Raw genomic sequence first — 144,179 nt, forward strand, 5'->3', positions numbered from 1 at the left:
TAGGAGAATCTTTATATAATGCCATAGACTCTCTTTAGGATAACCCTTATATGATTCCATAGGAGAACCTTTATATAATGCCATAGACTCTCTTTAGGATAACCCTTATATGATTCCATAGGAGAACCTTTTATATAATGCCATAGACTCTCTTTAGGATAACCCTTATATGATTCCATAGGAGAACCTTTATATAATGCCATAGACTCTCTTTAGGATAACCCTTATATGATTCCATAGGAGAACCTTTATATAATGCCATAGACTCTCTTTAGGATAACCCTTATATGATTCCATAGGAGAACCTTTATATAATGCCATAGACTCTCTTTAGGATAACCCTTATATGATTCCATAGGAGAACCTTTATAAAATGCCATATACTCTCTTTAGGAGAACCCTTATACAGTGCCATAGGAGAACCTTTATATAATGCCATAGACTCTCTTTAGGATAACCCTTATATGATGCCATAGGAGAACCTTTATATAATGCCATAGACTCTCTTTAGGAGAACCCTTATATGATGCCATAGGAGAACCTTTATATAATGCCATAAACTCTCTTTAGGAGAACCCTTATATGATGCCATAGGAGAACCTTTATATAATGCCATAGACTCTCTTTAGGAGAACACTTATATAATGCCACAGGAGAACCTTTGAAAATTCTGTATGATGCCATAGGAGAACCCTTTATATGATGCAACAGAAAAAACATTTTAAGTTCCAAATGATACCATAGGGGAACCTTTTAAAATTCCTATGGTTCCATAAGAAAAGCTCCTACAGTATAACTTTTTAAATTTCCTCTGGATCCATTTACACAGGCTGTTTACCGAAGCAATTCAGGTTAAGTGTTTTAGTTCGAGGGCACAGCTTTTACGTTTCATATGAGGCCATAAGAGAACCTTTATACCATCATAAAATCTTTAAAAATTTCAAATGATGCTAGGAGAAAATGTTTATGTTCCATATGATGTCATAAGAGAACATTTTTATTAAATTCAATATGGTACTATAGGAGAACCGTTATATGAAACCACAGGTGAACCATGATACAATGCCATAGGATGACCATTATTTAAAGCCATAGGAGAACCTTTTAAAGTTCTGTATGATGCCATAGGAGAACCCTTATATGATGCAATAGAAAAACCTTTTTAAGTTCCAAATGTTCCCCAAATACCATAGGGGAACCCTTTAAAATTAATATGGTTCCATAAGAAAAGCTCCTACAGTATAACTTTTTAAAGTTCCACGGTTCTTTAGAAAACCATCCATGTTCTGTACCACTTTTACCTTTGTTAATGGACCAATATGATATAGATATATATATATATATATATATATATATATATATATATATATATATATATATATATATATATATATATATATTTTTTTTTTTTTTTTTTTATCTCAAAGAACAATGTAACAAAATCAATAACCCTTCTGTGAAATCTACTTCTTCATATGACTTGTTAATTACCCTTGATGACTCAAACAACTGACGAATCTCAGAGAAATCTCTCTTTTTGCCCTTTGGCAATCTAGATTTGGGGAGAGTTTTGTCAGGACTGGATTAGAAGACCCTGCAAGCCCGGATCTCTTGGGACTCGGCCCAAACTCCTCTGGGTGCAAAAGTATTTCTTGATTCATCTTAAACCCCTGCCATCTAAACTTGGCACAGAATGTGGAAAGGCAACACATCTACATTCTCGCAGAGGAAATGGAGTTGAAATTGTGGTGAAGCAAACACAATAGTTACTGCTGAAGCCAATTAGAAAACAAACATGGCAAAATATTTTACAAATCTCAAACTGAAAGCCTGATGTTTGCTCATTTATTAGATAAGAAATTAGTTTCTTGTGGTAAATACATCCAAAATTAATTGCAAGGGCAAAATCACTTAGACAAAAATAAAAATTCCTCTGCAAGTTTATAATAAACAAACAAGGCAAAAAATCTTTCATTTTACTAATTTTACTAAAGTCCAATGATGCTAATTTATGGACTGCATTAACTGACAGCTACTCATTTACCAAATGCATTGTTAAATTCAAATAAAATTGCCAGTTTACAAAAAAGGGGAGTTTATTTCCTAATATCCATGTACAGTGCAATGAAAGCTATAAGCATGTATGACCATACTGAGTCCTTATTTACAAATTTGAATAGTTTTCACCTAAAAGTATAGCAACGTTTGGAAGGTTTTTGTCAAAATACCTCCATTAATGTTAGTACTGTAAAATTGTTATACATTTTAGTAAGAGTGGGTGCATGTGTATAGCATAATAACGGCACCTTCTAAGGGACTGATGTTGATTTCATAGATCAATCTGGCAAAGAGAAATATTGTTTTGCACTAAAACACACAGTTCGTGACATATTTAATAGTAATGTTTAGCCAATATTGCTTAATAGCCCTGATTCCACACAGTGATTAAAAAACAAACAGAGTTTTTAATATAGAGTGGGGTAAATTTTACATGATGAATGTTCATCGAGATTTACACCAGAGGCATGTAAAGGGCCAACGATTGGCGGTCTTCTCCACAGGACTAACTCGGAAACTCATTCAGAAACATGAATTAATTATTTACAGCCACGAGACTCTGTATGAGCCAGATAAATGTATGTTTGAAGTTCCACAGCGCTCTCCAAGCCATTTAGCTACAGTAAAGAGCACCATCGCCAAAGTTATCTGTCTCTGAAAACCAGCCTGATATGCTCTACTGATGTAGAAAGATGTCCGCTATGTGGTGCAGGAGGAAGACATTAGAGTGAATATCAGTCAGTTGTTTTTTTGTTTGTTTGTTTTTTAAGTGGATCGATTTTCAGATGAACTTCCTTGCTAAGAATTACCAACAAAACATCTTAAACCAGCCTTAGATGGTTTACTCATCTTAGCTGGTCTGATTTCAGAGGGTTTTTGAGCATTTGTCAGCTAGTCAGGCCGACTGTCCAACCAGCTAAACCAGTTTAACACCAGCTTGGCCAGGTTGGGAGACCTGCTACACCAGCTTAAACCAGCTAAGTCCAGCAAACCATTTTAAGTCTGGTTTAATCTGATGTATCAGTAGGGTCAGCTTTATTGGAAATGGAAATTCATTGTCTGTTTGGGAGAACATCTAGACCATCCTAAGACCAGCTAACCATTTTAGGCTGATTTAAGCAGTTTTAGATTGTTTGCTTGCTTGTTTGTTTGTTCGTTGGTTTTAGTAGGGTCAGCAAATTGGAAATGGAAATTCATTGTCTGTTTGGGAGAACATCTAGACCATCCTAAGACCAGCTAACCATTTTAGGCTGGTTTAAGCAGTTTTAGTTTGTTTGCTTGTTTGTTTGTTTGTTCGTTGGTTTTAGTAGGGTCAGCAAATTGGAAATGGAAATTCATTGTCTGGTTGGGAGAACATCTAGACCATCCTAAGACCATCTAACCATTTTAGGCTGGTTTAAGCAGTTTTAGTTTGTTTGCTTGTTTGTTTATTTGTTTGTTCGTTGGTTTTAGTAGGGTAAGCAAATTGGAAATGGAAATTAATTGTCTGGTTGGGAGAACATCTAGACCATCCTAAGACCAGCCAACCATTTTAGGCTGGTTTAAGCAGTTTTAGTTTGTTTGCTTGCTTGTTTGTTTGTTCGTTGGTTTTAGTAGGGTCAGCAAATTGGAAATGGAAATTCATTGTCTGGTTGGGAGAACATCTAGACCATCCTAAGACCAGCTAACCATTTTAGGCTGGTTTAAGCAGTTTTAGTTTGTTTGCTTGTTTGTTTGTTTGTTCGTTGGTTTTAGTAGGGTCAGCAAATTGGAAATGGAAATTTATTGTCTGGTTGGGAGAACATCTAGACCATCCTAAGACCATCTAACCATTTTAGGCTGGTTTAAGCAGTTTTAGTTTGTTTGCTTGTTTGTTTATTTGTTTGTTCGTTGGTTTTAGTAGGGTAAGCAAATTGGAAATGGAAATTCATTGTCTGGTTGGGAGAACATCTAGACCATCCTAAGACCAGCCAACCATTTTAGGCTGGTTTAAGCAGTTTTAGTTTGTTTGCTTGTTTGTTTGTTTGTTTGTTCGTTGGTTTTAGTAGGGTCAGCAAATTGGAAATGGAAATTCATTGTCTGGTTGGGAGAACATCTAGACCATCCTAAGACCAGCTAACCATTTTAGGCTGGTTTAAGCAGTTTTAGTTTGTTTGTTTGTTTGTTTGTTTGTTCGTTGGTTTTAGTAGGGTCAGCAAATTGGAAATGGAAATTCATTGTCTGGTTGGGAGAACATCTAGACCATCCTAAGACCATCTAACCATTTTAGGCTGGTTTAAGCAGTTTTAGTTTGTTTGCTTGTTTGTTTATTTGTTTGTTCGTTGGTTTTAGTAGGGTCAGCAAATTGGAAATGGAAATTCATTGTCTGGTTGGGAGAACATCTAGACCATCCTAAGACCATCTAACCATTTTAGGCTGGTTTAAGCAGTTTTAGTTTGTTTGCTTGTTTGTTTATTTGTTTGTTCGTTGGTTTTAGTAGGGTCAGCAAATTGGAAATGGAAATTCATTGTCTGGTTGGGAGAACATCTAGACCATCCTAAGACCAGCTAACCATTATAGGCTGGTTTAAGCAGTTTTAGTTTGTTTGCTTGTTTGTTTATTTGTTTGTTCGTTGGTTTTAGTAGGGTAAGCAAATTGGAAATGGAAATTCATTGTCTGGTTGGGAGAACATCTAGACCATCCTAAGACCAGCCAACCATTTTAGGCTGGTTTAAGCAGTTTTAGTTTGTTTGCTTGCTTGTTTGTTTGTTCGTTGGTTTTAGTAGGGTCAGCAAATTGGAAATGGAAATTCATTGTCTGGTTGGGAGAACATCTAGACCATCCTAAGACCAGCTAACCATTTTAGGCTGGTTTAAGCAGTTTTAGTTTGTTTGCTTGTTTGTTTATTTGTTTGTTCGTTGGTTTTAGTAGGGTCAGCAAATTGGAAATGGAAATTCATTGTCTGGTTGGGAGAACATCTAGACCATCCTAAGACCATCTAACCATTTTAGGCTGGTTTAAGCAGTTTTAGTTTGTTTGCTTGTTTGTTTATTTGTTTGTTCGTTGGTTTTAGTAGGGTCAGCAAATTGGAAATGGAAATTCATTGTCTGGTTGGGAGAACATCTAGACCATCCTAAGACCAGCTAACCATTATAGGCTGGTTTAAGCAGTTTTAGTTTGTTTGTTTGTTTGTTTATTTGTTTGTTCATTGGTTTTAGTAGGGTAAGCAAATTGGAAATGGAAATTCATTGTCTGGTTGGGAGAACATCTAGACCATCCTAAGACCAGCCAACCATTTTAGGCTGGTTTAAGCAGTTTTAGTTTGTTTGCTTGCTTGTTTGTTTGTTCGTTGGTTTTAGTAGGGTCAGCAAATTGGAAATGGAAATTCATTGTCTGGTTGGGAGAACATCTAGACCATCCTAAGACCAGCTAACCATTTTAGGCTGGTTTAAGCAGTTTTAGTTTGTTTGCTTGTTTGTTTGTTTGTTCGTTGGTTTTAGTAGGGTCAGCAAATTGGAAATGGAAATTTATTGTCTGGTTGGGAGAACATCTAGACCATCCTAAGACCATCTAACCATTTTAGGCTGGTTTAAGCAGTTTTAGTTTGTTTGCTTGTTTGTTTATTTGTTTGTTCATTGGTTTTAGTAGGGTAAGCAAATTGGAAATGGAAGTTCATTGTCTGGTTGGGAGAACATCTAGACCATCCTAAGACCAGCCAAACATTTTAGGCTGGTTTAAGCAGTTTTAGTTTGTTTGCTTGTTTGTTTGTTTGTTCGTTGGTTTTAGTAGGGTCAGCAAAATGGAAATGGAAATTCATTGTCTGGTTGGGAGAACATCTAGACCATCCTAAGACCAGCTAACCATTTTAGGCTGGTTTAAGCAGTTTTAGTTTGTTTGCTTGTTTGTTTGTTTGTTCGTTGGTTTTAGTAGGGTCAGCAAATTGGAAATGGAAATTCATTGTCTGGTTGGGAGAACATCTAGACCATCCTAAGACCATCTAACCATTTTAGGCTGGTTTAAGCAGTTTTAGTTTGTTTGCTTGTTTGTTTATTTGTTTGTTCGTTGGTTTTAGTAGGGTCAGCAAATTGGAAATGGAAATTCATTGTCTGGTTGGGAGAACATCTAGACCATCCTAAGACCATCTAACCATTTTAGGCTGGTTTAAGCAGTTTTAGTTTGTTTGCTTGTTTGTTTATTTGTTTGTTCGTTGGTTTTAGTAGGGTAAGCAAATTGGAAATGGAAATTAATTGTCTGGTTGGGAGAACATCTAGACCATCCTAAGACCAGCTAACCATTTTAGGCTGGTTTAAGCTGTTTTAGTTTGTTTGCTTGTTTGTTTGTTTGTTTGTTTGTTGGTTGGTTTTAGTAGAGTAAGCAAATTGGAAATGGAAATTCATTGTCTGTTTGGGAGAACATCTAGACCATCCTAAGACCAGCTAACCATTTTAGGCTGGTTTAAGCCGTTTTAGTTTGTTTGCTTGTTTGTTTGTTTGTTTTTTTGTTTGTTTGTTCATTGGTTTTAGTAGGGTCAGCAAATTGGAAATGGAAATTCATTGTCTGGTTGGGAGAACATCTAGACCATCCTAAGACCAGCTAACCATTTTAGGCTGGTTTAAGCAGTTTTAGTTTGTTTGTTTGTTCGTTGGTTTTAGTAGGGTCAGCAAATTGTAAATTGAAATTCATTGTATGAGATGGTTAGAGCTTGTTTAACCCCAATGAAACTATGTTCATCAGACATAAAAATGTTCAGTTCTGGCAGTGTGCCTAATATACAGTAGAGCCCCATAAAGACACTGTATCACTACAGCTGGCCCTATACCCTATAAGATATCTACCTTAAATTGTTATTAAGGGCACTTAAAAGAAACCAAAACACTGTTTAAGTTCTGAATGCTGCAGTGATGTTTTATTATTAATTTCTATTAACCACTCTCTCTCTATCTCTCTCTCTCTCTATCTCTCTCTCACTATCTCTCTCGCTCTCTGTTAGCAAAACTGCAAACACAAATGTCTGGCATTGCTTATATCAAATGTAAAACTAAAGTGCTTTACATTTAAGATATGCTATGCTATGTAAGATGGATACTATGAGTCATCTCATCAATACGGTAATGGAGGTCAGGACCAAATAGAAATAAAACACATGCTCCTGCAATGGAAAGTCTTTAATGTGCCTTTTGGAAGTGTCTTTGCATCGAGAGTGCACCTATGATGCCTTAATATGGATTCTTATTCACTAGGTTTTGGTACAGAGCCGATATCAACTCACATCCAGAACAGTTTGCCTATAGAATGCAATGCCATACACTAGGTTTAATTTGTGTAAGCATATCAAATCCATGGTCGAGAATTAACTTTTTGCTTCATCGATAAATACTGCAGTAAAATGTCAGCAGACATCATCTTACAATCCTCTGGTGTAATCCTGTTTTGCCCCCCGTCAGGAAACCGTTCTCAAGCTTTTGGAACTGGACTAAAATAATTGCCTCTATTTTGAGCAAAATGGGATATATATATACATATATATATATATATATATATATATCTTTTTTCTTTTACTAAACCACAGACATGCTGAAGGGTTACTGAGGTATTCCCTTGGTGGAGAGAAAAAAAATGGTTGTCAATCAGTTGGTGCTAATAAAAGCTCTTGAAAATGCAATGAAATATGTTTATAACAAGAGTTTAAAAATTGGCACTTTTGTGGTACTTGAGCTGTGATTCAACCATTAATGGAGTCGGGCAAGGCCATTATTGGTTATGTTTGCCTTAAGGTGCGTACACACTGCCAGCGACTTTGTCGCTGCAGGTCGCCAGTGACTGGCGGTGAAGTCGCTAGTGGGCGTTCCCACTACTGGTTGCCTAGTAACATTTATAAATGACATTCACGGATGTCATTCCATTGCTGTTGACAGTGAATCTCTTTTCTTGCCACTAAAAACAAACATTTTGGAGGGAACAGACTAAATATAAATGGAATCAGTACATAAAATGCTTTATATCAAACATGAATGAGAAACAAGGCGTGATGTTTGCCATAGCGGCTGTTTATCTGCAGCGAAAATGCATATGCCGGTCTGTCTGGGTCCATAAAATCCCCGCGATCTCAGATACACCTTTCCACGCAGTATTTTTCTTAAAAATGTCCTTGTACGTGGGAAGAGACATATCATAGAGCACTGGAAAATTGCTAACAGCAAGAATTAGCCTCTCATCCATCTTTCCGTTACTGCAGGAGCTGAGAGAGAGAGAGGGATCATGTGAGCTCTCCCGTCTTCTTTCCTATTGGCTGTCGCTTCCGTTACTCGCTCTTCATTTGAATAAAGTTGAACTTGTCTCAACTTTGTTGCGTCGCTGGACACGCCCACATCTAGTCGCCAATGGTCGCGACAGCTCGTGTCGCCGGAAGTCGCTGTGCTCTCACTGAAAATGAATGGTATGGAGTCGCTGTCGCGCGCGATGTCACTGGCAGTGTGTACTCCCCTTTAGCAACTACTATAACTATTGCTCATACTTAGGGTAGTGGATATGAACAAACCCCTAACTACAGGTCAACCGATATATCGGTTTTACTCTTTATACTCTTTATCCCATATGACAACATCCACTTGACTTGACTTCACTTTATAGCATTCAATTGTAATACATGGTAGAGGATTGTAAGTGTACATGTTTTTTTTCCCGTATGTGTTTGTGTGAACTGGGAGCACATATATTTTAAAATAAGAGTCACTAGTGTATTTGGGATTGTTTATCGTAAAAGTCCAGCATTATGCACCACATTTCTGGTTATTTTTGTGATTTTAGTTGCACAATAAACCCACATCTGGGATTTTACACATTTTGAAATCTTATAGCCTCTATATCTGTGTCTGTCACAGTAAGGAAAGACTAAGAAAATGTTTATACACTCAATAAATCAGTTGGCAGAGCGTGTTGACCACTAATCTCAGGGTTGGTGGTTCGAATCCCGGCCCACATGACTCCACATGCCGAAGTGCTCTGCCACCATTGGTGTATGAATGGATGAATGAGTCACAGTGTAAAGCACTTTGAATACCGTTAAGGTTAAAAAGGCGTTATATAAGTGCAGACCATTTACCATAGAAAGAATCGCCATTGCCTGGTACATTTTATTAATGATACAAGCTGCTGTCACTGTTTAAAATGTAATAAACATTTTTAACAAATTATTCACAAGATTGGAACCTAATGAAAATAGAATAACACATATAACATCCATCCATCCATCTTCAACCGCTTATCCGAAGTCGGGTCACAGGGGCAGCAGCTCCAGCAGGGGGCCCCAAACTTCCCTATCCCGAGCCACATTAACCAGCTCTGATTGGGGGACCCCGAGGCGTTCCCAGGCCAGTGTGGAGATGTAATCTCTCCACCTAATCCTGGGTCTTCCACGAGGCCTCCTCCCAGCTGGACGTGCCTGAAACACCTCCCTAGGGAGGCGGCCAGGGGGCATCCTTACCAGATGCCCAAACCACCTCAACTGACTCCTTTCGACGCAAAGGAGCAGCGGCTCTACTCCGAGCTCCTCACGGATGACTGAGCTCCTCACCCTATCCCTAAGGGAGAAGCCCGCCACCCTTCTGAGGAAGCCCATTTCGGCCGCTAGTCCTTTCAGTCATGACCCAGCCTTCATGAACATTGGTGAGGGTAGGAACAAAAATTGACCGGTAGATCGAGAGCTTTGCCTTCCGGCTCAGCTCTCTTTTCGTGACAACAGTGCGATAGAGCGAGTGCAATACCGCCCCCGCTGCCCCGATTCTCCGGCCAACCTCCCGATCCATTGTCCTCTCACTTGTGAACAAGACCCCGAGGTACTTGAACTCCTTCACTTGGGGCAATACCTCCTTCCCTACCTGGAGTACGCACTCCATCAGTTTCCTGCTGAGAACCATGGCCTCAGATTTAGAGGTGCTAATCCTCATCCTAGCCGCTTCACACTCGACTGCCAAGCGATCCAGTAATAATATAATAATATATACTACATCAAAACTACTATAGTTTTTATATTTATAATTCATGCTGAAATCATGTTTTTACTATCAATAAAAAAGGTATTAGGTATTTAATTATTTATAATGTATGATTGTGCCTTTAAATATATTTGTATTTACACATTTATCACACTGAATACATTCCTGCACTTTTGTTACATGTTGGTTTATATGCACTTACAGTGATATAACAAGCACTAAAATGGTACTGACTCTTTAAGAGAACTGGCATGTTGTTAAAAAAGACTGTGGAAAAAAATTACCAAAATCAGAATTGACGTTGTTAAATGAAATGTAAATGTAATTGTGGCATATCTTGGTTCAACTAAAGTGATGGTGACACTGATCCAGGACTGCTCCGGACCCACTGCAGCCAAATAAGGTCAATTTCCTTCAGAGTGTGAGCTCACCAGACACAACAGGCAATAAAGACTAGGCTGAATCCAGCTTCTCATTTGCCATTTTCTTATACAGTAAAAGATTGCTGTACTTAAGTTCTTCACCAGTATACACACAGGGTTGCTGAGTAACGGAATACATGTAACGGGATTACATATTTAAAATACAAAATATAAGTAACTGTATGTTACTACAGTTACAATTTAAATAACTGGTAATTAGAAAACAGTTATACTCAAAAAATATTTGGATGAATGAAGAGATTACTTTGCATTTTATTGTCATTTGTTTCATTTAATATTTAGTCCTTTAAGATAGAAAAATGATATACATATAAATGATGCGATCCAAAGTGCATTTGAACAGCAGTGAAACACTTTCTTATGATGCGTCACATTCATACGAGCAGACAGAGAAGTACGTTTGAAGTAAGTTTGGTGCAGAACAAATAGAAATAAACCTTGTGTAAATTGTTAGCTTTACGCTAAGCTAAAATGCTATTTCTACCCATTTTACATGCACGTGTTACCAGGCACGATCATATTTATTTATCAAGAAAATTCACATTGGATCATAATTTCTTTTTTTTTCTAGTAAGGCCTTTGATATTAGGACAAAAATCATATTCTTGATAATAATGTTTGTTTTGTTTTCCTGTAAAAATATCTCAAAATCCTTAAAACAAGAACAATTTGATTAATCTTGTTTTAGAAACAACACTGCATAAGATATTTCGGTTTTTCAGAGAATGTATTTTTAACATGTGTGTTTTGTTTTACAGTACAGACAGAGTTTTTATAGTCAAAACAATTGAAACAATCTACTAGTGCTGAAGAAGTAATCCAAAGTATTTAGAATACGTTACTGACTTTGAGTAATCCAACGGAATATGTTACAAATTACATTTTATAGCATGTATTCTGTAATCTGTAGTGGAATACATTTCAAAAGTAACCCTTTACACACAACACAACTCAATCTCAGGTGAGCAAAATATGAATATTTACTAGCCAGTGACTTATAAAAGAAATATTATAGTCACATAGCTTGAAATTCAGTCACATATTTGAGTGATTTACTCAAAATGTAGAGGGCTGTAATATGTTATCGGTAGAGTTGGGAACCGAGAACAGGTTCTTGTTCAGAACCGGTTTCATTCTTTAAAAAATACCGGAATCATATGATCTTCCGTGTCTTTCGGTTCCGTTAACGGTTCTCCAGCATGCAATTTTCCACCGATGTGGCTGGAATACCGTCCAGCAGCGCATTTCTGCAGCAGCGCTGACCTCTACTGACTCTAAAATTACTCTTTTAATTCCTAATTGAACTTGTTTCATGCCGGCTCTATTTTCAGTGCAAAACATATGCATATGCGCTTCCGGTGCAATTCCGGTACAGTTAGATCCTGAAATAATTATTCAAAGGAGCCGGTTCTTTTGAGTCAGCAGCACAAAACACCTTAGTTATCATATCAGCAAAATCCGCTACTGCTTGACCTCTACACCTAACCCTAAAGGCTGATTTATACTTTCTGTGTCGAACCTACGCTATAGGCTCTGTGTATCTATGGCGGACCTCTCTAAAAATGTAACTATGCATCAGGTCTACGCAGACAACAACAGCTGTGATTGGTCCGCTTTGTAACCAGTGACAGTCCCCCAGGATAATAAAAATATAAAAATATAAAACGATATCTGATGTAGCTTCGCAGTTCCTCCATGATTATATAAAGATCTATGCATCACATCACATTTGATTTGGGCTTGTTTTAATCAGGAGCATCTGCTGTTTGTTAGGCATCTGCTGTTTTGTTTCATGATGTTTACATTTACATTTATGCATTTGGCAGACGCTTTTATCCAAAGAGACTTACAGTGCACTTATTATTATTATTATTAAGGGACAATCCCCTTGGAGAAACCTGCCTTGCTCAAGGACACAATGGTGGTGGCCTCCGCGGTCGGCCCTTTATCCCTCTCGGAGGCTTGATTAGCCTGATAAGGGACCGGGTGTGTAGATTTACGACCCGGGCCCACCCTCCGCCCTGCCACATTAACATCTTCCTATAGATAGCACAAATCGTTCAAAACATTTCATTACATTTGATGTCAAGGCCACAGGACTAAAATAATTATTATGAACTGAACAATGTTTTTTAGGCACAGGGGAAATAATAGTTTTTTCCAAAGATTTTTTAAATACAGGGTACCATGCTAAATGGAGATTGTCGGCATGAGATTTCAACCAAAAAGCAGAGATGCTGTCTAAAACTGTAGATTTCCTACTACACACACTTCTGAAGAGTGACCATACTGCATGTGGGGCAACCTCCAGTCTCTGCTTCATATCACACAAAATAGTGTCTACCACAACCCTTTTCTCAGAGGGGAAATCCTGTATAAAAGTCATTTAGTTCGTTCTCCTTTTGTAGAACATTATTGGTTCTAAGCCTCTTCCTACATGGTTCCATATTTGTTACCATTTTCATGGCATCCCACAGTTTTTAGACCCCCTTAATTTAAAACTCTGATCTATAATGTCCCTATGCTGCTTCCTTGCACACTTCAGCATTGCATTTAATTCCTTTTGAACTCATTTGAGTTCCCCTCGATCGAGATTATTAAAAGCCATTTTCTTTCCTGTTCATACAGTCCTTAACTTCCTTTGTAATATAGGGTTTGTTGTTAGGAAACACTGTTAAATCATTTCTCAACAACCATGTCCACAGAGAATGTAATTTAATCTGTTATTTACTCTGTAGCTTCATCAGTGTCCATTTCAAGAAAAACTGAACAAGCAAAACAACCCTTTAGTGTTTCAATATTATACTTTATTACCACCTGCTGGTGAAATCTCCAAACTGCAAATGTAAGAACTGAATTTGGACTTTGCGCTGAAAACAGACGTGGTATTAAAACGTCTTTGCTTAATGACATATTTCTCAGGAAAATAGCAAATTGCACTTTACGACACTTAATAAACACAGTGCACCCACAGTTTGCATGCACAAACCCACAGATGTCCAATCACTCGCACCCATGCTCACTTACAAAAGCAAATTGCGCTTAGAATTAGCGCTCTCGTGAAAATGTACGTAGTGCACGGTCATTGCACGTAGCCCTGCGATGTGCGCATTCACGAAAATAGAGCACCTAGTTTTTAATTCGATTTCCTCTGTATGCAGATTTTAATACAGAAGTGGCACTTTCGCTTTCAACAGGCAAGACAGATGGATTATAGCCTAGGAGCTCCACGGATTTTCTGTTGCTTCAATCTAATATGTGAAAGAGAGGCAAATAATCACATTGGGACGTTTTGACGGGAACTCATGACGATTGGCTCCAATACTGCTGCTGCGCTCTGCTGGATGAGTATTCAATTATGTGACAAACCAAAAATACAGTGGCCCCAAAAATATTTGACTATTTGGACACTTGAGTTGCACTTTACTCAAAGCACTTCACACTGCGTCTCATTCACCCATTGATTCACACACCAATGGCGGCAGAGCTGCCATGTAAGGCGCTAGCCTGCCATTGGGAGCAACTTGTGGTTCAGTGTCTTGCCCAAGGACACTTCGGCATGTGGAGTCGTGTGGGCTGGAATCGAACCACCAACCCTACAATTGGTGGACAACCCAGTCTACCACCTGAGCTACAGCCGCCCCCTTTTCTTTTATTATATATAAAAAAGAATTGGGATTAGTTTTTTAAGTAACCACGTTTTTGAATTCACAATAAACAGGAGCTGTCAGCCATCGACCCATCCAAATTGAAAAGATTCATGAGATTCAGTTTAAAATATTCCTCTATTTCACACTCACCAGAGCAGCCGGGAGAAATTAGATGCTCCGTCACGCCAACAGCACATATAACCCATTTCAAAGCAAACAAAACTTCTGCCTTGAAAATAAAATAAAGCTTAAAATATCACTCAAACAATCCTAAATCAAAGCCACTTTCAAGACTAAAGTACAAAAAAGGTCAGTGTCACGCTGTTGTAAATTGTAATGAATAAAACTTATTATCGAGGCAACTCTAAACTGAAGGCTTGATCACGACTTTCTATTCATGCTTCATGTTCTCAACTACTGACTGTGTAAACATGTGTTTATCTAGACAACAATTTCCTGTAAGATGCAGCATCTTTATCACAACTGGCTCTTGCAATTACAGTTTTATTCCCATTACATAAACTTCCCTTCATGGGTTGTGGGTCGCAAACAAATCGTCTGAATATTTGTCTTGTTTCAGGTTCAAATATCTAGACATCTTTAAAAACATACATTTACTTAAGAAGCAAAATCGCATAATATATTAAGATTCCTTAAAAATAAATCTTACTCTGTTTTGTAGCCTAGTTAATGTACAGTATCTTTCTTTAAAGAGGTTTAGATATTTATTATGCATTTTTACTTTATATATTTATTGCACAAATTCAGATAAGTGAATTTTATGAATGGAATGGTTTATATTTAACCTCAGAATTAAATGAAGTAGCACCAGGTGTTAATGGAAGGCTCTCTTGCGTGTGTGCGTGCACATACACATACCTGCAGTGCAGATAAAATTCAAGCCATCTTCACCTCCCTGAGCAGATGTGACATCATGCTGACAGTGTTGTCATCACAGTGGCAGACGGGTGTATAATCACTGACACAGGGCAGACCTTTAGAGCTTGTGTTGACTCAACCAGGCTGTCTAAACCTTTAATAAAAGAGCACAGGCAGTGACAGCCTTAGAGTGCCACCTTGTGTTTAAATCACATGTGATTAAACCTTTAACATTATATTTTCTGTAGGGGAATACATCCGAGGCTGTATGCATCACATATAATCCAGTAGTACTTCTTTTTGAGCTTGTGAATACATTTACAGAGAGTATCATGATATAACTATGGGTTTTGGAGATGTAACATGGTAATATACATTGTCCTTTGGACATGGTGCTATGGTAATACCATTTTTTAATGTAATACTGTGTGTTTTGGGCTCCACCATAGTAATACCATACTGTTGCTTTTTTTTAAAACATATGGTACCATGGAACTGCCATGTTTTTTTTTTTTTTTTTACATAAACCATGGTAATCCCATGTTTTTGCACATGTACCATGATAATACCATGTTTCTCTAATCATGTACCATGGTAATACCATGTTTATCTGAGCTGAACCATGCTAATATCATGTTTCTATAGTCATAAATTGAATAAAACCGTATTTGTTTTTTTTTTTACATTTACCATGGTAATGCCATGTTTTTTGGCACATGGTATCATGGAAATACCATTTCATTAAACATGTACCATGGTAATGTCTTTTTATTTTTGGACATGTTACCTTGGTAATACCAGCATACCTACTTTCACAATGGTTTCCTCAGTTGGCATATTTGTTATTCTAAACACACTGACTCAGGAATTACAGGTAGATCGATCTCAAATCAAATCAAATCAAATCACTTTATTGTCACACGACCATGTACACAAGTGCAACAGTAGGTGAAATTCTTGTGTGCAGTTCCGAGCAATATAGCAGTCATGACATTGACGAGACATATACCAATTACAATAAACAACATACTTACACAACACAATTTACATATCAAATGTACACATACTTACACAACACAATAATTATATACAATGTACAGTAGATAATACACACAATATACAATACACAATATACAATACAATAAAGAGTATATGAAATATATATATATATATATGAAGTAGTATATTGAGGAGAATATGTTGACAGTCCAGTGTGAGATTATAGATGAATAAAGTGCAGTGCTAATTATTGATCGTGATAGATCAAGTGTTCAACAGTCTGACTGCTTGGGGAAAGAAGCTGTCATGTAGTCGGCTGGTGCGGGTCCTGATGCTGCGGTACCGCCTGCCTGATGGTAGCAGTGAGAACAGCCCATGACTCGGGTGGCTGGAGTCTCTGATGATCCTCCGAGCTTTTTTCACACACCGCCTAGTGTATATGTCCTGGAGGGAGGGAAGCTCACCTCCGATGATGTTTCTGGCAGTTCGCACCACCCTTTGCAGGGCTTTGCAGTTGTGAGCGGTGCTATTGCCGTACCAGGCAGTGATGCAGCCAGTCAGGATGCTCTCTACAGTACTGGTGTAGAAAACCGTGTGAGGATGTGTTGGTTCATTCCAAACTTCCTCAGCCGTCTCAGGAAGAAGAGGCGCTGGTGAGCCTTCTTCACAACGGCCTCAGTGTGGACGGACCATGTGAGTTCTTCAGTGATGTGGACACCGAGGAACTTGAAACTGCTGACTCTCTCTACCGGTGCTCCATTGATGGTGATGGGGCTGTGTTCTCTGTCTTTCCTCCTGAAATCCACCACAAGCTCCTTGGTTTTACTGACGTTGAGGGAGAGGTTGTGCTCCTGACACCAGCGTGTCAGAGTGTGCACCTCCTCTCTGTAGGCTCTTTCATCATTGTCAGTGATCAGACCTACCACCGTCGTATCGTCAGCAAACTTAATGATGGCATTGGAGCTATGTGTTGCCACACAGTCATGCGTGTATAGGGAATACAGTAGGGGGCTGAGAACACAGCCCTGCGGGGCTCCAGTGTTGAGGGTCAGTGATGAGGAGATGTTGCTGCCCATTCTAACCACCTGACGTCTGCCTGACAGGAAATCCAGGATCCAGCTGCACAGCGAGCCGTTTAAGCCCAGAGCCCGGAGTTTCATATCAAGCTTGGAGGGCACTATGGTGTTGAATGCTGAGCTGTAGTCTACAAACAGCATTCTCACATATGTGTTCCTTTTTTCCAGATGGGAGAGAGCAGTGTGTAGTGTAGATGCAATGGCATCATCAGTGGAGCGGTTGTTGCGGTAGGCAAACTGCAATGGGTATATTGGTGATATATTGGTTTTACCAATTAATCTGTGCAGATAGTAGATTTTTGGAACAATCAGTAGCAGCGAAAATCAATGCCGATTGTTGCTCATAGGTTTTTTTAATTATTGTTATTATTTCAAAGTCTCCCACTGTGTCCGACGTGAGAGTCTGTGGTTAGAACGACCATGTTATGCACCAAATCTGAATTTGTTCTGTTTTTTTCAAGGTTTTTATTGAAGAATAAACTGCATCTGGGACTTTATTCATTTTGGACTCTATGTCTGTGCCTGTCACAGTAAGAAAAAACTAAGACATTTTTTGAAGGTGCACTCAGTACTTTTTCCCCATTAAAAAGTTTTACTCCAACAGAAAGGAATTGTAGTTTTAAAACATATGAGATGAGATGAGGACTCTAGTCATATCAGTAACCTTACAAAAGCTGTTTTATTCTACATGGGGAAGGGGCGCCCTCGTGGGGGCTGCCATTTTAGAATCACATGACCAGCTGAATGCTACTCGCTTAATCACCATCTTGTCATTGGACACTTTCACTCTTTGGATTTAATTAATCATGGCTGATTGTGAACATTTAATTTCTACAATGGCATCTCTAACTGAAAAATACTGATTTTGAATGACGCCGCATCTACACCACTAGGCAGGGCTCGACAATAAGGACTGCCCAATGGCATGAGGCCAGTGTGAGAGAGATTCACGCAATTATACACTGCCTGGCCAAAAAAAGTAGCATATTCAAATATTTAGTTGGACCGCCTTTAGCTTTGATTATGGTGGCCAGTGTGAAAATGATTCCTCATGTTTTCAGGTCTTTTATTTGTTAAATAGTTCACTTCTTTATCTAGTCATGTGATATTCTGTTTCCCTCATGTTCGTTTGTCTTGACATTTTTTTTTTGGCCAGACAGTGTATTTAGCTTGCAAACACGGGCGAGCGCATAATGGACGCGCTGAGCGCACAAGAGTTTGCAGACACCAAGCTAGCAAGGCCGTAGCAAGGTAATCTGGGCCCCCTGACCGTATATTGCTCTAGGCCCCTTTCCTATAAGAAAATATAGGTTAGAATTTATTGTGGGGCCCCCAGAATCGTTACCAGAATACAGCCCGGTCTCCTAGAACTGTCCTCACTCTTTACATGTCTTAGCAGCAGCAATTAATAATGTAAAGAAAATTGCAGGAAAAAAAACCCACCGTGAATTACGGAGCGGGATTGCACGTCTCATGCAACATTTTAATTCTCCCCATTCCCCACACATTCCCCACAAGCTATTTGGCTTTACTGAAAAACACATGTGTAAATAGCAGGACTGCTGAGGGTTAATATGTTGTATATATGAATCTGTAAAGTGCTTTTAAGAGATTATATGAGGCATAAATCATATCTTGTAAATTATAAATGCGATACAATTTTGTGGGGAATAATTAATATCATATATATATATATATATATATATATATATATATATATATATATTGTGGCATCATCAGAGGGCATGTGCTAGAAGGGAGTTTCATTCCAGCAAGGTGTCTAGAGCAAGATGGCACCCTTTCCCGAACTACAACTCCCAAGCCATTGCAAGATAAGGCCGGTGGCAATGAAAACCTTTTTTTGCCACTTAATGAGGGCTAGGTGCAGCTGATAAGGGTGGCGGCTTGACCTAATAAGGCTGGAATTTGTTTGTGCAAAAGCAATAGAGACCAGAGTTTTGCACTTAAAGACCTTTTTTTCTTTCTTTTTTATCTACTATTGGTGAGTTGAGACTAACTTTTTTGTGTGTTAACCCATTAAAACACTTTTTGAGAAATTGCTAAGTTGTTGTCTTTCCATTTGGAACACCACACAAAGATCCCCAATCCAACTGGATACCACAATATATATATATATATAAATATTTTCATTTATGCATTTGGCAGAAGCTTTTATCCAAAGTGACTTACAGTGCACTTATTACAGGGATAATCCCCCCGGAGCAACCTGGAGTTAAGTGCCTTACTCAAGGACACAATGGTGGTGGCCATGGGGTTCGAACCAGCAACCTTCTGATTAACAGTTCAGTGCTTTAACCCACTATGTGTTTTATTCTATAAGTACTGAAACAATTTCTACCAAATTCCAAATAAAAATATTTTAATTTAGAGCATTTATTTACATAAAAAGACAACTGGTCAAAATTACAAAAAAGATGCAGCATTTTCGGACCTTCTTTGCACAGAATAATGCAAAGAAAACAAGTTCATATTCATTTTTAAACAACACAATACTAATGTTTTAACTTAGAGTTCAGAAATCAATATTTGGTGGACTAAACCTGATTTTCAATCACAGTTTTCATGCGTCTTGGCATGCTCTCTACCAGTCTTTCACATTTCTGTTGGGTGACTTTATGCCACTTCTGGTGCAAAAATTCAAGCATCTCATCTTTGTTTGATGGCTTGTGAACATCCATCTTCCTCTTGATCACATTCCAGAGGTTTTCAATGGGGTTCAGGTCTGGAGATTGGGCTGGCCATGACAGGGTCTTGATCCGGTGGTCCTTCATCCACACTTTGATTGACCTGACTGTGTGGCATGGAGCATTGTCCTGCTGGATAAAACAATTGTCAGAGTTGGGGAACATTGTCAGAGCAGAAGCAAGTTTTCTTCCAGGATAACCTTGTAAGTGGCTTGATTCATGTGTCCTTCACAAAGACAAAGCACCTCCAGATCATCACCGATCCTCCAACTGGTCATCTAATGGTTTGACAGAGACCTTTTATCCAAACCCCTGTAGAACCGAGCCCGTGCCACTGGCCTACAATCCAGAGTGTATAACACCCACCGTGAATTTTGGTGGAGGATTGGTGATAATCTGGGAAAGATGTTGTCAGTTCTTTATAGAATATAACAAAAATCAAACACATACCTATAAATAGTAAATCCAGAGAAACTGATAATTTTGCAGGGGTCTCTTAATTTTTTACAGAGCAATGTATATATATATATATATATACATATGCACAGCCACTGGCCCAACTGGGCCAGTAGAAAAAAATACTTAGCATTAAGCCCTGCTTGGTGTAACTGTATGTCCAAGATGACACAAACAAAACATCTATAAATCAATTTTTTTAAACTATTGGCCGATTAACTGGTTATCAGTAGTGGCTTTAACCACCATGCAAACCAAGCAAATGAGTGGTGCAATGGCAAAAATGCACATTGAGATACCTGCCTTCCGTTTCATTCATTGCGCTGTGTCTAGATTGTTTTTAACATTTTGAAAAAGTTTAGGTTGCAAAGAGGAGACTGTCACAATGTTTAACATTATTCCAGATTATGGACCAAGCAAAGTTTCAGCACTTGATAAACGGCAATGATTTTTTAAATATATAGCACTATTATATACAAGAAATCCTCAAAGTAATAATAAGAATACTGTATCATACTGTATTTTAATGAAAAACTGGACAACAATTAATAAATTGTTGGGTTATAATAATAATAATAAGTGTTTGGTAAAAATATATGTAGTTAGTTAGTTAAACTTTTTTGTCCCCTTAAGGAAATTTGGTTTGCAGCATACTCGCATGGCATTTCAGTTAAACACATGGGAAATATGGTTCTCATCAATGGACATTAACATTCACATACCCTTACCGTGCACCTTGCAACAAATTGAGATAGGATTGCCAGACCAGCTGGACATCCTATCTGCTTTTGCATTACCCATTTAAAAATGGAATGGCTTGGGGAACATATGATAATTTGGATCTGTTTTTAATAAATCGGGGAGGGCAGTACCGTTGACCAGATGGCAACAGTTCAAATGGATAGGCAAGGGGATGCCATTTGTCACCCACAATGTAATTTCCCTTGTTCATCACTCACTTTCTGTTGATGAATTCCACACTTGGAAACGTAATCCCTAACAGTTTACTGGCCTTTGTTACCGTCTTTTTCTGTGCCTCAGTAGCGTTTCCCAACCAGCAAATGATACAAAAGCAAAAGAAAACATCTGAAGCACTTTGTTGTGGACCTTAAAAGATAACAGTTTCTTTAAAAATGTAATTCTTTGTTGTAAATGTAAATGTAGGTAAATATTGCATTTTTTAAATCACTGAAAATGTCAAAAATCTGGAAAACATGCATTAATTATCTTGAATTTGATGTCATTAAACATTTTGAATGTACTTGGCTACAGTGGCTGATAGGAGGAATTTGAAATTATGATTTAAAATCTATTTTATGTCATTTTTTAAGCAACATTTTCTAATGTTGGTCAGTTGGTCGGGATGGTCAGTTGCTTGGGGCTTCAGAAATCGTAAACCGGCCCCTGTCGACCATCTGGCTTTTTTCACCACATAAGTTAATGGTATTGGCAAAATCCACTATTGGTCTACCTCTAGTTGTAATACTCATTAATATACACTTTATGGCTTTGTTCAGTAATTACACAAATTTAAAATTTGTGTTTTTACACCGTAAAGCCACAGTACTGTGAAAGGCAAGCATTTTCTTTTGTCCGTTGTGGTGTGGAACTATCTCAAATGAGCATATTACCCTCAAAATACCCCAGGAGACTTCTTTAATACAGGTCCCTTTGTAAATGGCTGAACATAAAAGCCTCTCAGGTATTTGTTAGAAACATGGCGTCATTTTGAGTTGGCAGAGGTTTATTGCTGGGGTTGAGGAAGCCTATATAAATACATCTCAATCTTTGCTAATGACTTTGTTTAAGAGCAATAAAAGAAGTTATCCATTAATTGTTCCCTGCTTTGTCATTTACATAACTTCTGTTAACGTTCACAGAAGCAAAAATCCAATTGTGAGTGAGTAACTGGGGATTTGCTAGCAGGGCTACCGCAGTTTAATAGCCCTCAGGGGAGCTGGTCCATAAAACCCACTGCTAATTCACACTACAAGAGTTTAACACATCTTGTTCTCACCCCGTTGTCCAGCAGCACTGATTTGAAGCCTTCATTAAAACTGATCTCATACTATTTCAGGCTTCACTGAATCACAATGCATTGATGGAGCAAACCCGTCCTGTGAGTTTCACTTTCCCTTAACTTAGCAGATGTGACTTAGTGAAGGAATAGTCCACTCAATAATCAATATCTGTCATCGTTTACTCACCCTCATGTTGTTGACTGTCATGAGCACATGACGTTCTTTTTCATGGAAAGCAAAAGGAGATATTTTGCAGAATCTCTGAGCTGCTCTTTCCCATTCAATGACTAGCTGTCAAGCAAAACAACAACAGAAAAGCAACAGAAAATTAGTCAATTCAACACATATGCTACATTTCAAGTGTTTCAAAGTTATAAGACAACCCTGTGTGATGAACAGTTTGAAATGTATTAGTGTCATTGACACATAAGGTTGTCTGAGGTGCTACAAAAAAGAACAGTTTGTTTAAAACACGTGTGATGTTCTTAGTAATGTAATCTTTGTATCCATGCTAGCTTCATTCATTTTTTTTAAAACATTCATGGATTTAATAGCTTTTGAAATGCCAAGTGGTGTAACCAGGGCCAGATTAACATGGGCTTAAGCCCAAGGGCCCAATCGCAAAGGGGGCCCTGTGATTGGCTGCGGAAGAACTTTTTTACTAAAGTTCACCACTGAAGATGTTTGCTTGCAGACTTAGCACTAACGTTCAATAAAAACAGAGTCTACATGCAGCACACACAGTCTCACGAATGGACACGGAGTGGCTGCATATCACTTTTCTTTGAGCATAATACTGCACTATTGAGCGTTTTTTTTTTTTGAAGAGGAGAGAGAGAGAGTGTGCACACTCGCATGCATGGTTGCCAAATTGCATAAATTAAGTGTGACATAAGGTGAAATATTTCCAAGTATAAGTCTCTGATTGGGGTGTTGATCTGATATCTGGCAACCCTGAGCATGTTAAAAGCGTGTGGATGCGCGATAGGTTCCAAAGCCAGATAAATGAAATACCTAATAAAAAAAACGTTCAAGGATGGGCAAGGCGGAGGCGGGAACAGTCAAAATAAACTTTAATGATATAAAATAACTTAAAACAAACATTTAAACACTTATATACAAACATAGACACACATGGCCACGTACATCTCTCTCTCTCTCTCTCTCTCTCTCGAACCGGGGTCTCCAGCCACTCCTTATCTCGCTCTTCCACTGATCAGATCTTCCACTGTGCTCCATCATGGCCCGGCCACGCTCTCCTCCTCATCACAAGTGGTGTGGAGTGGTGGTATTGTAGTGTAGTGGTCTAATGCACATAACTGGTAAACTGGTAATCAGAAAGTCGCTGGTTCGATCCCCACAGCATTGTGTCCTTGAGCAAGACACTTAACTCCAGGTTGCTCCCTGTAATAAGTGCACTGTAAGTCGCTTTGGATAAAAGCGTCTGCCAAATGCATAAATGTAAATGTACAATGATAAATTGACCCATGGGCAGTAGATTGCCCTGGTCTGAAACTGAGGGTGCTCTAAGGTTCGATTGAGGGTGCTTAGCACCCTCATGCACCCCTGTAGAACCGAGCCCGTGCCACTGTTACGTCATCATGAGCAACAACTTGCTACAAATTAGTAAATCCTTTAGCTAAGTTTTCAATGGCAGCCAACTTAGGTGCTTCTCTTTCGCCATGTGTCCCTGTCTTTTGGGGGCCAAACGATTTACTTATGTATTTATCTTAATCAAGTTTTGCTCATGATGACTTCACAGTGACATAATTTTGTTGTTTACAAAAAGTCGTAGAAGTATTCCAAAAATTGGGCAAACACATTTATGCATTAAGACATGAGCAATCAAACATAGTGGCCCCATTTTTGCTTTTATTTTGGGCCATCCTGTACATCCAAATCCTGACGAGAACCATATTTTCCATGTGTCACTTTATAACTGTCTGCTACCTCAATAACTGCTATGTGCATAGAACACTATCTTATAGTATGTTATGTTTACGTTTTTAGAAACTTTCATCTTTTTGCACTACTGTGTACTGGTCGGCGCTGCACTGTGTCTATTGTCCATTTCATTGTCAGAAATTTGTTGTACTGTCCCGTACTTTTTGCACATGTTTGCACGTGCACTTTATATAGGTATATATATATATATATATAGGTATTTTATATAGGTATTTTATTTTGTTGTGTAGTCTCATGTGGTCCTGTGTTGGTCCTTTGTTGTTTTTATGTAGCACCATGGTCCTGGAGGAACGTTGTCTCGTTTTGCTGTGTACTGTACTAACTGTATATGGTTGAAACGACAATAAAAACCACTTGACTTGACTTGACTTGACTTTACTTGTTTAAGGATATGCCTGACATTCAACAAGAACGCACTCATGCAGATAGTGCACAAAATAACGTAAGTCCATATTTCTATTCAGATACAGCTCATTTAAACTACCAACTTCTTTTGAATGTGCTGTGCTTGTTTATATCTCTGGTGCCTGAAGAAATGGACTACGTATGTATTAAGACACAGAGTGTGCAATAACCGGAGAAGAACCTCAGAATTAAATTGCACTTGACCCAGCTCATTAGCATGTTGCACGAGCAATTTCACCAAACCCACTTGCACCTAGACTTAGCACATACTTGTACAAAATTACAAAAACTTTTGTTACATTGTTGTCACTTACCAGACATGTGAGTACAAATAATGTTTAGAATCGTGAACAACAAGCCAAACGCGACACATCTTCAAAGTAAACAACTGATTATGCATTAGCGCAACTTATATTTGAGGGCTACAGCGCCACGGTTTTCAGTGAATAACAACATAAATTTCATTACAATTAGCTTTATATAAGGGGAACAGCATATATCGCAATATAGTTATTTCTAGCTTAAAATTTAAAAAACAGTTTATATATTAGGGTAAATAATCATATGTTAATGCCTATTGTTTTATTAAATAGCCCGACATTACGGTGCATATGATTATTAGATTTTTTTTTGTTGGAGTTAATGGATGCAAAACATTTTTTTTTACAATTAATATAAAATGTGTGATATGCCTGAAAATAGATATTATGGCACTGTTGCAAAAAAATAATAAACTAACCCCTGATAGCTGCACAACTACGGTATAAACTGTATAGCAAATATGTTAAACATTTCTTCTAATGCCATATCACCAATTCCTTTTTGGGGACTGGGGTATATTTGTAGCCCATGTAGATATTTGTTTCTTTATCTTAAGGTATGATTATGCATCCCAAAAGGTTACCACTACAACAAAAAGGATTGGTAGAATTTTAAGTACACAGAGATGTCTTTTTGGGGTACATGTTTGCAGTGGGGGAGACCCACTTGTGACAAATGATGAGGGGCTTGACAAAAGACTATATTAAAGAGGGGGCAAGAGGGGAGTCACTGTGGCTAGTATTTACATCCTCTATTACCATGACAAAGGCACTCAGCTCTGAGTGTGGCCCTGACCTTCAGCCCTGACAGGGGGTGACAGAGGAAGTACTGACACTGAAGCCTCCTCCATTCTCACAGACACACAGTCTCTGGCTGCCCTTTGCCGCCTGCCTGCTATATTCTCATGCTGATCTGATGGCGCCCCTGAAAAATACAAAGCCAGAGAGCAACAGAGCAACATCCCATTTCATTATTCAAATGCCCTTAAGTGACTAGGACAGAAACAAAAGTGTACTGTAAATACAGTGATTTCAAAAGCTGGAGGTCATATGGAGGTACAATGCAAATTTCTAGAAATTCAGGCTTTTAAATAGGTTCAGTATAATTTATTTGTATAGGCATAGCATATATATATTACAGATATATTTTTTACAGATGCACTCCAGTCACAAAATCACATCATTGACTGATTTGTTGTTTAATTAAAGATTGATAGAATTAATAAAATTGTTTCTATTGCAATTACAAGTGGTGTATAACAGAAACCATTTTTCTAGTTTACCAGCATGAGGTTAGACCAGAATTGTTGTTTGTATAACTGTGTGGTCATAGGCTACCACATCATTTAAGTGAATTTTTTAAAACTTAAAGATTCAAAATAATGGCGTAAAATAAAGAAGAAATTACAAAGATTGTGCACTATTTTAAAGTCAGGTCATCAATCATATATAAGCAAAATAATGACACTGACCATGTTAACTTATTTGTATAAAAGTTCAGACTTGCATGCAAGTTGAGCAAAAATTGGGTCTCATACAAAATACTAAAAACATCTTAAATTCAGGTCAATTGTTCAGGTGAACTTTTCACTCAGATTGATCTTCTCTACCTTTTGCGATTACAAGTTTGTATTAAATTAGAACAATACAAAATAGGAGCATTTTCGCTAGTGGTCTTAAAATTTTAGACTCCTCATATCTCATAAGCACTAATAAAATAAAGTTTGTCTTTACTGTTTTTCAATCTTCCAGGAAACTAAAGCTGAGCCATGTTAGCCGATTTTTCAAGTGGTTTTCAGGCGTGAGCTTCATTAACAAAATCGCTGTTCAGGCGGAGGAAGATGAAGCATGCACAGTTGGAGGACATTAGTGACTTGACCGTCGGATCTCGCTGCTCTCTGAGTTAATGGTTCCAGCAATGGGAAAAAAGGATCCAACATGACAGAAAAAATCTTTCAGTCACTAGGGACGACTCTTATGTTCTCTGCAACTGACCAATGAGCTTCTTCTTTTACTGAAGAACTGACAAGACGTCAAGCTGATCTGAGCATTTTCATCACACTCATCTGCAAATCATCAAAAATGCTGATCCACGGTGATTCTGTCACCAAGAGCTTTTCCTGAGTTTTTCTCCTACAATAAAATTAATAATGAAACCAGAAAGCAGATGCACAACAGTCTGTTTTTATTGAACGTAATCTTTCAAGTCAAGTCAAGTCAAGCCCCACCACGCAGATAGCACACCTACATCTCTTATTTTCATCTGGAAAACATCAAAATCTATTTAACATCTGCTAATCTTCTCATAAAGATCAGATTTACAAACATTCTAAATCATAAACGTCTCAAAGGCATTGGCTGAATGTATTATTGACATCCGAAAGGAAACATCTTATAGACATATTGTAGATTAGCAAATCAGATGTAAACAAACACATCAAATAGATGTTGTTTAGCGTTAAAAATGGCTAAAATTAGTTTTCAACTAATCTTTTAAGTGAACGAATTGTCCTCGTTCACATTTTTTATTGTTTTAGTGCAGGTTCGATACAAGTTCAAATCAATGAACAGCATTTGTGGCATAATATTGATTACCACGCAAATTAATGTTGACTTTTCTTTAGAAAAAAGCAATAATCTGGATTACAGGGAGGCTCTTACAATGGAAGTGAATGGGACTAATTTTTTACTTTTTACTTTTTTCAAAAGTATAGCCACAAATCGTAAACAATATGTGTGTTTACATGATTTTAGAGTGATAAAATCACTTACTGACATTTTCTGTATAAAGTTATTGGTAATTTTACAACTCCATTTCCTGAAAAGCCTAAAATTACTGTAAAAATGTAATTTAAACAATTTTACAGCTCAAATGATGCATGATTTTTAACAGAAGAATTAATGTAAGTGCTTTTATACAATTATTAGCTTCACATGTTTGCCTTTAAAACCTCCAAATATTGGCCCCATTGACTTCCACTGTAAGTGTGTCACTTTAACCTCGATTTTTGCTTTTTATAAAGAAAACGAGGTACAAGTCGAAATACATTTTTGTGGTAATCAACATAAACTAAATTTCAATCCACTTTATGCGCCGCCTCCTGCTAGTTTCCATTCAAATGGTGTTCTACCGATAAAATGGTGTGCGTCGTGACGTCATTCTAAAAAAACAAAAACGCTTTGTCACATGGTTTAACACAAGAAATTTGGCCTTGAGCCATTTCCATACAGAATTGTGTATATCGCAAATGGTAGCCAACCTTTCAAGTCTCAGATGTCCCCACATTTGTGTAAAATGAATGTTGAATGTTACATTTATAAAGCACTTTTCTGACACTACATTCAAAGCGCTTTACACAGTGAACAGGGGACTCTCAACCACCACCGGTGTGCAGCATCCACCTGGATTACGTGACGGCAGCCATAGTGCACCAGTGCACTCACCACAAACCAGCTATTAGTGGAGAGGAGAGAACAGAGATATAGAATGGAAGGTGATTATTAGGAGGCCATGATTGAGAAGGGCCAATGGGAGGAATTTGGCCAGGACTTCTGGGTTACACCCCCACTCTTTACGAGAAGTGTCCTGGGATTCTTAATGACCACAGAGAGTCAGGACCTCGGTTTAACATCTCATCTGAAGGACAGTGACTTTTTACAGTATATTGTCCCAGCCACTATACTGGGGCATTGGGACCCACACAGATTGCAGGGTGAGCAGCCCATTATGGCCTCCCTAATACTTCTTCCAGCAGCAACCTTAGTTGTCCCGAGGAGGTCTCCCGTCCAGGAACTGACCAGGCTCAACACTGCTTACCGGCTCGGGAGCACAGTCAATAAAATGTCTGGATAAACATCCATCAAGAATAAAGGTATTGTGTATTTTAAAGAAATTGAGGAAAACTTGAGTGTTCCTCTCCATTATGCTGTATTTTGTAAGGACAAATACCCAACAGTTTCGCGGAAATTCCATTTTCCCCCACAAAAACGGTTTCCAAACCAGTTTTTCGGGACAATTGACGTGTCGACATAGGATTTATGCGCTAAACTTAAAAAGAAAAATATTATGTCGACACTTGTGAAAATGTAACGATAATTCCATCGTTTATTTTGATGCGCTAAAACTTTCCCCCCCAAAAAAATCCTTGGATGGAAACTTAATTGTTTCAAATCTATGCTGTAGTCAAAAATGCTGTATATTGAGTTTAACTTGCATTGAACCCGGAATATTCCTTAAAAGCAACACACAAAGCAAAAGCCACAAACCTCAACACCATAGCCTCAACACAACAAAAGTAATCCACAACATCCCCCCAAAAAACACCACAACAAAATAAAGCTATAACACAATGAAAAAGCCACAGCCCATTGAAATCAAACGACAACACAACAATATTAAGCCACAACACATAATTCAGCCTCAGCTGATTTTCTGATTTTGTTGTGGCCTAATTGTTTTCTGTGTCTTAATTTTGTTGTGATGTGTCTTAATATCGTTGTGTTTTAAGTTTTTATTTTATTTTCTAATTTTGTTTTGTTTTTACCAACCACATACTTTTTTTATTTTAATTAAATCATTTGACCAATTTATGAACCACAAGCCTTTCGAGTAGTTTTTTATTACTTCTTCACAAGTCGATTTTTTTTAGATATATTTAACAGGAAATGTGATTAAAATCTTCCCTCTCATGTCTAGCAAGTCAACTAACACTAACACACGGGCGCAAACCCGCGAACGAGCTGCGCGGTCACGCTTAGAGCGAGAGCGCGCGCAGAGGCGGTCCGGCTGCTTCAGTTTCTGTAATCGTTTTTTTCTGCTGCCTTCAGTTAAATAGCGAGGAGACGAGAACGAGCGGACGGCCCGACTTTGGTTACACGGTATCATCCAGGAAAAGCGTATCGGGACTCTACGTCGACGGCCGCTCGGCAGGTAAATATCTTCGCGTGTGCGTGAAAAGTCGCTGAATGTCCCGCGAAAGTGGTTATTTTTGCCCCTTGGTGTGCGGGGATGTGCGGGACGAGCCCTGTCCTTTGTGCCGAGCCAGTTGGCTCATCGTGGTCATCATGGGTGAATGGTTGTGTGATGTTTTTCCTCACATTTTCCCTTGGCATTGGACAAATTTGCCGCTGAAACTCGACGCGGCTCGACGGGTGCGTTTTATCCGCATATTTTCTGCAGAATTGCGAAGTGCTCGCGGCCTCCCGCATAAATAGACGCTATATCAAGCGCATCGCGCACGCAACTGCGGCAGCAGGAGATTTTTGCGTTTACAGCGTAGTTTGACAGCACTGGATCCTGGTGCTTCAATGATTTCCTTTAATTCCCTCAACAATACCGTCAAATAAGATGCCTCTGTGTACTGTAATGGTATCGTGCTGGATTGTTACTACAGAGTAAATATGCACTTTTGACTAAAAATACATACTCCACAAAGGTACCACTATGTTTTTAAAACGGCACAAACCCTTGACATTGTGGTGGCACCATTTGGTAAAGTAAATATGTACTTTGGGGTAAAATATATACAACAAAGAGGCAAATCTGTGTACCTAAAATAGTACGAACGTGTAATGGTACCATTTTGGGTACAGCATTTTTCCTAAATAACAAATATGTACTTTGGGATACTAAAGGCCTACCCCAAAAGAGTACATTTGTCTACGGAGGTGGTACCCAAAAATGTAAATGGTACAACCTCTTGACATTTTGGTGGCACCCTAATGTGTGGTAAATACTGTATATACCCCAAAAGGTTACTTTTGTTGACTTAACCCTTAAATGCATGGGTGTTCTGCCAAACATTATTACATATCTTGGGTCTTTAGAGACCCGGCACTTATATCTATCACAAAAATTAATTTACAAAATGCCTGTTTGGTGTAGCAATTTCAAAGCATTAATACAATTCGAAAATAATAGAGGATATTCTGTTATGTTTTTACATTAAAATTTTCATATATTAAAGAAATGATGCAACAAATGGGAGAACGCGATTCATTACTTCCACACTGAAATTTTACGACTCAACTGGCTGTCAAACGCAAATTGAGCTACACATAACGCAAGCTACACATAAGCTACACATAAGTTACATATGTATTTTCTCAGGCACTGTTTGACTCTAAATAGACGCACAACTTACAGAATGTCAGTGGTACACACAAATGTCAATAGCCAATGTATACTGTTCCTGTTAAACTTGCTATAGTTACTTACACATTGCCGTTACATCAAATGTACATCAAGAAAACCATTAAAACACCTGCGTCACCTTGAGTAGCAAATAACATGTATAATACGTATGTGTACATGTACATACAACACTGATCATTCACCACCATCGTGCGAAAAACAGGCATGATGTGGTCGTTTCTATGAATATGGCTCTCAATTGTCTTGCAATAAATACAGAAATATATGTCCTGTGATTGTAGACATGCATAGCTATGAAATAATAATAACAATACAAATATGACTTATAGAAAGTAGAAATGTGTATTGCAACAGTATTTGATCTCAGGTCATTAAAGACCACATACCATTTTGCTAATTAAACAATTAGTAAACAAATATATATGTTTTTGCACATTTTTTATTGAATGATGAGAACGGTTGAGGAATACTAAAAGTAGTAGGGGGGGGGGATAACTCCATTACATTTACATTTATGCATTTGGCAGATGCTTTTATCCAAAGCGACTTACAGTGCACTTATTACAGGGACAATCCCCCCGGAGCAACCTGGAGTTAAGTGCCTTGCTCAAGGGCCCAACAGTGGTGCAACATCTTGGTGGTGCTGGGGCTTGAACCCCTGACCTTCTGGTCAGTAACCCTGAGCCTCAACCACTGAGCCACCACTGCCCCTATACTCCAAAACCTTTATGAGGTAAAGGAGGTGGAATTAGGTCCTGGGTCACTAAAGACCCATGGTATGCATTTAAGGGTTAAGGTAATACTTTTGTGCCGTTTGGGGAAGATTATTGTTCCTTTAGAGCAAATATGTACTTTTGGTTTCTAATATAGAGTACTTTTGTATAATAGAGCCCAAAACTATATCGAAAAGATACCAAATTATTTAAAATGGCAAAATCTTGTGGAGTACACAGTATTTCTATGATAAAGAGAAAAGTAAGAACCCTGTACAGTGTGTACACTAAACTTTAACTGTACACATTTGTACAATGGAGGGCAAATATCACCAATTTGTCAATTTCTAGACTATTTTACCAAAGTCAATTTAAGTATAATATCTCTTGGGCAACCTATCCTAAACCCTTTAATTGACAAGCCCATACTTTTAAGCAATAGGATACATTACTTCTGAAAAAAGTGAGCCAGGGACTAAAGGTCGCTAAACAGAATCATACACTCGCACATTGATGTGATTTATAAACCACCGTTCTCTATTTGAAAGGAAATAACTCTAGCTGAACCGTAAACAGGCAGTGTTGTGTCTAACACTAAAGCACACAGACTGTATTTGAATTTGGCTTTGAGCTGTTAACTCTCTGGTCTGACTGCATGCAAGCTGCAATTTAAATGTTTTACGACTCATTTCCCACATTATCACAAAACGAGTTGACCCGTAAAATACACTCTCCAGAAGTGTTAATACCTTCCTGTTGTTGTGTCTGTGATCACTCGTGACTTGCAATCTTAAAAAGGTGACCTAACTGCAAGTTTCTCCCATGAACACCCTGATTGGCAACTTGAGGTCCGTGTTCACAGTATGTATTGGTTCTCTCTCCACACCATATGTCTTTTATCTCCATTTAAATGCACAGCTGAGTGTGCTGGATCCGTAGGTATTTATTAGTGGGACGCATGTGGCTTTTAAAGCCTGTGATGAGAGGGTTTTCCTTGCCGCCACATCTTCCGATAACATCAGAGAGAGTTCCTCATGATCGTTTGAAAAGAGCTCTGTCACCCTCAGAGATTAGATAAACATCTAAATCATGATCTAACTGTAATCAAATGTCTTGGAGAACTATTTCATTTCAGTGTACCTCCTGTGGCGTGTAGGAAATGCCTACCTTAAATTCTTCTTGCATGAAAAGTGGGACTCGTTATGTCGATGTGGGCTTAATTTAACTGACAGGATGTGATTTAATGTCCATATGTTATTCTGTTTGCAACACATTTTACAAACATATTCAGATTTTTGAAATGGGATATATTTGACAAGTGAAAATCTTGGGTGGGCTTGATTTTATCCATTGAGAGTTGATTGACTGTGAAAAATGGGCGTTATATACTAGAATGGTGGTAAGAAAGTCGTTTCAGAGGCGGAGAAAGTTATTACAGTTTGATAAAAGTTTCTGATAAACATTTTAAATTGTGATTTAAGAATCATCCTACAAGAGCGTGCATTATGAAAGTAAACCGGCTTAGTTTTGATATCATGTTGGGTTTAAAACAGCATTATATTAATTTGATTTTGTGGGGTAAATGGAGGTTATATTTTGCATTCAAGAGTAGATGTGTATTATTGTTGATCTATAACGTCGTGATATTCAGGCTTATAAAATTAGCATTTAATGAGCGCATTTACATGCAAACCACCAAAAATCAGCTAGGGATTGACTAGGGATGGGTATTTGGTTGTGAGGACTCGCATAAAACGATTAATTGATTACTTGTAAATTAAAATGTAAGTTAAAAATAACTGGTTTGATATGTATATAAAGTCTGTATTTTCACAGCTGGAATCAAGACAGCCAATGACTTCACCTGAGAGTCTGCTAATGTAATCATGTATAAAATCCTCTTTCTAGGGCCAAGATGTCCAGTGAGGTGCAGAGACCAGACGATAGCCCCAGCACTAGTGGAGGGAGTTCAGATATCGAGCAACGGGAGACGGCACCTCCTCAGCAGGAACGCGACCTGGTTGCGCCCAAGAAGAAGGAGACCAAGATCTCCAGTAAAACCGCTGCCAAACTCTCCACCAGTGCCAAGAGGTAACACTCAATCAGTTTGCTTTAAGCAAAGCTGGTCTACGTCATTGATTCTCAACTGGTTTTGCTTCAGGACCCAGATTTTACATTTGGTGAAATACTGGTTAAAACGGTTAGAAGTCTGGTAATTGATTACAATATTGTAACAATTAACATACACAGTTTTAACAAGGCATGACAGCCCCTCAGCACACTAGAGCATAAGGGAAAAACATTGGCTTACCATTTATCAATTGCAGAAACTACTGGCTCAAACAAGGACAGAAGAGGTGTGTAATGCCAGATGTACAACTAAACAAGAGGATAAGTACATCAGAGTCTCTAGTTTGATAAGTAGATGCCTCACATGTCCTCCGCTGACAGCTTCATTGAATTCTACCCGCTCAACACCAGTTTCATGTACAACAGTAAAGAGAAGACTCGGGTGCAGGCCTTATGGGGAGAACTGCCCACCCCTACATTGGACATCAAATGGCAATGTAGTACAGTACCAGAACTTAGTGAGAAGTTTAGTGTGCAAAAATGAACAAAAACGTCCTTAAATTAAACATTGAAATGTAGTAATACTACAATATAAAATAGCTATGGGAAGTGTCTTCTCCATTTTAAAAGTTGATAAGCATACGTTGTTACAGTGACTAAACATAATGATATAATTAGTTGCAGTTTATTATTTGCATTTAACATTACGTGTGACCCGATCAGAACAGACCTGCGACCGTTTTTTGGAAACAACTCCACATCAAAGCTTTCAACTTTGATCCAAACTCAAATAACATTGAATGCATTTACACAAGATCTCTATAATACCTGTATAGATTGTAAGAACATTTAATCTGTTTGTGCAGTGAATGTGTGTTTGTCTGAACTGCAAGCTGATAATTGGAGCAGGTGATTATACAGTGGTGCGCTTCACTGCGTTTCTATTGTTCTACAAGCTGTGATTTTCCGAAGTCCTGTCAACGCTGTAGATTTTCCGAAGGCCTGACTGCACTATGATAGCCTTATGCAATTTGTCGAGCAAAGCTTTGCTGGCGACATGGTGCCTTTCATAACAGTGACTGCAGCACCCTGTTTCCTCAGCTTGTAATGTGTTTCAAGATCCAAATATTCAAACTTGAGGGTTTTCCTTGCTTGACGTTACACAATACTAGAAGCCTCTGGGTAGGGTTTAGATCGTCAACATCAAAGCTGTTTGTTCCTGTTTCTGAATAGAAAAATTATGAAGATATTATGTGCATGCAGATAAAAACAGTCATCTAAGTGCATTTTAAAAGGTCCTCTTAACGATTGCGGAGCCTTAAAGGCTCTGTAAACAATTATTTTAGTAATTTGGAGGAAGAATGGACATTAACTCTTTCCCCGCCAAACACGGAATTTTCCGGGTTTCCGTGTTTTAGGTGTTATACGGTAAGGAAGACCCCTGGGCATGTTTTGAAAGAGTACGCAACTCTTTGATCAAAGAAACAGACTGCGATCATCTCACACATGAAGAAGTGGAGTATTGAGAAGCTCAAAATATCAGACATTAACATGCCTTTTTCTCAGCTTTTTGTCTGAAATGTTGTTTTTTGACAAACCCGACCTCTGTTCAAGTCGCAATAAAAAAAGAACAAACGAAGATAAAATAAAATCTTCATTTTTTTTTGCCTAAAAGCAGAGGCCCAGATCTTTATTTTGATATATAGCATCTTCATATATTCATGGAAGAAAATATTCTGCGGGCCATTAAAGTTTAGCGAAAATCGTCAAAAACCCTGGCGGTGGCTGGCAACTTTTTTTTTTAAAACGCTGGCGGGGAAAGAGTTAAGGAGGAATGTCATAAAAGGAATGTTTCAGGCTCAACAGCATTTGATCAACAACCAGTCTCTTGATTATTTAAAAAAGCAAAAAGTGTTTTTGATTGAACAGAAGCAACATCATCAATAAATGATGTGCAGTTACAGACAAAAACATATATTTTGTCCAGCAACTTTGCTGTCTTTATTTCTCTTAAACATACTTTGTATTAATTAGTCTTTGAGGCATGCCAAGTGTGACAGATCTCACACTTTCTGTTTACACAGACATTTAAATCCTATAAACGAGCCAGTCACACACTCGAAAGTTGACTGTTGATTCTTGCTGACAGCCGACAGAAAACAAGACAATGGCTCTGATGCTTATATTGCATGTTATTGCAGTTGTTCACTTCTAGTATTTTATTTTAAACATTGAGACCATTCTGAATATGAACCAGTTCTTGATTCCCAACCCTTGTTTTAACTAGTACCACAATTGCATAATGACTTCTGTGCATTCATGCATTAGAACAAAGCAGCCAACTTTTTGGCAGGTGTTATAAATAAACTTACAGTCTGAACAACTTTAGCTTTTATTCTAGCTTAAATCTGATAGAGGGGGCCTTAAACACTCATAAATGGTTTACCGCTACTCTAGGTCAATGTTAAGATGATGCATGGTTTCCTGTCGTGGCTGGCTGTCGAAGGAAACATGTGGCTATATAACAGGCATCATTGAAGTCATTGTTGTGTGTGTGTCACTTTTTTCATGGAAATGAAAAAACATTTGATTTCACACACCTTTACTCGCTTTGACATCTGAGATAACAACAGGTATCACTCATAAAAGATGCCAGCATTGTTCAGACTTGAAATGTAGCAACAGATGGGTCCTGGATGTTCGTTTTGAAAGTGGTACAATTTAAGTCTATTAGGAGTGAATCCTCTAAATTATCGTTCTGTGTGTGTACAGAATACAAGAGTGTCCGAATGAGTGGCGTCTGTGCATTAAAGGAATAGTTCAGTCCAAAAAAAAAATTCTATCATCATTTACTCACGCTCATGTTGTTCCAAACCCATATGACTCATGGTGCGTTCAGACCAGAGGCGTTCATTTTCTATGGCAGCCAGCGTCTCTCGGCAGCAAGAAGCAGCATGTCTGTGGCCAGCGTGTTTTGGGCGTTAGAGGAAAGTTCAAGTGCAGGCAACATTATGGTAATGAGCTTTTCGGCGGCAACCTATTGGAACATAGAAGTGCTCTGCTCTAGCGAAGTCTAGAGAACACAACAGTGTAAACTTTGGTTACCACCAAACAATAGTTCCCAAGACAAAATGGAGGAGACACGAATTATTGCTGTGGCGGGTTCTCCCGTTATATACGATCTGTCCTTGTTTGCTTAGAGTAATATATGTATTTTATTTAGTTTATTTTGGTAACAAACAATCTTAATTTTAATTACTTTCTGCCATCGATCGATTTCTTACTTTCACATTTAAAATATTTCATGAGGATATACGCTACTTGTGATAGGTCGACATGTCTGGATATTTTGCGGCCCCTTTAAATAAAGTTCACAGAACCATGCATTCTGAACAAATGTTGCCGCCTATTTCAACTACGTCAGAGCGTCCACGAATCTTCTATAGCATTGTTGACAGGGCAGCCAGAGTGAATTTTGATGCTCTCACCTCCTCTGGTCTGAATGCTCAGTTGTTTATATATTTTTTCAGTTGAACCCAAAAGGAGATTCGGAAGAACGTTAGGGACTGATCGCCTCTGTCACCTTTCACTTTCATTTTCAACATTCTTCAAAATCTTTCCTCTTGTGTTCCATGGAAGAATGTTGTAAGGACATGAGTAAAATAAATTTTTGGGTGAACTAAGGTTGACTGATTTTACAGATTAATCAGTGCCGATAGCTTTATGGAATTATTGGTTATCTGAAAAAATCAGTGCCAATTGTTGCGATGTTTATTTTTTTTTACTTCATGTCTTAAACCTTAATTTCTCATTAAATCTCATCTGGTGAAATATACAGTATTTACACAAAATCATTCATCTGATGAATCTATAGCTTTATAAGCTTAACTTGGCAAATGCGTTTATATAGAGTATTGTGCGTCACAAGCCAAGTCTCTGTCATTTCAAACAAGAGTCGCTGGTTTTTTTAGTTAAATGTTCCACATTATGCACCAAGATTTTGGTTGAACAATAAACTGTTTCTGGGATTTTATTCATTTCGGACTCTTGTAGCGTCTATGTCTGTGCCCGTCATAGTAAGGAATGAATACAAATATATTTTACTTTTGCTAAATCGAGTTTTAAAACTATCGGCTGATGAATCGTTATCTGCCTTTTCCACCACCTCAGTTATCGGTATCGGCAAAATCCACTATTGGTCAACCTCTAGAATTAACCCTTTAACAACTAGTTATTCAGTTCTGTTTACACTGCACAGATTTAATGCTAATTTTGTTATCATTAGACATTTTTGGGAGTTTATTTAAGACATTTGGAAACGGTTTCATTTTCGGCAATTACCACAAAAATTATTTTCATCTTTCGTCCATACTGTTCTTTAAAAAAAGAACGAAAAACCACAGTGAGGCACTTACAATGGAGTGAATGGGGCCAATCTGTAAACCAGAGTTTCTGCTAGAAAAAAATGGTGCCGGTCACAGAGGTTTCGTTTTACGGACATTTTGATGATATGTCGGTCAAATATATCGCCTCTTAATTAGTCAAGTTGAGGAAAACTGGAGGCAGTCTATGTAACTTAAAAAATGACATAATCAGGCCGTATAGAATGCAACATATTATTATTAGCTTAACTTTCAAATAGACGAAAAAAAAAACATGAACGTCCGATTGGCGTCAATCAACGCCAATTGTATTTTACTGTGGTTTCACACACATTCACTTTTTGAAACATTGAGGCACGGATGTACCTAATACAAATAAATAAAACATCTCCAGTTAACTAGCAGATCATTCATTTAGTCCGTTATTAAATAAGAGATCTAGTGCTAAAATCTGTTGTTTTTGAAATCAAGCTGAGCGCTCGTGTCCGCTGCTATCAGTTGCATGGACGACGCGCTGCGCGAGTTGCGCAATCTTCACTAGGACGCGCGTTTCAATCTATCGCCGTTGCGGAGACTCTCTATTAATTCCGGTGAAATCACAAAATAAAATGCACACAAACGTGTCCCTGCTTGATATAGACTGTAACCATGCACTGATGAACATAGGCTATTCAGTTTTGATGATAGAGAAAAAACTGCACGAATGCGCGGATTAGAAGCACTGATCTATCTATAATGAGATGTTCCTGATTCACCATCGTCTGGCCTCTGAAAAAAGCTTTTAAAGCTAGTCTGCCTGGGCCTGGCCATATTTGAAACGTCTCACTCAATCGTTCGTTGTTTAGGTCTATATTGCAGCCGTTTTAGGCGTGCGCTTTATTTGAAATGCAGCATGCGATGTTGTTTCATAACTTTCAAACGATAGAGCCTGTTCCTTTATAACATAGCAAGAGATCGGTGTATTTTTGCTTTATACATTTTAGGCTTATTCTCAAATTCAGATTGTGTTAGGGGGACGGGATTATTAGGCAATTTTAATCGGACAATTTGACCGGAGAGATTTAATTTTGTCGGACATTTAATTTTTTTACCGGCCAATGTCCAGTAATTACCGGACAACGGAAACCCTGCTGTAAACGTACATCTCACAGTTTCAAAAGTTTAGCCACGAGACGTAAACAATATGCTTGTTAACATGATTTTAGTTTGATAAAATAGCATACTAACCATTTTTGTGTAAAGTTATATCCAATTTTACAACTCCATTGCCATGATGCCTTTTAAACCCTTCAAAAATTGGCCCATTTCACTCCCATTCACATCCCTCTTTAACTTGGATTGAACATGGAATATGCCTTTTTTACAGAACCGGAATCGTTAAGAGGAATTACAATCGTTAAATTCCCATAGTGACAACCCTCAGCTGCAGTGTGATTGAGACCTTTAAGTTTGAATGAATTAATGAATGATATTTCCATTGCAGGATTCAAAAGGAGCTTGCAGAAATCACACTTGACCCTCCGCCGAACTGCAGGTAAGCGCATGTTTCTAAATGGGCTGCTCTTTTGTGCTGGCTTCTGTTTGTGAGATAGCGAGAGGGGGTTGTTGGGGATAATGGGATAGAGAGGATAATGGTTATTGTGTGTTGATGAGGCTGTCAGGCTGGCGAGTGAGAAGAGAGCCGCCACATGTGCTGCAGCGGGGGGTGAGGGACTGGGGCTCCCCAGGGACAGTGGAGAAAAAGCCAGACCTTAATAAAGCACATAACTGGAACTGACACTGTCATTGATTGCCCTTTTGTTTGTATCAAGAGAATAATTTCCCAAAAGAAATTTCACAGCATCACATGAGATTTGGTAATAAATTGTATATTTCATATATCCATTTAGAATAAAATATAGACATTGTGGGATGACTAGATTTGGCATTTACCTATGCAAAAATAGCCACTAAAATGCTATTATTAGTAGTGGTTCTATTGGACATCAGCAGTTGATCAGGTCAGATTATTTCCTGTCAAAACGCGTCAGACAATTACCCTGCAACTCGTGCTGTATGAGAGAGAAAATGTCTTGTGTGGAATTACATTGAATTGGGTGACAATGACAGCAGAGTTGCAATTTGTACGGTTTGCAGTGCTAGAATTACACGAGGTGGATCAACTGTGAATCATTTTAACACAACTAGGCTAATTTTATTACTCGCCTTAAAGCTCGACACAGCAAGGAATATGATGTGTTTGAGTTAAGAACATAAGAAATGAATATATTGTTGAATAAAGATTATCAATGATTACCAAATAAACCAGTGTCTGTCATTTAAGATCATAGATAAAGCTGTCAAATTTGGTGTGCCCACATTTGTAGGGTGGAACAAACACCCAAATCTTGCATTTTAGGAATTATTCTGTCAGTAGCTGAGTTTCCACTAGAGGACGACCAATAATGGATTTTGCAGATACCGATAACTAAGGTGGTAGGAAAGGCAGATAACTGATTAATCGGCTGATTAATCGCCTCCAAAATCCCCAAAATAACCAGAAAAAGATTTGGTGCATAACGTGGGAGTTTTAAATACAAAATATTTAGTTCTTACAAAAATGAAAATTTGCGCATTATTCACTCAACCTCATGATATCCCAAGTGTGTATGACTTTCTTTCTTCCCCAGACCACATTTGAAGATAAATATCTCAGCTCAGTAGGTCCTTAAAATGCAAGTGAATGGAAGATTAAATATTTCTCATTTAAGGCTCCAAAAATCACAGACCGTCAGCAAATTAATGTCTTCTAAAGTGACACCATTTCTTTGCAAAAAAGATAAATATTGAAGTACTTTTTAACCATAATCCAATGCATCAGGAGAGGGTTGAGTCCAAGAGGTCTCTCGTGTGACGTATTCACGTTGCCATGGATACAGATGTAATCTCATGTTCTCCAGTCGGTTGAGACATCCTGGATGAGCACACAAATGCACCATTGGGAGTAAAGAAATGGATCAATACAGATTTAAACTAGGGATGGGCATTCATATAATTTAGTATAAAAATATTTAAGCTCATAAAAACGAATACTCGAATATTCTATTATTTAAATTAATGTCATTAATGAGAAAGATGTTGTAAAATTATTTAAATTATGTAAAGGTTTAAAATAAAACAATAAAAAACAAGCTACTAATTATATACAAAACCAGCTTTATATTATGTCCTGTTTTTTTTTGTTTGTTTTTTTTTACATTTAAATAAGCAGTTGGTGAAAACAAAAAAGTATAGAATTAAAGCATTTAAGCTCAAGCAAAGAAAAAGAAACCGCTAATTAAGTAGACTGACGCAGTTAACGTACAGGACTAATATAAACACTCGGATTATAATAGTTTTCATGTTTGTATTGTATCTCATGTTACAATGAAAAACAAGCATATCCACGTGCTCGGTAAACTATACTCCACTATACACACCAGTTTAAATGATGGAATGTCCCTTACCTCAGCTAGCATAGTCTTTCTCGGATGCCATGTTTGTTGTTTACAGAAGTGTCATGGGGATCATGTTGCTACGGGGATGCTGCTTTCTGATGAGCTGCACATATACGGGAATAAATAGTATACCGCTTATCCAGTACATTTAAACAGGAACCCAGCTTTCTCACAGTAAGCCACATTCTCATAATAACCCGCTTTTTTGGTGTCCATCTGGACATACTGACAAAAACGTTTGCTCCACAAATGTGATCAACTTGTGTCCACACTCGCCAGCGCCACCCAGTGCATTGAGTTATAGCTGCCAGTTTTAGTTTGTGTGTTCAGGATTTAACATGCATCTCTCTGTATATATATAGCCAGCAAATCAAAACTATTTATTAATATAAGTATTTTTACTTTTCGAATAATTATTGCAGAATGAATACTTCAGTATTCGACTACTCCTGCACATCCCTAATTTAAACCAAATCAGACCAAGATACTGTACAACATTCCTGCTCTTCTGTCTGTAACGTGAGAACTAATGCATGTGCGTATTTCAAATGCCAATGTAATTACGTCACACCTGTGTACTGCTGCCGACCGGAAGTGTGATTTAGAGTAAAAAGTACTTAAATATTTATCTCTTTGCACCGAAAGCGATCAAGTCGCTCTAGAAGGCATTCATTTAACAGTTGGTATCGTTTGTGTGATGTTTATGCTGTCTGTGAATTTAAAAAAAAAAATTTGGGGGGGGGAGTTTCAAAAGAGAAATCTCCATTCAGTTGCATTTTAAGGACCTCTTCAAATGTGTTCTGGTGAAGAAAGTTATACACACCTAGGATATTATGAGGGTGAGTAAATAATGACAGAATTTTTATTTTTGGGTGAACTATCCTTAAGTATAAACAAGCCCGAACCACACCGGGGACTCTTAATTTGAAATGGCGAAACTTTGAAATACTATCGGAAACTATTGCCATTGATTTTTGATAACGATAATTCCAAAATGCATCTATAAGCACTGACTAATTGGTTAACCCGATATATCGGTCTACCTCTAGTTTCAATCCATCTATTTTTATGCACATTTTAAAATTTTACATAAGAAATCCTGAATAAAACCGCTTGATATGTGAATTAACTCTCAAAGTTCGCTTAAAATGAAATGCGCTATATAGAGGTAGATTTTCTAGAGTTATTTTAGTTGAAATGCGCATTAAAGGTGGACTAAGCGGTTTCTGAGACAGCCTAAGGGGGCTTTCACACTAGCACTTTTGGTGCGCACCCCGGTTCGAATGACGTCAGAGTTCGGTTCGTTTCGATGATGTGAACGCTGTCTTCCGAACTCGTGTGCGCACCCGCGAACCGTACTCTAGTCCGCTTAAAAAGGTGGTCTGGGGTACGGTTCATGTGAACTCCAGTACGGTTCGCTGCGATATGAACGCAATCGAACCAAACCGCGGAAGTGAACCGCTATTGATGACGTATAATGTGGTCGTCAGTCTCACACGCGTCACTTTCAAAATGAGCGGAAAGGGTTTACTTTCGTGCGTGTGTGTATACACTTACCTTGACGAAAAGCGGGATTGACGCACACGCACTGCAAGCAGAGAGATGATTTCTGCTTGCCTTCGCAAAAATTGTCTTCGGAGGACAGCCCGCTGTCTTTTGAATGATTTCAGTATTTTTGCGGCAGACAGACGCAAGTGTGTTTCTGTATCTTGATGTTGAAAACAAAACCAAAGGTTAAAAAAAAGAAGAACAAATGTGAACCGAGCAAGTCTATTCATTGAATTTTGACGCCTTTTCATTTCGCGGTTATCAAGCAACACGATTACGCACCAGCTGCAGCTTGATGACGCAAGCGTACCGCGGTTCGGATACAAATATATAATGTGAACACAGTCCATCGGGGGGAGGGGGGAGCAATCGAACTCTGGTTCGGAACAGGCAATCAAACCAAGTGTGAAAGCCCCCTAACAAACACACCCCTCCCTTCAGTGCTCCTTCAGAAGCATGTGCTTTCCTTCGGCCATTAAGTTTCATAAAGAGCGCATCATTGGACTAATTTTACGATCCTTCAGGACTGCACAATTAAATAAAATAACATTAAAATGGCAAATTGGTCTTATGTGATTATTAATCTGTAAAAGGCTGTGATTTAAAGACAGACAAACATGGTCAGTGTGTGAGTCAGAACAAAGCAGTGATGCGCTGAACTGTGTGCACGCTCTTTGCATCGCTCTTAGATCAGTTCTTGTGCATTGTGAAATAATAGTAATGCAGGTTCAAGCATTCACGCAATTTCAAACATTAGTAACCGTTACAAGTTGTTATACAAATCTACAAACGTGGCACAGAATAGCAGATAAAAGGAGATTACGGTGTTTCAGGAAATGCTGAACATTGTAAACTGTCAAATAAACATTTGCCTTTTCTGTGTGTAAATAAAAGCCCCCATGTGAAGATGAAGTAAAGGAGACAGAAATATATTACTTTTGTATAATGAAAATCTAATAATCAATATAATAATGATAATTCTGCATTATAGTATAATAATCAACCTGATGTGTCTGATAGTAATAATTTAGTTTTATGCAATGTTCAACTGGGGTTTCAAAAATAAGTTAGTGAAATAGCTTATGCACAACTTCTTCATTCACAAAAACATATTAGTAAACACATTTGAAGGTATATAATGATTTTTATTAAGCTACTATTTATCATTGTGTATGAAATACACAAATGTATATTTTTATTTAATGTCTAAAATATTGAATCTACTTTGCTACAATGGCTGTTTGGATGAAATGATGGTTCCTCCAATAAAAATAAAAAAAGCAAACAACTCCCAAGAGCCATTTTAGAGCAAATACATCATTATCGAGATATATATCAAATATCGTCAACGGGCTGAAAAATATCGAGATATAATTTAAGACATTGTCCAGCCCTATTCACAATCTGCCAGAGCAGTTCTGAGACTTGGCGCTCCCAGGTATATGGAGACTGGCAGCATATGGCAGCGCAGTCAACTCGGCCCTCATTATATCAGATATTACACTTAATCAGGAGCATCTCCAGCAGCCTTTAATAAAAGGTTACAAGCTAGTTACAGTTGCTTCAATCCTGAAAATACAACTCTCCCAAAAGCAAGGGTTCATTCAGCTGCTCCATCATGACAAGGCGTCTCCATCAAGATAATGTGCATAACGTAGTGGGTGGAAATGTGCAACGATTTGTATTTTCTTTAGTCACATTTTTTTAGAAATTTGCTTAATGTGAAACATTTCTATGGAAACCTAGCTAGTGAAGTCCTTGTGGATTCCTGTCTGGTTACTTCATTCATAGCTGAAAGCTATAACCCTTCTGCCAGATGATTGATGAACTAGATGCCAATGTAATATATATCTGATCATTGGTACTTTGTTAGACATTCACTAGAAGTCTAGAGCCAGAATTGAGTGGCGTGTTTTGTGTAAAGAGCTTTCTATTCAACCCTTCTCATATCAATAAGAGTGTCTCGAAATTGATATTGAGTTTGTGCCGCCTGCAAAAGAAAGCTGTAGGTGTTCTTTCAATATTTGAGCACAGGGAGTGTTTGTGCCTATGAGCTGGAACGACATTAATAGGATTTCATCTGCAAAGAAAACGAGAGGCGCCGTTTAAGACTGAATGCTGAGGTCTAGGAATAAATAATGTTACACTTTTTTTTTCGGCTGAGTATTGGGGTTAGTAAGTTGTCGTGGAATCTGCAATTTTACTAGAAGTGAATGTCACCGGCAGGGGCGAATCAGGAAAAAAGAAACGTACTGGCCGGATAAATTCAGACTGATGTGATGTAATTGCAGTCGGATGGCTGGGTAGAACGGTGTCAGAGGATCTCATCTGTGTTTTACTCCTTGTTAGGGTAGCACAATAACGGTAACGTGGTGCAACTTGAGAAATTTGTTAACCAGTAGAGTTTCCGCTATACCATTTATACTGCTGTCGAAGTGCCCACGTGGATATTAGTGGGCAGGACTGCTTTGTTTTTGTTTTTTAAGTGATGAAGTGTAATGTGTCCCTTAAAAAAAAAAAAATCAATGAATAGGCCAAGTGGTGTTTGTTAGGCACAACGCAAATCAGAGTTTAGTTTACAGTTTGGAAACAATGTTGAAACTTGGTGCATGAATTTAAACAGTGTGTGTGTGTGCGTGTGCATCAGACATCGGCTATTTTAAAACTGGAATTTGGCTCTTCTAATCAGAATTTAGTGTGTGTTTCATAACGTTTTGAGTCTTTTGTTTTTAACTTGGCTGTTTAATAATGTGAAGTTGATTTTGCACCGATGCCAATTATGATCTTACAACCTAGTCTCATAGAACGAACATTACTATTAACTACATTTTTGCAAATTGACTTTTACGTGCAGCATTCTACGTTTCGCTGCTGTTCCCTGGTAAAATGATCACTAGAGGCGCTACGATAATTGAGTGGTTCTCGCTCTCAATGGGGCGTGTGGTGAGGTGTGCGTGGATCGTGGAGAGTAGCATGAGCCTCCACATTCTGTGAGTCTCCGGTGTCATGCACAAAGAGCCACATGATAAGATGTGCGGATTGACTGTGTCTGAAGCGGAGGCAACTAATACTACAACTAATTCATGATTTTAATGATCAAAAAGTTAGTTACCTATTTCTTTTATTGAAACATTATTTCAAGTATTTAAACATGTCACATGTCACAAGAAAATGGCTTTATAATTATATTAGTAATATTTTATATTAATATATATGAATAGTTTGACCATTTCCTAGAGTTTGCACCTTTTACTGACCATTTGTTCAATAAATTTCCATTGTTTTTCTGGTGATTTTGTGATTTTCTTCATAAGGATAAAAACAAATTGCTACAGTTTGTAGCAAATTAAATATTTTAGTGTGGAGCATAAATAGAAAATGTATATTCACTATAGAAATGTTTTTGACCTTTCCTGTCAATATTTTAATACTTTCTATGAAGTTTCCAGGGTTGGAACTCACAATCGTTTATGAATTCTTTGATATTTGAAGGTTTTCCATAAATGGGAACCCTGTTCATTTTCAAGTTTCAGGCCCTATTTTGCACCCAATTCATGGAAACGGCCATGAATACTTTTCAGACACTTGTTCCCATGTGTTCAGGTCCTGATTTGATGTCCAGTGCAGAGGATTGGGAAAACCTGAAATGGATGCCAGTATGTTGTTTGATCTGGATTCTTTTTCAATATTTTGTCTTTAAGGCAGGATCTGTTTACCATATCCTGCTACACTACTTACCCAAATCATGTTGTAACTCGCAAAGAAAAAGGAAGGAGGGATTTGGCTGTTTTGGCTCTGTGATCGGCAGAACAGCAGCATTCACTGCATGACACTTAGAATTTGATACCTGTTTATTTTAGTGTTCTCCAAACGCCACTTCTTTTGGACATGTTTGCATAGCTGCGGTAGATGTGTTTATTTAACACATTGTGCAGTGTTTATCCCAACACCATCTATCATTCCTTAAAAAATATTTAGCACATGAAAGGTTTTCATAGCAGCATTTTGCTGTAAAAATATATCTTTTTCCATCTTGATTTCTGTTTAGCATGGGCTTATTTATTTTTTTCTATTGTTATTGTTAATATAAGGGCTATCAATTGCTAAAAAAATCTAATTAATTAAATGATAATGTCAATAATCATATAACAATATTTACCCCAAAATAAGAGAATTTGGTATTCGATTATTAAAAATTATGATATAATGTGTAATAAATATACTGTGTAATGGTGACACTTTACAATAAGGTTCCATTAGTTACATGAACTAACAATGACCAATACTTATTAAGCATTTATTAACTTTGTTAATTACATCATCGAGTAATACATGTTCAAAATCAAAGGTTGTACTTGGTAACATTAGTTAATGCACTATGAACTTACATGAACTAACAATGAAAATTATTTTTATTAACTAACATTTAACAATGATTGATAAACTATGTAAAACAATATTAATTGTTCGTTCATGATACCTAATGTATTAACTGATGTTAACAAATGGAACCTTATTGTAAAGTGTTACCTGTGTAATGTTGTTATTATTAGAAATATGATGCAATAGAAAATCGTTACTGTTCATAAATGTTTTCGCACTAAATTAACATGTTAAATCTATAGCCCTAGTTGATATTATAAAATAATAAAACCATAATTATTTTACAGTGCCCAGTCTTTCTTGAAACATAAACTTCACAAGCTATCAGTTCATTTAAAATACATTTAAAAAGTTGCAATTGTAACTTACACCTGATGTGGACGCATTTTAAAGGAGTCCTTTAAAGGAGTGGTGGTGGCGTAGTGGGCTAAAGCACATAACTGTTAATCAGAAGGTTGCTGGTTCGATCCCCACAGCCACCACCATTGTGTCCTTGAGCAAGACACTTAACTCCAGGTTGCTGCGGGGGGATTGTCCCTGTAATAAGTGCACTGTAAGTCGCTTTGGATAAAAGCGTCTGCCAAATGCGTAAAATGTAAAAATGTAAATGTTAAAGTGTTAAACATGTCAAGAGATGACGTGCTTTGTGTATCTGTTACCTGTGTGAGCTAAGAAATTCACATTTAAAGGATTACTCTCTGCTTTAAAGACTGATGTTTTCTTTGAAAAAGCACTAATTGTTTGCGTATAATTGTGATATTTGTACATGAGATGAGCTATTGCATGGTGTTTTTAAAAGAACCAAGATCATCTGTGAAAATACAAGGGAATGCAAAGAAAGTCTCAACTCTGTAATTGGTATCTGTATTTCATGGTCATAGGAAGAGAAAACTGCTCCATTAAATTCCTCTTTCTATAAACACTGCTGCTGCATGGCTTAATGGAAGATATCAGCTCAATGAATGCACAATTATAGAAGAGTTATGCTGAGAGATGGACCGAAATGGTGAAAAATCCGATAATGTCTCTTTAGAGATGCTGCATATATACAAAAATGTAAAACTATTTAACCTTTAAATGCTCACCTCGGGTCTTTAGTGACCCAGGACCTCATTTCACCTCCTTTACCCCTCATCCATGTTTTGGAGTTATGCCCCCAGTTCTTTAGTATTCTTCAATCTTTCTCTTATGAATCATCTAACAATAAAAAAAAAAACAGTTTCATTCCTATCACCAAAAGTGGCTAGTGTCAGAATATACACTCACCTAAAGGATTATTAGGAACACCATACTAATACTGTGTTTGACCCCCTTTCGCCTTCAGAACTGCCTTAATTCTACGTGGCATTGATTCAACAAGGTGCTGAAAGCATTCTTTAGAAATGTTGGCCCATATTGATAGGATAGCATCTTGCAGTTGATGGAGATTTGTGGGATGCACATCCAGGGCACGAAGCTCCCGTTCCACCACATCCCAAAGATGCTCTATTGGGTTGAGATCTGGTGACTGTGGGGGCCATTTTAGTACAGTGAACTCATTGTCATGTTCAAGAAACCAATTTGAAATGATTCGAGCTTTGTGACATGGTGCATTATCCTGCTGGAAGTAGCCATCAGAGGATGGGTACATGGTGGCCATAAAGGGATGGACATGGTCAGAAACAATGCTCAGGTAGGCAGTGGCATTTAAACGATGCCCAATTGGCACTAAGGGGCCTAAAGTGTGCCAAGAAAACATCCCCCACACCATTACACCACCACCACCAGCCTGCACAGTGGTAACAAGGCATGATGGATCCATGTTCTCATTCTGTTTACGTCAAATTCTGACTCTACCATCTGAATGTCTCAACAGAAATCGAGACTCATCAGACCAGGCAACATTTTTCCAGTCTTCAACTGTCCAATTTTGGTGAGCTCTTGCAAATTGTAGCCTCTTTTTCCTATTTGTAGTGGAGATGAGTGGTACCCGGTGGGGTCTTCTGCTGTTGTAGCCCATCCGCCTCAAGGTTGTGCATGTTGTGGCTTCACAAATGCTTCGCTGCATACCTCGGTTGTAACGAGTGGTTATTTCAGGCAAAGTTGCTCTTCTATCAGCTTGAATCAGTCGGCCCATTCTCCTCTGACCTCTAGCATCAACAAGGCATTTTCGCCCACAGGACTGCCGCATACTGGATGTTTTTCCCTTTTCACACCATTCTTTGTAAACCCTAGAAATGGTTGTGCGTGAAAATCCCAGTAACTGAGCAGATTGTGAAATACTCAGACTGGCCCGTCTGGCACCAACAACCATGCCACGCTCAAACTGGCTTAAATCACCTTTCTTTCCCATTCTGACATTCAGTTTGGAGTTCAGGAGTTTGTCTTGACCAGGACCACACCCCTAAATGCATTGAAGCAACTGTCATGTGATTGGTTGATTAGATAATTGCATTAATGAGAAATTGAACAGGTGTTCCTAATAATCCTTTAGGTGAGTGTATATTTCCACTTCTATAAATCATATTTGTATAAATGTTTCAAATCTATGCAAGTTTAATTTCACAGGATACCTATATCTTTGTTTATTACAAGATTCATAAAAATGACTGTTATGCTATATCTCATTGAACTTCTGTGTGACAATAATAAATGATCAGTATTCCATATGCATGTACACATACATATTACACATGTTATTTGCTCGTTAAGGTGGCTGTTGTTTCAGTGATTGACTTGATGTACATTTGACATTGCTATTTGATGAAGAAGCACATGGAAGTAAACTATAGCAAATGTAACACATGAACAGTATGATTAGACTATTGTCATTTGTGTGTGCCACTGAAATTCCATACATTGTACGTCTATTTAGACTCAATAAGAGAATGAGAAAATACATACGTGTATCTTATGTGTTATGTATCGCTCAATATGCACTTGACAGCCAGTTGAGTCTCAGAATTTCAGCATGGAAGAAATGAATCCTGTTCCGTTATTTGTCGCATCATCTCTATGATATATGGAAAATATAACACAAAAATATTCAATTATATTATTTTCTAACGGTCTTAAAAATGCTTTGATCTTGGCATTTTGTAGATCCATTATTATAGGAATTGTGATAGATATACAGTAAGTGCTTGGTCGCTAAACACCCAATAATGTTTGACGAAATGCCCATGCACCCAAAATTGAAACGTATGTCATCATTCACTCACCCTCATGTTGTTCTTCCAGGGAAGTGAATTTATGAAGAACATCTAGGTTGTTCTTTTCCATGTAATTCAAGTGAATGGGTTCTAAGTCTTTCAAGCTCCTAAAGTATCATTATAGTAGTCCACATGACTTTGTATAGCTCACAAGTAATATGGAAAACTTTTATAATGCTTTTATGGTGCCTTTTTTTGTGTGTGTGTGTCCTTTTGGAGACTGTCTATCTTTATCGATTGCTGTCTTCCTGTAAATGAGGCTAATAATTAAAAAGTTTGTTGTCTGCTAAATTCATCAATGATAAAATGTGTCAGAGCTGTTCAGTTAAAACTGAACTACGTTATAGATTATTACATCTCTGCCAGCTGCTTCTGTTTAATTCTGATTTGACCTTCTGGCAGAATGTGTGTTGGCTAATTAGATTTGCACATTGACAGATCGTGCATCCTTGCCTGTAGCCCACACATTAATAATCACACACTGTTTCATTGCTTCACAATTTCTTTTTGCAGTAATTGGAGGGTCTGTAAAGCAGACAATGGTATGATGTTTGTTGTAGAAAAAAATAAAAAAGGATATTAGATCATTTGAGCAAAAACGGTGTTTGAATGCTACATTTGAACATAACCAACTACAATTAAAAGCATGTTTTAGTGCAATCAAATTAAGGCTGAGTGATTAAACAATCTATATTTATCGCCCTAAAACAATGCATGAATATCGATCATATGCTTTTGAGTAATTTTCGATATTTAGCCCATGTTCTTAATCTAGACCAGGGGCATTCAATTAAAATTCCATGAGGTCCGGTCTCTACATTTCCTTCCCAGCAAAGGTCAGGTCAATAACTTGTATGATGTCAGTAGTTGTATAGCTATGAAATGACATAAGGAATCCTAATTTTTTAATTAGTTATTATACATTTTCAAGTTGGCAGCAGTAGTACTTTGTGAAGGAAAAAAAAGTTAAAACCATTTCTTGAAAACTGGGCAGGGATGAGGACATGTGGCCCCAGAGACAAAGCCAAAATAGTGGCGTTTTGGGGATATTTTACCAAAAGATTTAAATATTTCACTGAGTTAATCAATCTTGTGCACTTTAATATGAATATTAAAAGATCAAATCAACTGTTTGTTTTGACGCTAAATGACAACAGTCCTGTATTTGTGTTTGAATGTTTTAGATACCCAAGGGGCACGATGCCTTGTGACTAAGGAAAGATACTGTATGGGGGTTGAGGGGTATCCCCCAAGAGAACATTTTGAAAATGTAAAAGTCTGATTGAACCATATATTCTGACATTTATATATCAGCTTATGTAGAAACTGAAGGGCAGTACAAAATAAAAAAATGTATCTCTTATATCTGCATAAATTATGAAAGAGTTAAAAGCATATCTTCTCAACTATATATACCATTTATTAAACTAATTTTAGATGGGGAAAAACGTTACATTTAAAGGCACTCTGGAAGCACATTGTCCAATCACAAACCTAGTTTAGCTGAACGGTTGGATACATTTCAGACACATGAAGTTGAATTCACTTCGCATTATTCTCGTTTTCTCCAGTGTGTTTTACGAAAGACCCCAGTATGCACATAACTGGTAATCTGGTAATCAGAAGGTCGCTGGTTCGAGCACCACAGCCACCACCATTGTGTCCTTGAGCAAGGCACTTAACTCCAGGTTGCTCCAGGGGGATTGTCCCTGTAATAAGTGCACTGTAAGTCGCTTTGGATAAAAGCGTCTGCCAAATGCATAAATGTAAATGTAAAAATACTAAATGGTAGCCTAGTCTTTCTCAGTTTAATGAAAATGTCCGCAATGCAGATTTATTAAGACTATTTGACTGTTTAGGATGGTTGCTTTTTGATATGGTTGCTTCAGCAATTGCATTTTTCATCTCTCATTTGCTTTTATGACACTGTCAGTTGGGTTTAGGTTCAGAGTAGGGAGGTAGGTTTTGTTGATTTAAAACTTGATGGAGGGGAAATGTAAATTTGTGTGTATATATATATATATATTAGCACTACTCCGTGGAGATTTAATCTCCGAACAACTGAAATACATGTAATTAATTTGCGAAAATGTTGCCACAGTCACATTTGATCAAATCAGGCTCAATATATTACAGGTTTTCCATAAAAAAGGTTTACTCACAGATGATCCGTCAGCTTTGTCTAGATTCTTTAAAGGTACGTCAAAGTAGTGGTGATAAACATTTATATATTTAGACCAGACTGATAGCAAATAATGCCTATTTTGAGATTAACGGAATAAAAAAATGGTGCCTGCTGCAAGTAAACATTTTTGTTGTCAGTGTTTTTTAGTAATTATTGTGTAAAATAATTGTTCATTGAATTTATTTTTTGCTGTCTTTTAATTTGTAATATATAGTATACATGCTGTACATATCAGCCATTAGTACAACCATGCTCTCTAAATATTTGTATTCGCATCTGCAATTAACTGCAAAAAACTCATGCAAGTCAACCAGTAGGTCGAAGTATGTTGTCACTCAAAATAATGTATCGCCGACACATTACACTCATGGATTAGAGTGGGAGCATTTATATTCAACACTAAATCAAGTGGTTTGTATGTGCCTGCATGCAGAGAAAGAGTTATGTCCTTAAAAGCCTTAATTGACATACACAGCTTGTGTTCAGAGGTTACTTGTTTTCTCTAGAGTCTTTAAAGCTTGTAAGAGCTGCATGGAAATAGAGTTTGGCTGATTTTCTTTTTTGGACATCATTGCATTTCTGTTCCAAGTGAAGTGCATAATCTTCTTCCAAAAAGCACAATGGTCTCAGCAAAGATGAGATTTACATGCACAAGTGATGCATTTTTATTTGTTTTTCTGCACTTTAAAGGAAATTATTATTTTAGTTCTCGACAGCCACTCTTGTTTTTGCACCAACATGACCACAAAGCAAGTACCACTGTTCTTCAAAGTGAAACCACAGACGTCTATGGAACCTTTTTTTTTTTTTACTTTTTTTTTTACTCAACACTAGACCGTTGTGCCATGTTCTGTAACAAAATTTTAAAGCACTTTCGTCAACTGCTTATACAGCTACGACAACATTCGGTTTCTTGGTTAGAAGTGGGCGGTATTTTTATATCATGCTTTCAGTATATATATCACAATATTATAGCTATTCGTAATTAGAGTGCAAGAGTTCCTGTTTGTTTTTTGTTTTTTTCAGCCATCATTGTTCTAGAAATATTTTTTCCACTGACTTTTTTTTTTTTTTTTCTTCCAATGGGAATTCAAGAATTCCTTCATTCTAAGCCATGAACCAAATCAACCAGCTTCGAGGTGGATCACAACATTACAAACTTTGATTTGGAGTGAAAAGGTATTAGAAAATCGGACAAGACGACAAATGCACTGTGTACTTAACGTCTTTTATGAACAAATTAAATTTGAATCTATTTCAAAAAGGTAGACACTTTTTTTAAAACCATTGATTTAAAAATGTTGATTATAAGTATAGAAATTATGTGTTTTAATTTAATTGTAATATATTCAGATATTTGCAAATATACAGGTAGTTTGAGAGTGTAGGGAGAGCGACTCGATTGCGTCATTCATAGCGCGTAGTGGACAGTCGCTGCAGAGCTCTTTTGGTGCACTTTTGTTTGCTGAGATTCTCTGATTGGTGGATCTTTCTCTGCTGGATCAATGGTTGTGTAGTTCTTAACCAGATTAACATGATTTTTAAATATTGAAGTTGAATTAACATGGGCTGATGGCTTCAATAGAGTTATAGCATTGGTAAACAACTCCTGAGTTCAACTATTTACTAATACTAAAGAGATAAAACCTCTATGAATTTTAAAAAACAACTACTTAAATGTCCCCAAAAGTTACCTTTGACCAAGCAAACAGGACTAAAAAAATCAAGTGCAGGGGATTATGGGTATTTCCCACTGCCTCAATCTTGTTCTTGATCGTTTCAAGTTATTAACACTTAAAATCATAAATCTATGTATTTTTAAGATAAATAAGTTCCTGAAACATATAGTTGAGTTATGAGCCTAAAACTTGACATTTCAAGTAATGCTTCAATTAAAACAACTTTATATTTTTCCAGTAATGACAACATTAGGGTTTACGGTGTACTGTATGATAAAAGGAAGAGCCCAAGCTATATGTATATAGAACCAGAATAGCCTACATATATGGGGCATTAAGCAACCACCAGCTAAATTTGACGATGACAGAAAAATATAATGAAAAATAAAAAGATTTAAAAAAGGATGAAAACATATATAAAATGAAAAAGGTTATATTGCTCTTTAAAACGTTATTGCATAGAGATGGTTAGCTTTCACTGTTCTAAACTATAAAATGCACATTTGACATATTATGAAAGATCATTACAAATTAATGTTATGCATAACATTTCATACAGATTGTGGTAGGTACTTTATATGATATAAAGAAAGAATTATAAACATTATACATTGCAATAAATGTATGTAATTCATTATAAATACACCATTGGTAATTTGGTCAATAATTGGCCGATAAATATATGTGGCCGAAACATCGGTGCATCAGTTCGGTGAAATCAATTTTGAGTCAAGACTCCCATGAAAGTTGCTGCTTGTGTCCCAAATTGGTCTCTTATGAGTTTCCATTTCAGTTAGAATGCTGCCATAGACCATATCCACACTAATGTTTTCGATCGGTTTTCGATTAAAAGTCAGAAGAGCGTTTTAAAAGTCTCCGTTTTTGATGGAGGAAAACGTTGTTCCAGTGTGGATGTAAACGTAGCAAAACCAATGTGTTTTTAAACAAAAACAGTAGCGTGGATGTGGTCTTGGACCATGTCCACACTAATATGTATTCGTTTAAAAACACATAGATTGTACTACATTTACGCCCCTCATCCACATTGGAATGGCGTTGTCCTCGGAGCGTTTTGAAAATGTTCTCCATTACCACATACTTTAGAAAAAGATGACTCAAGAAAACAGAAAAGAGTCTGTGTGGACATGGCCTATAATGGCAGTTGCCTATGTAGGCAGTAGACCATAATGCAGCTTACTAGGTTTTGAGTGTTTGAAAGAGAAAGTAGGAGCATCATGGGAAAAAGAAAACCCTTTACGGACCACGCTCCAGTGCCTACTCGAGTGTGTCTGTTTGTGTCCACTGCTGTTTAACTGAGAACAAATCTAATGATTGTTTATTATCATGGGCTTTCAGAGCTGAATGTCATCCCAGTCTGTGTTTCTGGCATAGATACAGCTGTAGACCGAATGGCCCGTAAATCTTAAATATTACACTTATCTCAGGGGAATCTGGCAGATGTAACAACCCTTTTCACAAACGAACAATTACAAAGCTAGTATGCTACCGTCTTTGGCTTAGCTGTCTAATGACCTGATGTCCAATGATCTGAATGACCTTTATCACATTAAAATTACATTTGAAGTATTTCGTTTGTCTTTTAAATGTATTGTTCATCTTTCTGAATGAATTTGACCTGAAACAGCTGTGTTAGTTAGTCGGATAAAGTAGTGTCACATTGCTTTTGAATCCTGGATAAATATTCTAAGTCGAGTCATATACAGGCTACATTTACAAGACCTAATCGGACACAATTGTCGAACAGTTTGTTTGTTTTTTTTTTTCAGATTATTGGGGCCTAACATTACCGGATTTTCAGGGGCGTTCCTCAAAAATGTTGATGCCGTATGCTACATTTTTAATTATTTAATTCAACCTCACCAATACATTATTTAGTGCATAATTAGACCACTTAGTAATCATGCAAATTGTAGGCTTGAGACAAACATGACAATTCATTTGTGCCATTCGCAATCAACACTTTTGATCATATATTATACACGTTTTCCCTGTCATGCACATAAATACATGAGCTGTGTTGATCAATTTTATTGGCTTGTGATTAGTGGATTTTGATTGGCTGGCTGATGTTGCTTTCTTTATCTCAAAAATTTGACTTTTATGTGGCAATACTGCGATAGCTAAAACAAGCAGATATGTTTAGAAGGGCCGAGGAAAAAAACAATATTGCATTAATGCTTAAAATCCTTGCGTTAATAATTTATTTATGTGTGCATTCACGTAATTTCCTAGGGTGATTCTCCTGAAAACCTTTAAAAAAAAATATCCTGGCCCAATTTAACTCCAAACAAAAAACTGATATTGTTGCATATAGAAAATCAAGTGTATTTGTTGGGCCATTTGTGACATTATTTTCATGACAGTTACAGACATGCAGACATGGGGACTTGTGACTTGGGGACTTGGACTCGAGTCACTATTTTTATGACTTGTGACTTGACTTGACAAAAAATAAAATACTTGAGACTTGACGTGGAAGTTAAAGACTCGGGACTTGACTTGACTTGAGACACGAAGACTTGAATGACTTGAGTGTTAATGACATCATGTTTTCAATTTGAATATAAAATATGTAAATTATTTTAAAAAATAAAGTTGATCCAGCTGGAGCGCAGGCTGAGAATACTCACGACACTATAGGCTATCATCAGCCATGCCCTCTCGTACCTTACGCACACCACGCCCACTTAGATCAGATAAACAACACATCAACATGTCAGCCGAGGGGTAACGTTACCGAGGGTCATCGCTTTCGGCTTCAAAAATTATTATCAAGATGGCAAAAGACGAACAGCGCTTTGCAAGACATGCAACGTTAAGATCGCGGACAGCCAGACGACAACCTCCAATTTCGATCCGCCATTTGAAGAGCCATTCTGCCCAGTAAGTGCTTGTCAATTTGTTAATTTGATCTGGTTAGTTGGTAGTTAGCTAATGTAATAATAGCAGGGTTCCCACGGGTCCTTGAAATCCTTGAAAGTTTGTGAATCTGAAAAATAAAATTCAAGGCCCTGGAAAGTTCTTGAAAATAAACATACATAGATACAGGTCCTTGAAAGTGCTTGAATTTATTTTGTGCAAGAAGTTTTCTGGAAAAAAAAATCTGTCCATTTAATTTTTTATTTCGCCAACACTTCGTGGCTTATGCTGCATACTAGCCTGCTTGATTTACCTTAGTTACGCGCATTTACGTTAAGTGTTTCCCGCGCGAGGTACTTTGTTTTGTACGTTGCCATGACGTTCATGCGCGCTGGTACCTCAAGGTGCAATACCTTTTAAAAGAGGTAATGACTAATGGATATACTCTGTGTGTGTGTGTGTGTGTGTGTGTGTGTGTGTGTGTGTGTGTGTGTGTGTGTGTGTGTGTGTGTGTGTGAGGGAGGGAGGGAGGGAGGGAGGGAGGGTGTGGGAGTGAGGGAGTGTGAGAGCGCGAGAGACGAGAGTGAGTGTGTGTGTGTGTGAGCGCGAGAGACGAGAGTGAGTGTGTGTGTGTGTGAGCGCGAGTGAGTGAGTGTGGGTGTGTGTGTGAGCGCGAGAGTGAGTGAGTGAGTGAGTGTGGGTGTGGGAGTGTGGGAGAGAGAGTGAGTGTGGGTGTGAGAGTGTGTGTGTGAGAGAGAGAGAGAGTGTGTGTGTGAGAGAGGGAGTGTGTGTGAGAGAAAGAGGAGAAATGTAACAAAGTTTAATGTAGGTAACTGTGTTTGAGAGAGAGAGAGAGAGAGGGAGGTGTTCTGAGAGGAGTCTGTTGGATGTTAAGCTGTTATTTGTTTTATGGACTCAATGTTGAAAATTTAAAACATTTCAAACACTGTTGGCAGAAGTGAAAAATAAATAATTTTATGAAGTTACAATTTTGTTTGATTCCATGATGTATTTTACTGAACATGAGTATTGTAATTTACTGACAGTTACTTATATCTTGTCTTTTCACTTTATTATGATCAGATTCTGCAGGTAAAATTAAAATAATAAGGTGACTTGACTTGGACTTGACTTGACATGGCCTGTGACTTGACTTGACTTGACTTGCCCAAGAAAAAAATACTTGGGACTTACTTGAGACTTGCACATGTGTGACTTGGTCCCATCTCTGCACACATGTTGCCCCCCAATTCTCATTACTGTAACACAAAAAAAAAAAGTTACAGAGTTATGAAATTCTTATTAATGCAATGTGATTTATTTTGTTATTATTATTTAAATTGTGAAGTATTTCTAAGTCATGGTTGTTCTCTGTTGGTAATGCCTTTTTTAATTTTCACTGATTTTAATAATAAAAAAAAACACACATAGTACAACAGCATCTTTTTTTTTTTATTTTTTTACTGTAATACAATTTAAAACAATTACTGTCATGGTAATAAGACGCATCATTGAAAACAATGGGAATAGTAATTGTAATATTACTGTTGATATTATTGTAATATCCCCAATATGACGTGTTACGATAATGATATTTGGGTGGTAAAATATGCATAACTTTGCACTATGGAACTTTGTACTCTCTAGTGACATCTGTGGTGGAAATGTAAAATTGCAAGCAATTTGTGGAAGCATAATTTACGTGAGTTGTGTTTCAGCACTGCTCTTCTGCACGGATGAGTCTCATGATTTGAGCTTTCCTGGACATCGTCTGTGTGTGATCATGACTGGGAGATATTCAGAGCCGGAGTCATAACGTGCTATTTTCATGTTGATATTATGTTATTCTATTAAACATTTAAAACGTAAATATTACTTGCTTTGATGAAGATAAACAGCACTCGTATACACGTATTTTGAATGAATGGATTTTACACCTAATAGTGTTTTTCTGACAATACACTCCAAGCACGTTTACATTCATAACAAACCGCCACCAGTTACCAGCATATTTTAATATGATCATTCGTGTGTTTTATCTACTATTAATTGTTGTATTGTACTACACTTATCAAATTAAGAGGTGAAACTCGTGAAAAGGTTGATTATGAGTTCAATGGAAGACTTTATTATTTTATATTACATTTGTACACCCTCTGCTTATAATGCAAGTGAACCGTAATACTACTATAGTATGTCTATGCACACAATAACACTGTAAACTAAAAACACAAATGAGGATTTAATAATGATGGGGATGACATATACTTTATTAAACATGAAAGAAATATGCAATACAAAAATTTTAATAATATGTTTCATGAATATTTTCTTTAGCTGTAAATATATATATATATTAGATGGTTATACTAAACAAATTAATATAACAAACCACCACTATGCTATCAAATCTGTACATTTTAAACAACTTGAGATGATTACATTGTAAACAGACATTGTGCATTTCTACGACTGGGGCAAAAGAAATTAGAGAACATATCCAAGCTTTATAGCAAAAATTTTCCAAAGCGTTAATTGATAAACGTCCATCCCGGCTGCAGTGATGCTGTCCTGAACTGTGTGACAGTGACTGACTGAAATGAACAGCGTAGTTTCCCTGCCATAAAACATGACCGCCTACTTTTAGATGTTTACGGACATGACGGAAGGATGAATGATATGAGCCTGTGATTTCACGCCAAATCTGACATCTCAATATACAAATCACTTTTGTAGACTTACAGTAGTGAGTGAGTTAGTTTCAATCAATGAAGATGCAGGTCATCTAAATGAGTCGCCATTCTGGACAAAAGTGAAGAGAATTCTTGCACATTTGTGCTGATTAAATAGTGATCCAATCATCATATTGGGACGCATCACTATGATTGAATCGTTGGCTAGTTGACAATAACCAGCCCTATTAGCCTCCAAAATTCGATCAAACTTCCATTCTTTTATTTCAAAAGAGCAAAGGAAATCTCGTTTTCCATGTTATAGGCCCCCTTATGGCACCAATGTCTTCTGTTGTCTTGTTCCCATCTTGGCTTTTCACTCATGAATTAATGATGATTTTTCTTCCTGTAATGACCGGTCTCTCACTGTTCCTCTTCTCATATCTTCTCTTAACAGTGCTGGTCCCAAAGGAGATAACATCTATGAATGGAGGTCGACTATTTTAGGACCGCCAGGCTCTGTGTATGAAGGAGGGGTCTTTTTCCTTGACATCGCGTTTACACCGGACTACCCGTTTAAACCCCCCAAGGTAAGGGCAGAAAAATATCTCTGGCACTGAAGTATATTTCCGAATGAGTCACCACATTTGGCCATTTTAAAATCAACATTTGGTAGATTAATTTGATGATTCGGTTTTCTTTCTTTTTTATTATTTTGGGTCCATTTTATTTGCTATCATAAATATGTTTTATGTATATATATCAGCATTCTGGTCTGTATATTTAGCTATTATCGTAAACAATATTGCTAAAATAACACTTGTATTTATATTACACTACATTTCCTCAATTCACAAAACAATAGTTTTGAAAACTGGAAATACGTGCTACAACCTGTTCACAGTGTGTTTTGGGTGCATTTGCAGCTGGCTTTACCAGTTGCGATCTCATCACTGAAAATGCATGTTAATGACATGCCATAGTCTTTTAGAGAATTAGAGGGATCACCCCTTTTTCCATTCTTGATTGGTGAATGTGACGGCCCTCTGACAGAAGAGGGTGAGATTTTGGTGATTTTTTATTTATTTTTATTTTTTTTTGGTGTTTGTGGTATCAGAGTGATTCTCTGGTGTGAGGGGATTCTCTGGTAATGGAGGGTGCAATCATAAGGCTAGTTGTTCTCTCTTTGTGCCTCAAGGGACATGTCTTTCTCTCTATCTCTCTCTTCCCAGCCCCCCACCTACAGACCCTTGGCTGACAGCAGCTGACACCCCAGTCTCAATGGCATGCGGCCCCCAGAGCCCCCTGTGCCTTTCTTTAACCTTTAACACTTTCAAACTGTCTCTTAAACCCCTTGTAAAATAAGATGTTTGTTTGCACGGTGGCCACATTATATCATGTATGCTTTTGTTCTTCCAGCTCTTGTGGGTTTGTAGGGAGGCAGGATGGAGTCAGTCATTCTGGTGGCAATTAAACTGTCATGAATCTCAGGCATGGAATATCAGGGTCCATTACAGGTTTGCCCTGAAAGCCTCGGTCACTTACACAGATGTCTCACACGCAGAACATGTTTATGCTTTTTTTTATACTTCCTGTAGTTCGTTCAGAATCATGCCTCCATGTTCGCATGCAAAAATGCCACAAAAAGTGACAAAAATGCCCCTGAAAAAGTTGGCAATAAATGCCCTTGTTAGTGTCCGCTCAGAATGAACACCTTCTTTTAAAAAAAGCATGACGCAGTGCAACGAATGGAACAGAATGCAGGTGTCTGAAGACGCACTTTTAAAAGTAGTTTTAAATACAGGTAGACAACTATATCGATATTACTGAGTAATCGCTGACGATAGATGCTATTTGGAACTATTGACAATATCCATATTTTTCATGCCATGGTCGAAATCACTGAGATCACATTTTTTCCCCATTCTGATGGTTTATGTGAACATTAACTGAAGCTCCTGACATGCTTGATTTTATGCATTGCACTGATGCCACACGATTGGTGGGTGTACAGGTGTTACTAATAAAGTGCTCGTGCATGTGTATATGTGTGTTTGTACATATATACACACACACATATATATATATATATATATATATATATATATATATATATATATATATATATATATATATATATATATGCATAGTATAGAATTGCAATGTTCTATCATATATAGGACAGACATGTGCAAAAAAGTTTAAATGTACAAAATAAAAATCATATTAATCATGTTATAATATTTAGTTATTTTTTGTGTCTTATTTATCTTTTTATCTTCCATTTATATTTCATTTTTTTCTCTCTTAAAAAAAAAATTCAGTTCTTGTTTTCAACAGATCCATGTTCAGTGGAAATTATTTATTGTTAGAAGAATAGTAAAGAAGCTTTTGTTTCTCTTTGTACATTTTTAAAGTAAAATTCCAAAGTAAATCAGTGATCTTAAATATTAATTTCGGCCTATAGTTCATTTATATTTTTTGTTGTACAACCTATAAATCATTTTTAAAAACTATCATTTGATTAATCGGTTATCGGCCTTTTCCTTCACCTTAGGTATCGATATCTGTAAAATCCACTATTGGTCGAGCTCTAGTTTTAAATTCACATGGTGACTTAGAGATGCAGTGCAACAGTCAAAGACATCCATGTGCATGTTTACGAATAAAAACAATTCAATAACAGTGCAGATGGACACAAACATGTTTTGATGTGAATGGCCCCAAATACATTCATCTGATATAGTTTTAACTATTCTAATCCAGGCCTAGTATTACATATTAGGCAAAGTTTTGTTAATTAAATTTGTTAGTAACAATCCAATTATTCAGACTGAGAATTGTAGATGAGTTTAATTGAAGTATTTGGCATAAAAAGTATTTTTATTTGTGTAGACAAAGTATGCCCTCTTTTAAGTAAGTTGAGAAAATATTACCCCCAAAACGTTTGTTTCTGACACTGATTTAAGCTCCTCTTGTATTGTGGTATGGCTAGGGCTGAGAAAAAATATATACATTTTATGATTTATCGCAATATTCATTTGAACGATATCGATTTATTGATTTATTTTTATTGCAATATCTTTTATTTTGAAGTTTTGGTTGTTTTTGAATATTGCATCTGTATTGAACTACAAAGTTTGGGCCCTGTTGTTAACGTTTTAATTTATATTTATATAATGTACCAAGTTTCCCATATAACTTGACCATGACTGTGCCATCATGAGTTTACTGAAAGAAGGGGGAGATGGTCATGGTGCTTTATTGGATGATTTTGTGTTTTGGTGTGATATACACTATATAGAATTAAATGTCGTAAAAACAAAAAAACAAGGATATGGTTATTGACTTTAGAAAGTGTACACCTGTTCCGAAGTAAAATGTTATCAAAGGGAAGGTCACTGAACTGGTAGATAACTATAAATACCTGGGGACTGGTATGGACAACTGCTTAAATTTTTAATCAAATACAGATGTTATATGCAAGATGGTTCTTCGACGTATGTTCCTCCTCAGGAAAATGTATAATTTTAATATGTGTGAAAAACATTTATGTCCCTGTTTTATCATAATTATATTGAATCTATGTTAACATTTTGTATGGTGGCGTGGTTTGGCCAAGCAGAACTTTTGCAGAAATTGGTAAATGCTGCCAATAAGGTCATTGGGGCAAGCCAGACTCCACTGTCAGTGTTTTATGAGAGGCAAGTCTTAAGGAAGGGGGAGGCCATTTTAAATGATCTTGACCACCCTCTTAAGGGTCAGTTTGTATTGATGCCCTCTGGCCAATGTTTTAGAGCTCTCAGGATGCATTCCAAAAAGAGCGGGAAACTCTTTTATTCCAATAGCGATTAGAATGTTGAACTTGCACAATAAAGAATCAATGAAGGGAAGTTCAGAACAGTATTTTTATGATTGTGATTATTGTATGTTTTTTGTTTTGTTTTACATATTTATGGTGTCTTCTCAACTCCTGAAATGGATAATAATAAACTTGAAACTTTCATATGTAAGCAAAATGGACATTTATAACTGAAATATACCCAAATGAATGAGAATTAAATTGGAATCAAAGTAAGATCTTGTGAATCGTGAAATCTGTAGTAATACCCACACCTAGGTGTGGCCTCTGTCTGGGCCTGACTAATAGTAACCAAAATAATGAAGACTGGGGAATTCTGAATGAATTGTACCCGTTTATAGAATTGTTTATTTGCATGTTTGTATATGTGTTTTAAATGCTGTTTACATACAGCTAAGCCTAACCCTAAAAGTCATTTCATACCAAACGCGACTCGAAACAGCGAGACGAATTGCCGACAAATGGACCCTTCACACCAATAGCAACGTGAATACTCACCTGCACGTTCATGCCTTTACAGTAAGTGATGCTGATCAACAATCAATTTTAACCCAGTAGAGTAGGTTGTGGAACGCACCTCTCAGCTGGTCCACTGTCCCGCCCATCATGGATGAGAACTACTTAAACAAAAACTTTGCAAAACAACCATCCATTCACATTACAATCGACAAGCATGCGATTGAAAAGAAAATCCTTTCAATGTTTCAATGAATTTGGTATGTTTTCCCAGGTAACGTTTAGAACGAGAATCTACCACTGTAACATCAACAGTCAGGGTGTGATCTGTCTGGACATTCTGAAGGACAACTGGAGTCCTGCGCTCACCATCTCTAAGGTGCTGCTGTCCATCTGCTCTCTACTCACAGACTGCAACCCAGGTGAGACTCAAAACCTTGAGCTTTAAATGTGAACGGTTTAGAGGTGGTGCATTTAGTATCCACCACAGACTTCTCTTCTAATGACTTGTAGTTGCCGTTCGGTGATAATTTTCAATAAGGAAGGTCAATCATGTCTTGTGTTGCTAATATTGAACAGCCTCCTAGGCCACGACCACACTATATGCATCGACTTTGCTAGGTTTACGCCTCTCATCCACACTAGAACGACATTTTCCTCTACTGAAAGCAGAGCTTACAAAAACACGCTCCATTACCGTGTACTTTGGAAAACGATGATGTTAGGAAACTGAAAACAGTTTTCAAACGCAAATGGATTGGTGTGGACGTGGGCATAGTGTCGAGTAAACTTTTAGCCCCAGAAAAGCGATCCATAGACAAACAACCCTCTACTTGCTTTGTGCTACATGTAAACTATCTTTACTGAAATTATTGTATTAAAATCAACATGAAATCATAATTGACCATATTAACTTTCTTAGTAAAGGTTTCTTGCTTTGCTCAATTCATCAGGCCGCAATATTGTAAAGGAAAGGAAAACATTCTTTTTCATGATCTTAAGAATACTGGAATAACTTTCTCGTAGCACAAGTGAATTGTCTGCTCTCCAAAAATGGTTAATGTCTTTTTTTTAATGTGAATAAATAAAGGTGCATTCCTAGTTTCAATGTTATTTGTACTTCAGACTTCTGTTTTGTTGGACAAGAAGAAATAGCTTCATACCATGTCACCCACATTTGGTTTTCGACCATTGAAAATGGGTCAAATTTGACCATTTATGCATGGAGCCACATTGAGAGCCCCATATCTCTGGGATTTAACCATATAGAGTCTTGTAAATGAAGATGGAAATGGGAAAGTTTGTTCAGAACCAGAATCTAAAAGGATTTCAATATATATTTAAAGCTTCTGGCGTTATAGGCACTCCAACTTTGGAAAAAAGTGCCCCCTCCCCATTTTTGGACTCTCGCCATTAGCGTATAATGCAACAAGTGGTGCTGAAGTCAACTGATTTAAGTAAAAGATCTGCCCATCTCTGTGTAAAAGTCATATAATGATGCTGCCACCTTTCTAAGGTGGTTTTTTGACCTGTAGATTTGCTCCAAAACCATAGGCGAAAATGTATGTTTTTGACCCCCTATACAAATAATGGATTTAAACTTTGGCATTTAAAATTTTGGCTTTCATCATCAGTTTATCTTTCTTTTCTTTTGAACTAAATCAAAAATTTCATCCAGGGAATGTTTGTTTACACTAGTGCACAATATGACACTCTTTACTTTGAAATAACCTCATTTAGTCCCTATAGAGAAAAAGGTGGATATTTGGCTCATTAATATGCTGATGTTCTTGTTTCTGCAGCTGATCCTCTGGTTGGGAGCATTGCCACACAGTACTTGACCAACAGAACGGAACATGACAGAATAGCCAAACAGTGGACGAAGAGATACGCCACATAAATCACTCTTACAGTATCGGCACAACACACATAACACTATATCCCCTCCGTCCCGCCCCTTCTGCGCCTCTCTACCTCTCCCTGTCTGTTCAAAGCACACTAAAAAAGTGCAACAATACATCTGGCCCCCCCTTCCTTCAACTTCCTGTAACCCTTTCTGTGAGGACGACTGTCCTTTTTTGTTCCTTGTTGACTTGAAAGCTTCTTTTTATACAAAGAGTAGATTGGGACTTTATTTTCCAATTATCTGAATGTTTGAATTACCTTAGGAGAAAAGGAATACTATTGTTATTATAATTATTATTATTGTCCTTCAACTTAATGTATATCCTCTCTTTTTTTTAAGTGGCATCAGGAACAAATACAGCTGATACATTTTGTTTTTTGTAGTTGTTTTTTTTTTTGTATCCCTGCATAGTGCATTTATTTTAGTTTTCACTCCCTTCTGTTAGAAGTCAGTAAAGTTGTGCATATAACAGGATGACAAATTGTGCATCCATCAAACTCCAAACTCGGCCCTTGTTTTGTTTGTATGTATTTTTTAAACTCAAACATCATGGCAGCCACTTGAAAATAGGCTTGCTTGTGAATTAAAAAGAAAATTGAAAGAAAGAAAAAAAAAACATGTACATATTGCTACATGCCACCTCTGGCCAGAATGGACTGTTGTGCACTTGCTTCATGGAAAAACACCATAAATAAACACTGTGGCTGAATTGTCATTTACTGTATGAAATGTCTTCTGTTCAAGTCAGTTGCACTCCAGTGTTTTCTATTACCGCCAGGTTAAAATGTGTATCATGCACAGCCTCTATTGCAAGCCCTTTTTGACATTTAATCACAGGACATGAAAGTCATTATTTCAGGACTGGAATTACTACTAGTGAAAGTGCACATTTTTTTATATCTGTAATTACATTTGCACTAGTAAAATGTTAACTCTTGATTATAAATGATGTCATTACTTGCAGAAATACTCATTCTTGATATAAATGTTTTTATTTCAACAGTACACTCATGTTCAAAACGCAATTACAGATATCTATAATTACTAACTGGTTGAAATTACAGTTTCACAAATAAGCAGTACACTTCTTGCTGGTTAAATAGATCATTTTTTATATCAATTATTACATTGTTACTGGTGCAAATGTGACGCTCCTGTTCTACCCGCTCCATACGACACTCGAACCGGCATCTCTTGCATGGGAGGCGGGTGCACTAACAAAGAGGCTAAAGGCTACAGCTCCTAGCGTCAGTCGCTAGTGCACCTCTTGAGGTCAGGGGAGTGAGGTTTATACACATTGCACAGCTCTCTATCAGCTGGCCACCATTTCACAAATGTCCAGTCCTGATATCAAAAACTAGTGAAAATGCTTATTTGGTTTTCCCTAGAGGCAATGATAATTCCAGATATCTGTAATGTGATTGCAACTAGTAAGAAAGCCTTTCAAGATATCTTTAATTGGTCTCCAATTTATTAATATCAGAAGTCCATTTCCAGATATCTGAAATACCAAAACAAACATGTTGGAATACATTTAGAGATCAGGTCAGATTTAGCATTTTCATTATAGTTTGTTTATCAGGAATGGATATTTTTACTAGTAACTATGAAAATATTGAGATGAAAAGTTATAATTTTTACTAGTATGAAGAAATACATTGCTGACATGTGAAATAAACCATTTTAACTTGTAAGGGATTATGTATCGCCAGCCCTTTTTGACATTTAAACATGTAGAGGATATGACCATTTTCACCTGTGAAAACACTCATATACTAGTATAAAATGTTCATTCGTGATGACATCATTACTCGTGGAAATATCCATTGTTGATCTCAAAAATGCAATTTCAGCTTGTAAATATCACATCTAACATGTTGAAATACATTTAGACTAGAGATTTGAGCATTTTCACTAAAGGAATGGATATTTGTACTAGTAGCAATGCATTTATTGATATAAATAAGTATCAAATCTTACTGTGAAATTGCAATTTCAATCATAAGAAATTGGTTCTAGATATCTGAATTAGCATTTTGAACAGGAGTGAATGAGAGATCATGGTGATATTTTTACTATCAATGAAATTTAGTGACAGAAATTAGTCAGGAAAATGTTGAAATTCCAATTTTGATATCAAGATTGGGTATTCCCACGAGTAATTACGTAATTTTTTATATCAAGAATAAACTTATTTTTTCCTGTGCATATGTGATTACTAATATCAAGAAGTAGCATTTTTGAATTAGTATTTTACCTAGTGAAAATTGAATTGTAGATATGTATAGTTCTTATCCTGCACGTGCTTAAATACAAAAAGGGCTTGTGAAATGGCCTCCAAGTGTCATTGTTTTATTAAACAATAACCCCGTTTACATTGTCTGATTTCAGCTTAGACCAAATTGTGTTTAAGAGCTGGTGAATCATTATGTAAGTCACTATATCCAGTTCACAGTGATAAGATGCTTGGGAAACCTTCATCCATATTTAAAATGATATAATAGTTTCCAAAGTAGACATACTGTATATGCATGAAAAAGTGATATCACATGTGTCCACTAGATGTCAGTATTTGGCTTCTGACTGTTTAGTAGGGAAAATTTTGCAAAGTGAACTGTGTGGACATCAATAAGGTTGGATTCACCATCTCAGAGGTGCTACCATCCATTTGCACTATTCACAGATTTTAACAGTAGTAAAGGAATTAAAAGAGAAGTGTATATATAAACCTTTTAATCTTGTATAATGACACACATCCTCCGTACGGTTCTGCTCCAATCATCCGTGCTACCTCAATTAAAGAAGTCAGTTAACTAAGAGAGATCAAGATCTGGTTAATGATTAATAGATTGTGGTTAAATCTAATGCGACAGACCTACTAAAGCATACGGCTATTTTAGTATTCCTCCTGGTACATTTAACCACGCCTGTTCTATAATACTTGGATTTGTACATCAAGTCCCAGTGTTCCCGGCTCTGGTGACCTCATTACTCGAGAATGTCAAAGCTGAAAGTGTTTTTTGACCACATAAAAAAACAGCACATTGCTAGTGTCACTTATGATGTAATTGGACAGTCTTGGAAATAGCCGAATCAAATTTATGGCAACTGCTACATAGCTGTATTTATGATTCTTTGGTTATGTGGGTCATTCTTTAACTACGGACAATTCACAGTCCAATCAGGTGGGGGGGTGGGGTACCATAGCAATGTCCTAGAAACCATGCAGAACACCTTTCGACATTTTGACCAGTTGTGTTTTCATCAGGCACGTCCAAACATCTGATGAGCACTTATGTGCATGTGTACTTGTACACAAAAAGGTCCTCGGGCATGTGTACACACTCATACACCCATACACACCCACACTCAAACATCCTTTGGTTTCCTAGGCAAGCTCTGAAATTTTGTGTGATTTTTACCAATGTAGCTGAAGTTTAGAAGTTGCCTGGGAATCCAAAGGGTGTGTGTGTGTGTGCTCGGATATCTCACACACACACCTGTGGTGTTCCCAGTCAGAAATGACCGGCCATTGGAATGAATGGATGAGGTTACAAAAAAAGAAAAGTGTTCTGGAGCCTGTCTAACCATTAGATGAGCACATACTGTATGTTCGAACATAATCACACACACACACCCTTTGATTTGTTGACATCACAGGTGACTTCTGAACATTTCTTAACTCCATAGGAGCAAAAGAACACTGGACAAAAATGTGTTTTGGGAACATTCTCACACACACACACACACACACACACACACACACAGGTTTGTTTCACTGTATATGTGAGGACATCTCATAGACTTCCATTGATTTCATAGGCCCTACCCCAAACCTAATCCTCACAGAAACCTGTGCACATCAGTAGATTTAAAGCTATACAAGATTTGGCCAATTTAAGCCTTTTGTTTTACTAGTAAGAACCACCTAAAATGTTCCTGGCAACTGCTGAACATCTCTTCACCCCACAGGAACAAAGGACAAATATTATAATGTGCTTTGGGAACTTTCACATTCTCACAAAGAGTAAGAACATTGTTTACTAATGTACAGAGGCGTTCCCTTGTATAAGGGCAAGTCAATAAGGTGTACTATCAATTAGTTCCAAAAAGAAGAACAAAATGTACATACATTTTAATAGATCGGTCATTTTTGACCGGGACAATTGTGTGAGGAGCACACCACAAGTGTGAAGATTTGAAAACAACAATTTCTGGTTAAACATTAAAACAAAGTAGTGTGATAAACAGGACAGAAAATTGTATGTATGGTATTAAAAAAACTATTTTTAATGCAAAAATGTAGTTGCATTAGCTCAGTTAATTTAGGCCTATTTTCAATAAATTCCAAAAAGAGGTACAAAAATATCTAATGTGATAATATATGGAATATGTGAGATTCATAAACCATTTCAAATGTAGGGTTGCCACCCGTCCAGAATTTTCCGGAATCGTCCTGGTTTTTGGATATCTGTCCTGGAAAAATTCAATTCCATTCCAGGACACAAAATGTTAGGAGGAACATTGTGTCTTGCCAGATGCCAGTGCGGGGGTTGTTATGTACCATGTGCAACACAGACGGGTTAAGCCATTGCGCACCGTCTCCAGGACGTGAGCGGGGTCTGAGTTGGGGTGGCAAGTGGGGTGGTAAAGCTGTGCCACCCCTCTGGCCCCGCCTCTGAGTGAGTACTGTATCTAGATGCTTCAGCAATATCAAATTCAACATTTCTGAAAGCATGTAACGTGTTCCCTAATAGGATATTCGACAGTCAAGGGGTTTTCGGTGGTCAATTAAAACATTTCTTTAAATGGTTACATGTGTTAAATGAGTGTTTATTACAAAGCAAGAAAAAATAAAATCCATATTCTTTGTTGTGTTTGAGTTTAAGAAATGGCTATAATTTTATTCCGGGTTCAATACAAGTTAAGCTCAATCGACAGAATTTTTGGCATAATGTTGATTACCACAAAAATGTATTAAAAAACATCGAGGTTGCAGTGAGGCACTTACAATGGAAGTCAATGGGGCAATCTGTCGAGGGTTTAAAGATGGAAATGTGAAGCTTATAATTTTATAAAAGCATTAACGTTAAATCTTCTATTAAAACTCATGTATTATTTGAGTTGTTTAAATCATCATTTTTACAGTCATTTAGGGTTTTAGGTTTTGTTGACATTACATCACCATGGCAACTAAATTGTAATATTGGCTATAACTTTACACAGAAAAGGTTAGTAAGGGATTTTATCACACTAAAATTATTTTTACATGCATATTTTTTGTCCTTGTGGCTATTCTGGAGTGGTGGTGGCGTAGTCGGCTAAAGCACACAACTGTTAATCGGAAGGTTGCTGGTTCGATCCCCACAACCACCACCATTGTGTCCTTGAGTAGGGCACTTAACTCCAGGTTGCTCCGGGTGGATTGTCCCTGTAATAAGTGCACTGTAAGTCACTTTGGATAAAAGCGTCTGCATAAATGTAAATTAAATGTATTCTTTTGAAACGGTGAGTTTTTTAACATAAATCATTGGCTCTCATTCGCTTCCATTGTAAATGCCTCTGTAAGCCAGATAATTTTTTAAAGAAAACGAGGGCCGAGTCAAAATATATTTTTGTGATTATCAATAGTATGCCACAAATGATGTCGATTGAGCTTAACTTATATTGAACCCAGAATATTCCTTTAAAAGTAATACATGTATGTCATTTTATCAATTTCAAAATAAACAATCAAGGATTTTAAATTTGCTCAATGCTAAAGGTTCATCTCGGTCTCAGACAGCATGCCCATGGAATACCCACAGACCATTCACAGCAAGCATGCATAAATGGCAAGAGCTGGCAGAAATCCATTCTGATTGGCTGGCTGCTATATGCTTGTATGAGACAGGAAAGTACATGTTTTTATCAGTTTATCTGTAAAGTTTTGTTCTGAAATTACCAGGCTGCTACAATGAGCAGATCTGAGGAAAACTAGCTTTTTTTATTATTATTATATTTACAAAAGCTTGAAGTTTTTGGCATTTAAACTTTGATTTTTATTTTTATCTTAAATAATAGGTTAAAATATAATTTCAGTGTTAATGTTATTGATTGAATTATCAAACAAGTAGTATTCTGTCATAAATAATTTGTTTTATTTCTTCTATGATGGCCAGCATAAAGTTTTTCTGTATTTTTTTCTACCTTATTCACGCTAGCGCCATCTTTGGGAATGACAAGAAGGCTGTGAGGGATAGACTTACCATCTCTTCAAGCTGTTTAAAGCTCCTAAATCACATCTGATTTTCCACAGCTCATGTTGTCTGTAGCTCTTTATGTACTGAATATTCTTGGACAGATACTTTATCAATGTTTTGTCCGCAGAACGATCCAAAGACACTTTAAACTTCAGTACAGCCCATTGAAGAGATGGTTAGACTATCCCTCACAGCCTCGTTGTCATTCCCATTCAAAATCAAAGATGGCGCAAGCATGGCCTATTGATCAGGTGTCCAAGAATTTTCAAGTAGGTATAGCTGTAGGCCAGAGACCTGCAAATGGGGGCGGAATCTCCAAAAGAGGGCATGGTTACTTCAAAGGGGGCTGCGCCAACTCCAAAAGGGGGCGTCACTTCCACTCACGGTTAGGGAAAGGGTTAGGTAAGAGGCTCCCTATGTCTTCAACAGCGATTTGGAATGACCGCCCCTTATTGGAGCAATGCCTGCAGCTATACCCTTCTCTGAATTTGTAAATTTCAGATCTCAAAACTTAATCCCCAATGCAATAAAAGCATTTATTGAAACCAAGCTGCCAAAACGCCTGTTCGCTACATCCGCGACAACCCTACATCACTAAGGGTACTCATTAATTCATGACCCCCTCTACAGCGATAACATCAACGCCTACTTTACATCATCGCATCCTTGGCCCCGCCCACTTTGGCTCAGTTTCTAAAGAGAGAGTGAGAGAACAGGACATAGTCCTACAGTGGCCTCACTATTCACCAAAGGGGAGGCATCTGGACTCTTTTGAAATATTTTTGTATATACGCATGCACTACACAGACACCTTTGTCTGTTATCATGTATCTCACTGCTTTTAATAGATGCTGTGTCAAGTTTCAACTCTGAATAAAAGACATGTTTTATTCAGCTGCTGTGCCTCTTGTTGTTTTGTGCTTAAACTGCTCTATAAACTGTTTGCTGTTCTTTTGCCCATCTGTGCTATTTTTAATTGTTGGTGTATGTAAACACGCACAAGATGGACGTCTTTGACCGTTTGATGTGGTTCCGGCAATTTGCACCTCAGTGCAGGATTATACTGGAAACTGGATGTGTGTGCGTCTTCATTGTGCTTTGGACTATGTATGTGTCATTTGGATGTGTCTTCAGCTAATTTCAGTGTGGACTATTGGGCATTTAAAAACACTATTGGATCTCATAAAAAACGTAAGTAAACAGTTGCATTCATTAATATTTCAGATGTCATGTCTGTTTGATGTTTATGATGCTGACACATCTGTTGACGCAACACAAAGGCTTGAGGCTGTCTACACCAGACGTATCGTCGTGAACTTTCTAAAATGTTTATTTGTGTTATTGGTAGTAGTAGCATCAGCGCAAAATGGAACGGGACATCTATTTACTGTCAGCGTGATGCGTCACAATGGACGCTTCCATGGTAGACAGCATCATTGATTATAATGGGTTCTACTGCTTTTGATGCCACGTGTCTTTCACGTCCAGTGTAGACAGGGTGTGAGTGTTAACAGCTGTGATTTAGATGAACAGTTTAATGTATTCAGATGCAATGTGCTGGAAGTGCATTATGTGTAAACCCTGAAGTTTATTTTTATAATATTAAATGGTTGTTCATTCTCTTCCGATTGAGGTAAAACAAAAAAAATGACTGATTTTGAGGAGCTGCACAATGTTAGCCAATCAGAACAGTGGGCGTTTACACTGAGGTTTAAAGGAGGAGTGTTTAAACAGATGCCCAGAGACAGGGTGGAAAATTATCATATATTACTAAATTATGACTGTTTTAGTTAAAAAATGTAAAATAAAACTTTACTTGCATTATCAGTGGACCACAGGGAAGATAATAAAACTATTTTAAAAAGAGCATTTCATGACCTCTTTAAATGAGTGGGTCATTTTGACCCAGGAACATAAGGAGTGGTAGCCAATTTGTAACATAACTTATAATGTCTAATTTAATGTAGTAGAAATGAACGCCCTTATTCCTCGTTGCCGATATAGATCTAAGAGTGACCGTGCATTTTTGTGGTAGGTCCTGATCTATGGAACAGTCGCCCTTTCCATGTGATGGTAGGTCCTGATATATGGAACAGTCGTCATTTCCATGTGATGGTAGGTCCTGATATATGGAACAGTCGCCATTTCCATGTGATGGTATGTCCTGATCTATGGAACAGTCACCATTTCCATGTGATGGTAGGTCCTGATCTATGGAACAGTCGCCCTTTCCATGTGATGGTAGGTCCTGATATATGGAACAGTCGTCATTTCCATGTGATGGTAGGTCCTGATATATGGAACAGTCGCCATTTCCATGTGATGGTATGTCCTGATCTATGGAACAGTCGCCATTTCCATGTGATGGTAGGTCCTGATCTATGGAACAGTCGCCCTTTCCATGTGATGGTAGGTCTTGATATATGGAACAGTCGCCCTTTCCATGTGATGGTATGTCCTGATCTATGGAACAGTCGCCCTTTCCATGTGATTGTATGTCCTGATCTATGGAATAGTCGCCCTTTCCATGTGATGGTATGTCCTGATCTATGGAATAGTCGCCCATTCCATGTGATGGTAGGTCCTGATCTATGGAACAGTCGCCCTTTCCATGTGATGGTATGTCCTGATCTATGGAATAGTCGCCCTTTCCATGTGATGGTAGGTCCTGATCTTTGGAACAGTCGCCCTTTCCATGTGATGGTAGGTCCTGATCTATGGAATAGTCTCCCATTCCATGTGATGGTAGGTCCTGATCTATGGAACAGCCGCCCTTTCCATGTGATGGTATGTCCTGATCTATGGAACAGTCGCCCTTTCCATGTGATGGTATGTCCTGATCTATGGAACAGTCGCCCTTTCCATGTGATGGTATGTCCTGATCTATGGAATATTCGCCCTTTCCATGTGATGGTAGGTCCTGATCTATGGAACAGTCGCCCTTTCCATGTGATGGTAGGTCCTGATCTATGGAACAGTCGCCCTTTCCATGTGATGGTATGTCCTGATCTATGGAATAGTCGCCCATTCCATGTGATGGTAGGTCCTGATCTATGGAACAGTCGCCCTTTCCATGTGATGGTATGTCCTGATCTATGGAACAGTCGCCCTTTCCATGTGATGGTAGGTCCTGATCTATGGAACATTCGCCCTTTCCATGTGATGGTATGTCCTGATCTATGGAACAGTCGCCCTTTCCATGTGATGGTATGTCCTGATCTATGGAACAGTCGCCCTTTCCATGTGATGGTAGGTCCTGATCTATGGAACATTCGCCCTTTCCATGTGATGGTATGTCCTGATCTATGGAATAGTCGCCCTTTCCATGTGATGGTAGGTCCTGATCTATGGAACGGTCGCCCTTTCCATGTGATGGTATGTCCTGATCTATGGAATATTCGCCCTTTCCATGTGATGGTAGGTCCTGATCTATGGAAAAGTCGCCCTTTCCATGTGATGGTAGGTCCTGATATATGGAATAGTCTCCCTTTCCATGTGATGGTAGGTCCTGATCTATGGAATAGTTTCCCTTTCCATGTGAGGTCAGCTTCATCATTAGCCATTTTTATATCTTCTCTGAAAACATACTTTTATTGTGTAGTATTTGAATAGATCCTTGAATAGTTTGAAATTGATAAATACATGATGCTGTATTTAAAGGTTTTTAGTTATTTTGTTATGTTTTCTATTTATCTTTATATCAGTCTGTTTTTACATCACTCTGTCATTATATGTTTGATCTGTAAAGGAATTTGGGTCAACTTCTATTGTTTTTAAATGTGCTCTAATTAAAGGTTGACTTGAATTACATGTACTGTTCTCTTGTTTTTTGGCATTTTCTTCCACCATTATCAAGCGCTGGCGTTTGTTGATATTTTGGCTGGGAGTGGCGGTGTTCCTTGAGCAACACGATGTTCCCAAAACCCCGGACTCACGTTGCAGCAGATAGAGACAGCTGGATGACGAGCACCGGATTTGACTCCGCCTCTGGAGCGCTGAAAGTGTGTCACTGGGTTAAAATGAAACCTGCCCGTTCATAGAGACGCAAACAGCCGGAGAAGAACATTCAGTTCTGACTGAACAATCGCTCGCTTCTGATGGAACACACAATGATACATTCAATGATACATTCAGCGATCTGAGTATACATTGTTACATTGTCGCCTCTGGGCACATAAAGCTGTCAACCTAGTATTATTTTTACCGGTCGAACTGTAAATATCAGAATCTCTGAAGAGTCAAACTATGGACGCAGCAAAACAAGGTAAGACATTTGATTGTTATTATATTATTATTAAATCGTATTTTTCCCTTATGTATGCGATGCAGTTAGAAACATCCCTTCTGTTATTTAAAGCAATTGGGTTTGAATTGCATTCATGTTCTGATCGAGATCTTCCATACGAACTATATTTGAACGTGACCAGATGAGTTCATTTAATCACAAAACATTGCTTTTCATAAAAGTGACTTTAATGTTTGACCCTAGAAAATATTAAACAAATCTAAACTGTAAACTGACGGGATGTCCATAAATAGAACGCATGTGAAAATTAATTCAATTTAATCATATTTTAGATTACTTTTTTTTTTTTTTTTTTTTTTTAACAGAAGCAATGTAACATTTATGGAAGACGTGTGATCATTGTTTGTCAAGTTGAAATTCTTATCTTATAATCAGTTCTCGTGAAATTGTGAAAAGCCGACTCAATGTTTTTGTAGTTGTTTAAATGGCTCGGGCTCTTTCAGACCCTCAAAAGATCACATGGGTTAAAAGTATGCAATAATGAATGCATTTACCATTGCAGTTCAATAATACATTGTTTTTAAAACATATTTGCATTAAGTGCGTGAAGTGACATAGTTTCCATTATTTGCACTACACAGCTGCTGCGCAGTGTGTATGTGGGTTAGGAGTGCCCTTGACGTCACGAGCGGTTAGTACTCAGAGTACTAGAACTGTCGAACTCACATGGCTCTCGTTCCGTAGCCATGTGCATGTGTGAGTCGGGCGCTGTTCTCTGATTGGCCGACATTGGACGGGGCGGGTCCATCGCATAAGCTCTGATTGGTCGAAACGAGAAGATTGCATAATTTAGCACGCAGCGCAGGTTCGAGACTCACTGCAGCAAAACGTGTGACCTAGTGTGGCCTAGATTCTTTCCAGTACTAAACATGCGAGTTCAACGTGTGGGTGGGTCTGAGAAACTGTGGGTCATTGCTGGTAGTAACCTCCCCTGTCCATTTAAAAAATAAGGATATGTATAGTATGTCTTGAAATAAACCTTTTTTTCCCCTTTAAGCTTTATTAACTATATAATGATATTCTGACTGAATCAAAACCCAATAGGTAGATATTATTACAGATTTAACTTGTGAAATATAGTAATATATTAACATCTAATATAGTCCCATTCAAGTCACTTTTGCAAAACATGAAGTAGTATTTGTCTTTAGCAGTTCTCATAAGAAAATCAGTAATTATTAACCTCATACTTAAATATCAAGCCATTTAAAAGCATTTAAACAGAACATGGATTTTCTTTTACTGTTTTGCTAAAGGTACATTATGCATTTTCTTTATTATTATTATTATTATTCATTTATTTTGAGCAGTTTTGGTTGGTTAGTGCAAAATAAATGAATGAATGAATGAATGAACGTACTGATTGTAAGTTATTTAAATATGGTGTAAAATCAGAACTGTATGGAAAAAGATTTTTGGCAGCACTCCTTTGTGTGTAGTTAGTCATCATGCTGTTCACATTTTCACTCAATTAAAAGTGGGTCACGAGTTTTCAAAAATATGTGGGTCATAAACGGGGACATTGTGTAATTATTTCATTGTGACGACAATAAACAGCCATTTTAAGCACTTTTATTTCTAATTTTCTTTATGCAAGCTTATATGCATGACTCCTTCATACTAAGATGACATTGTAGCTGATGCCCAATTATTGGAGCACACAGTTGACATAAGGTTACTTGAGATGCTATAAAGCACGTCAAACCATATAAGGATGTGCTAAAATCCCCAGACCTCAAGTTTCAAAATAAGACATTGTCATAATCAGACCAGCAGGTCTGAAAAAAAAGTATTTCCGTCTAGAAAAGAGTAAATGCTTGATAATTTTCATAAGAATGATTCTGTTATCTAAACTTCATTTTTTAAATAAATGAGTGTCTGTTTTGTACTTTAACAAACCGGCCATACTCTTCTAAAATTAGAATTCCTCGAACGTTCTTTGCTAACGTCTACATTTTTACAAATTTCCCTTTTCCTCATTTCCAAGGAGGCGTCATAGCATACATTTGCTCCACAAGCTCCACCCCCAGCCCTGAGTCATGCATGAGTGACAGATCTAATAGCCGCTCCCCTTCATCCTCACCACCTCTGTCCACCAATCAGAGCCTCACAGTTGGACTACTCTCGAAGCAGGCTCACCTACGAAGGCACGCCTCTGACAAGACCGGGATGACGCTCGCCGCCAAGAGCAGCATCACAAGTGAGTGTCATTTTAAAAGTTTTTATGTACGCCAGCAGCATTTGCTCAACCAATGGCCTGAGTTTTGGGCGGGGCTATCTGTTTGTCTAACCAATGGAATATAGGTATTGTTCAAGAAAACAGTTCGGAAAACGATCATTATTTTTGCACTTCTGTTTGCTACTGCTAGTGCTTTAGGAACGAAATGGTTGAAGCGATTCTCAGTTACATTACATGCCTTTAGTGTTAGCCTACATTGAATATACAAACCCAAGGACGTAATAAAATGTTTACGTTTTGGGTGACCAAATATACAATATTTCAGACTGATCAAACTTTGAAATCTGCATTAGAAAATTGAAAGTTCTGCTCTGTTTACCAAAGTTTGAATCCTTCCCCTTAGCGGAAACTAGAAGTGTTGTCAAATGTATGGGAACACTTGAGCTTCAGTTCCCGGTTGAATTGTCCACAGGGTGGCGCCAAAAGCAAGTTGTATTTTTAGCTGTAAATTATGGTTCAACAGGAATGTATATTTACCAATGCTATTCCCTAAACCAAACCCCAAGCCTAAACCTAACTGTCAGTCATTCTCACCATTTATTATGTGAACGCAATTTTTTCCTGGTTCCCATGGGAACAGAACCTGTGTCTCGGAGGTTGCGCTACAGGGAAATGTGTTGATGCCTGAATTATTGGGAAAATGTCTGATGGGGATGGCACTTGTCAGTGATTCAGCTGAAAGGGGTTGAATCATGTTGGATATTTGGAACCCATGTTGGTCAGCCATTAATCTGTATGAACTAACCTATACATGATGGATATTTTCCAGAGCTCAGTGGAATGGTGCTACTGTGTAAGGTGTGTGGAGACGTAGCTTCGGGCTTCCACTATGGCGTTCATGCCTGTGAAGGCTGCAAGGTAAGAAAACTCTCCCTCTCCCCTGGATTCATCACCAGGTATGATATTAGCTAGCGAGTAATTCCAATGATTCATGTTTTACAGGGTTTCTTCAGAAGAAGTATCCAACAGAATATTCAGTACAAGAAATGCCTAAAGATGGAGAGCTGCGTTATTGTGCGAATAAACCGCAATCGCTGCCAGCAGTGCCGATTCAAGAAGTGTTTAGCTGTCGGCATGTCGCGAGACGGTAAGTTTGATCCACCACGATTCGACTTCGTGATGAGCTCAAGCTTGATGAGATGGACGCTAGGGTCTGAAACAATAGGTCATCCAGTTAATAAATTTTTTGTCCCTTTTTAAAAAGATTGGCTGAACAGAAAAGGATTTATGACTTTCGGTTCCATTAACGGTTCTCGACGGAACACCGTTCTAAAATACTTTGACAGTATTTTGTGCAGAACTGTTTAGTGGTGCTACAGCGCAACCAGTGTAGTCGAATTCCTCACTTGCCACCTCAAAGACGTATATAAAAGCCTGTGTAAACACATCTTTTTTATGGTGGTGACTTATGCAAACATTCTGCCTAACATCTTTTTTTTTATTATATGGGTTGGGAACAATATGAGGGCAAGTAAATTATGGCAGACTTACTTTTTTGATGGGCATTTTGAGGTTGCCGTAGTTCTAAATAAGCACAATATTTTTTCAGCTGTTCGATTTGGACGTATCCCCAAACGGGAAAAACAGCGGATGCTTCTGGAGATGCAGTCGACCATGAATTGCATGATGAACAACAGTCAACTGCAATGCATGCTTCAAGGCACACAGACAACACCGTGTGCTATTGACACCAGCCAAAGTGACTCCAGCTCTTCCTTGCCATCGCCGCCAAATTCACCGCAGTCCTCATTTGATATCTCCCGGGACACTGAGTCAGTCACTCCCATGGATACATCCATGAGTTCGGCATCGTCCTGTTCCTCGGACAGCGGGGAAGAAGATCCAGTGAGCAATGAATGTGCTCCAAGTGAGGATCTATTCAGGTACACCTGCTCCATCTCGCCGGCCAGCTCGGACACGCTGAGCTGCAGCAGCAAGGATGAGGAGCAACAGCAAGAATGCTGGAACCGTTTGAACGGGAGTAGTTTCATCGACAACCAGCGACACTCTGACTGCCATAACGGCCTGCAAGCCACCACTGCACCAAACAGGGAACATGTGACTGGATACCATACGACCCTACAATGCAGTCGAAGCCCTACTGGAGGCCAGCAAGAACACTTGTCTTACCACGCACACAATGGGAACAACATCAATGAACTCCAAAAAGGAGGAAGCAGACGGCATCTGGTAAGTGACCTTTTGCTGTTTTCAATTTTAAAGTGATAGTTCAACTAAAAATTTAAATTCGGTGAACTATGACTTGGAGAGTGCAGTATGGGCGTGCACTTGTAATTATTTTAAAACTGGGAAACTCAACTGTTTCAATTGTATTTCAATATTATTTAGTGTGCTATTAGCATGTTGCTAAGCTAACAACGCAATACTAGAAATGCATAGCACACACGTAAATTTAACAAACAATTTTTATCAATATATTAAAGTATTATATAACAAATTATATTTATAAGCAGCCTTTCTCATGCTTTGTCCGCCATCTTGGTTTGGTGTGTGTATCTATTGTAATTTCCCTCCAATTGTAGTTTTCACCAACTTTGTTTGTGATATTATCACTCAGGTATGTCCCATGAATTTTTCCCCCTTCGTGGACCCCTGCAAGCCCGGTCATGATATCTGGGAGGAGTTTTCTAGAAGTTTCATCCCTGCTGTGAGAGAAGTCGTGGAATTTGCGAAGCGGATCCCCTGCTTTCAGGATCTCTCCCAAAATGACCAGGTCAACCTCCTCAAAGCTGGAACCTTTGAGGTAATGCACATGAAAACATTTGTCAATTTTCTATCTATGGTCAAATTTCTGTGTTCAGAATTGTCAATGTTTGTGATCATTACAGTGTCTTACTAACCTTTATAAAATTGCTGTGCTTTTTAAATTTCTGATAGCAAAGGCTGATCGCTAGACTAATGTTCCTCCTCTCTTTCATTTACGCAGGTGTTGATGGTACGGTTTGTGTCTTTGTTTGATGTGAAAGAGCGGACTGTGACCTTCCTCGGTGGCAGGAAGTATAACGTGGACTTGTTGCGCTCTCTGGGCGCTGGAGAGCTGCTCAACTGTATGTTTGAGTTCAGTGAGAAGCTGACCGCCCTGGAGCTCAACGACGAGGAGATGAGTCTCTTTACCGCTGTGGTGCTGGTGTCTGCAGGTAAGAACTAGTGAGCTGCCAAACTAGGCAATATTTTAAGGCATCAAAGGAGTGCTCCTGATGCAAAGGCTGTTCCTCGCCACAGGCAGCAAAATTATGCTGCATTAAGAAACATTTCCATTAAATCCATTAATAATGGAAATTAATGTTCCATGCAAAATGTAAGATGGAGTTCAGGGATTTCTCTAGAACTATTAAATACCCTGCTGGAAAACACTGCTTAGACCATCTTAAGATTGCTTGCTGGTCTTTGTTGGAATAAGATGGTCTCCCAGCTTCACCAAGTTGGATTTCAGCTGAGCTCCAGGCCTCAAAGAGTTGAAAAGGGCCCAAAACCACTCTTAAACCAGTCAACAGACTAAATAAAACCACCAAACCAGTTTAGGCTGGTTTAGCTGGTCGGCAAGCTGGTCTCCCAGCCTCACCAGATGAAAAGTCCCCAAAACACCTCTAAAACCAGCCAACAAACCTGCCTGGGAGACCATGTTAGACCAGGAAACTATTTAAGGCTGGTTTAGCCGGTCGGCATGCTGATCTCCATGCCGTAACAACTGAAAAGTGCCTAAAACCCTTCTTATAACCCCTAACCAGCCAACAGACCAGCCTGAGCGACCAACTAAAACCTACCTATGCTGGTTTAGTCGGTCAGCAAGCTTGTCTCCCAGCCTCAACAACTAAAAAGTGCCACAAACCCCTCTAAAACCCGTCAACAAACCAGCCTGGGAGAGCAACTAAAACTAGAAAATCAGGTTATGCTGGTTTAGCTGATCTGCAAACTGCTTTCCCAGCCTCGTTAGCTGAAAGGTCCCCAAAACCCCTCTAAAACCAGCAAACAGACCCGCTGGTAGACCACGTAAGCCATGAAACCAACTTAGTCTGGTTTAGCTGAAAGGCAAAGCTGATCTCCTAGATCAGCCCATAACAGCTGAAAAAAGCCTAAAACCATTCTAAAACCCTTAACCAGTCAACCTGCGAGACCAACTAAAACCAGCAAACCAGCTCAAGCTGATTTAGCTGGTCAGCAAGCTGGTCTACCAGCATCACCAGCTGAAAAGTGCCCAAAACTCCTTAAGCCTACAGACCAGGTTTGGAAACCAGCCAAGACCAGCAAACCAGTTTAGGCTGGTTTAAGATGTTTGTTTTTTCAGCAGTGATAGCTATATTTTCTTAAATCTGAGTAACATAGATAGGTAAAATCTCAATATAACTATGTTCAATATGACTATTTCACCTAGTATTTGTGTGTTCTCTGTATTTTTGTACCGGAGTTGCAAGTTGTTAGCTTAGCAACATGCTAACGACAAACTTTATTGGAATCAACGTTAGTCGAGTCTAGTGTTTCATAGTAAATTATACTTGATAACATTAGCATTATCAAGTTTCTGGTGCACTTCATGTACAGTATGAGCATAAATGAAGTTTCCATTTTGGTTTGAATGACAATTTATTAAAACAAAAATGTCTTGAGACATTTAAAAGGTCATAAAGAAGAGCATCCTTACACCTGACTTAAAAACATTTTGTTTGCCTTTGCAGACCGGACAGCCATTGAGAACGTCAAAGCTGTGGAGATCTTGCAGGAGACTCTAATCAGAGCTTTGAGGAACCTGATCATGAAGAACCACCCAAACGAAGCGGCCATCTTCACCAAGCTGCTTTTAAAACTCCCTGAACTGCGCTCGCTAAATAACATGCACTCTGAGGAGCTGCTAGCCTTCAAAATCCAACCTTAAACCAACACGTGCTTTCTCTACTCTGGCCATCGTGGGTTTTACATTTTACTCTTGAATGTATTTAACAGGCTTTTTTGACTCTAAAGGCTTAAAGTGTTTAAAAAAAACACACCATTTTTTGTGGATAAAGACTCTTTGACTACTGTATACTGAAACTGTAGTCTTGTTACTGTGCTGCTAATGCAGGCATTCAAATGGTTAAAAGTATATTAGATATAGATTTATTCATGGAACCACTGTGTTTTCTTGCCAAATCTAAGATCACACACTTTTGTTAACACTAGCTAGACTCCATGCTTTTCAAGCAGAGCTTGGAAGATTATGTATTTACATTATGTGCAATAGCTGCTAATGCATGCTATTCATAAGAGCAGCTTCATGTTTTATCCTGTCCATAAGAGTTTGTAATCTTTTAAAGATTGATTATGTGTTGATGTCATTGTTTTCTGAATGTCTTTCTATTGCTAGCAGTGACTAGCAGTCTTGATGCATGTTAGCATCGTTTTAGCCTGTATGACAGGCGCGATGCCTTTGCACACGGTGTTCGGAAGTAGCGATCACAAACCACAGGTTTCACATTTGCGACCCTGACACCATATGTACAGTGCACTGGCAGAATGTATCTGTCTATCAATTGTAATTTATGAGCGGAGCCACTTTAAATGATAAGAGGTTTACATTTGTTGTCACTTTAATATAGACCACATAGATAGAGGTGTTATTTGTCTTCCAATATGCATTCGGAAGCATAGTTGACATGAACAAAGGATGTTTCGTGCACAATTTGAAAGAGATGGAACTGTATTTATGGTTATTAAAGATGTATTTGTATTGCCTTATTGCCACATGGACAGGTGACATATGTTTGTGTGCTTTATCAGAGCAGGGAAACCATGTTTAAATCCCAGTTTTTTGGGATACACTGCTCTTGGATTTACTCTGTCCTAGATTACTCTATGCATTTGGAAACAGCTTGGCAATATGGACATTTACTCAGCCTGTAATCTATAGGAAATTAATTCGCTCATTACTATTCCCTAGTTCAAATTTGGTGTGTCCATGTCATTGTTTCTAAAATAACAGTGCAGTATGTATAGTTGTGTATATCTATTTGAAATCTATCGATAAAGTAAATCATTAAATATGTACTTGCCAACTGTTGTCATGTCCCTTAATTGTTTGTCTTATATTTTTGCTTAATATATAGCAATGTCTCTTTATTGCACAACCTTTGTTTAACCACTAGACTAGTGGTTAGTGACTAGAGGATATGTTCTACCTACTATTTCTAAGATTAGTTAGTAAAATAGTATACAATATGTATAAGGAGGACTCGTGGTTTAGCTAACTTTCATTCGGTTCATTTGTCACACTGGAAATGGAAGGTGAAGCGCATTGCAGTGTGCATACTGAGCACTACACATACTGTTTACCATAGATATAGCAAGAGTAGATCTTAGTATGCCATGTAGCTTATAGAATAGCTTTTTAAGTTAATTTTAAAAGTTCTTTGTCAGTAACACAGGACAGAGTAAACACAAATACTCAAGAAAAATATGCATAAAGTGCAGATCATCCTGAGATATGAGTGAATATTGAAATGAGGAACATGTATGTCCATTATAGAATGCATGTTAACATGCCAATGTCACATATTTGCTTACATTTGATTAGTGGCCTAGAAATAATGCAGAATCTTACAGTTCCTCGTCATTTACCGGCATACACTTTTTTTTAAGGCCTACAACGTTCCATCTCAGAAAGGAAACCGATGGAGTGTGTACGCCGGGTAGTGAAAGAGGTATTGCCCCAAGTGAAGGAGTTCAAGTACCTCGGGGTCTTGTTCACAAGGGGGACAATGGAGCGGGAGGTTGGCCGGAGAATCGGGGCAGCGGGGGCGGTATTGCTCTCGCTCTATCTCACCGTTGTCTTGAAAAGAGTGCTGAGCCGGAAGGCAAAGCTCTCGATCTACCGGTCAATTTTTGTTCCTACCCTCACCAATGGTCATGAAGGCTGGGTCATGACTGAAAGAACTAGGTCACTAGTACAAGCAGCCGAAATGGGCTTCCTCAGAAGGGTGGCGGGCTTCTCCCTTAGAGATAGGGTGAGGAGCTCAGTCATCCGTGAGGAGCTCGGAGTGGAGCCGCTGCTCCTTTGCGTCGAAAGGAGTCAGTTGAGGTGGTTTGGGCATCTGGTAAGGATGCCCCCTGGCTGCCTCCCTAGGGAGGTGTTTCAGGCACGTCCAGCTGGGAGGAGGCCTCGGGGAAGACCCAGGATTAGGTGGAGAGATTACATCTCCACACTGGCCTGGGAAATGTGGCTCGGGATAAATTTGGTGCCCCCTGCTGGAGCTGCTGCCCCCGCGACCTGACTTCGGATAAGCGATTGAAGTTGGGTGGATGGATGGACAACTTTCCATTTATTTCAAGGATTAAATTAAAAAAATGAAGTGTGGTCTCAGACTTTTGAATCTCACTATATATCCATTGAAATTTGGTTTTAAAAGCTGACACATCTAAAAATTATATTATATGATATTATATTATACTCATCACACATTATAAATTCTCTGCATTTTTTTAAAATCTATGTCCATCTTTTTTTTTTTTTTTTATGAAAAGAACCAACACAAACAGTGAAGGTATCATACGTCAAAGTGCACATACATGAGGTAAATAAATCACATTGACTCTGCTGCAGTGAACACTTTTGACTATAGCTTACTCACTACTACTTTTGATTTGATATATATCATATGTCTGAGTTGTGCACGGCATATCTGGAATATTACCAGCAACTGACTCATGATGAGATTATGTTCAGGTTATCTTTGCGTGTGTCATGTTGACCCGACAGGTTGAAGGTTGTTGGCAGGCAGACCGCAGCATGACATGAAGACAATCATTGTCACTCATCGACGCACTGCTGGAGCTCTTCAGGGTTTACGTTCTTCTCGTTCCTGATGTAGAATCCAGGTTGCCCCTGCAAATCACAGACATTCAGCAACTGGTGTGGAAATTCAACATAAAACATTCTTACATACAAGTGTTTTTAAAGAGTACCTGCCCAGAATGTTATAATAGCCTTTCTTTTGAAACAATTCTTCCACCATAGTCTGAAATGTTGAAGACGTTTACTTACCCTCATAGCCGTGGAAAGTAGGGGTGCTGGGGGTGCTGCAGCACCCCCTGTTAAGTGCTGTCAAACCATCGTATTCTGTGATAATCTCGTTAACGAAAGTAATGACGAAAATGTTAAGGGGTGTTTTAGTTATTTCCTCAGCAGCAGCCAACCTTGGATCATGGACCACCACTCCCTTCTTGCTGATGTCATCTCCACCAGTTCCTGACTGCCTTGAAGGACCTGCTAACACACAGTTTCAAATAAAGAATCTGTTAAACACTGTTCAGCTCAAAGGACAACGCAATGAATTCACTTTCCATTGAAATTGACCAAAGTAACCACTAGATGGAGTCTTTGCATTTTTTTCCAACATGAGTGTTGCCTACAAGTATTCAACTCAAAATTCCCTTTTCGCATGTCATCCAGAGATTTTCACCATTCAGAATAGAATTAAGAATACCACATGAATTCCAATTCAATTAATAGTGGAACGAGTTAGCAAACAGGATGTAGATTTGTAATTTGAACTTGATTTCGAGCACTATATACATTATATATGGAGTACCAAATTGCTAAAAATTAATTTTTTTATAAATATTTAAAAGAATATTCCGGGTTCAAGTTAAGATCAATCGACAGCATTTGTGGAATAATACTGATTATATAAATATTTTAATAAATAATTAAATACAAATTGAAAATGTAAGGAAAAGTAACTATAAAAAATGTAATTAAATAAATAAATCAGTAAATGCCCCTTAATTTTAGCATTAGTTTGCATTATAACCATGTCTTTGGTAATCCTGAAATGGAAAATACACATAGCTTGTGCTTATGAAAAATCAACCATTTCCAATAAATGGTCTTTACATTTCCATTTTCAGGGTTACAGTTTTCGGCATGCCGTGTGTGTGTCACTTTATAATATACAATGCTCGTGCTAAAATTAAAAATCAACCCAAAGAGGATGCTAAAATGAAAATGGTGCAAACTAGTGAGAAATGTATTTATTTAGTAATTTAAAAATATATTTATATTTATTTTTAATATTTATTTCATGATATGAAAGGCCTTAATATACAGTATAGAGATTCAATGAAATTCTTAAGTAGAAATGTTTTAATAATTTCAATAAAATAATATGTAAAATGATAAATACATTTTTTAAAGTAAGAACGACCCATAAACATGTTATCATACACAAAATATATGGGGTGTTTCCAAAAACATTTGATGATGTTAATAATAAATGCTTGAAAGTTCACCTTTAGATATTTACATTTAAGACATTATTGACACAATATTATTTGCATTATTATTGACACATATGCTTAGACACACACACACACACACTGGTGGCCAAAAGTTTGGAATAATGTTCAGATTTTGCTGTTTCGGAAGGAAATTGGTACTTTTAATTCACCAAAGTGGCATTCAACTGATCACAAAGTATAGTCGGACATTACTGATGTGAAACAGCACCATCACTATTTGAAAAAAGTCATTTTTTATCAAATCTAGACAGCAGCATCACTCCAACACCTTATCCTCGAGTAATCATGCTAAATTGATCATTTGGAACTAGAAAATCACTTGCCATTATATCAAACACAGTTGAAAGATATTTGGTATGTTAAATAAAGCTTAGCATTGTCTTTGTGTTTGTTTTTGAGTTGCCACAGTGTGCAATAGACTGGCATGTCTTAAGGTCAATATTAGGTCAAAAATGGCAAAGAAAAATAAACAGCTTTCTCTAGAAACTCGTCAGTCTGAAGATGAGTCTCATCTTTGTATGAAGATTTCATACAAAGGTGTACACTACAGTCTTCAAAGACAAAGGACAACTGGCTCTAACAAGGACAGAAAGACATGTAAAAGGCCAGATGTGCAACTAAACAAGAGGATAAGTACATCAGAGTCTCTAGTTTGAGAAATAGACACCTCACCTGAACTCTATCTCACCTCAGGCCAATTAAGGCCTGGTTTCGTAAAACTCACTCATCAGTTCTCTCTCTCTCCCCCACAAGGCACATGCACAGAAACACAAAATGTATATGTGAAAATGTTACAAAGAAAACCATGAAAACAAATAATGTAACTAGGTTTGTTTGATATCATTTAAAATGTCTCAGTGCGACTGGTATAATGGTCTCTTTCCTATATTGATCAAACTAATGGTAACAAAGTTATAAGGTCTTTGCCAAATGTCTTCATAATTGGAGTGATCTATAGTCACTTTTAGAGCTCTACCTCTCAAACGTACAATTTGGTGACAATTTTGTTCACCTACCAGAGATAAGAAGTGCGCTCAGTCCACTGCTGTTCACTCTGCTGACTCACGACTGTGCAGCTATGCACAGCTCGAACCACATCAACAAGTTCGCCAATGACATGACTGTGGTGGGTCTCATCAGCAAGAAAGATGAGTCAGCATACAGAGAGGAGGTGCAGCAAACAAAAGTGATGGTTGATGCATCCAACTTTTGCACATGTTTAGAGTTGCACTTTAATTATTGTCACTTTATACCTGGCTGCTACCTCAATAACTGCTATGTCCATAGAACACTATCTCATTGTATGTTATGTTTACATTTAGCATTTTAGAAAGTATCATCTTTTTGCACTACTCAGATTACAAATGTGTACTGGTCGGCAATGCACTGTCTCTTACTGTGCCTATTGTCCTGTTCCTTTTAGTAATTTATTGTACTGTCCCGTACGTTTTGCACACGTTTGCACATGCACTTTATATAGGTATGTTTTGCATGTTCACAAACCAAATGTGTCATGTGAAGCATCAAATTATGTGGGACGAGACAGGCAGCAGATGCTGTTTATCAACCCCCAGAATTAAAGTAAATGTAAGCATCTTGACATTAATATATGCAGATTCGTTAACCAATACACACACAGGGATAGTTCAACTAATGAAACAGAAAAGGAGATGTTTGGCAGAATGCAATGAATTCAATTTCATTGTATCTTATTTTACTGGCGACCTGTCCAGGGTGTCCCCTGCCTTTCGCCCAATGTTAGCTGGGATAGGCTCCAGCCCCCCGCGACCCTGTACACAGGATAAGCGGTTGACGATGGATGGATGGATGGATGTATCTTATTTTCATACAATGAAAGTGAATGATCATTCTGCCTAACATCTCCATTTGTGCAGTGTCTTCTTCTTTGGCTTTCTGTAGTAGTCATTGGCCGGAGACGTTGTATGAAGAGGTGTAACTTATGTTTGGGTAGATAGGTATGATAGATATGGGTCTATAGAATTTTTGTTTGTTTGTCTGTTTTATCATCCTCCGGTTGAAGATCAGGTTTGCACATGAGGTTAAGTTAATGATGACAGAATATATAATTTTGGGTGAACTATTGGTTTTGTGTTGACAAAACTAATCAATCCAATGAGGCTTAAAGGGATAGTTCACCCAAAAATGAAAATTCTCTCATTATTTACTCAGATACCCCAGGTGTATATGACATTCTTTCTTCACCAGACCACATAATAATAATACAAATGTTTTAGCTCAAGTGACTGGAGATTTCTCTTTTGAAGCTTCAAAAATCACAGACAGTCATTGATACGACACCAGCTGTTGAATTAATGTCTTCTAAAGCGACACAATCACTTTTGGTGCCAAAAAGATGAATATTTAAGTACTTTTTTAACTCTAAATCATGCTTCCGGTCAGCAGCGGTATGCATGTGTGATGTAATCGCATTGGCATTTGAAACACGCGAGAACTGACACACAGCCGGAAGAGCAGCGCTGTTTACAAGTGAGGAGGAGGAACGCTGTACAGAAGATTGATTTTGATTTAGATATGTATACATCTGTTTGTATACATGCATATATATATATTTATGATTAGAATTTTAATTTGAAATAATGATAATGAATTGCAATGCTAGAATAACAGCAAAAGTACAACAAAAACTGTCCCCCCCATCACAATTTTTATAGCAATTGTTTGCATATGTAAGTTTGCATTTTGTTTGCATCCCTATGCATAGATATTAAGCTATGTTTCCAAAATTACAACACCATTGGAGTTTTGCATTTTAATTAAACTTTAACTGTGTCTACTACAATATAGTTGTCTTAAACAACCCTACCAAACTCAGACACGTAAACTTACATGTGCACAAATCACAGATGATTAAAAAGCTCAATGTGGCCATTGTCAAGGAACTTTGGGAATAAAACCTTTCAGGCAAAATCTTTGAAGACCTTCAGAAGCACATAAGTACAAGCTACTCAGAGTCATTTTAATAGTGACTTATTCTTTAAGTAAAGCAGCAGCCTCAAAAAGTATTTGGACACTTAATCAACACTTAAACATGTATGAATATCATTGCATTAGATAACAAAATATCAAACTAATTGACATTAGCAAATAAATTATGCTCAAACTAACTTTTCTGAGCCATGTTTGCTTTAAAATTTGACATTTAACCAACTGGAATTTTTTTTCAAAATGTTAAATGGCTAAAATTTAAAATTGTTTAGAAATCGCAACAACAAAAAAATCTGTTTAAAGGGGCGGTCATGTGACGCTAATGTTCTACCAGCTCTGTACGGGACTCGTCTCTTCTCACCGGAGCTTGCGTTACGCCTACGTCATACGCCGGAACTCGACTCTCTTGTGAACGCATGGACGGCTGTAACCGGAAGCCAGTGATTATAGTTTATAAAGTTATAAAAATATGGATATTTCACTTCAGAAGGCCTTTATTAACCCCCTGGAGCCATATGGATTACTTTATTGATGGATGGATGCGCTTTTTTGGGCTTCAAAATCTAAGGTACCATTCACTCCCATTATAAAGCTTGGAAGAGCCATGATATATTTTAATATAACTTCTATTGTGTTTGGCTGAAAGAAGAAAGTCATATACACCTAGGATGGCTTGAGGGTGAGTAAATTATGGGATCATTTTCCTTTTTGGGTGAACTAATCCTTTAATATTAAATATATCCCCAAAAATATTATAAATATTTCAGAAATACATCTGGCCACATGCAATCAATTAATAACCTAAATCTAACTCTCCTGCATGCACACACACAGTGCATGGGCACATTTGGACTAAACGTCACTTTTTCTGCCCTAATTATAAAAATAAAAAAACGGTTTCCTTCAGAATCAAAGCGCATGCTTATGTTCTGCTGCATTTGTTCAGGCAGCAGGAGGTGGTGAAATTCCCAAAATTTACTGTGATAAACACTTTTGTTTTTGGCTTCGTCAAAAAATTATCAGAACAAAATGATCTGGTTATTAACTGGTTACCTGCATTTAAAAATAACGGTTTGACTTTTCGGTTACGTTCTGTATAAATTTGGTCAGTTTTCGTTCCTTGAACCATTTTCAGTCCCTGGTTTAGATGTCATAAGATAGCATTGTGTGAGGAACAGGGTTAAAAGTAGTGTTTATGAACTGATAATCTACCGTTTTACTTGTGATTTGTGTAAAAGTGATTAAAAGTTGTTGTTGTTGTTGTAGCTCCTCTAGTGGTCATTTCACCAGGAAACTGCCTCGACACGTCCAATGTGCTACACACATGTTGATATAGTAAGTGAATTCAATGCTTGTCTTGACAAACTTTCCTTTTCTAGGTATTTCTGTTACAACTAAAAGTTTATTTCATGTCATATAGTAAATAAACAGAATGGCAAGAGAATAGTCTTTCATTTTATTGGAGATTTTTGTCACTTTGTGGATGAAATATGATTGCATGAGTTTTTATTATGGATTGGGGATTAATTTGCACTTCATCTTAAATTATTATTTCATATTATATTGATGTGGGTTTCAGACAGAGGCTAAATAAATGCTGCTAAAAGATACAGAAAAACTGCACCATCTTTGGCTTCAACGTTTACTGTTACTTTTAAATTAAGATCTAGGGGTGTATTACAGACAACTTCCTATCTTAAGTCTTAAGTACCTGATCAGTACCCCCCCCCCCCTAATATTCAGACATCCAGACAGATACAATGAATGTTTAGGCACTTCAGTGTTTGCTTCGTTTTCAATTTAGCGAGGGCCAACCACTCTTCGGCATTCATCCATCCTGTAGGCACACATGTAAAATATACCTGCAAAAACAAATACATTTCATAAGATCAACAGTTCTTGACGTCAAACTTTGTAAAAATCTCTTTAGGCATCTGTACACTGCATAAGGCAGCACATATCTGAAATGGCATATTTTGAGGAAGTTTAGACTGGACACGATCTTGCCCTAAAAAAAAAAGCTAGACACAATGCAACAAACAGAAAGCATTTTTTACATTAACAGCACGGCATCTAAAAAAATGGCACTCCTGCGCAAGACACTGAAAAAATATGAGACATGGTGCAATTGTCAAAGATCATCTAGCACATGTTTACATAGATAAACAATTGAAAAACAGCACGGATGCATGCAAAAAATGCTTTCACTGTTTATTGCGACACAGGAGCGGCATTAATGTACATTAACTCTGGAATCATTTATGCAGTAAGCAATGAATTGCATTCTCAAATGTTACATTATTACTGTTACTTACATAAAACCAAAGCCAATATATCATAGCAGGCATATCTTAGCACAGCTTTTATGCACCATTGCATCTTGGCACCAAACTTTGGAGCAAAATTAAGTTTTGTGAAATGTTTTTTTAAAGTTAAACTACTTTTACCTTAACACATTGTTTTAACATCAGAAGTGCGGCACTTTTTATACACTGTTAAGTTTAAGAGAACTTCAACTGTTAAAAACGCGCATCTGTGTTTTGTTCCATTCGTGTCTAGCTTTTTTAGTGGTCTTAAGATATTTTTCAAAGTTGAACCTGACACACCATTGTAAAAACGGAGAGTTCATAACGTGAGATGCTGAAAAACAATGTAACGGACATGCACAAACATACATAGGTGGAAATCGCGTGGGGGTCAGCCGTCCCACCCACCCCTCTGAGGGTTGTCCCCCCCTAAAATATCATTAAAATATGTGTATTGTAAATAATATAATGATATATTCTTAAAATAATTGTTTAAGAAATAAAATAATACAAATGCAAACGGGGCAACAACAAAAACCCCCTTGGTGTCCCCTTCAAAAACTGCTCTTGAGAATTGTTATGTTTATTGTCCCCCCCCAACATTTTGATGAAATTTTCGCCCCTGCAAACATAAGACACGATCCTGTGTGAACAGCCCCTAACTCCGCAGTGTAAAGACAGTTTTTAAAAACATGTTTTATGTATCTTTACCGACCTGCAAAAAAGTTCATGAGTAAAGCGACCCAGCCCAGTATGTAGGACCAGGAGAAACGCCAATCGCCGAAGCGTTTTCCTAGGAAGTTCACCGTCACACCGGTGTAGATCGCCATGGCAAGCAGCACAAAGAGAGCTGGAGAAGAAACAAATGAGAGGCAATAATGTGGCAAGAGATGTGCTTTTTGTATCAGGCAAGTGTAAGTGTTTGTAAGCGTAAATGTTTTGCTCAATAGGTTGCTTAAGGAGAAAGACTTACTGGAAACAAAAAACATGATCCCTGCTGCAAAGGAACGGTTGAACCGCTCAAAGGCGGAGAAGTGCACGAAGGACAGGATGCCTGCGATGATTCCCGCAAAACACGACATTGCAGAGAGGATCATGAAGGCACGCGTTGCATTCCAGTAAGCTGGAAAGAAAAAAGAAAGAAAGAAAGTCAGTCTTCACGCCTATTGGAAGATGCCACATCACATCACTATTCATTTGCCTGAGATGTCGACCGATATATTGGTTTTGCTGATTTGGCAGTGCCAATAGCTTCTTTTGGAACAATTGATTATCGGCAGAAATGAATGCCGATATAAACTATTTGAATTCATAAAATTGTTTTTCACCAAATTTCTCGAATATTTGTTGATATTTCAGTGTTGATTCAATAAAAAATTAGGTAGAATCAATATCAGAATTTAACATTGATTCAATAACTTAATATTGATTTTTCAATGAAATCTCAATTTTTTTTCAACATTAATTGAGGGTGCAAAAGTGATTCAACATCAGATTATGACGTTAATTAAATGCCATTAAGGGGAATGCATCAACGTTGACTTAAAATTGCTTCAATGCTTGTTTGCTATCTGAGTAGTGAAAAGGGGGGAAAAAATTGTTTTAATAATACAGGAATACCAGACATTTATGACAATTGATCGCTGATGATGTTGATGAATTACTGCTCATACAGTATTTATTAGCATATATGACAATGCTCACTTTATGAGACCAGGCTGGAGACCATGCTTATACTTTGTTTATACTGTAATACATTGTAGATGATTGCAAGAGTGCTTATTTTGGGTCCCTTAACAGTTTGGGAGAGCAGGTGGGATATTTCAAAATAAAAGTCACCAGAGTTTTTTGGTCTAGTTGATGGTTAAAAGTCCAGCGTAATGCACCAAATCGAACTGTTTTTCTGATTTTTATTTGGAATTGTGCAATAAACTGCATCAGTGATTTAATTGACTTAATGTACTACTTACATTCAATAAATCAATATTTTTGTCTGAATAATCGGCTTTTACTAACACCTTAGATATCGCAAAACCCAATAGCAGTCACCCTCTAATTTACATAAAGCTGGTTTATCTTATCTTTATGGCAAAATAAGACTCTAGAATGGGATAAAGCACTACTCAATTTTCATATGCAAACATAATGAAATCACAGACAACAACTCCGCCACATACTTACCAATACTGTCCGTCTGCGTGTAGCATTTGCCAGACATACAGTATCTCCACAAGCCCTGATGAGCGTAGCTGCCAGACAGTCTGTACTGCATCCAGTAGTCCGTCGCCGTGGAGACCACCAACAGGATGTTGCCCACGAAGGCACAGAAAAGACCCCCTCCCATAAAGCTGTGCATCCTGAGAGGCACTGTGGTGGTGGCAAAGCTTAACACACTACACAGATTAGACACATTTCAGTGAATTAGTCACATCTGTAGGAATTTGTTAGGTCCCGCTTTATATTAGGTGTCTTTAACTACTATGTACTAACATTAAAATATATACAATACAGTGTATTTAATGAGTAACTACAGTACATGTTTTACTGTAAAATTCTCACAAGCTTTACATTAGCTGCTACTGAGGTTGAGGTAGGGGTAGGTTTAGGAGTAGGGTTAGGGTTTAGGTTAAGGAGAAAACGAGGGAGGAATATGGCAGGGCGGAGAGTGGGGCCGGGTCATGATTCCGCACACTCGGCCCCTAATCAGGCTAATCAGTCCCTAGGGGCAGCTTTGGGACTCTCTGATCACTGTCTGGTTCCTCTTCTTCCAAACTACAGGCAGAAATTTCAATCAGCTAAACCTGTATCAAGGACTGTTGCTACAACCTTCCTGCTACTCAACCTGCAATTAAGATCTGTGAAGTGGAGATGTGCCGGGTCTTCCGGAAAAAAAAGACAAGGAAAGCACAGGCCCAGATGGTGTTTCACCCACTTGTCTATAACCCTATTCTGACCAGCTGGTCCCCATCTTCATACAGATCTCCAACAGATCACTGGAGCAGACTGCTGCTTCAAACGCTCTGTGGATGATTTAGTCAACATGGGATTGCATCATATCTTACAACATCTGGACAAACCAGGGACATATGCAAGGATCCTTTTTGTGGACATCAGTTCGGCTTTCAACACCATCATCCCAGCTCTCCTATGGAATAAATTAACCCAGCTCAGTGTAACCCAGCACTCCCTGTATACCAACGACTGCACCGCCAAGGACCCCTCTGTCAAGCTACTGAAGTTTCCAGATGACACTAGTGTCATCGGCCCCATCCAAGATCATTTACATTTACATTTATGCATTTGGCAGACACTTTTATCCAAAGCGAATTACAGAGTCCTTATTACAGGGACAATCCCCCCGGAGCAACCTGGAGTTAAGCGCCTTGCTCAAGGACACAATGGTGGTGGCTGTGGGGTTTGAACCAGTGTCCTTCTGAGTACCAGATTACCAGTTATGTGCTTAGACGTGCCGCCACCACTCGTCAAGATGACGATAACTCTGCATATAGAAGGGAGGTTGAACGGCTGGCTCACTGGTGCAGTCATAACCACCTGGAGCACAACACGCTCAAAACTGTAGAGGTGATTGTGAACTTTAGGAGGAACACCCCAACATTGACCCCGCTCACCAGTGGAGTCATTTAGGTTCCTGAGCACTACCATCTCAGAGGACCTGAAGTGGGAGACGCACATTGACTCCATTTGGAAAAAGGCCTAGCAGAGGTTGTGTTTCCTTCTCCAGTTGAGGAAGTTCAACCTGCCACAGGCGCTGCTGATCCAGTTCTACTCATCAGTCTGTCCTGTGCACTTCAGTAACTGTCTGGTTTGGTTCAGCTACAAAATCGGTCATCAGAAGACTACAAAGGACAGTTCGGACTACTGAGAGGATTATTGGTTGCCCCTTGCCCTCCCTTCAAGAACTATACACTTCCAGAGTGAGGAAAAGGGCTGGTGAAATTACTCTTGACCCCACTCACCCAGCCCACTACCTATTTAACTATTGTCTTCTGGCCGATGCTACAGAGCACTGAGCACCAGAACTGTCAGGCACAAGAACGATTTTTCCCTCAGGCTATCCATCTCATGAACATTTAACTATGCTATAATTACATGCAATACACAGCCAAGTCAATTATGATATTTTTGTCTTATTGTGTATTTCTATATATACACTCACAATTCTATTCCAATATATTTTATTCTATTTTTCTTTTATTATCTCTGTCTTGTTGTTGTATTGTTTGTTCACTGGAAGCTTCTGTCACCAAGTCAAATGTGTTGTATTTGAAGCGTACATGGCTATAAAGCTCATTCTGATTCTGATTATTTTGTAATTACAGGCACAACATATGAATTATCCTGATCCATAGGTTAAATCATGGACACAACATTCTCAAATGTCATAGTAAATGACTACATTTGAAAACGTAGAAAAGTTATGAAGTAAAATAAAGAAATATTTTAGATTCTGCACTATGTATGGAACAAATGTAAAATAAAATTTTAAATGTTGAAAACATACTTTTAAGAAGGTATAAAGTAAAAAAAGTTTTAAGACAATTAGATCCTTATATCAATCAAGTTTCAAGAGTACGTTTAGACACGGTTTGTTCAGATTTGATGTTGTTAACACTATTTCACGAAACAAACACAATTACCTTGAACTCCAACACAAACTTGAATTTTTCAGTGACTGCTTGGCAAAGGTGTTTGAATGATGCTTACCTGAGGTCTTCAGGATTAATAAACCTGCTTGAGTATTGACCACCCCAAATGGAAAGAGACTGGGAGATAGACTGGGAGCCCACTGCGTGTGCAACCTCAAAGAGGATCCGTTTAGCCAAATTCAAAATAATGATCCCCTCCTCTTTTCTGTTGATGGTGGCAAAATCCTTTAAAATGCCACACAGAACAAATGCACTTGAGCTTGCCGGTGCCTGGGGCACGTGACTTCTGCTCACCAGGTCCACGCTCAGGGTTTGGAGGGGGGAAGTGGGCCATAGACTCTTTTTTTTTTGTTGTATTGGGCTTTCTGGAACTGTGGATGTGCAGATGCTTGCAGTACTGCTGCAGTCAATACAACATGCTGAAGCGCACACTTTCTTTCAGCTGTGATGTGAGTGTGACACACTATTAGTGGACACATGACCACCACACACACACACACACACACACACACACACACACACACACACACACTTTCTCTACTAGAGGTCATACACACATGAAAGATGATTTAGCTTATGCACATGTTTCATTAAAATGACTGCTGTTGTGAGGAGCAAAAAGTTGAGGCTTCTATCATGCAGTAGATGTAAAATGTTATGCAAGATGAAACTAAATTATTAGCATTGTGTATTGTGTAACTATTGGAAGAAAAAGGCTTATTTTTACAAGGAAAAAAATTTGAAGGAAGGATGGCATGAGCGTGAGTAAATGATGAGGGAATTTTCATTTTTGGGTGAACTATTCCTTTTAAGTCAACGTGAAATCTAAACTGCCCATATTTATTTTCTCGATGCATGCTCACAGTCTTTTTGTGCATGATGTAGTTGTAACGTATAGTTCAGCAGATTCTGGAAGTAAAATGGGTTACGAACGATGATTCAAGTTGACTTTAAGTTTGGATTTTAAAACAATGGCCTAAGGGATCGTATGGGGGCATTTAAACAGTTGTAATTAAGAATTCAGAGGTTTTTGCTCTTTTGTAGATTGATGTTGTTTTGTTGCATTGTTTCATGTGATGTCACTATTAGGGTGATCTGTTTGCCCTTTGGTCAAGTTGGACCCTGTTAACACTGGCTCAGTTCTCTTTGTGCATGTGCAAATGCAGTGCAGGTATATATGCATTTCAGTGGAGATTTAAATGTAATAAATGCCCTAAAATAAGTTATAACTTTCTTTAAGCTGTGTCATTTTATGATCTATATTTTAATCAATTAAAGTAGAAAAAACAACAACATTGACTTATTTACATATATAAATCTGAGTCTACTTTCATTCAGTAACCTGACTTAAACAGTCAGTTCATTCTATATGAACGCCAAGGTAAGTGAATTAAATTACACACGTTTTGGAGATGCCGTTACTCAGCTCAGCTGAGGGAGCGAGTTTACTCATTTAAATGTGTAAAGTCAACTTATCAGGGTTTTCAGTAAAAAAAAATACGCTAAATAATAACACCGTAAAATATTAGACAAATCAGAATAATGTTGGGTATTTGTAATTTAGCAGATCTTTTTCATCCAAAGCAACTTGCCGTGCAAATGCAAAACGCAGTAACTACCTGTTTTCAGTTATTATTGGAACTGTGTCTTTTCAATACATTCAATACATTCTAGAACAGAACTACTTATTAAAAAGAGCACTTGATCACTCCCAGCATCAACCTGCTGGTATACTTTGTCTACAGTGAAGCAAATGACAAGGCCTTTATTTAGCATCAGGTCTACGACATGTAGACTCTGGGTGTGTGTGGCTGGGGTTACCCTTATGCGACCTTAGGGACATTTTTGTCTTTTTCATTTTTGTATTTTGAATCATTTTGGCTGTGTTAATGCCAATGGCACACATTTTAAGATTAAGATTCAACATTATTGTCATTGTGCAGAGTACAGGTACAGAACCAATGAAATGGAGTTGTTTTCGCATATCCCAACTAAGCTGGGGTCAGAGCGCAGGGTCAGCCATGAAACAGTGCCCCTGGAGCAGACAGGGTTAAGGGCCTTGCTCAAGGGCCCAACAGTGGCTGGGGCTTGAACTCCCGCCCCAGCCACTGTTGGGCCCTTGAGCCTTAACCGCTGAGCTACCACAGGCCCTCAAAAGTGTGAATTTTAATATAATAAATCTATTCACTCAGGAACTTCAGGACAAAAATGTCCCCATTGAAAGCCATTAAAACGGCAATATTTGATCCAAGTGTCATTATAGCATAAACTCATGAATTCTATGATATTATGCTTTCATTCCAGAGCCCTGGATTCAAAATGTTTATAGTTTCCACCAGATGGCGCCATTTTGTCATGTTTAGCCTATGGAGCAAATACATGCTTTTTCACTTTCTATTTGCTGTATTATAGAGCACTGCAGACAAACTGAATAAATGATGCAGCCAAAATTGTGTGGGAGTGTTGGTATGGATGTCAGAGTGTGTTTTTTATGTGTGGCTTGAGACATTTGTGTGTGTGTGTGTGTGTGTGTGTGTGTGTGTGTGTGTGTGTGTGTGTGTGTGTGAGCGTGTATTTATCACTTTGTGGGGACCAAATGTCCCCATAAGGATAGTAAAACCCGAAATTTTTGACCTTGTGGGGACATTTTGTCAGTCCCCATGAGGAAAACAGCTTATAAATCATACTAAATTATGTTTTTTGAAAATGTAAAAATGCAGAAGGTTTTCTGTGAGGGTTAGGTTTAGGGGTAGGGTTAGGTTTAGGGGATAGAATATAAAGTTTGTACAGTATAAAAACCATTATGTCTATGGAAAGTCCCCATAAAACATGGAAACACAACGTGTGTGTGTGTGTGTGTGTGTGTGTGAGAAACAAAGTGACATTATGTAAACAAACTGGCATTTAAAGGGTTAAAATCCTGAAAATGAATGAATATTTGGTAGTTATGATTGAAAGTGTAAAATAATATTAATATAGAATATTCTTATGCCAGTTTTTTGACGCATACATTTTTGTCCTCCAAGGACCTCTGAGAGACTTTGTTTTTATTGACGCACAAGAGTTAAATTGTATATTCACAAGCAGCAGCAGTTTGTGGGATCTTTTTCTTGTTATTTTTTCTACACACCTGCTGATAATGTATTGGGTGTATGTATCAGTGTTGTTTTTAACATGCAATGAAAAATAGATCTTGGATTTGTCCTGATAATTGGGAATGATAAAGTGTAGGCTACTAGTAAGTTATTCAATTTTAAAAGTTAATTTAATTTATCACCGGATGTCTTGCTGATGTTTACAGTAAGAGTATACAGACAATTTTCATGATCACGTTCATTAAAAAAAAAGGTATTACGCAAAGAGAAATTCTAGCATTAATCTCCAGCTCAGATGATAACTAGGCCTACTGAAATTCCACTTGATTAATCTACTCTAATTTAATTGGACTGATATTTTGATTACTGTCAATACAGAGCTAAAAATTAAAATAGTTAAAATAGTGACTTTTTATATTTATAATACAATACACAGCTATTTAACACATTCTGATCGATGCAATAAAATGTAGCCTATATATAATAATAAATCAGAAAGCGTATGATTGCCATAATTTTTTTTAGACCTCTCCAAATATTAGGAATGTTTCTTGCTTTATTGAAGTGAGTGATGACATTTACTACCTTCCCCCCAAAACGAGACATCAAATATAGGATGTCCCCTTACCTGTAATGAAGAACAAAAGAACACAAAATCAAAGCAAACAGTGTCTGCATGTCGACAAACACGAAATAAAATACTTCAACGCCTGTAGGCCGGTCAGACTTTAAATTTAGGTGATGATTCAGAAAAAGTCATATTATTCCATTTTCCATATTTACGAAGTCATTGAACTCTTGAGCTCCTTAAACTGAGTTTGTTGGGGAGTATTTTTAAACTCCTGTCAGCAGGTGTGCCTCACCTGTGCAAAACCAGCCAATGAGATGAATCACTAACAATTAATATATAAACGTCTATTCGGTTTCTATATACTCAAGAGTTGTTTTTTCAGTATAATTTTCTCTTCATAAAACATTTATCTGTAGAGCTGTGCATGAAAACAGAATAAGCTGCTGTCGACGACTAGGCGTGACTTAGCGTATAGTTGGTGTAGACCTATACTAATATATGTGTAATGTGTAATAAATTAATAATAATAGCTATATTTTATACATTAAATGTGTATTTTCTATTCAGTGTCTATTAAAGTTTGTAAGAATTATTTTCCAAGTTTAAATGATTGTTCAGAGTGCTACTGAAACAGCTCAGAACGGTGGTTACACGTGATACCTGTTACTTTTCTCAGCGCTGGTTGTGACGGAGCAATCACAGTCATTTATGATGACTGGAAACGCGTCAAAACTCAATTTCACAGAATTGTGCCAGCGAATTCTCAGTTTTTATGTCAGAAATAATTACTTTATATATATATATAACATATATATTTAAATTATACTTTTATACTGCGCACAAGAAAAGAACAATGTCGTGAGATTTGAATGTGCCATTAAGCGCCCTCTGGAGGAGGATAGGTTTGTTTCTGTCTTTATCCCAAATTATCTTAATTCAATGCAGTTAAATTGTTTAAAATGAAAGTATTTGTGCATTTTTACTATATTCAAGGCAAAATATTTAAAATAAAATGTTGATATATTTTTTGGAAGTAACACTTCTAATTCTAAAACAATTTTAAACCACACTTACTTTACTATTATTTTACATTTATAATGACTTCATATTAATCTGTGACTACATGAAATATTTGTACTTTAAAAAAATTATTTGGCACACCACAAGACCATTTAAACCTACCCGGTCAAGGCAAAATGGGGATCAAAAAGTGGAAAAACTTCAAAAGAAATGACAACCAGTTTTCCCTGACTAAGATGCAAACCATAGAGGAACTTTGTGGGCCCTCGTCAAAGGGCCTAAGACAACATTCCCAGTTTTCCCCTCTGATGACATCCCCACACAGGCTAAATTCAAAGTGCTGACATAGAGACAATGAGTCTGCAGAAAGGCTTTGAAAAGTGAAAAGGCATCTGCTGCCTGCCAGGAACAAACTGTAGCCCCTATGTGCAATGGGAGTGTGTCATCATGTTATAATTAGCACAGCAATTGCTCACTGGATGAAGCAATGTGCAGAACACTCAAAATGTATTAGTCCTCAGCCTATGCTCAAATGCCACTCTTTACTATGATGGTAACCCCCAAACCTACACCATATACCAGAACTTCTTCTAAATCTCAATATAACAAAACATTAAACACTAACAAGTCTCCCTATTTATATTCATCTTGCACAAAGACACATAAAATAACACTTAATTTGAACATTTTCTCCCTCTGAAAAGTCAAAGCATACTGGGAACTAGAAATCATCTGCTTAGTTAGCTTACAGCACCTTTAAGGTCAGCTGCTAACAGCTAAATTAATGAGACTCACAAGAAATAATGACACAATAAAGGCATTTTTTTATTGTCATCGAATGATAATGTACAATCACAACTATTTCAGAGGCACAAAGTGTTTTTGATCATGCAAAGAGACACGGTCCGGCCAAACATGATGGTTAACTTTAAACAACGTAACCTGAAAAAGAGCCACCAAAACCTGAGCTCACTCATACAACTCTGATGACAGCTTTTCATTACACAACCAATGACAGCAAACACAGATAAGGTCCCGCCAGGTCAAGTGAGGTTACAGGTGTTTTGAGTGAACGTATCATGAATAGAATGGCTTATTTTAGCAGTGCATTGAATAGACGTTGTCTATAAATGTCCCATACAATATTAAAGACTCAAAAAAACAGGTGAACCTATGTTAGGACGGATGAGGTTTTAAGTGTCTCTCAGCATCGACGCAAACATTATGGAGTCAAAAACACAGAGGAACAGGAACTACAAGAACTACAAGTGTCTGGTCTAAATTTGTGATGGGGCCGACTGTTTGTTCCATCACCAGTGATTGAGAACCTGAAGATGTTCAGGACTGAAGATCTGAAGACAAAGAAAGGATACAACAGACAGTGATTATTAAAAAGCATTCATAAAGACTAAAGGCTGCACATAATGTGGACATCATTTCAGTACAGATTGCAAGACATAATGACAAATACTGTAAATACTATAAGATTTAATTACATTTGGGTCAATGACATGATGCTCATTTTTTTGTCTGGATCAATTGATGTATGTTTCAAACATACATTAATCTTCCTATTGCATTAGAGTAATTTTTGACCTGGAATAGACCATCAAAACAAATTTTTGGTGGCGTAGTGGCTAAAGCACAGGGCTGTTAATCAGAAGGTTGCTGGTTCTAACCCCACGGCCACCACCATAGTGTCCATGAGCTCCGGGGGGATTGTCCCTGTAATAATTGCACTGTAAGTCGCTTTGGATAAAAGCATCTGCTAAATGCATAAATGTAAAATGTAAATGTACATTTTTGGGCCGTAATGAAAAAAACAGTACAAAAGTTTCACCTTAGGACTTTCTGGATATTTTACATCTAAGAATCAAACCTGACCTAAAAATATAAAAAATGTTCTCAACTTTAGCCGCAAGCCACATTCTGTTCTCTAGCTCCCCCATCTTCTCCACTGGGTACTGCATCTTTCCCACACATTGCATATTTTCCTCTAAAACGGGTTTGTGTGCACATGCTAGGGCTGAAAACGAAAAATTTGGCTAAAATAATGGCATGCGAGAGCAGCACTGCAGCTCGCGTCTGACTGAGGAGAGGAAGAATTACACAGATCAGTCCAGATGCACTCTAAACTTTCCAAACAGCTTCAGGTGATGTGATGTAGATCCCAAAGTATGAGGGGATTATACAAAAATACCAAATAAGTAAATACAGAAGCACTCTCGTTGTGGAATAAGTGGAGCCGGAGCTCTTTAAAGGGAACACCTTAAATGCAGTTTTAATGCGCTATAGATTTATTAAAGTTTAAATAATACGGAGTCAGATCATGTAATTAACTTCAAACTCTGAAACTGGCATTTCTCTGCGTGTCAGCGCCTCTTCTATGAGTTGTGCAAATGTCCCGGTCTAAGGGGGAGAGATTGCAACTGCACCGGCTGATGAACACTGTGACAGGGATGCTCGTCCCGAACGCACACGCTTAATGCAGCTAGACTATAACGTGATGGCTCGCGACTTATTGAATCATAATATATATCACTGTGCATTTCTTATCGTGAAGAAAACTGGCAATACGCAGCTTTATTAATAAGGGAGAGTTTGTTTTTGTGAGTTAAAGATGGATTGAAGTTAAAAAAATAGGTGAGAGAGGAAGTCTTCACCCCATTATACACTGCAACAATATACTTTTATGATTTGTTTTGGCTTGTTTTCCAAAAAAATATATCTAAAACTCATTTAAAACAATGTACATTTACTTTAGCAGCTATACTGCAGGAGAAAAAAATTGTTATCTGAGAATATTGAATATAATTAAAAAAAATACAAATATTTTAAAATATCTAAAAATCCTTTAAATAAAGATGCATTCACCTGAGCAGCAGCATAGAAGATTTACTTTTAGAGAATAGATCTTGAATATAAGTATATTTTTATTTGTCTTTACTGCACTCGCAGAATTATAAACAAGTGAAAAAAATACACTTATATACAAAATACACTGTATATTTAAGATACATTCTCTTAAAGCAAGTCTAAATTTCTTATATGTTGCTTCTCAATTTAATGTATCTTGTTTTAAGGATTTTTAGACCATTTTAAATGGAAAACAAGCCAAAAACACTTGATAACAATATTATTATTTTTTTGTGAATTTCTTTACTGAACTCATAAAAAGTATTTTTTTCCTTTAATTCAGTGAATGTCATTTAGTGGTATTTTTAAAAGATGATTTTGTCTTCTTTATTGTTAGTAAGCACGTTTAATACAACCTTTTAAGTCGGGCACAAGCTGAATAATCGGTTAAAAGCTAATGATTAATCGGTGCTTTAATCGTCTTAACCCACACACACACGTATGTTTTGCTATACATATGAGGACATCTAATAGACATTCATTGATTTTATAGCAGGCTAAAGATATATTCTATCCCCTATCCCTAAAATGTCCTAACAAATGGGATCTCTAGCACTTTTACTATACTTGTGAGGACATTTTCAATAATTTGGCACTCAAGTATAACAAAACACACACACACACACACACACACACACACACACACACACACACACAGTTTTGAACAGTAAAAATAAAATAAGTTTACTAACATGATTTTATATGATAGGGTACAATGGGGCTAAATGTAAGACAGTGGGAACATTAGTGGGAAGGAATTTTGACTGAGGATAGAGATTGAAATGTACTCAACTTGTAACTCTAAAATGCACACACTGTTGTTTTATATTTCAAAAGTGATTGAAATAAACGTAAATTGAGGACATTTTCATTATACACTTACAGGCCACAACAAAAAAGGGGCGTCTTTAGTGCAACTGTCAACTAATCAAGAGTTTCTGCATTTTTAATGGTTTTAAATACGGTCAAAAATGACCCGAAGGACTAAAGAAGGCTGCAGTTTAAAAACTTAAGTTGAAAATTTTTTGAAAGGAAAGTACTATATCTTTTAAATGATGGTTTAAACCATTTTGCATTTTTTAATCATTAAATCGTTCCTTCTTGAGGTTCTCTTGGTTAGTATCATCATTTTCTCTCTTTGTCCCTGCTGTTTTTTTGCTCCTGTGCATTTAAGAGTTTTATGTAAACATTCCCTTCTCATGTGAAACAATAAACAGTGCTTTGTTGCACTCATACACTCGTTTCTGGTTTACGGTCGGCCAATATGTAATTAGTTCATCACTGATAACCTTCCCTTCCACCAAAGCTTGAAATCTTATTTGCACATTGCGCCAGGTTTGACGTCACTGATGCCAAATGATAACGTTTTAGGTGAACTATTTCTTAAATCCAATTCTTCTTACCTTCACTGTTAGTCTGTAGCGCCCCTCCAGCATCTTCTTCCTCTATATCCTTCCTGCCTCTTTCAGCTTGCCCACCAGATCATCCACCGTCTCCACCTTGACTCCAGCTAGTCTCTGAGGAGGTTCATCTACCCGAAGCACCTCCAACCTTGACGTCACATCCACCCCCAGGTCTCCAGGCTTCACGTTTGCAATCTTCTTCTTCTTAGCTTTCTGCAGAAGCACAAAAAGAGAGAGCCATCATAGTCATATCCTTGCACATAGGGAGCAACATACAATCTATCCAACACCAATCATTTCATTCTCTGAAAGTCTCCCTGTGTAAATGGTGAGAAGGTCACTGTACCATAATATTAGGCAGCGTGGCATATCTGGGCGTGTTGAGACGGAGGTCAGCGGTCACTACAGCTGGCATTTTGATCATAATGGTCTCCAGTCCACCATCAACTTCTCTCACCACTTTAAGCTGGTCTCCCTCTATGGTCACCTCTGATGCAAATGTTCCCTAAAAAACAAATGAATGAATGATTATTAATGGTTGAACTTATATAGTGCCTTTTTAACCTTAGCGGTATTCAAAGCACTTTACAATGCATCTCATTCACCCATTCACACACCAATGATGGCAGAGCTGACAGCAAGGCACTAGCCTGCCATTGGGAGCAACTTAGGGTTCAGTGTCTTGCCCAAGGACACTTCGGCATGTGGAGTCGTGTGGGTCAGGATTTGAACCACCAACCCTGCGATTAGTGGACAACCCGCTCTACCACCTGAGCCACAGCCTCCCAAATATATACCAAATAACTGACCTGTGGCCAGTCCAACAGTGCTGCTGTCATCTGCCCAGTTTGATTGCAGTCATCATCTATAGCCTGCAAGAGCATCATTACCATGATCAGTATTTCACTGGAAGAACCTCTCATGAATATTTATTTGAAATATACAGTATAAAAATATATTTGAAAACAATTCAAAATGACTTTCAGCTACCTGTTTACCCAGTATGATCAAACCTGCTTCTTCTTTCTTGGCCAGGGCAGCCAGAATCTTGGAGACCTGCAGGGGACCAAGCGTCTCGTAGTCTTTTCCAGAAACTTCCACATGAATGCCGCGGTCTGCTCCCATGGCCAGAGCCGTCCGGATCGTCTCCTACAATAAACACATTTCCACAATGCTACAATGACCATTTAGTTTAATGAACATGGGTGTCTATTATCATATTGCTCTTGCTGCCATTTTAGAAAAGTAATAAGCTATGAGAGGTTGTACATTACAGTGCATTTACCAAAGATTTACCACATAGAACCATGGTCTTTTAGACTACATTTATGGTGCTTTTATGACATATTTTTTGTGAAATAAATCAATTTAATACCAGTAGTATTAACTGTTTCTTACCATTACTTGTTGAGGACCACAGCTGACTGCCACAACCTCCTTCACAAGCTTCTTCTCCTTGAGTTTGACGGCCTCCTCCACTGCGATCTCACAGAAGGGGTTCATCGAATGCTTGACGCCATCTGTGACCACTCCTGTGTGATCCGGTTTGACTCGGATCTGAGGTGAACAGAGAGAGTGATTGAAAGATAAATGTCTTTTATCATTATTTTAATGTTGATTCCATTATCAACATAAAATGAAAGAACAAAATGGTAAATGGAAAATTGTCTGCACTTATATAGCGCCTTTTTAACCTTAGCGGTATTCAAAGCATTTTACACTGTGTCTCATTCACCCATTCATACATACACCAATGGCGGCAGAGCTGCCATGCAAGGCGCTAGCCTGCCATTGGGAGCAACTTGGGGTTCAGTGTCTTGCCCAAGGACACTTCTGCATGTGGAGTCGCGATTAGTGGCCGACCCGCTCTACCACCTGAGCCACAGCCGCCCACAAAACCATTTAACCGCTGTTGAGGTCTATGGTTCCCAATAGAAATGCATGTAGGCAAATGCTGAAATTTGGCACACTGATATCACTAGCCTCCACTCAAAATTTGGGGTCTCTAACTTAAACACTCTAGCGCCACCAACAGTTCAAAATTTCACTTAAATTTCAGCTTTTGATGACTTTTGAACCTTTTAGAAACAAAATTCCTTTTTCTTCCTTGGGTCATGCCAAGTTTCAATAAGTTGCATCATTTTTAAGCCCCACCCACTATATTGTTCATCATTTAAAATGATCCGGGGGAAAAAAACGAACAACTACTTTTTCAATCTCCTCCTAGACCATATGTCCGATTCACTCAATATTTTGCATGTGTCATTCTAGGGACAATTATGACCAAAATGTTTTGAGATTCACGATCATAGACCAAACTTTTCTCATCATCTGCATCAACAGACTCGACTGCGAGTACACCAAAATGGACGTGAAGCTGTGCCTTTATCATATTGATGCGAAACTTGGCATACGTCTCCACAAGCATGACGTGAGAGTACCTGAAGAGTTTTGGCACAGCACCTGGCAAGAAATATGACAAATTGCTATTTTAGCTTGTATAACTTCTGAATAGTTTGACCTAAAAATCATGAAACTGTTCTCTTTAGATTCCTTGGGGCATACAGAGTCGAATAATACCAATTTACCATGGTCTACCATACTTCCTGTTGAAAACCTACTTTTTCAAACTCCTAGGCCATACATCCGATTTGCGTATAATTTGGCATGCATCATGTAGGGGCACTTATGATAAAAAGTTATGAAAACCCTTTTGATAGACCAAACCGTTCTCGTCTAACGCATAGACAAATTAAATGGCAAGGTGCCAATAAGAATCTGAGACTGTGTCTCATGAATGCTTTGGCATAATGCAAATGTGGCATTTTGAACAAGCCCTGGCAATAGCATACCATTTTGTGACCGTGCCACCTATTGGTCAATAGTTATAAGCACTTGTGTTACACTACAAGCCATTAAATTAATGTATTTTTTCACCACTCTGCTTAAAATCATCACTGGAATTCTTAATTCAATCAAAATGTTTGCGATTGGTGTGGTTGGCCATATAATTGCTGCTTGCATTTATATTCATTGTATGATTATAACCACTGTACAGTCTTTAGGTAGCTATATTACTTAAGAGACTGAACAACAGATTTAACTACGGTCAATTCTTATAATCAATAATAATATAATTCTTTTGTTTTTTCCATTTAAAACTACTGAGAGGCTACACGTTGACCTCAAATGACCTGCACACATAGTATGCCAAAGGTGGCATGGAGGACACAGACAGATCCAGATACCACGTTGTTTCATAGTCCAAAACATGCAGACAACACAAACTGATCAGTCTGTGACCCCAGCGATATACTCATGTATAAGGATTATTAGATCATATCTGAACCTCCCAATTTGAGGATAACTATCAAAAGCCTACAAACTATGACAATAACCAGCCCACTGTCTATTTTGAAATGCTTTGAGTGGCACAGACTGTTCAGATGAGCTGTTATGACTATTATGATGATATTTGACAGTGTATTGATAACCAGACCTGACAATCAGCCAATCAGTGAGTTACGTAACAGCAAATCACTTTTTGACCTCTGGTTGCTTGATACTTGCTGACAATTTCTTGCAGTAAACCTCCATCTAAAACTATTTCAAAACAGCATTATGCATATTCTTCTATTATTATGCATTCAGTTTTAATGACGTCACATTAATTGAGCGACAACATGGTATATTTGTACTTCTAAAAATTCATTTGACATGCTTCAGGAACATTTAAAATGAACAAATCAATGCAAAAACGATGATAAATAGTAGTAAAAAATATAAACTCCCTAAAATGTACACTTGCATTCATATAAACTTTAACCTAGAATTTTTTTTTTTTATAATAATAATTAAAAAAATAAAAAAAGGCCATGGAAATGTTATGCCAGAAATGTTTTAACAGTAAAAGACCAAAAACACCAAAACTAGCCAATGAGTTTTGCCTCCAGATCACATTATCATATCTGACCACATATATTTATATTGCTCTTAGATAACTAAAGCTGAACAGGTGAGTTTATGTGAAATCTGCAGCCCTGAGAGTGAACACAAAGCTCATTATTGATCTTCAAATCCATAAGGCAATGTATTTTGTCTATTTACGTATGATTTTGTGTAAGTAAAGCAACACAGCCCGTATATAACACTGACCTTGATCTAAAAGTTCTGTTCACATGTCTAACCACATTCAATAACACCGCCGGTCAGCTCTCTTCGATGACAGTTCTAAGTAGGACAACTGGATATTTTCTAATAAACAAAAGCATTTGCGAGTCTTCAGTTAAAGATAAACTCATGTTTACCTTGACAGCATAGTCAATGACCCGTTTAACTCCGACCAGAACTCGAGCGCTCATCGTGAATGTTCAGCTGTCTGCTGGAGAACCGCCGGAACAAAAAAACGTCAGTAGAAAAACCGAGCCGTAGCGATATTGGTGTGACGCCATTTGGGGCGGGACGTTAAAGCACTCCCATCCCCTGAGCCAATAGAATCGTCCAGATCCGTGAGCTGTCAATCAAACGCAAGGCTTTGGCCAATCATGTACTCCGGGTGCTCTTACAACTGCGATCGGACTGAAACGACGGTAAAACTCGTTCCTTTGATATGTAGGTTAAAGGTCGTGTGATTGTTGTTTCTAAACGCAGCGATGAGAGCACATCTAGAGCATACTACTATTAAATTACCTCATTATAAAAAGTGATGGGAGAAAAGAAGCTTTCAGAAATCACGAACTGAACTGAATCAATTGCTTTGCAAAACGATTCACTGTTTTGCAGTGATCAAAACAACGCACGCTTTTTAAAAATAAAGTTTGTCCTCATACTAATTAAATTTTTATTGTATTTTTATCCTCCTATATTAAAAATCAATTTATGCTTCCAATATCTAACATCGTCTGTAAGAAATAAACACACACATGTAAGCGAGAGGATTAAAGGATTTGAACTCATGATATACAAAACAAGTCTAAATTGATTCCCAATAGAGTGCAACAGTTTGGATTCGGAAGTTAAAATCACATTTTTTCCCCCCATAGATGAACTGATTTTCACGTTATAAACGTTTATCAATGGTATATGCTTCCGTTGAAGCCATCAGTCAACGTTATTTCAACTTCACTGTTTAAAATCGTGTTTAGTTGTGGAATTCCTGGTGAACAACTACACTACCCATAATCCAGCAGTGAAAGATCCACCAATCAGAGAATAATACAAATAAATGAAATAAAGCATACCAAAAATGCCCAGCAGTGACCACCCACTCCCGTGACGCACTGTGAATGATGAAGTCATTCTCTCTTCACTCTCAAACTGCTTATATATTTATACATATATATGAATATTTTTCAGTAAATGTATTGTTACTTATAATCTACTAACTAATAACTACTTCAAATCAACAGTTTTATATATTTTCCTCATTGTTTTATCAGATTATGTCATTTGCAATGCTTCATGGGATTGCATTGGGATGGGGTTCATTCCCTCATTAAACACAATAAGTTCACAGTCTTGTACCTTTGTATTTTGTCCAATTTTCAAATACGTTTTTGCTTAAAGGGCACCTGTTATGCCCCTTTTCACAAGATGTAATTTAAACCTTTAGTGTCCCCAGAATGTGTCTGTGAAGTTCCCTACAGATAATTTATAATATCATGTTGAAAAAGCCAATAATTGGGTGGGAATAAAAACAAGCTATTTTTGTGTGTGTGTGTCTTTAAATGCAAATGAGCTGGTGCTCCCATCCCTGTATCCAGAATAGTTTTGACATCTCTGCTTTAGATAACTAGACATCATAAGCTGTATGACTGACAGCGAAAATAGTGGTGTTCAGCCCTATATGTTTAAACCGAGTCAGACACTGATGAGGGAGAGACTCCGTCAGAGAAGCAGGAAGTTTCCGAATGGTTGTTTGATAAATGTATTTATTTGTAGTAGAGTTTTTTTCAGCAGTTTTGCAAGGATGGATGAGCAACACACACACACACACACACACACACACACACACACACACACACACACACACACACACACACACACACACACACACTGTAGTGTTTCCATGTTTTATGGGGACTTTCCATAGACATAATGGTTTTTATACTGTACAAACTTTATATTCTATCCCCTAAACCTAACCCTACCCCTAAACCTAACCCTCACAGAAAACATTCTGCATTTTCAAAAAACATAATTTAGTATGATTTATAAGCTGTTTTCCTCATGGGGACCGACAAAATGTCCCCACAAGGTCAAAAGTTTCGGGTTTTACTATCCTTATGGGGACATTTGGTACCCACAAAGTGATAAATACACACTCACTCACACTCTCACAAACACACACACACACACACACAAATACTATGTTGTTACAATGTTCGCTATGCGCTATAACAAAACAACACACTCAAACAAACATGTTGAACATGTTGCATAATGTTCACTTATTGGTACAGGTGTGGCAGTGTACAAAGCTTTGAACAGAATCTGCGAACAGCTTGTTCTGAGACAGTGCTTATGATTAATGGGGATTAAAAAAAAAGTACTGGGTGGATTTTTATCATTATAAGGTGGTTGTGTACACACACACTGCCAACACACATTTATGTTCAAACACCATGTAAATGTGAATTTTGCATAATAGGTCCCCTTTAAAATCAAAGTTTGTAATGTTGTGATTCACCTCGGAGCTGGTTGTTTTGAATCATGGCTTAGAACTCTTTTATAAAGGATTTTATGAAAAGTCTGTGGAAATAAATGAATGAGAAAAATATCTCTGAAACCAGACCACTGAAAAAGTGGACAGGCACTTATGTGCTTTATTGATTTAGGGCTACACACTCAGGTGCAGACGCTCAATCTGTGTTATATCCAACACACTCTCACAGAGAAATCGTCAGGATTCGTACGACTTTTCTAAATTTGGCTAATTCGTATGATATCGTACAACTACACTCCTTTGAATTCCTATGACTTTCACTACAGCCGATGACGTCGCTGGACATCGTTTCCATCTAATACGTGACGATTACTTGCTTCTTTCACACACAACAGCTTCCTGTCATGTTTACACACTCTACTGATTGGTAAAGTTTAGATAAGGGGTTTGGGTAAGGGTATAATATTAATAAGTATGTCCTTAATGCCTCGTGCGTGTATCTTGCGCTTACTTCTGCATAAGACATCCGGGAATTTGCACGTGATGAAGTCGTATGAGTTTATGGGAACAACATCTTCAGGCTATACATTGTTGGGTTGCACGCGCAGCACGAGTCTCGTCACACTTTAAAAGTGTTTAGCCTCCCATTCAGCTGATGAAAACATGCTGTGTATGGTAAATGGTCTGCACTTATATAGCGCTTTTTTAACCTTAGAGGTTACCAAAGCGCTTTGCACTGTGTCCCAATCACCCATTCACACACACATTCACACACCAATGGTGGCAGTGCTGCCATGCAAGGTGCTAGCCTGCCATTGGGAGCAACTTGGGGTTCAGTGTCTTGCCCAAGGACACTTCGGCATGTGGAGTCATGTGGGCCGGGAATTGAACCACAAACCCTGCGATTAGCAGCCGACCCGCTCTACCACATGAGCCACAGACGCCCCAAAAATGAGCAAATTTGAGACATTATCTGTGTTCACCTTTTCCATTTCTTTCAATAACATACTTTCACAAGATGCTCTGAAAATTCACATGCATGATCATGATTATATCATCATCATCATCATTGGGTTTTATTTTTATTTTATTTTACTCAAATTGTTATGCTGATAACATCATTTGCAATGAAAAATAAACTGCAAAATAGAAACATTTTCACAAGTGCACTCAAATTTCAGTGCTTCAGCACAGCCATTGAGGAGGACAATAGAAAATGACACTCCATGTCAAAAATTAATCTTAAGGTTAATGACCCCCTGGTATGGGTTATCTGAATCTCATTAAATGTATTTAAATATCACAAAAAAATAATCCTTATCTCTTCTGTGTGAAAACACATGTTTGTTTTCAAAGCCTCAAAAATAATAATAATAATAATAATAATAATAATAATAATTGTGTTTGAAGTACGTTTTGGTACACTTCAAATTCGTTTTTGCATCCCTCTGCGATTGTTTCGATTATTTTGCTCTGTAAACATGCGCCACTACTCGCTGTTTTTCTCAACGTCTGGTGCAGGAGCTCTGCGTTTTTAAAACGTATTACGTTCAAAAGAATGTCTCGAGAGACCTGCGTTCCGTAATATTTGCTGCACTTCGTCTAGTACAAGAACACGTTCGATCTGAACCGCCCCTCAGATGATCGTTTCGTTCAGAACAACTTGTTTGAATCAGTTTGATTATATGAACATAACTTTTATAAAACTAACTGGTGATCAGTGCATACATAAATAAATAAAAAATAATAATAATATTATATATATATATATATATATAAATATATATATATATATATATATATATATTATATATATTTATTTATTTATTTATTTATTTATTTTTGACGCTATAATTTCCCTGTTCTTTGCTCCAGTTCAGCTGGTGGCGGTAATGCACCAGAAGTTAGTTTCGAACCACTGATTAAAAACAACAAGTAGCAGAATCCTCACATGACTTGAGTGTTTGTACCCGTGATCAGCTGTTCCACTCGCGTGTCAGTTCAGCCTCACATCACTGATGGATATCACACACGCCTGCAAGGTAATGCATGCAAGCTCTAGAGATTTAGGTCTTGTGCATTGCAGATTCTCATAGAAAGTCATTCAAATGTATAATGTATGTATGGAATTCTATGCAGTGAAATTTGAGGATGCAAGAGTTAGTAACTTTAATGCAATTCTGGTGTAAATTCTCCATGATCAGATCACATATGTTCTGCAATGGGGATCCATATATATATATATATATATATATATATATATATATATTTTCAAAAGAAATATAAACAAAGCTACTGCTGGTCCTCAAAGTTGTTTTGTGTGTATTTTAAAAATAGTTCATTTCGATTGCAAAATAAGGTTTTGAAAGTGATTATTTGTTGGTAGTAATTCATTTTCAAAGGTAACATGAAAAATAATTCAGTGAATGTTGCTAGACAAATTCTATGGTATTAGATTCTATGGAAGTGATTATAGTAAAACAGTGGGTAAGTGTTGGTACCAGTGAAACTTTCTAGAGGCATTGTTTTCTTTTATGTGTCACGAGAAAGTTAATTTTAGTATTATGAATGTTGCAAGGACAATCAGTGTCTGTTGTAGTTGTAATATTGTTACAGTGTTATCTGTCTGTCTATTTACAGTCATGAAAAACTAGAAAAGAAGTTTGTACAAATATCTGAAGGTATGTTATTACATCTTGTTCATGAATAGCATGTGATGCTCTCTGTAACTGATCATATTTGGTTCATGATTGCTCACTTCATTTATAACAGGTTTCTCTTTTATTGATGTTTTGTTTATATCAGCTGTATCATTTTAGTTCTTTCTCCGCATGTGGGGCGTTTATAGGCTTAACAGTCTACAGTGTTCCCCATCCTTCCGCTTTTGTGCATGGCAATATTTACTATCAGTTTCGCCCAGAAAACACTGGTGGACCGGTTGGATTTGCTGTCATTGTTATCATTGATGAATTCTATTAGTCTCAAGCTTCATGAGAGCAAGATTTGTCCAATTCCAATGCAGAACTTTTATATAGATTATTTATAGTGTTTATGGTAGGAAATAATGCTACTTTTCATTTTGTCTCTATCGATTAGAGGGAATCTAATGAAACTTGTCAAAAGAGTCATATTTCACCATGAAATGTAAAGAAAGAAAAAATAAGTTATATGTATTTTTTATAAAGAAAAGAAGCTTATTTTTAGGACCATTAATATTTACTCATTGGGTCATTTTTAGTCACTTTTTCTGATTATCCAACACACACACACACACACACACACACACACACACACACACACACACACACACACACACACACACACACACACACACACACTCTTATTCTCATTCTAGTAATGTAAAATAAATAAATTAATTAATTGTGAAGTATTTAAATACATTATGATAGATGTCAACAATTAGGCTGATATAAATACACTTATTTAAACATTGTTTTACAGTATTTATATTGTAATACAAAAAAAATTAAAATAAAACCAGAGTAATATGAATCACAATTGTGATTAAAGATAATTATAAAAACTCAAAAGAGAATCGTTTATTTAAATTGTAATAATAAGAATTGGATGCAGTGGATGCATCATGCAGTGATGTCACAATGCAAACAAAATCTTAAAAGGTCCTAAAAACACGTGCTTCATTTTCTTTATGCAAGATCGGATGTATTTTTGTTTTGTTGTTATTTCTCTTCTGTTTTGCCGTTAAATGTGCCCTGGACATGTTTTTGTGAAATTGAGCCATTAGCACCACGCTGAGTCATGTGATTTCAATCTCTCGCTGGAATTGGCACTGGGCTTGTGTCACATGCCAGTCAGCAGGCGAGTCACATGACGAGGGTGATGGTGCTGTTCAGGGGTTTTTCACAAATACGTATTCTTTTAGTGAACAAGTGTGCCGTTCTAGACCTTTAAATTAAATCATGTACATTTCTCGGCACGAACAGGAGGGATGAATTGTGTTTAATGGATGAATGGATAACTCAGCCAGGAGAGGCCGAGTGCCTGGAAACGTTCTCCTGAAAACCTTTAAGGGGAATTACTCCCTTTAATTAAGAGTCCGGTTGTGCAGTTGTCAAAAGGCAGCATTGGCATTTTTTTTCTTAATCACATCTTGCAGTGCTATACTAGCTAATGTACTATAACACAATACCACTGATGCTGTTTGGATGCATTGTTTGTTGAATTAATTCTCTACAGGCTTCCCACGGTCATGGAATACTTTAAAGGTTGCATGTAAAAATATGTTTGCGTTATTTGTAGGTTAATATACAGAGTTAACTATAAGTAAGTCATTTGTAGATTTATTCCCCCGAAAAGTGTGAAGACTGTGGCTCTGAGGCGGTATCAAAACATTGCTCTGTTTGTTTGAAGGTCCTTACCAGACCAACACTGCCAAACTAGCTTAACCGATGATGTGAGATAAGTCAGAACTATCTGCTTGTCCAACAAATGGCAAAGATGATTTCATCTTGATTTTTACAATTCTATTAGAGGATGCAAGTGGTGTAGAAATAAATACAGTATATCTTTGAAGTTATGAGTAAAACTTACTCGCTAGCCATTGTGGTGTCCTATTTGTGAGCACCATGTGAGGGGATTTTGAAATGTAATAGTCATGTGGAATTGCGCAAAAGGTGTGATTACTTCTAATATTGCATGTTTTGTTCTATACAAGGTTGTTTCTTCAAATTTAGGCACTTTCATCTCCCATTACTTTTTTTTTTAATGGACAGATTAAAACTTTTTTCTTTGTGTTATTTAAAAGTCATGTTAAAGGGATAGTTCGTTCTTCTAGATCATCATTTACTCCCCCTCGTGCCATCCCAGATGTGTGTGACTTTCTTTCTTCAGCACAACACAAAAGGTTTTTAGAAGAATATTTCAGCTCTGTTGGTCCATACAATACATGCAAATGGTGATCAGACATTTCTATCTCCTAAAATCACATAAGAGCAGCATAAAAGTGATCCATAAGTCTCCAGGCTCCAATAGGTGTTGGAGGGAAACTTGGCAAAACTTAAATCTTAAAAGAAAAGAAAGTAAAGAAAGTAACACTTAAAGAATAAAAGTATTTTTATTCTATTTCACTTTCACTTTTACACCTGAAAATCACATGTGGTGCCTATTTATTTTCACTTTCTTATCTGAAAGTGAAAGTGAAAGTGGAGATTTAGAGTAAAAATAACTTGCATTTTGATCTGTTTCTCACCCACACCTATCATATCTCTTCTGAAGACATGGATTAACCCACTAGAGTCATACGGATTACTTTAACGTTTGCGTTATGTTATTTTTGGACAAAAGTGTCAGTGAAGAGCATGCTTGAGATTAAATATAAGAACAAAAAAAATCAAAGGAAAAATCCCTTGTGAGCAGAATATTTTTATTGATCATCATTTGCAGTAAAGCTGTAATTTTGCATAATGACTCAAGTAAGTGTGAAAATTTATTTAGGATACATAAAATGTTAGCTATGAAATTAGCCAACGCAAGACAAAGCCATCGGCCATTTAATAAAAAATTGAATGTTTCCATCAGCGTCAGTTTCACCAAAGAATTCGATAAAACACAATACAGAATTTCAGAAATAACATTGTGGTGGGAATTTTCATGACTTAAAAAAAAGGGGTGTTCGCTGTACTTTTCTGCATATCGCTGTGCCGTTTTGTGGTCTTTTCTGCATAACACAGCAGGTCATTTTTGCGTATCGCGACCCACCGGCCCGCTCGGTTCTACCGATGGCCATTCCGCCCCTGATCGGCCCCAAAGTGCGTCGGCCCACCGGGAAAATGCCCGGTATGCCAGATTACCAGTCCAGCCCTTTCCAGAAAGCATAGTTTTTGAGTTACTATCCAATGCACATTTACTGATACTTAAATTAAATAGGGCTAAGTTAAAATACTCATGGTTTTCTTGCCATGCCGTACCATACACTGTCATGTAATCTTTTACTTTGAAGTAATGTCCTTTCCAGGTGACGTATTGAGTCTCAGACCAGCAACTACAGGCCGAGGAGGAGGAGCGGCGATTAATGTGGTCTACTCAGCTGACATCAACGGAGCCCAGCACGCATTTACACAGGTTTGACAGTTAAAAATAACACATGGCAACCAGCTCTGTCCAGGCATCAGCACCACTTTCACTTCCCATCCCACTCATAGTTCAGCATGACTCTTATTTAACAGAACAAGACAACACGACCTGAACGATGACGAACACCAGGCGTTATAATGGATTGTAAAATGCTTCATGCCTGTTTACTTTCAGAAAGTAATTCAAAACTCTTTCAGTAATGGAGGAAGCTCTGCAGGAGAAGGGACCGGTAACGAAGCCCAGTGTGCGTATTATTTATTATCTTCTGTAAGAGAGGGAACTGCCACAGCTGTGTCCATGCAGGCGAGCACTGATCCCGCGGTCACGCAAACCGCAGGTACGTCCAAGTTTATAGAAATGCTGGGTGGTATGACAGTATACAAATTATCTATCTATCTATCTATCTATCTATCTATCTGTCTGTCTGTCTGTCTGTCTGTCTGTCTGTCTGTCTGTCTACAGTACTGTGCAAAAGACTTAGGCGCATTATATTTTTCCACAAAAACATTTGTCTTAAAATGGTTATTTTAGCTATTCTGCTTCTAGTAAGAAATATCCATTTTAGATTTCAACATTCCCTTTGCAAATAGAATTGAATAGAAGAGCAAGGAGCCCAACAACAGATGGTATGGTCCCCACAGAGCCCTGATCTCAACATCATCGAGTCAGTCTGGAACTACATAAAGAGACCGAAGCAAATGAGACAAATAGATAGAAAAACTGTGGCGAATTATCCAAGAAACGTGGAACATCCTTTCTGATCAGGAAGACTTGCAGACTTGAGTGAAATTTAAGATGACATTTATTTGATGAATATAATGTCTCTCTTTGGCGTAGTTCCCGTCTGGCGGTCCGAAGAAGTTGTACTCTGAACCGTCATATCCTGCTGGAGATAGGAGGCACGGGCGAGGAGCCTATCCCCATATGGGACGGGACTCAACAGGTGGTGGTGGGGTGGTGGAGGTTGCCATGTTAGCGCACTGAAACAGCAATGTGATAAAGCAATGGCTTACATGTGATTGGCTAGGAGTTACCCAGCTAATGGTGCGATGATGTATAGCTGCTAGTCGTCCCGCTAGAACTACGCTGCGCTTACATATCTGCTGACAACCAAGAAAAACTCTCTAGATGCATCTAGAATAATTGGTGCTGTTTTGGACGCAAAAGTTGTCAGACCAACTATTGATTTCGCTTTTTTAACTGGACTTTGTATGAGGGTGCTTAATAAATAAATCTATTTATGTCATTATTTTTGAAGACATACTCACTATGCAACATTTTTTATAAGTGCCTAAAACTTTTGCACAGTACTGTATACATATATAGTACATTGTTGTTTCTTAATTTCCTCCAGAAAAAAAAAGGTTGATTTAATTTGTATCGCTAAGGTTAATTTAATATAACACATTTTATGCACCCAAAATACACAGAATTAAATAATATGTTCACAGGTTTTGCATAATTTGGCAAAATTACCCCCAATAAAATGTACTTGGTAACACTTTACAAAAAGGTTAACTACTGTGTACTAACATTAAATATATACAAGACTATGTATTTACTGTGTAACTACAAGTTGTTCTGCAAAATTCCCACATTTGCTGCTGCTGAGGTTGAGGTACAGGTAGGTTTAGGAGTAAGGGTAAGGGTAGGGTTAGGGGTTAGAGTTAGGTTTTTGGGTAAGTGTTGAATGTAACTACAAATGTAATTAAATGCAAGTACTTTAAATGTAATTACAATACAACAACACGTATGTAAGTACATTGTATCAAATGAGTAAGTACATAGTAGTTAAGGACACCTTATATAATGTGGGTCCCAATTGTTCATGTTAACAAATGTTAACAAATAAAACATTATTGTAAAGTTTTACCAAATATTCTGCTCACAAATGAGGTTTACTTTGAATTTTATTTTGTTACATTAAATATTACATGTCTCATATTTCATCTCAAGCATGCTCTTCATTGATACTTTTGTCAACTTGGTTAACAAGTTCACTAACTTCTGGAAAAACATCATTAGGGGCTAAATTGTTTGTTGTGTTGTAATTTTAACTGTGGGACAGTCACAATTTTTGAAAAATTAATAGAAATAATTTTCATAAACAAAACATGTTGACATAGTTTATGTATATTTCAGTCTTTGATTAGATTTTATTTGCATTATTGCACAATGGGGGAGTCCTGAGGCAGTTTAATTGTTCAGTAAATAGCCGGAGGGTAAAAACTGTTCTTGTGCCTGGATGTCCTGGTGCTCTGTAGCGCCGGCCAGAGGGCAACAGTTCAGTAGTTCAGTTGTTATGAGATCATCATATAACAAAAAGAAAACTTTTGAAATATGTTATTTTTTTAATAAATATCAACCCCTGGGGCATGAAATTGCCCAGAAAGTTGAAAGCTGTAATATTACTTAATGTGATATACTGTTAGATTTTGGTTATACCACCCACCCCTACTCTTGAGCTACAGGAAACTCTCTTTTTAATTTTTACATTAGTTTTCTGATTTTAGTCTTTGGAGCAATCCAGCATTTATCTTCTCTCTCATTTAGGTCACTTCTACGTGATGATGACTCCCACAGATATATTACATTCAGCCACACAGCGGACTATAGCTCCACGCACACAACCGTATACTTTGTAAGTAAACGGGAAAACCAAACAAGCTTTAGGTTGTTTGTTGGGGGCACAAATAGATATTAGGATTGTGACATATTCCTGAAACAGAAGCTGCACATTTAGGAATATTCTGGGTTTAAAACAAGTTAAACACCATCAAAGAAAATATTTACTCTTGCCTTAGTTTGTAAAGGTTTATCCACCTAGACAAGATTTATATAAATTTACATCTTAAATAATTCCCTTTTTTGTATGGAGAAATTAAAGTGCTTTAACAAATATTCAAGCTAGGGCTGGAGAATTAATCGAGATTACAATTACAGCTGCGGCAATTAACTAATCGTGAAAAGTGTCCAAAATTTCATCTAGGTCAACTCTCGTAGCATTTTAAATTGTTTTATTTACAACATATTTTTTGGTCCGTTGTGTGCATAAATGCAATAGCAAATCAGAGATGTTTCAATTAATCTGTTAGCATTTCAGAAGTGCCAACCAGGTATTCTAGAAGTTTTGCACACTTTCTGTGTATAATTTAGTTAAAAGTTGAAAACATTTTTTGTTTGCCGTGCAATAAAGAAATTCAGGAATAATTCTCAGCTTGTTTTGGATGTGAAGCCTACGTAAAGAATATGGCATGCAGAGAGATGCACAAAACATTTTTTTTAATACCCAAAAAGATTAATCAAACAAACATGAACAAAACGAAACAAAAACAAAACTGAAAAGAAACTCGAATAATAAATATTTTAAAAAATCCAAACAAAACAAACCAAACCAAACAAAAACAAAACACAAAACATTTTTTTTAATACCCAAAAAGATTAATCAAACAAACATGAACAAAACGAAACAAAAACAAAACTGAAAAGAAACTCGAATAATAAATATTTTAAAAAATCCAAACAAAACAAACCAAACCAAACAAAAACAAAACACAAAACATTTTATTTAATACCCAAAAAGATTAATCAAACAAACATGAACAAAGTGAAACAAAAACAAATCCGAAAAGAAACCCAAATAATAAATAAATAAAAAATTCCAAAACAAACCAAACAAAAACAAAACACAAAACATTTTATTTAATACGCAAAAAGATTAATCAAACATTCCTGAACAAAGTGAAACAAAAACAAAAACAAAACTGAAAAGAAACTCGAATAATAAATAATTTAAAAAATCCAAACAAAACAAAACAAACCAAACCAAACAAAAACAAAACACAAAACATTTTATTTAATACCCAAAAAGATTAATCAAACAAACATGAACAAAGTGAAACAAAAACAAAACCGAAAAGAAACTTAAATAATAAATAATTTAAAATATCCAAAACAAAACAAAAAACAAACCAAACAAAACACAAAACATTTTATTAATACCCAAAAAGATTAATCAAACAAACATGAACAAAACGAAACAAAAACAAAACTGAAAAGAAACTCGAATAATAAATATTTAAAAAAATCCAAACAAAACAAACCAAACCAAACAAAAACAAAACACAAAACATTTTATTTAATACCCAAAAAGATTAATCAAACAAACATGAACAAAACGAAACAAAAACAAAACTGAAAAGAAACTCGAATAATAAATATTTAAAAAATCCAAACAAAACAAACCAAACCAAACAAAAACAAAACACAAAACATTTTATTTAATACCCAAAAAGATTAATCAAACAAACATGAACAAAGCAAAACAAAAACAAAACTGAAAAGAAACTCGAATAATGAATAAATATTAAATTCCAAACCAAACCAAACAAAACATTTTATTTAATACCCAACAAGTTTAATCAAACAAACATGAACAAAGCAAAACAAAAACAAAAACAAAACCGAAAAGAATCTCAAATAATAAATAATTACAAAAATCCAAACAAAACAAAAAAACGTTTTATTTAATACACAAAAAGATTAATCAAACATTCCGAAAATAAACCAAAATTAATAGTTTTTTTTATAATAGTTTTTTTTTAATCCAAACAAAAAATACGTATTTTATTATAAATTCTATTAATCAAACTGAATAATCGCTATTGCAATATCAATCGAAATATAGAAATAATAGATTTTCTTTGTCCTAAAATAAGCTGCACATTTCTAATGTTAAACTTTCATTGTAAGAAGTAAGAACACTATTGTAACCAAGAATTAACTTGTTTTTACAAACTGGGAGACAATTTTAAATGAGTATTTTCTGTTGTAATTGACAACATTAATGTTATGCATGAACCTTAACTTGTTTTGTACACTGACAATTCCTTACAAATGTATTATGTTAATGAGAGAAGCATACTTAATGAGCAGACACATTTACACCCCTATAACTCAAATGACACACTTGCAAGGGTCTGCCTTTTGGATTTGGCATGGGATATAGCCAGGAAGAGAGAGGCTACAGATTCTGTGCTGCACCTTTGCACATTCTTTGTGCCTTGCTTTCCATTTAACCTTGGGATCCCATCAACACAGAGGCAAATCCATAGGAAAACAGGGCTGTTTGTCACAACTCTCCCGGAATCACGTGCTTGGATTCAGTCATAATTGAAGGGAGCGTGTGGTTTGTTGTGCTTCCTTTGAAGCCGCTTGAAGTTCTTATTCTGCAAAAGCAGAAGTGTTTCTTTAATGTTGTTTATGCGTTTGTGCGGTTGTAACATCCTCAAACTCTAAAATAAAACTGAAATAACATCCAGCTGAAAAATCACATGTCTGTTTGAGGTTTTTTTTCTCATTTTCGTTTGATTACTTTGTTCTGTTTGACACATTCAGCTTTTGGGTGCCAAGTCTGCAGCATAAAGACTGAATTGAGCAATTGTGTCCTATTTTTTTACAATTGGGTCATTCTGTAACAACTCAACCAGAAGCCCAAGGCTTAAATTTTTGTTTTTTAAATGTTTTATTTTTTTTTAGTGGTGAAATATGAACATTAATGATGTTGAATGACAAACTGTTAAATGCCATGGATCAATATTTACTGAGTAATCCATTATTTTGTAGAGGGACAAATGACAAATGGCCTGTGACGATTTTGAAAGCCCCATATTTCTGGAATAAAACTATATAGGGCTGTAAAAAAAAGAAATTAATCACACAAAGTGCTTTTTCCATTATTTGGGCTCGCACCATTGGCATACTGTATCATGCAACAAGGGGTGATGAAGTGAACTGATTATATTAACAGACCTTCCGATCTCTTTGTAAAAATAAAATAATGTTTAACGTAGCCATGAACCGGCCCGCTCTCCTCCTTGTCACACACCTCCCTCCTTTGCCTCAGGGCATGGAACCCCCGGCATGACGTACTTCACCCCCCCACCCCCTTTTTGTGGGGGGCACTGCCTTTCTGGCCCCGCCTGTCGGCAGTCCTTCCCCACCTTCCGCAACCTGGGAGGGAGACAAGGGGAGGGAAAAACAAAACAACAAAAAGAGGAGAGGGAAAGGCCAACAGGGAGCGACAGTGAAAGGGAGAGAGAGAGAGGAGAGAGAGGAAAAACTTACTCGCCAGGTTCCCAGACATGCCTGGTCCTCGATCACTCCTCCACCCTCTGGTGGACAACAGCCGCTTCTCCCCGGGTGGACCAGAGCCAGTCCTCCAACCCCTGGCAGACGGAGTGCCCCTCCGCATTTCGGCCGGCTGGTAGGGAACTCTTCCACCCCTGGCAGCGGCTCTACCATTCCAGGCGGTTGGCAGCGAGCCTCTTCTCCCCTCGCGGACGGCGGCTGTTCCTCCACGTCTAGGCGGCCGGTAGCAACTCCTCTGTCCCCCTGCGGATGGACTCGGCTGCTCTTTGGAGTGGATGGTTGTGGTGAGGACTCTACGATGACGCATCCCTTCTCCTTCCCTGGCTACGGCACCAATGTAACAGGGTTCAATGGAAAGGAGGAGGTGGGAACCGGACAAAGCATCAAAGTAATGTTTTAATAAACTCAAACATAAACACATACAGGGCAGCTGCCCGTAGCTCTCTCTCTCCCGAACTGCTGCATCTTGTTGCACTGCCCTCTTCTCAGCTAATTAGCCAGTTTGGAGGCCGGGCATGTGTAGTCACGGCCCGGCCCCACCCTCCAACTTATAACACACCTTTCTGAAGTATTTTGTTTGTACTTCAAAATCAAAGGTGAAAATTCTAATTTTGACCCCCTCTAAAAATAATTATGGATTACTCAGTAAAAATGTATCCATGGCGTTTAATAATTTGTCTTTCGGGGGCCTGGGTAGCTCAGCGAGTATTGACGCTGACTACCACACCTGGAGTCGCAAGTTCGAATCCAGGGTGTGCTGAGTGACTCCAGCCATGTCTCTTAAGCAACCAACAACATCTCTAACAAACAGCAGCAAAAATCCAAGCAAGGAACAACCTCCTGCGAAGACTAGCTGGCATGAGCTGGGGTGCAAATTTGCAGAGAAGCAACCATGCACTGAAAGCCTTGGATGACCCCTACCTCCTGCTGCACGATGCCATCTGCAACCGGAACACCACGATCCTCCACCTAGAAAACCGGCACCCACCTTCTAACACAATGAGGCACCTTATGAAAGAAGCAAATTATGACAATGGCACCAATTGGGCTGACAAAACGTGGCAAGACGTGTGGAATAATAACAACCAACAGACTGAAACAGTTCGACAATGTGTCTAACAACTCAGCTGGAAATGACCTACGTAGACAAGCCTGGGTCAAGCTGAACCGACTAAGAAATGGACATTTCCGGGCCACCCTACACAAGTGGGGTCTCACTGGTGACCCAATCTGCGAATGTGGCGACGGCTAGGAGCAGACAGCCGACCACATTCTATATTCCCGCTCCTGATTCAGGTGCCCCAGCAACTTCACTGATTTGGATGATGCCAGCTGCGACTGGGCTGAGGCACCTGACTGCGACAATATAACTATGTCATTTCTGCATGCTAACCTCTTACGGAAAAAAAGTGAAATAAGAACACCCATTGCTGTTCATTTAAAGAGACAGAAGAATAAAATCCAGCTGAAAACACTTTACAACTCTTTGTTTTGCTTTAGCACAGATAAAGCATATCTCACCTCCTCTGTGGCATCTTGCGAGGCATTTTACCCCGGCGTTGTGTACTCTGCCCTATGAGGTGTGACAGACGCATCGCTGTGAAATCGTGACTTAATTAAAGCATACCTGAGGGAAGACTGAACGGGAAGAACAGTTGTGTTATTAGGCTAAAGCTGGGCCTCCTCGCAGACGGCAGATGGTTCGCTGCTCTGCAATTTATAATGTAATGAACGCAACCGACGCAGAGACTCCCCGGAGAACAGCAGGGAAAGGGCAGAGATATTGTCTTATGCAGATATCTGTCATTCCACTCTTATACTAGCTTTAAATTTGTTCAACTTTGCATAGACGGGTGCTAAGCTTGTCATATACTGACTGGTCGAGGGATTTGTGTTTTTCAATGCCTGATGGCTGATATTATGCTAATATTTATATGTAATATAATTTTATAACATCAGATCAGATGTGCACTAAACTGCTGAAATGAAATGAACACTTATTTTACACAATAGTCATTTAGATCATTAAAAACGTACAAACGGAAATGATTACCCACTGACGAAGCTGCCAGTAGATTCTGGAAATGAAAGTAGGAGGAGGTCAGACTTTTTTGGCCAAATTGGTCTAAAAAATGTTAATTAAATGAGAGCTTTGTAATTTCTAATAATAAAAACAAAAATAAATGTACTGAAGTTCTTTCTCAAAATTTGAATATGCCATCAAGATTTAATTCCATGAACATGTTTTAGATTTTTAATTTTTATGGTTTGTTTATTTTTTTTCTTTGTTTGTTTTATGTTTTGGATAATAAAAAAACTGTTAATTTTGGTTAATTTTTGGTTTTGTTTTTGTTTCACTTTCTTCAGGATTGATTGATTAATCTTTTTGGGTATTAAATAAAATGTTTTTGGTTTTTTTTTTTGTTTGGTTTCGTTTGTTTTTTTTGTTTTGGATTTTTTAAATTTATTTATTATTTGAGTTTCTTTTCAGTTTTGTTTTGCTTTGTTCATGAATGTTTGATTAATCTTTTTGGGTATTAAATAAAACGTTTTGTGTTTTGTTTTTGTTTTGGATATATTTATTTCTTTATTATTTGAGTTTCTTTTCAGTTTTGTTTTTGTTTTGCTTTGTTCATGAATGTTTGATTAATATTTTTGGGTATTAAATAAAACGTTTTGTTTTTTGTTTGTTTTTTGTTTTGTTTGGAATTTTGTTTATTATTTATTATTCAAGTTTCTTTTCTTTTTGTTTTTGTTTCACTTTGTTCATGTTTGTTTGATTTAATATTTTGGGGTATTAAATAAAACGTTTTGTTTTTTGTTTGTTTTTTGTTTTGTTTGGAATTTTTTTATTATTTATTATTCGAGTTTCTTTTCTTTTCGGTTTTGTTTTTGTTTCGCATTGTTCATGTTTGTTTGATACATTTTTGGGGGTATTAAATAAAATGTTTTATGTTTTGTTTTTTGTTTGGTTTGTTTTGTTTTTCAATTTGTATAGTTTTTTTGTTTGGATTTTATTTATTTATTATTTGGATTTGTTTTGGATTTGTTTATGTTTATTTGATTAATCTTTTTGGGTATTACAAAATTTTTTGTTTGGTTTGTATTGTTTTTTGTGTGGATTTTTTGTTTTATTTTTAATTTGGGTTGCTTTTCAGATTTGTTTGTTTAGCTTTGCTCATGTTTGTTTGATTAATATTTTGGGTATTAAATAAAAAGTTTACACAGTTTAAGGCACTGATTTGATGAAATTAAGAGATGTACAGTATGAAATATTGGTCACATGCATTTAATTTCATTTTTCATTACTACTCTAGGAAAATGGACAGTCCACACGCACCTAGAGACGAGAGGAGAAGGGCACAACATAATGAAGGTATGTGAAATCTCGTAATGTAATATGTCGATACTCTGTAGTGTTAGCGTGGTGACATATACAGGGCTTGCATGTTTTCTAATACTCTGCCCCCAAGATGATGATATTAAATAATGAATATCAGGGCACAAAAATACTTCAGCCAGCAGAGGCCAGTAGAGTGTTTTTGATAGGCTGAACATTTGTTTTGATATAATGAATATTGTGGCTCAGATTGAGCTTTTTGTCTCTTCTAATCTCCTTCATATTGTTAATGTGCAGTTGAGAGGCGACGGCGAGACAAAATCAACAACTGGATTGTGACACTCTCAAATATCATCCCAGATTGCAACTTGGAGAGTACCAAGACTGGAGGGGTCAGCAGCACCGACATCTTACATGAGAAATGACTTGTGATGAGAGACAGAAAATAAAGATTTGACCTTGTTATTAACCTGTAATAACAATTGTAAACCTTATTTTCAGCTGACACTGGGGATGTGCAAAACTACATATTTAATTAAGCCCTGTTGCTCATAATTATGCTGCTTTCTTATGGGGAGTTTGCATAAGAATGGAAACCAATGTTGGGGCCTTGAGAAAAAACTTTAAAAAATCGTGACTATTTTTATGTGTAAAATACGAGTTACGTACAATACACCCGCAGTTTCACAGCACTTGCGCGTTGTGTTTGCACAAAAATTGTGCATTGAATGAGCACCCTCACAAAACTTTTATAAGGTGCAGAGCTACGAGCAACAACTGTGTGCTGCGTCATGAAAATAGAGCTCTGAGTACGTTTACATGCACAATACGCTGTCAAAAATCAGCTCATTCGAAAGAAAACATAACAAGCATGTAAACCACATTACATGACATTTGAAATCATCAGGTTTGTCTCCGATTTTGACATAAAAATGTTTAACAGACACTTTTTTTTTACTTGCACAGCAATTGTAAAGGTGTTTACATGCTAAATCGGGTTAATGGGCAAAAACCTACAGTTATGTGTGCAGATTATTTAATTACCTAAACCGTTTATAACCTTCCAACGGCTGAAGAAATCCAGTTAAGGTGCTTACTTGATCTTACATGTTGTCAGCTTATTACGCATAATGGGTGTAATATTGTGCATGTAAAACTCACTGTGATTCTGCTTCTCATAAATTCTGCTCATGGCTCCTATCTTCCAGAGTAAAGGAGGGATTCTGTCAAAGGCGTGTGATTACATCAGCGAGCTGAAGCAGAATAACCAGAGACTGCAGGGAAGTTTGAGAGAGCTGGAGAGAGTGCACATGGACAATGAGTTGCTCAGACAGCAGGTACTCTAACGTTTGACAAAGCACAGCTAAGTGTAAAGGGAGCTTAGTTGCAACTTATCATGTACCATATGATGTGATTTGAGTCAGTTTTTCCTTCATCGCTTTTTAGCAATGTTGCTCTGATGGTTCTGAATTTACAGCAGCATGGAAAAAAATGAAAGAAGTGTCAGCAAGTGTCACCGTCATTGTGGGTTTGGGTGGGATGTTAAGTACCCCAAATGCATGTAAAAATGCTAGTTTTAAAAACGTATGTGCTAGATGTGGTCTCCTTTATGTGAATCTAGGAGCTCATAAACCTGTACATTTGCAATAACAAAACACTGGTCAAAAGCTAAATGCGGTGAAAGTTACGTTCCCTCAACATAATTAAAATGATGACCTTTAGCACATTTTTAACTAATGGAAATGACAAAATAATCCACAATAAATATGGCAAAAATCAGCTGTAGAAATTGAATTCTGTGGAGTCACGTTACTCACTATTTTCATCTTCATTTTAGATCACGTGAACATTTCTCTAGATCTTTAGCTCTAACATTTTAATGTTTGAGTATTTCTTTAGTGTCAACATTTTAAAAATGTTTTCTCTATACCGTTGGCTCTAATTAAACCCTCTAGATCAGAGGTTCTCAACGGGGGCGTTCAAAGGATGCCAGGGGGCACTGAGAACAAATATAGAAGAGACACACATTGGGTCACAAATGGTGGGTGTTTATCAGTCATATATCAAATCAATCGTCAAGTTTGTTTTTGCATATAAACGTTTATCTAGACTCGCAATATTAGCCTACCAGTTCTCCATTATACGGGTTGGAACGCATTTGTACCGCGGTTCATCTGATTCTGAAATTAAGTCTTGTGACGCATCTGAAGTATCTGGTTTTGCAGCGTCAAATAGACCGGCAGGTTCACAACTTCCGCTAATGCACCTGTATGGCTCTGTAGTTGGCTATGGCTTAATTGACAGAGAAGTTGCATTCTCACAGTACGGTTAAAGTGCAACCCAATTTTCTCTAGATCTTCAGATCTAACATTTCAAACTTTTGCATTATATCTTTAGATGTAATATTTCAACCATTTTTTCCTCTTGATCTTTAGCTCTTATTAACTTATTCCTCTAGATGTTAAGATCTAACATTTCAACGTTTCATTATATCTTTAGATGTAACATTTTTTTAAAAATATCTAGATCTATAGCCCTAATTTATTTATTCCTTTTGATCTTTAGTTTTAACATTTTAACATATTCCTCTCGATAATTAGGTCTAACATTTTCAAAATGTTTCTTTAGATCTAACACTTCAAAATGTTCATTATATCTTTGATTTATCATTTCAACCATTTTTCTCTAGATTTTTAGCTCTAATTGATTTCTCTAGATCTTGAGATCTAACATTTCAACATCTTTCTCTAGATCTTGAGATCTTGCATTTCAACATCTTTCCCTAGATCTTAGAATTAACATTTCAATATGTTTCTCTAGATCTTTAGGTCTAACTGATTTCTCTAGATCTTGAGATCTTGCATTTCAACATCTTTCTCTAGATCTTGAGATCTTGCATTTCAACATCTTTCTTTAGATCTTTAGATATAGACATCTTTCAGTATTCAGTATCTTTAGATCTAACATTTCAACATCTTTCTCTAGATCTTAGAATTAACATTTCAATATGTTTCTCTAGATCTTGAGATCTAACATTTCAACCTCTTTCTCTAGATCTTGCATTTCAACATCTTTCTTTAGATCTTTAGATATAGACATCTTTCAGTATTCAGTATCTTTAGATCTAACATTTCAACATCTTTCCCTAGATCTTAGAATTAACATTTCAATATGTTTCTCTAGATCTTAAGATCTAACATTTCAACCTCTTATTCTAGATCTTGCATTTCAACATCTTTCTTTAGATATAGACATCTTTCAGTATTCAGTATCTTTAGATCTAACATTTCAACATCTTTCTCTAGATCTTTAGCTCTAATTGATTTCTCTAGATCTTGAGATCTAGCATTTCAACATCTTTCTCTAGATCTTGCATTTCAACATCTTTCTTTAGATCTTTAGATATAGACATCTTTCAGTATTCAGTATCTTTAGATCTAACATTTCAACATCTTTCTTTAGATCTAATTGATTTCTCTAAATCTTGAGATCTAAAATTTCAACATCTTTCTCTAGATCTTTAGATCTAAAATGTCAACATCTTTCCCTAGATCTTAGAATTAACATTTCATTATGTTTAGCACCAACCGATTGTTCTAGATCTTTAGACCTAACATTTCAGCATCTTTTTCTAGATCTTTAGACCTAACATTTCAGCATCTTTTTCTAGATCTTGAGATCTAACATTTCGGCATCTTTTTCTAGATCTTGAGATCTAACATTTCAGCATCTTTTTCTAGATCTTGAGATCTAACATTTCAGCATCTTTTTCTAGATCTTGAGATCTAACATTTCAGCATCTTTCTCTAGATCTTGAGATCTAGCATTTCCACATCTTTCTCTAGATCTTGCATTTCAACATCTTTCTTTAGATCTTTAGATATAGACATCTTTCAGTATTCAGTATCTTTAGATCTAACATTTCAATATGTTTCTCTAGATCTTTAGCTCTAATTGATTTCTCTAGATCTTGAGATCTAGCATTTCAACGTCTTTCTCTAGATCTTGCATTTCAACATCTTTCTTTAGATCTTTAGATATAGACATCTTTCAGTATTCAGTATCTTTAGATCTAACATTTCAATATGTTTCTCTAGATCTTTAGATCTAACATTTCAACATCTTTCCCTAGATCTTTAGCTCTAATTGATTTCTCTAGATCTTGAGATCTAGCATTTCAACATCTTTCTCTAGATCTTGCATTTCAACATATTTCTTTAGATCTTTAGATATAGACATCTTTCAGTATTCAGTATCTTTAGATCTAACATTTCAACATCTTTCTCTAGATCTTTAGCTCTAATTGATTTCTCTAGATCTTGAGATCTAGCATTTCAACATCTTTCTCTAGATCTTGCATTTCAACGTCTTTCTTTAGATATAGACATCTTTCAGTATTCAGTATCTTTAGATCTAACATTTCAACATCTTTCTCTAGATCTTGCATTTCAACGTCTTTCTTTAGATATAGACATCTTTCAGTATTCAGTATCTTTAGATCTAACATTTCAACATCTTTCTTTAGATCTAATTGATTTCTCTAAATCTTGAGATCTAAAATTTCAACATCTTTCTCTAGATCTTTAGATCTAAAATGTCAACATCTTTCCCTAGATCTTAGAATTAACATTTCAATGTTTAGCACTAACCGATTGTTCTAGATCTTTAGACCTAACATTTCAGCATCTTTTTCTAGATCTTGAGATCTAACATTTCATCATCTTTTCTAGATCTTGAGATCTAACATTTCAGCATCTTTTTCTAGATCTTGAGATCTAACATTTCAGCATCTTTTTCTAGATCTTGAGATCTAGCATTTCTGCATCTTTCTCTAGATCTTGAGATCTAGCATTTCTGCATCTTTCTCTAGATCTTGAGATCTAGCATTTCCACATCTTTCTCTAGATCTTGAGATCTAGCATTTCCACATCTTTCTCTAGATCTTGAGATCTAGCATTTCCACATCTTTTTCTAGATCTTGAGATCTAGCATTTCAACATCTTTTTCTAGATCTTTAGCTCTAATTAACATTCCTCTAGCTCTTTAGAAACATTTCCCCCTAAATCTTTATTTCTAATATCAGCTTTTTCCACAGGATTTGTAGATATAAAGTCCCTCTCCAGTCACTGGTTTAACCCCTAAAAACTCATGTTTGTTATCAATATTACATATTTAAAGTTTGTTTTCATGAAAATAATACCTTCATGCTTTAAAATAGCTTAGCTATAACTCTACACCTTTGCCTCATTTAGTATGTGCGGATCTATGAATATACAAATTAGCCCCGCCTCCATCTCCATTCACCCCTGCAGCTCGGGCTCGCTGTCTCCCCAGGATAAATTGATGGAACCGCGTTGGGCTTCAATATGTGTTTAGTGGCAAAACCCATCAGTTTTTGCATAAAATTTTCAAAACAGTTCTCTGGAAAATGACAACTGCAAAACTTAGAGGTTTTCTCTAAGTTTTTCTGGGACATTACGATTTTTCCAAATAAATTTTATCTCATATTTTCAGATCCTTTGGTAATACATAAAGGCTCGCCATTTGTCCTTTCGCAACTTTGCATCCGAAAACAGATCATGGCTTGCAAAATACCAATACGTAGCTATGCCTGGCTCCTCCTGATACCCCTTGCTTCGCCGTAGCATATGCTATTGATATGGAAAGCCCCACACTGCAAGTTGATGGGATTGGTTCCTTAGGTTTGACGTATGATACCCCGTCTGTCTGAATCAGTGTTTTTGAAATTGTCTTTCAGACACTGCAGTTCCAAGTTGAAAATGCCCCGCAATGGCGTTGACTGCTGATTGTCTTCTAGCATATAAAAAACACCATATGGACGTGTAAACAAAGTTAAAAACTTGATTTTATTTTCTTTAATCATTTACATTTTCCTTCAAATCTTTAGGGGTAATATTTAAATATTTCCCTACAAATCTTTTGGTCTAATTATAAACGTTTTACTACAGATAGAAATCTAGATCTGCTTCAACAGTCCTCTAGATCTTCAGATCTAATAATCAACATTTTCCTCTAGATTTAGATCTTTACATCTACTAATCAACATGTGCCTGTAGATCTAGATCTTTAGCTGTAATAATCAGTGTTTTCTGTGGTTGGTTTCAGTTGGAGGAGCTGAAGAATGAGAATGCTCTTCTTCGAGCTCAGCTGGAGCAGAACGACATTGAGACTGTAACAGACACACCAGCACAATAAGCTCTAACTCTGGATATGTGGGTCATTCCAGATGACAAAATGATCTTTATTGACTGAAGTGGGCCACATGAAAGATGTTGCAGTATTCTGGATTGAGCTTTAAGGGTGCTAACTGAGTCAGGAGCTCTCTCCCTCTCAGTATTTGGACACTCCTGATTACAGTGATGCAGTGAAGCCACACCCTCTGCACATGAGGTCAAAGGTCAATAGTTTTCATCAGAGCAGACATCAACTGGCAATTTATTCAGCCTAACACTTGGACTAATCTGTGGAATATACCTGCAATGCAAATAATCATTTTCGTTTTCAGCAAAAGATCTAAACATTCTTAAACAAGTTTACTTGTTACTTTACTTGTAAAATAAGACTTGTTTTCAAAGAAAATATAACACTTTTTAATTTTTTCCTTGTTTTAAGCACAAATCACCATTACATTTAGTTAGGCTTTTACTTAAAACTAGAAAAGCAAATGTGTTAACGAAGAAAAATAAACTTGATTCAAGCTGTTTTCTCTGAAAACAAGCCGTAATATATTATGCCGTTTTCTCCGTAAGTAAATTGTCTGATTTAAGAAAAGGTTTTATTTTTTATTATTATTTATTTCATGAGCTATAATACACTTTTACCAGAATCTTTTCTTTTCACTTTTCCTAATTTTCCACCTTTGTTGATTTCACATTTGTTTCCATGTTTTACTTGGAGCAGTACTTGTTTGTTCAATGCCTCGTTTAAATTTAAATGTTTCTGGAGAAAATCTGGCTTTGTGGTGTTTCGGAAGGTCATTATGGCAATTTAATTTGTGGTTCCAGTGAAATGAAGTGTTAAAATCGGAACAATAGCACCTTTGCATGCAGCCAAGCTCAGAAGATTCTCTGATCCAGGAAAATGAGCTCCGGCTAGGATTATTAGCTTCTTATCTCGGATCGGTTTCAGAAGACTGTTTGGAAAGGCATCTCCTAATTTATGGAGCAAATGAGTTTTGGTTGCTCAATGCTACATCTCGGATAATGAAAACTATTTGTTACTCTGTGTTAAAGTGTTATTGTGTTTAACTTTCTCAGCAATCACCAAATCTAAGACTCAGAACCCCACATGTTCGGACCGAGAACAATGCCATGAGATTGAATTGATAAAGACAGAATTAAAATTTTATGTGAACTATTCGTTTAATTAAGACATTATAGTGAATTAAGCAAAGAAGGACAATATTGAAACAAAAACTAAAACTTTTTTTGTCTTTCATATTGATGTCTATGCAGTGATTGACTAGCCTACAGCTACAATTGACAAGAATAGGAGGTATGAAATGAACTTTTGTGGTAATCATTATTATGCCACAAATGCTGTCGATTGAGTTTAACTTGTATTGAACCCAGAATATTTTTGTAAGTCGTATGAGCTCAAAAAAATTGCATACACAATTATACAATTGTATAAGAATGATTAAAATGCTGTTTAAAATAGTTGTAGATGGAGTAAAGCATGTCACACTACACAAATACATTTTTGTTTCAAATCAAAGTAATGTTGTGATTCATCTCAGGGCTGGTTTTGGTTCAAGGCTTAGAACTTGAATTATTGAAGTTTTTTCTGAAATGCCTAGAAATTGAATGTGAAAAATATGTCAGAAGCAAGTCCGCTGAAAAAGTTGTTGCTCTCTGTTCATACCCTTGTTTGGCCTTTTTCACATGTATTTTTTATTTTTTGCAGTCATCACACCTTTACCTTGACTTTCTAACACGGGTCTGCCCTGTCTTCTTGTTTGGCCCGTCTGTCAGTCGCCAGTCAAACACACAACGTCTGGTGTCGGTTTGTCCTCTGCTCTGTTTGACGTGACTGATCTATGGACCCGTGTTCCATTAAGACATCAGTGTCCCTGTCGCTTTGCATGTTTACAGTAATAGTAATGCTGCAAAATACATGACCCATTCGATTGCATGCTTTCTGGATGTTGCACTAAAGGGATAGTTTGTATTTAAGTGAACTATCCTGTTTGCTTAAGGGTGCTGTTAGAGATTGAAATATAAAAACAAATAATAATATGCAGAAAACGTTCATATTACCTCTCAGATATCATTGAAATAAGTGCCATCTAATATCACACCCTGTCTCTGTAACAGCCCTAGGATGGGTAATCGTAGGCAAAAAAAATCTTCGCAGGCCGCAGTCAGATTCTTTGTTTGGCAAGCAGGAAATCCTCTGATTGGCTAATCATTGTGTGCATTTACACCCTAACAACCATCTAGTAATCACTTAGAATACCTTGGCAACCGCTTATAAACACCTAAACAGCTGTCTAATAATCACTTAGAACACCTTGGCAACTGCTTATAAACACCCTATTAACCATATAGTAATCATTCAGAGCACCTTAGCAACCGTTTATAAACACTCTGTCAACCTAATCACTCAGAATACCTTAGTAACTGCTTATGAACACCCTAACAAGCGAGAATAGATGCTGACTACCACACCTGGAGTCGTGAGTTCAAATCCAGGGTGTGCTGAGTGACTCCAGCCAGGTCTCCTAAGCAACCAAATTAGCCCGGTTGCTAGGGAGAGTAGAGTCACATGGGGTAACGCGCTCGTTGTCACGATTAGTGGTTCCTTCTCTCAATGTGGCGCCTTGTATGTTGTACGTGGATCACGGAGAGTAGCATGAGCCTTCACATGCTGTGAGCCTACCACTTATAAACACGCTAACAACTGTCTAGTAATCACTTAGGACACCTTAGCAACCATTTATAAACACCCTAACAACCATCTAGTAATCACTTAGAACACCTTAGCAACTGCTTATAAACACCCTAACAACCGTCTAGTAATCACTTAGAAGACCTTAGCAACCACTTATAAACACCCTAACAGCCATCTAGTAATCACTTAGAACACCTTAGCAACCACTTTTAAACACCCTAACAACTGTCTAGTAATCACTTAGAATGCCTTAGCAACCGCTTATAAACACCCTATCAACCATGTAGTAATCACTTACAACACCTTAGCAACCGCTTATAAACACCCTAACAACTGTCTAGTAATCACTTAGAACATCTTAGCAACCGCTTATAAACACCCTATCAAACATGTAGTAATCACTTAGAATGCCTTAGCAACCACTTATAAACACCCTAACAACTGTCTAGTAATCACTTAGAACGCCTTAGCAACCGCTTATAAACACCCTAACAACTGTCTAGTAATCACTTAGAACGCCTTAGCAACCGCTTATAAACACCCTAACAACCATGTAGTAATCACTTAGAACACCTTATCAACCACTTATAAACACCCTAACAACCATTTAGTAATCACTTAGAACGACTTAGCAACTGCTTAGCAACCGCTTATAAACACCCTATCAACCATGTAGTAATCACTTAGAACACCTTAGCAACCTTCAAAGTGTATTATGTTGTTTTTGCAGAATTTAAGACTTTGGTTGAATTTTGTAAGGCTTTTATGTAATTCACTCTGAAATTATGTTGTATTTGAAGCTATAAACCTCGTTACTTGAGTTCAAAGGCAATGTTTTGTTCTGAAAAATCTGATTCACACATAAAAGAGACATTTAGGGCTCAAGAACACCTCGCAACACTGTGTTCTTGTTGAAGGATTTTATTGTACAGCGCAACACTTCAACATCTCTGATGTCAGACCAGCGGTGAACTCGGCTGTTCGCTAGCCTGTCTCTTTTGTGTTCTCCAGAATGGGTTTTACAGTGCCGTAATACTGTTTCAGCAAAAAACATTGTTTGCTGGCTGTGTCTCCGTGGCTCATGCTATCAGCTGGCGGTTTATGTATAGGATGATTACAGCCAGGGTGCTTGTCGTTTTTATTTATTCATGCAGGTCCATGCCTCTATTCCCCAATGCCTCTTCAAATCGTCTAAGAGCAGAAGCACTGCACTGTTTCACTTTGCCTCTCCTGTTTCCAACAAAAGAGCTAGCTACGTTTCACTTTAGTGAGCAGCCAAGTGATTTGGAACGGGTGGAGATGTGCTCTTGGGAGCTTGATGTGATACTCTGGGCATTCACGCCTGTAACACAGAGTTCCTCAATCCTTTTTCTTTGAATTTAATTATTATAGCTGCCATTTCCTTGTCTTCTGCACAAATAAATGCAAAAAGGTCAATAGCAAACAAATTATTTGGATGAGTGATTTATCTATAGAAATCACTGTAAATGTACTTTTCTAGATATGAAAAGGCCGATATCGGTCGTTAAAGGGAATGGAAACTCACAAATAACAGATTAGACCAATAGCAACAACAATAGAGTGTGAAAAAAAAAAGAATACAATTAAAAAGGAATAATAATAAATCAGACCAACAATCTCTGACATGATTCACAACATTACAAACTTTGGTTTGAAGCACAAAAGTATTTGAAAATCAGTAAAAAAACACAACCTAGCAACTGTGTAGTAATCACTCAGAACATCTTGGCACCTACTTAATCACTCCAACAACCGTTTAGTAATCACTCCAGATGCCATAGCAACAGCTTATAAACACCCTAGCAACCACCTAGTACTCATTCAGAATACCTTAGCAACAGCTTATAAACACTCTTGAAACCACCTAGTACTCATTCAGAATACCTATCAGCCGTATATAAATCACTCAGAATACCCTAGCAACCACTTAAACTCCCTTGGCACCATCAATTAATCACTCAGAAAACCTTAGCAACCTCTTCGGAACACCCTACCAGCCATCTAGTAATCACTTAGAACACCTTAGCAACTACTTAAACACCCTAGCAACCACCTAGTACTCATTCAGAATACCTATCAACTGTATATTAATCACTCAGAATACCCTAGCAACCACTTAAACTCCCTTGGCACCATCAATTAATCACTCAGAAAACCTTAGCAACCTCTTCGGAACACCCTACCAGCCATCTAGTAAACACTTAAAAACACCTTAGCAACCACTTAAATAACCAAGTAATCATCTAGAAACCACTCAGCACACCATAGCAACCACTTAAACACCCTATCAGCTGTCTAGTAATCACTCCAAACACAGCAGCAACCATTTAGTAATCACTCAGAACGTCTTGGCAACCACTTAGAAACATCCTGCCCACCATCTAGTAATTACTCAGAACACCTTAGCTACCACTTAAACACCCTAGCAACCATCTTTTAATCAATAATAACACATTAACAACTGCTTGAACACCCTAGCAACCATCTTGTAATCACTCAGAACACCTTAGCAACCACTTAAAACAACCTAGCAACCATCTTGTTATCACTCGGAACACCTTAGCAACCCCTTTGTTTCAAAACCCCTAATGTTTCACAACAAACTTTTAAAAACGTGTTCTGTTCCATTAATTGCGCTGCGTCTACCTTTTTTAGTGCAAGAACTTGTCCTGTCTGATCAGCACCAGAAAGTAGCTGCCTATATAAACAGTAGACTGAAAGGCAACTCACTACCCAACAGGGAACGTTCCAACAACTAAGGCTAAAATCACGTACTAACTTTTTCTATGTAAAGCTATATCCAATATTACAACTTACAACCCTAAAAAAGCCTTGTTATGACTTTTACTTCCTCTAGATAGTCAAGTTTGATCGTCTTCTCGGCACTCCGCCAAGGCCCACGAGGAGCCCCGGCGGGGCCGATTCGAGGACCTCACTAAACCATACAATCGGTAGTAGCGATGGACGGTGTGTACAAAGGGCAGGGACTTAATCAACGCGAGCTTATGACCCGCTCTTACTGGGAATTCCTCGTTGATGGGAAATAGTTGCAATCCCCAGTCCCGATCACAGGTGGGGTTCAGCAAGTCACCTCTCGGCGCAGGGTAGACACACGCTGATCCACCCATTGTGGCGCGCGTGCAGCCCCGGACATCTAAGGGCATCACAGACCTGTTATTGCTCCATCTCTCATTGCTGAACGCCACTTGTCCCTCTAAGAAGTTGGACACCGACCGCACGGGGCCGTATAACTATTTAGCATGCCGGAGTCTCGTTCGTTATCGGAATTAACCAGACAAATCGCTCCACCAACTAAGAACGGCCATGCACCACCACCCACAGAATCGAGAAAGAGCTATCAATCTGTCAATCCTTTCCGTGTCCGGGCCGGACATTAATGTAAATGCTTTTATAAATTTATGAACCTCACATTTCTGCCTTCAAACCCTCGAAAAATTGGCCCCATTGACTCCCATTGTAAGTGCCTCACTGTAATCTCAATTTACAAGAAAGTAGGTACACATCGTGTACACATTCATATATTGAATAATCAACTTGAACTATGTTGAGATCCTTTGAATATGTATAAATAAATAACTTTAAAGGTAGAGAAAGAGAGAAAAAAAACATTGCTGCATTGGCCGGGAATCGAACCCGGGCCTCCCGCGTGGCAGGCGAGAATTCTACCACTGAACCACCAATGCTCACATGTAATTTTGTCTATGTGATGTCACACTCAATCATGATACCTAGCATACATCATAGTATAATAGTGTGAATAAGTTCCAAATGAGGACACTCATCTCCAAAATGGCTTTTGATGACCCAACCGGTTGCTTCTCTTGGATTCATCCAAAAACAATGGCTTTGCTCTGTTAGTCTACTGAAGACATCCAACAAGCACACTAACAATTCGAACTATTCTGGGAAAAATGGAGACGATGAGCACATTTTTTCTGGGTATTGAACCCAGAAAATTCCTTTAATGTAACATCCTTATGCCATTCTTATTCAATATTTAATTAATTTTTATGTTTTTGATAAAAGTTCACAATGTGTGGAGAAAATGTTCTTAGTACAACAATGTCTATATGTCCGTTAACCCTTTCAAATGTACCGTCACACATATGTGACGGTTAATAACTGGGCTCCGCAGAGTAGCATCACACATATGTGACGGTTAATAACTGGGCTCCGCAGAGTAGCATCACACATATGCGTTTCTGCAACAGCCAGTTACGTTACAAGCTGCCAGGTTCAAATTGGCTTTCGCGCCGACACAGGCTGCGCTGGTCAAGCGTCTGTAATTTAGATTCGCTTAAACAGTTACTCATACAGTTTTTTTAACAACAGAATAAGTTCATTTCATATACATACATCCAACTAGTCACCAAAGTCCCACAATAAAAAGTTTACAGCTCTTATACGTACAGTCAATAAATCAAACGCGATCTTCCTCCGATGCGTGCTGCCATTTGTTTACATTAGCAGTTGTCATTTGTCAAACAAACAGCTACTCAAAGAGTCTTTTCAAGCACATAATATGTTTATTTTATGTAACAAACAGGCTAATTTGCACCAAAGTACCACGATAACAGTTCACAGCTTGTCTGTGCACAGCCATCATATCATATATTTTTTTACATCAATAAAAACGAAATAAACAGAACAAATACAGTACAGCAGACATAACCCATTTGTTCATGTTTACTACATTATATACAGTATTTTATTACATTTGTTATGACAAGAAATACAAAATTCAAATAAAATATGGGGGGTCCTGGGTAGCTCTGAGTATTGATGCCAACTACCACCCCGGAATCGTGAGTTGGAATCCAGGGCGTGCTGAGTGACTCCAGCCAGGTCTCCTAAGTAACCAAATTGGCCCGGTTGCTAGGGAGGGTAGAGTCACATGGGGTAACCTCTTCATGGTCTCTATAACGTGTGGTTCTTGCTCTTGGTGGGGCGCATGGGGAACTGTGCGTGGATGCCGCGGAGAATAAGCCTCCACACTTGCTACATCTCTGTGGTTATGCGCTCAACAAGCCACGTGATAAGATGCGCGGATTGACAGTCTCAGACGTGGAGGCAACTGAGATTCGTCCTCCGCCACCCAGATAGAGGCGAGTCGCTACGCCACCACAAGGACTTGGAGTGCTTTGGGGATTGAACATTCCAAATTGGGGAGAAAATTAAATAAAATAATTAAAAAATACTCTTCTACACTCTGCCCACCTCTACCGGCTGTGCAGCATCACATGCAAAAGTAACTCACTCCAGGGGGCACTGCAGGGGAATTTAGACCCAACTCATGAAAAGTAGATATTTTCACAACTGAGAGGAAAACCAAAGAAAAAAGTTGGCAAATGAAGTTGTCAGGAATGTTTCGCTAACCTTTAAACAACGTTCTACTCAACGTTAGACCTTGATGTAACTCATTTGTTGCTGGTTTAAGACTTCTTGGAATA

At 37.5% G+C, this 144,179-nt stretch overlaps 5 protein-coding genes and 1 non-coding gene across 6 annotated transcripts; 3 read left to right on the forward strand and 3 right to left on the reverse strand.

The window, feature by feature from the left end:
* Positions 1-29,710: 29,710 nt before the first annotated feature.
* Positions 29,711-67,201, forward strand: LOC127657756 (ubiquitin-conjugating enzyme E2 E2). The gene is made up of 6 exons (XM_052146637.1): positions 29,711-29,859; positions 33,705-33,887; positions 39,732-39,782; positions 60,720-60,852; positions 64,855-65,002; positions 66,383-67,201. The coding sequence occupies exons 2-6, from the start codon at positions 33,712-33,714 to the stop codon at positions 66,478-66,480; spliced, it is 606 nt and encodes a 201-aa protein (XP_052002597.1). The 5' UTR covers positions 29,711-29,859; positions 33,705-33,711; the 3' UTR covers positions 66,481-67,201.
* Positions 67,202-76,751: 9,550 nt separating this feature from the next.
* Positions 76,752-85,342, forward strand: LOC127657743 (nuclear receptor subfamily 1 group D member 2-like). The gene is made up of 8 exons (XM_052146619.1): positions 76,752-76,992; positions 79,022-79,234; positions 80,043-80,131; positions 80,216-80,360; positions 80,823-81,463; positions 81,852-82,037; positions 82,221-82,431; positions 83,968-85,342. Exons 1-8 carry the CDS (start codon positions 76,974-76,976, stop codon positions 84,162-84,164), a joined length of 1,701 nt encoding a protein of 566 aa, XP_052002579.1. The 5' UTR covers positions 76,752-76,973; the 3' UTR covers positions 84,165-85,342.
* Positions 85,343-92,966: 7,624 nt separating this feature from the next.
* On the reverse strand, positions 92,967-98,709 carry LOC127657757 (lens fiber membrane intrinsic protein-like). Its single transcript, XM_052146638.1, has 5 exons — positions 98,560-98,709; positions 96,016-96,227; positions 94,808-94,957; positions 94,550-94,684; positions 92,967-93,390 (listed from the first exon to the last, which is right to left on the reverse strand). Exons 2-5 carry the CDS (start codon positions 96,188-96,190, stop codon positions 93,329-93,331), a joined length of 522 nt encoding a protein of 173 aa, XP_052002598.1. The 5' UTR covers positions 96,191-96,227; positions 98,560-98,709; the 3' UTR covers positions 92,967-93,328.
* Positions 98,710-103,997: 5,288 nt separating this feature from the next.
* Positions 103,998-111,928, reverse strand: LOC127657752 (electron transfer flavoprotein subunit beta-like). Its single transcript, XM_052146632.1, has 7 exons — positions 111,814-111,928; positions 108,905-109,063; positions 108,497-108,655; positions 108,316-108,378; positions 107,853-108,011; positions 107,507-107,719; positions 103,998-104,539 (listed from the first exon to the last, which is right to left on the reverse strand). Exons 1-6 carry the CDS (start codon positions 111,865-111,867, stop codon positions 107,549-107,551), a joined length of 765 nt encoding a protein of 254 aa, XP_052002592.1. The 5' UTR covers positions 111,868-111,928; the 3' UTR covers positions 103,998-104,539; positions 107,507-107,548.
* Positions 111,929-116,062: 4,134 nt separating this feature from the next.
* On the forward strand, positions 116,063-137,480 carry LOC127657698 (upstream stimulatory factor 2). Its single transcript, XM_052146539.1, has 9 exons — positions 116,063-116,073; positions 116,811-116,851; positions 120,166-120,272; positions 120,459-120,621; positions 122,838-122,925; positions 129,752-129,810; positions 130,072-130,166; positions 130,983-131,111; positions 135,901-137,480. Exons 1-9 carry the CDS (start codon positions 116,063-116,065, stop codon positions 135,988-135,990), a joined length of 783 nt encoding a protein of 260 aa, XP_052002499.1. The 3' UTR covers positions 135,991-137,480.
* A 4,861-nt stretch (positions 137,481-142,341) lies between these two features.
* trnag-gcc (transfer RNA glycine (anticodon GCC)) lies at positions 142,342-142,412 on the reverse strand. Its single transcript has one exon. It is a non-coding gene; the product is annotated as a tRNA-Gly (tRNA).
* Positions 142,413-144,179: the final 1,767 nt, after the last annotated feature.

Source organism: Xyrauchen texanus, chromosome 17 (genome assembly GCF_025860055.1).
Source record: "Xyrauchen texanus isolate HMW12.3.18 chromosome 17, RBS_HiC_50CHRs, whole genome shotgun sequence".
NCBI classification, from domain to species: domain Eukaryota; kingdom Metazoa; phylum Chordata; class Actinopteri; order Cypriniformes; family Catostomidae; genus Xyrauchen; species Xyrauchen texanus.

Bases quoted from the DNA above. Each gene is read 5' to 3' on its own strand.
- LOC127657743 (XM_052146619.1), top strand. The intron at 81,464-81,851 runs GTAAGTGACCTT...ATTATCACTCAG, and splicing joins GAGGAAGCAGACGGCATCTG to GTATGTCCCATGAATTTTTC. The intron at 82,038-82,220 runs GTAATGCACATG...TCATTTACGCAG, and splicing joins TCAAAGCTGGAACCTTTGAG to GTGTTGATGGTACGGTTTGT.
- LOC127657752 (XM_052146632.1), bottom strand. From the start codon at position 111,867: ATGAGCGCTCGAGTTCTGGTCGGAGTTAAACGGGTCATTGACTATGCT. The intron at 108,656-108,904 runs GTAAGAAACAGT...TGTTTATTGTAG, and splicing joins GTGGTCCTCAACAAGTAATG to GAGACGATCCGGACGGCTCT. The intron at 108,379-108,496 runs GTAGCTGAAAGT...ATGCTCTTGCAG, and splicing joins TGATCATACTGGGTAAACAG to GCTATAGATGATGACTGCAA.
- LOC127657756 (XM_052146637.1), top strand. From the start codon at position 33,712: ATGTCCAGTGAGGTGCAGAGACCAGACGATAGCCCCAGCACTAGTGGA. The intron at 33,888-39,731 runs GTAACACTCAAT...TTTCCATTGCAG, and splicing joins CTCTCCACCAGTGCCAAGAG to GATTCAAAAGGAGCTTGCAG. The intron at 39,783-60,719 runs GTAAGCGCATGT...TTCTCTTAACAG, and splicing joins GACCCTCCGCCGAACTGCAG to TGCTGGTCCCAAAGGAGATA.
- LOC127657757 (XM_052146638.1), bottom strand. From the start codon at position 96,190: ATGCACAGCTTTATGGGAGGGGGTCTTTTCTGTGCCTTCGTGGGCAAC. The intron at 94,958-96,015 runs GTAAGTATGTGG...TTTTCTTTCCAG, and splicing joins CACGCAGACGGACAGTATTG to CTTACTGGAATGCAACGCGT. The intron at 94,685-94,807 runs GTAAGTCTTTCT...TTTCTTCTCCAG, and splicing joins GATCATGTTTTTTGTTTCCA to CTCTCTTTGTGCTGCTTGCC.
- LOC127657698 (XM_052146539.1), top strand. The intron at 129,811-130,071 runs GTATGTGAAATC...GTTAATGTGCAG, and splicing joins AAGGGCACAACATAATGAAG to TTGAGAGGCGACGGCGAGAC. The intron at 131,112-135,900 runs GTACTCTAACGT...GGTTGGTTTCAG, and splicing joins ATGAGTTGCTCAGACAGCAG to TTGGAGGAGCTGAAGAATGA.